The following is a 132944-nucleotide window of genomic DNA, read 5'->3' on the forward strand; positions in this document are numbered from 1 at the left end:
CTGCTCTGCGTGTGTGCAGCTGAGCACATGCCTGGCCTGGGGCTGGGCCATTCCCTGCAGGCACAGCATAAAACAGTCTGCCCTGTGGCCTAATGGATCCCAGTCCTGCCTCGAGGGCATCCCTGAAACTCAGCCTGCTGGTCGTGGCCGCAGGTTCTCTGTGTCCCTGCCAATGCTGTAGCAGACATAAGAGGGTCTAGGGGCCCCTCATCTCACAATCCACCTTTTTTTTAGAATTTGCACTCAGGGCCAGACACGTGGGATGTGACATTTCTTCATTCTTCTATAATCATGGAAAGGCAGAGCCGAGTTGTTGATTGAGGCACAAAGATGCTTCGGCACTCTCGAGAATTAGTCAATTGCGTGTTTCTTCACCAATTTTGAAATGGCTTATTGCAATTATTGATGAAAGCAACTTTCAAGGTTGTGACACTATGTTTCCAAACCATAGGAGACCCTGGATCTGTCACCCCCAAACCCAGGTGTTGCTTCTAGGGCTGAACCCCAGTCCCCACTCTCATGTCCGGGCAGCAGGGTGCCCGATCAGACCTTACTCTGTGCCTGGCCAGGCTCCACACCTGGGGCAGAGGGGGCCCGCGGATTCCTTGAGGGTCTCACGGATTCGGGCCAGGTCTGCTTCTTCGTGGCCGAGAGCCTGCTGTACCCCCACCCTACACAGGGCTGCCTCCCTAGCTACTGCCCAGCGGCTCCAGGAAATCCTTGGTGCACCACGTAAGCAAACAGCCCAAAGCAACTTGCCCGGATGAGCAGATTCCAGACTAATGTATTGGCAAGACGGACCTGGCAAGAGCCAATGTCCAGGTGCCTCTGATCTCCCTCCCTCCTGCTGCCTTACTTCTTCACTTCATATCTCTGGGCGCCGAGTTCACATGGATACGTACAGGATGGCCCGAACTTTCTGAGGCTGCAGGCGTGTCCCACGGCATGCATGGCGCCACACTCGGTGACCCCCCCCCCCCCCAGGCACGGACATTTAATTTGCTTCCATTTGGTTAATGACACACAGTGCTGCCCCAGAGACCCTTGTATGTGAGCCGCTGTGCATCATGGGGGTGTATTTTTACAAGATACATTCTCAGCAGAATCCTAGCTTTAGACTTTAAAAACATCTTCCTGAAATACGGTCCGCTGATGTATGAGGACAAAAAGGGGGATTTATCAAAATGAGGTTCCCACAATAGCCAGCTGTGGAAAGGGCCCAAATGTCCATCGACGGATGAATGGATAAAGATGCGGTATCCATATATGACGGAATACTACTCAGCGATCCAAAAGAATGAAATCCTGCCATTTGCAACAACGTGGATGGAACTAGAGTGTATTATGCTAAGAGAAATAAGTCAGTCAGAGAAAGACAAATACATGATTTCACTCATCCGTCGAATTTAAGCAACAAAGCAGGTGAACATAGGAGAAGGGAAGGAAAAATAAGATGAAAACAGAGAGGGAGGCAAACCATAAGAGACTCTTAAATGCAGAGAACAAACTCAGGGTTGCTGGAGAAGGGGTGGGTGGGGAATGGGTGAAATGGGTGATGGGTATTAAGGAGGGTACTTGTGATGGGCACTGGGTGTTGTATGTAAGTGATGAATCACTAAATTCTACTCCTGAAACCATTACTGCCCTATATGTTAACTAACTTGGATTTAAGCGAAAAAAATAAAAATAAAAATAAAATAAAAAATGAGGTGCCCATCTCCTAGCTCATGCTGCCACAAAACAAAACAAAAATAAAACAAGAGGACAGCCTTCTCACTGGCAAATGAGGGGCCAAGGGGACAGCCGGTGGGCAGTGGGTGGCGGTCACTTCCTCTGAGACCGTTGGCTCTGGTTTCTGGGAGCTGTACTGTGTTCTCCGTGGGGCCAGGAGAGACCCGGTGGGCAGCTGGGGTCGGACTCTGGGCAGCGTCTGTCACCTCCGCTAGCTGTCCCAGGCCGCTGACCCCAGGCAGCTGGGTCCTCTGCAGAGTTGTGGGCTGGCTGCTGGCCGGGGTGCCGGGGAGGGGCGGTCCCCCTGCCTTGACCGGCTCCCCCGCGCTTTAGACCCATCTGCTAAAGGCTAGGCAAGTCCCACAGTTCTGATCACAGATGACCACAGATATTCCCCTTAGGATGCCGGCTCTGTGTCCAACCGTCTAGGAGGCGCTGAGACCAGACTCAGGGGCCGCGACTCCCCAGGGGCTTGCAGATTGACAGAGGGAAAGACCACCCCAGTAGGCGGAAGGGACCAGCGGTGGCGCAGGGGCTGTAGGCTGGGTTTTCTGAGCGGCTTGGCACTCGCTGGTCCTTCTCCCCACCCGCCACTGTTCCCCCTCACCGCCCCCCCCCCCCAACTTGGCCTTGAGGAACTAGTTGGGGGTTGAGCGGGGGAGGGCAGGGGGTGCCGATTGGGCCACAGGGCGGGCCACACCCCGTGAGGTCACCCAGCCCTGGATAAAGGGGTGCAGAGACTGCTCAGGTGGCAGAGCCTTCGTTCGCTGGTCGCCTCCCGAACCCAGAATGAAGCTAGTCTTTCCTGCGCTGCTGTTCCTTGGGGCCCTTGGTGAGTGCAGGGACTTGGGGGTGCGCCCGCCGGGTGGGCGCCGCGGTCGCCATAACCCGCGAGATGGGCGCGCGTGTCCCCGCACCCTGCGGGGTGGGCGCCCGTGTGTCCGCGGCGTCGCACGAGATGGGCTCCTGTGTCCCTGCGCCCCGCGGGATCGGTGCCCTTCGGTCCCTGCGCCCTGCCGGGTGGGCGCCCAGAGCCTGCAGCGTGGGAGGCTGCGGGGGTGCGGGGGTGCTGGGGGGTCTTGGGGCCGGGGTCTTGGGCCCGCCCACCTGCCTGGGGAGGAGCCAGAGCCGAGCTCCTCCAGGCGGATCCGGGAGTTCCCAGAGCTGCGCAAAGCGTCCCAAAGAGCCTTCTGGGACCCTGTCCCATTGCGTCCCAGCAGGACCTCTGGTAGCCATAGGACTGTTGCAGGCTTTTTGCATGGGAGGAAAATGAGACCCAGAGAGCATGAGCGACTTGCCCAAGACACACAGGAGACGGGAGTCAGAAGCCAGCGCCGGCAGGGCTGTGCGACATGGGCAAGACAGAGCCCCAGTTTCTTCAGTTAAAAAACGAGTCCGGCCACCTGCCCACACAGTTGTGAGGTGGAGGCCGGCTGCCCGCTGCTCAACGGTGGGCCAAGGTGCACAGGCTTCCCACCCCGGAAGGGTAGCGCTGGTGGCACAGACAGCCCCCCCCCCCCACCCCGTCACCAGACCCCACTGTCAGAGGGTCTAAGGGAAAGATGATTGATTTCTGTTCTCTTTTTAAAGCTTATTTATTTATTTTCAAAGAGAAAGAGTGCGCGCACGAGTGGGGGAGGGGCAGAGAAGAGAGAGAGGCAGAGAGAGAGAGGGAGAGGGAATCCCAAGGAGGCTCCGCACTGCCAGCAGGGGTCCCGATGGAGGCTCGAACTCACAAAACGTGAGATCACCACCCGTTCTGGCAATCAGGAGTCTGATGCTTAACTGACTGAGCCACCCAGGGGCACCCCCCTCGCCCTGATTTCTGGTTTTCAATGTGCCCAGACTAGAATTATTCGAAACAATTTCTGGGGGTGTACAGAGGGCACTCACCAGTCATAGACATTAGTGATGTAAATGTGTGAGGGCGGGGCTTCCGGCAGTGGAGGGGCGGGGCTGTGAGGGGCATGAGTGCCTGGGCAGTAAGTGGGGGGTCGGGGGCGAAGGACAGGTGTCTCCCAATTCCCAGGCCCCTGCCAGCCCAGGTCAGCCTCCTTTGAGCTGGGTGCTCCCTGGGTGGAAAAGACTAATAGAGCGCACAGTGACCTTATGCCCCCAAACTTAGGGACTGTGAAGCCATCTCTGTCCCCACCTCTGGTCCCCTTCTCCAAGTTCCTTCCTATGGTATTGTCATCCCTGTCTTCTCTGAGGCAGGATCGGGTCTGCCAAGGCCAACTTCCCTTCTGCTCCCTGACCTGGGGCTTGCTGGGTAGCACAGCACAGGGTTGGGGCTGCTTGGGAGAGATGGAGAAGCAGGAAACCTTGCTTTCCTGGATGTGGTCACAGGTCGCAGCCACAGATCCTGGCTCAGAGTTGCACCCTTGGGCTCCACTTTCACTTGAATCTTTGGTTGCCTCGCCCCCTCCCTTCACCCCCTCCCCCCTGCTGAATCTGCAGTTTAAGTCCTATAGTCAATAGAATGGTGGCTAGCATCCTAAAGCGTCACTGAAACCCTGTCGTCCCCTGCGGAAGGAGTGGCACCTGCCTTGGGGGATTCCTGCCCTGCCCCCATGGCTGTGCTGGCTGGCAGAGGCTGGCTGGGCGGAGAAGGGTAGCTCCATCCCAGCCCCTGCCCTTTGAGGTCAGAACACCGCATGTCTGCATGGAAACAATCACAGGATGCCTACTTTCAAGAAGTTTCCATCCAGGCTCATGGGGGCAGCGTCTGAGGGGCAGATAGTTCAGATGCGAGGTTGGGGATACAGGAGGGGCCAGCCCTACACCTGCTTTGGGGAACATATCATCTTGGGGGGGGGATGTGTGGCTTCAGAGCCGGCTGGTGAGAGCTCTTGGGGGGCGGGGGATGAGCTTGTGGTGCACTTGGTGCCCCTGGTGTTTGGGGGGCTGGGACTGTGGATCTTGGAAAACCCCTCGGTGGTCCTTTAGTCTCCTAGTTCAGCCAAGGGAGAAATGAGCTCTACCCGTGGGTTCCCCATTCCTGCTGCTGTTCGTGCCCTCCCCCCACCTTGAAGCATGCCCTTCTGTTTGGCTCTCCCTCTTCACCCCCAGATCCCATCCGTCACCGAGCTAATTTCCGACGCCAGCTCCCTATTCCTGCCCCTTCTCCATTCCCAGTGCTTTTCTGCTTGGTTCCCGGCTTTCAGTCCACTCCCTCCCCCATTCTAGGCAGAGCCCTTATCTCTACTCTCTTCATGAGCGAGTTCTACTCCCTCTGGAACCAGACCTCCTCTGACCAGCTTGGAGGGCTTTCCACGCTCTGGCCCCAAATCCTTTACTAGCCCCATCTCCACTGCAGCCCGTTTCTAACCTAGCCAGCCTAAATAGACTGGCTAGCCTTGTGGTAAGAACAGGGTGGGGGTCTGTCTGACTGTGTAGATTCAAATCCTAGACCCAATGCTTATTAGCTGTGGGACCTCGGGCAAGCCACGTAACTAGCTAAAGACACGATTTTCTCACCTGGAAATGGTATTAGCAGAACTCAGAGAGTTGGGAGATTCGATGTCCAGAGAAGATGTGAAATGCTTGCAGCATTAGCTGTGTGCACATGGGTCCATGGTTCTTGCCTCCAGGAACGCCACCACCATCATTCCTGGTCCCCAGGAGCTCACTTCTGGTCTGGCATTTGTCTCTTCTAGAGCATTCATCATCCTTAGCTTCCTCTTTTTTGACTTTTTTTTCTCTCCAGATGGGAGGGGAGATCTTGTCCCGTCTGCTTACATGAGACACAGTGCTGTGTATACAGACTTCTAGTAAATGCTACAGGGTCACGAGTGGCCGGATAGGACCAGGTTAATATTTGTATGGCAGGACAGTTCCCTGAGGGCCTCGGGATCGATTACATCCTTTGGGATTTCCTGGGAAGACGGTCAGTGGGGAAGGAGTGTGGCAGCATATGCCCCTGAGCCTCCGCTGACTCAGCCTGGGAGCCGCTGCCCTCCTCCCCTCACCCTCCCAGGGAGCCTCAAATACCTTGGCGGGTCCGACTGCGCAGGGGATGGTTCATGAACAGGAGGTAGCAGAGGGCTGAATGTTCCACTCTAAAGCGTATCCAAGTGGGAAAGGGGCTTTTGCAATCACGTGTGTGCATGTGTGTGTGTGTGAGAGAGAGAGAGGGAGAGAGAGAGAGATAGCTTTATCGAGCTATATTTTACATATCATAAGATTCACCTACTTCGAGTGTACAATTCAATGATTTTTAGGAATTTTACCAAGAGGCACAACCATCACTGTAAAATCTTTTTAGTACATTTCCGCCCCGCTGATAAGATTCTTCATGTCCATTTAGAGTTACTCTCCGTTCCCGCCCCAGCATCCGGCCAGTCGCTAGTTACGTTCTGTTTCATCAGTCTGCCTTTTAGGACCTTTCACATACAAGCGGAGTCATACAGCAGGTGGTGTCGTGTGTCTGGTTTCTTCCATTTAGCGTGAATGAGGCTCATTCATGTTGTAGTGCATACTGCTGGTTCTTTCCTTTTTACTGCCAAATCATACTCTGTTGTGTGCATGCACCGCATTTTGTCTAGCCATTCACCCGTGGCTGGACTTTCAGGCTGTTTCCCCTTTTTGGTTTTTCTGAATAATGCTGCTGTGAATATTCATACACGAGTCTTTATGCAGACATATGCTTTTATTTCTTTTGGGTACATATCTAGAAGTGGAATTCCTGGGTCAAAATGTTTAACATTTTGAGAAGCTGCCAATTTGTTTCCCAAAGTGGCTTCAACTGACAGAGCCCCCCCCCCCCCCAGGCACCTCTGTGTTTGTATTTTCTTAACTGACTTTTGAAACACAGAAGTTTTGGATTTTGAGAGGTCACTTTATCAAGTTTTTTCATTTATGGACTGTGCTGTTGGTGTCATGGCTGATTAAACTTTGCCTATCCCAAGCTTGCAAAGTTTTTCCCTGTGTTTCCTTCTAAAAGTTTAATTGTTTTATCTCTTATACTAAATTCTATGATTCACTTTGAGTTAATTTCTGTGTATGGTGTGAGGTATATTAAATTCTATGATCCACTTTCTGTGTATGGTGTGAGGTAGGGCTCTAAGTTAATCGTTTTTGTATGTGGATATATGTTATGCTAGGACCCTTTGTTAACAGACTGCCCTCCTGCCAATGAATTGCCTTAGTGCCTTTGTCTAAAATCAATTGAATGTACATATAAGCATTCTATTTCATTGATCTATATGCCTGTCTTTATGCTAATATCACGCCCTTTTGATAACTTTGGCTTTATAGTATGTTTTGAAATTAGGAAGTAAAATTTCTCGAGGTTTGTTCTTTTTCAAAATTGTTTGACTATTATGTATAAATTATACAAAAATAAATTGTAAATGTAAGTTATACAGAATTATTTTGGCTATTTTGCATCAATTTATTTATCTTATATAAATTATAGAATCTGCTTGTCAACTTTTGCAAACCTCCCCCTCCTCCCAGCCTGCTGGAATTGTGATAGGGTTTGTGTTGATTCTCTATCTCAGTTTAAGGAGAATTACCATCCTAACAATATTGAATTCATAAAGCGTGCGCATAAATGTTTCTCCATTTATTTAGATCTTTAATTTCTCTCAGCAAAGTTTTAATTTTCAGCGTAAGTTTTGTATTTTTTGGTTCAATATTTCCCTAAGTATTGAACTCTTTTTGATGTTATTACGAATAGAATTATTTTCTTAATTTTATTTTTGGAGCATCCAAGGCTTATCTGCAAAAATATAATGGTTCTTTGTATATTGACCTTGAATCCCGTGACCTTGTTATATTTGTGTATTCGTTCTAATAGCATTCTGTGCACTCCTTAGGATTTTCTAGAGGATCGCGTCGTCTGCAAATAAAGACAGTTTTACTCCTTCCTTTCTGGTCTGGATGACTTCTATTGCATTTTCTTATTATTGTGGCTAGAATCTCCAGTATTTTGTTGAACAGGAAACCTGACAGTGGAGACTTGATCTTCCGGGGGCAAGCCTTCAGTCTTTCACCGTTTTAATTTAATGGTGAAAAACTGTAAGTTTTTCATAGATGCCATTTATCAGGCAACCATGTGTTGGTTAAGAGCTGTGAGCAAATCTGGTCCAGGCTCCTTCCTAATTGCATCGATCCTATCAGCAAGGTAGGAGAGCCAGTCTTTCTGATACAGAGGTGAATGGTGGTAACTCGGGCACATTGACCCATTTGGTACACCACTCGGTATAGCTACTGACAAGGAGTCCGGTGCAGTTAAGTTGCCTCGGCATCAGCGGGGGGCGGTTCTTGCAGTTACAACCGTCTAGGGACACCTGGATTCTTGGCTAGATTTTGCCACTGTTGAGCCGTCAGTCCCTCAGCCTCCTCAAAAGCCAGATTCCACATTAACAAAACAGGAGCAAGAATCTCTTTCCTGCCTACCTCCCAGCTTCAAGCGGGACAAAGCTCCACCAACTGAGGCAAAGGAGCATCACCAGTTCTTAGAGGTAGGAAATGTGTCAGTTACAGGAAGGAAGATAACCCAGAGTCTCTGACTGTCTCCTTGAATTTGCAGAGAATCAGAGCCCTCTGGCCGCAGAGAACGCTTGTTAGACAGTCAAGACACTTCCACTTGAGGAGACCGGCCTGACTTAGTGGCCGAATGGGGCAGAAGGAGGAGGAGCAGAGAGATGAAGGAGTCTGGATAAGTCTGGCAGGGGGTGAGGTGGCCTCTCCCATGGGCAGTGGTTGAGCCCTTACTCTTTCTCCCAGGACTGTGTCTGGGGACCCCTGGGAGAAGTGTTCGGTGGTGCACCATATCACAAGCAGAGGAAGCAAAATGCACCAAATTCCAACAGAATATGAGAGAAGTGGGTGGCCCCAATGTCTTCTGCACAAGGAAAAACTCTCGCCAAGAATGTATCCAGGCCATCAAGGTAAGTCAGTACCATGTGTTGGTTGGAACCAAACTGAATGGAAGGGAAGGGAAGGGAATAAAGTAAAAAATGTATTTCCCCCTTCTTCTGCTTTTCTTCCCGGGCACCGATGTGTTGGGAGTGCTCCTTCCTCATAGGACACAAGACTATTTGGAAAGCAGATACTAACATTCTAAAGCGGAGACACCACGTGTGGGGAAACTGTGGTTGCAACACAATTTTTTTTCTTTTTTTTATTGTTTATTTATTTATTTTGAGAGACAGAGGCAGGGAGGAGCACGAGCAGGGAAGGGGCAGAGGGGGAGGGAGAGAGAGAGAGAGAGAGAGAGGGAGAGAGAGAATCCCAAGCAGGCTCCACGCTGCCAGCTGCAGAGCCCAACATGGGACTCAAACACCTGAACTGTGAAATCATGACCTGAGCCGAAACTGAGTTGAACGCTTAACGGACTCAGCCACCCAGGCGCCCCGGAACTTGCATTTTCTAAAGTAATGGCAATAAAACGAATCCTCCCTTGCTGGTGATTTTATAAATAAAACGAAAGCCTACCTTGTTGGTGATTTTATAGTGAAACTGATTTTCTTGGTTGGTGGCCTTCCAAATTGGCATTACAAATCTGGAAAGTGGAATAACAAGAACAGCCAGAGCCACGAAGATAAACAAGGTCACTGTCTGAGCGAGTCCACGCTTAGTTGCCTATCCCAAGGTGACAGGCCATCGGAAGGAAAAAATTCTACGAGGACAAAGCTACCCATGAGAGCATAGATTTCATAGCAGAAAGAAAGTGCTAAACATCTGAGGGGTTATTTGACAAACTATGGAACAACCACATTATGATAAAATATTATGAAGTCAACAAAGGCCCTGCAGAAGTATGAAAATGCATGCCATTTCAGAAGAAGAAAGCAGTCCACAACATATTATCTATACCAGATTGCAAATATAAGACATATGGAAACATATGAGAAGTAATACGCTAAAAAGGATGAACATGATTTATTATGATAATTTTAAGATAGCGGAATAGTTTTATTTTCTATTCAATAAAAAAGAACTTAAATCAATATAGGGCTTTCTAGAGAAAGCATCTAGAATAAACAACTTCATTTATTATTACTTGTATTTATTTATGTGAGAGAGAGAGAGAGAGAGCATGAGCAAGGGAGAGGGGCGGAGAGGAGAGAGAGAGAGAATCCCAAGCAGTCTCCACGTTCAGCTTGGAGCCTGATATGGGGCTCGATCCCATGACTCTGATCATGACCTGAGCCAAAATCAAGAGTTGGACACTCAACCGGCTGGGCCACCCTGGTGCCCCTAGAATAAACAACTGTAAGTATAAATGACTGTGAAGGGCAGGAACCATGAGACGATACAGGCGGGGACGCTTATAAGAAAGAGACAATATGCCACCGTCTGTAGTTAAAGCTATTGCCCTCAAAAGAGGGAACTTTGACTCGTGCCACCAAGCGAACATGAGTGAGTATGCCCCAAAGGAGACCCTTTTGAAGATCCTTCTAGATCTTTCTGACCTCCTGAAATCCAGTTGCCTGGGTTGGGGTGGGCTCTCTCCTGAAGCTGGCCTGGCCTCTTTGCTTTCAGGCGAACGAGGCAGATGCTGTGACCCTTGATGGTGGTCTGGTGTACGAGGCAGGCCTGGACCCCAATAAACTGCGACCTGTAGCGGCTGAGGTCTATGGGACCCAAGCGGGTGAGTTCTCCCTGGAGACCCGGAAGCTGGGGTGGCCCTGGCCTTGGCCCTAGGCTCTGTGCAGAGTGGATGACATCTAGAGGTGGGCTCACGGACGGCATCCCACTTGCAGGGAACTGAGTCCCTGGGCTCTTTGGGCCCGATGCTGACCCGCTGGGGGAGGACATGTGTGTGCTCCCTGGGGAAACAGAGCAGGTCCCAGGAAAAGCTAGCATATGGCTTCCTTTTCCACCAGGGCAAGGTCACGTTGGGCTGTTTTTCTCCCTCTGGTCTGGGCTAAGAGCTTTCAATTCTCTCTGTCCCTTTGCAGAGACACAAATCCACTGTTATGCTGTGGCCATAGCAAAGAAGGGAACCAACTTCCAGCTGAACCAGCTACAAGGCAGGAAGTCCTGCCACACAGGCCTTGGCAGGTTCGCCGGATGGAACATCCCTATGGGGTTGCTTCGTCCATTCTTAAACTGGGCAGGGCCGCCCGAGCCCCTTGAGAAGGGTAAGATGACTGGAGGACTGTGGGCAGTCTCTGGGCGGGGGGAGGGGGGTCTCCATGCTGGTTGAACACGCAGGCCACTTTGTAAACGTGGGATGAACCCCAGTGGGCTCACCGCACCAGCGGCCCTTTGGGAGGAGGCAGCTGAGTCTGCTGTCGGCCAAGGTGGGGCTCTGAGCGCCCAGCCTCACCTAAGAGGCTGTCCCGCAGGGGTGGAGGAAGGGGCTCCAGCCCTTCCCCAGTTCGTGCCCGTCCCTGGGAGGTGGGATGAGCTTCGGCCGGACTGGCTCACACCCTGTGGCCTATTTCTCTGTGTTCAACAGCTGCGGCCAACTTCTTCTCTGCCAGCTGTGTGCCCTGCGCGGATGGGAAAGAGTACCCCAACCTGTGTAGCCTGTGTGCGGGGACAGGGGAGAACAAATGTGCCTGCTCCTCCCAGGAACCATACTTTGGCTACGCCGGTGCCTTCAAGTGAGTGAGAAGGCCCTCTTCTCCCCAGTGGCCTGAGCACCCTGTGTCCTCAGGCCGGGAGGCCTTTTCTCTGGCCCCAGTCACAGCTCAGCCTGCCGGCAGGGACCGCAGAGCAGGTGTCGTTCTCCTGAGTCTAAAGAGGGCACTGGCTTTGCCCAGTGCACGTGCCCCTCCAGCCCCCTCCCCTCCAGATCCCCCTCTACGGGCCCTTTACCTCTACCCTAGCCTCGTGAGCTGTCACCCCGACAGGGGTCATTCCTTGTCCCCATAGACGAGGCTGTGGCTTTGTTTGCACTGGGATGTCCTGTGTTTCCCTGCTGACTTCCGCCCTCTCCCTAGCCACAGAGGGACTGAAGGGGTCTTGTCTTGAGACAACCAGTCCCTTGCTCCCGGAAGGACAGCTGGAGCGTCCAGGCTGATGTGGTCTGCCCCGCGCGGGCTTCTCCTCCAGCCGGGAGAGAGCGAGCTCTGCCCGACTGCCCCCTGCACCCCCCTGCCCCCGCCCCCATGCCCCGTGCTGAGGCGGATGCTACTTCTCTCCCCACATCTGCCTCCTGAGCTCAGGCATTTTTGCAGACGGAGGCCTCCCTGCTTGGCTGCAGCACATTTGCCCACTCGGTCCTGGGAGAAAGGACCACATACTCAGGCATATAGAGGCTTCAGATCCTTTTATATAGAAAGACCCGTTTTGCCCTTTCAGGCCCTAACGCAGGAGGTGGGGGGCTCTGGCCAGCCCCTAAGCCGTCCTTCTTCACAATCTATCTGGAGGTGGCCGCCCTCCCAGACAGGTGCGCTCCAAAGCCTCAGAGGAGGGGAGCCCGGGGCCCTGCTCCCCTGGGAGGCCTGAGGAAGAAGCTGGGGACAGCCGGCTCTGTGCTGACCCTTCTGCGACTTTCTCATTTCACAGGTGTCTGCATGAAGGAGGTGGAGATGTGGCTTTTGTCAGGCACACTACAGTGTTTGGTAAGAAGTGGGAGGAGACCTAGGGTACGGCCTCCTTTGGTTCTATTTTCCCATAATTCTGAGCATTGAGCAAATTGGACTCTTCACTTCTTGGCACGCTATTATCAAGGTTCTCTACGGGGCAGGCCTCATTTCCTGTTTTGCTTTTATTTAAAAAAATGTTTTACTGTCTATTTGTTTTTGAGAGAGAGAGAGACAGAGCACGAGTGGGGGAGGGGCAGAGAGAGAGAGGGAGACACAGAATCCCAAGCAGGTTCCAGGGTCTGAGCGGTTAGCACAGAGCCTGATGAAGGGCTCGAACCCACAAACCATGAGATCATGACCTGAGCTAAAGTTGGACGCTAAACCAACTGAGCCACCCACGTGGCCTATTTTATCATTTTTAAAAAAGTTTATTTATTTATTTTGAGAGATGGAGACAGCATGGGGGGGGGGCAGAGAGAGGGAGAGAGAGAGAATTCCAAGCAGGCTCCACGATGCCAGAGCAGAGCCCGAAGTGGGGCTCGAACCTACGAAACCTAGATCATGACCTGAACCGAAACCAAGAGTCCAATGCTTAATTGACTGAGCCCCCCAGGCGCCCCTTATTTCCCATTTTAAGCCATCAGTTTTCTCTAAATCCCCCAATACCCACTGCCTTTCTTTTCCTCAGAGACACCCCCGCCTCTGTCCCCGACACAGGTTTTTGGGTTCTGCGACCACAAAAGTTTCGGCATTAGAAACCATGCTGCTGCCAGGATTTTCCATCCAGCGTCTTGTTTTGGAGATTTATCTGTGTTGTATGTCTAGTTCAGTGTTTCTGACAGCTGAGGAATGCTCATCGGGTTCTACTTATCTGTCACCCTAGGTCACCTTGCCTTTCCCTCTACCACAAACAGCTCCATGACTCACGTTCTCCTGTGTGTCCTCTTACTGTTGTGCAGGAGAAGATTCCTGAAATACCACATGCTGATGCACCCTGCTGGGTGTGCACGGGCTGAACACATGCTTACCAGGACCACCAGAGACAGACCCACCCCACTGACCCGAGACCTCCGGAGATAGGCTTACATTGATCATCTCAATATATTTGCTAGTCATTTTCTAATCTTGACTATTTTCCTATTGAGTTTAATGCCTGTTTCTTCATGATGTTGATTCAAGGAGAGGCCTTCTTTCTTTAGTTTATTTATTTTGAAAGAGACAGAGAGAGAGCGAGCAGGGGAGGGGCAGAGAGAGAGGGAGAGAATCCCAAGCAGGCTCTGCGATGGGAGTGCAGAGCCCGACGTGGGTTGGTGGAGAGAGATCTCACCCTACACTTTTCGTTCAACGAAAAGTGTAGAATTCTTTTGCTGGCTTTCTAAAAACGTCATCCTTTAATTTTAATTAGAATTGTTTTGAGTTTAAATTGGTCCGTGGGGAACTATATTTAATGTCAAGTTGTCCAATCCCTGATCACGATGAATCTTCCTCCTTTGATCACACCTCTTCTATGTCCTTTAACGGAACTTACAAAGTTTCTCTTTGTTGGTCTTACTGTGCGAGGTTAGTTACTAGCTCTTTCATGGTTCGGGTTGCCATTACAGTCTGATATTCTATATTAGCTTCTGCTTGGTTGTTGCTAATGAGGATAATACTTGGTTTTGGAAGTTCTACCCTGCTGGATACCGTTATTGGTTTTATTCCTTCTTCCTTGGTTTTGTTGGCTTTTCTATGTAGATGACCACATCATCTTTATTTTTTTATTTTCAGTTTTTGAGGCGGGGGGGGGAAGGGCACAGGGGGAGCGAGAGAGAGAATCCCAAGCAGCCTCCACACCCAGCAGGGAGCTCAGTCTCACAACCATTGAGATCATGACCTGAGCGGAGATCATGACCTGAGAGTCAAACGCTCAACAGACGGAGCCACCCAGGCACCCCCGTGGATTGCATCATCTTTAAATAGAGTTTGCCTTCTTCCTTCCGGTGGTTCCATCTCGTTTCTTTTGTCAGTTGCGTCCGGCACTGTTTTGGCAATATGACAGCTGATATTTTTGCTCTGTTCCTGATTTTGAAGCGAATGCTTGCATTTTCTCCTGCTAGTATGATTTTGCTGCAGCCATTTTGATGAAAGGCATTTCTCAGGTTCAAGAACTTTACCAAATTCTCCATATTACTAGTTTCCTGAAACAAACAAACAAAAAACCCAACCACAACTAGATGTTGAACACACACCTGCTTTTTCTGCATCTGTTAAGATTATCTCATGGTGCTTATTAATGACATGGAGTACTCTGGCTTTTTAGATGATTGACCGTTCTTTGTTAATGAAATAAGCTGATAAACCTTAACCCTGATCTATTTTTAAAATACTCTGTTAGGTTGAGTTAGCTAATGTATATTTGAGATTTTTGCACGTATGCTCACAAGGAAAATAGGCCTGTAATTCTTCTCTCCTGTACTGCTCTCTCTGATTTTGAGCTCAAGGTTGCACTAATCTCCCAAAATGACTTGGGCAGGTTCCTGTCACTTTACATATTGTCACTATACATGCTCATGCTCATATATGAGATACATTGGCAGTTCCAAATTGGGCTGAACTCACTCACAAAAACAGACTTTCCCCTTCTTTTGATAACACCTCATGTTGGGAAGTGATTCAACTGTACATCCTGCCTTAAAAATGTTTGTGACTTTTATTCTTTCTAGAGAGGTGGGTAAGGCAGCGCCCCCTGGCTGGTGCGCTGGGATTGCCTCTACCCTGGGACCCTTTTCTAGGAGGGGTTGCCATGGAAACAGATGGGGTCTGGTTCAGCCTCCTTGGCTGGCCAGGCAGAAGGTGCATCAATCCCAGAGCGGCCTGTATGATTCAGAGGAACACTGGGCTAGCTCCCAAGGCTTTCTGGTTACTATCTTTACTTTTTTTGAGTGTTCCGGAGCAATCCACTGCCTTTCTGACCCCCCCTCCCTACCTCGCCCAGTTTTGTAGAGTACCTATGATGTCTCCTCTAGCTCACGATGTGGGAGAAGGGGAGCTCCAGCTCACGGTTAATGCCTACAGTGGGCTCATCCGGGCTCCCCTCCACCTCCACCTTTCCTCCAGAGAGCCTGCCAGACAAGGCCGACCAGGACAAGTACGAGCTGCTCTGCTTAAACAACACTCGGAAGCCAGTGGACGCGTTCAAGGAGTGTCACCTGGCCCGGATCCCTTCTCATGCTGTTGTGGCCCGAAGTGTGGACGGCAAGGAGGACTTGATCTGGGAGCTTCTCAACAAGGCGCAGGTGTCCACCTCCTCCACCCCTCTCCTACCCCCCACCCCCCCTCCGCTCCCGAGGCCCTCCCCACCTGCCTGGATTTGCCGTGGGGAGCTTCCTTCCCGAATGTCCTGCTGCTCTACAAGTCTTTCTGCGGCCTCTCTGCACAAAGGCTAACAGATTCAATGCTCTGGACAGCAGAAACAATAGAGGTCTCTCCAGCATTACTGATGAACGGTGTCTCAGGGGCTGGAGCAGCAACAGGGGGACGATGAGGCAGTATTCTCAGGACTCTAAGGTGCCTGGGCCCTAGCGACTTTTGAAGCCACAGCTGAATGAGCCACGGGGCCAGTCCCTCCACACGAGGAAGTGAACCAAGGTCCCCAACGCTCAGAATCATCCCCAAGCTCCGGGCGCTGTGGTTCAACATTGTGCTTTTCTTTCCTGTCTATTTCCCACTGACGCTGTAATTCCATTTTTCCTTAATTAGGAAAAGTTTGGAAAAGACAAGTCACCTGCGTTCCAGCTCTTTGGCTCCCCTAAGGATGAGAAGGATCTGCTGTTCAAAGACTCTGCCCTTGGGTTTTTGAGGGTCCCCTCGAAGGTCGATTCTGGGTTGTACCTTGGCTTCAACTACCTCACTGCCATCCAGGGCCTGAGGGAAAGTGAGTGAGGCCCGGGCAGGCCCTGCGGGCAGGCTGGTGGGGGTGCTAAGCCAAGGGGCAGGCCTTCCAGAAAGTACTCTCCCTTCTCCGGCAGCAGAGCTCTGCTCTGGAGCGGCCCTTGTCCATTCGAGGCAGATGCCAGTGTGCTGTGAAGCAAGCCAGGGCATTTTAACAGGCGGGAGAGTCTCCGGACTAATGTGACAGACACCCAGTTAATGTGGTTGTATGTCCCCGGCTCCCCGGCCCGGACAAAACAATCAACTTGCCTCCCTATGAAGTAAGAACCACGCACATGAACCGAGAGAGCCAGGGCCCCTCCTGGGATGAATCTGGAGGCCTGGTGAACGCAGCTCTGGACTGGGGCCCTGGACTTGGCCAGGATACCACAGGGGGCCAGCTCAGCCATGGCTCCTCCTCTCCTGGGGGGCTGAGCTGGAGTCAGCCTGAGCGAGGACACTGCCATGCAGTTAATGGTGGTGCCTGACTGAGGGGAGGTCAGTCCCCTAGGCCATCTCTTGGGGCTGCCGCTGTCTGTGTCCTGGAGCTTTAATCCCGTGGGACCCCGATACTAGGCAAGTCACCGCACTAAGGCTTGAAGGGTGGGTTAGAAGCCAGGGAAGCCTCCAAAGGAACCGAAATAGGAGGCCCGGGGTTACCCGCGCCTGGCGAAGGGGTTGGGCCCCTGAGAGTGGAGGGGGAGAGCGGCAGGGGGCAGCGAGCGCAGGGCTTCCGGGCGTTGGGCGGCGCCTGGGTGTCCCCGCCAGGCTCTGGGCCCCACGACCGACCGCTGTGTCCCTGTGTGTCCCTGTGCGCAGCGGCTGCGGAAGTGGCGGAGAGGCGCGCGCGCGTCGCTTGGTGCGCGGTGGGCCGAGAGGAGGAGCGTAAGTGTCAGCAGTGGAGTCGCGCGAGCCGCGGGAACGTGACCTGTGTCTCGGCGCCCACCGGCGAGGACTGCATCGCCCTGGTCCTGGTAGGGGCGCGGGCTCCACCGGGGGGTGGGGGGCGATCGGGACCGGGAGACACCGCGCAGGCCCAGAATGCTTGTGGCCTTTCCACTCCCCTGCTTCGAGGAACAGTCGTGATTGTTGCAGGGCGCTGGGAGGACATAGAAAGGTAGCTCGTAGAAAAACAAACAGCAGAGATACACCACGGCTAAAGTCTTGATAATTTCCTAGCACCGGATTTCTCCGGACACGTGTGCGCGTGCCCGCAACCGTCCTGGATGTGCCAGTTCGGTTGGTTTTGAGTCCTTGCCACTTATTGGTGCATCGTGGCCATTCTCCCACGTGAATATCTATTCCCTGAAAACACTGAAAAATGATTTGAGGATGTCTTTCCCGTGGCTGTGGCTGTTCAGCTACGAACCTATTCTGCTTTGGCCCGTTATTTTGTTATTACCATTAGACCCCCCACCCTGCCCCCCGTGCTGCATCCCTGAATAGAAATTTTCATCCATATCTTCATATCTCCAGTTTTTAAAAATTTTTGTAAGGTTTATTTATTTTGAGAGAGAGAGAGAGAGAGAGAGAGAGCGCGCGCGCGCGCGCGCGCAAGTGGGGGAGGGGCAGAGAAAGAGGGAGAGAGAATCCCAAGCAGGCTCCACACTGTCAGCACAGAGCCTGATGTGGGGCTCGAACGCTCAAACTGGTGAAATCATCATGACTTGAGCCGAGATCAAGAGTCAGAGGCTTCACCGGCTGAGCCACCCAGGTGCCCCTCCAGTTTCTTTTTAAAAATTTTTAACGTTTATTTATTTTTGAAAGAGAGAGAGTGGGGAAGGCTCAGAGAAAGAGGGAGACATAGAATCCAAAGCAGGCTCTGAGTTGGCAGCACAGAGCCTGATGTGGGGCTTGAACTCACAAACTCATGTGGGATCGTGACCTGAGGTGAAGTCGGACGCTTAACTGACTGAACCACCCAGGTGCCCCTCCAGCTTTTTTTTTTTTTTTAAATAGAGTTGTAATAAAATTATTACTGAGCCGAAGAGCGAGTTTGCAGTCTTGATGAATCCATACTTGAGTGTGGGGGTGCGGGTGCGTTCATTCCCCTGGCGAGGCAGCTCAGTCGTTTCTGCTCATTGGTTGAACAACTTCTGTGTTGAACTTGAGCGTAACGCCAAGGGGCTGAGACCAGACAAGGCGGCTTGTTCGATCCGTCTCCTCACTGAGTGAGGCTGGTCCAGGAGGGCGTCCCAAGAGCGTCTGGGGGACAGAGGGTCAATGCAACCTGTGCCTGGTCTGTCCATTGGGAGCGACCGCATGAAGGGTGCGCGGGGCTGATAATCGAGAGTGTGCCAAGTGTTTCCTTGGGTGCTCAGTTCAAACAGGCCCTGTCTCTTTCTGCTACCTCGTCGGAGCACCTGATGTTCTCTGACCTAAAGCCATTCTCTCAGACAGCCTAGAAATAGACGAGACGGGAAAGCGCCTCTCTGTATGGTGCCAACGATTTGCTTTGGTTTTACAGAAAGGAGAAGCCGACGCCCTGAGCCTGGATGGAGGACTGATCTATGTCGCGGGCAAGTGTGGTTTGGTGCCTGTCCTGGCAGAGAACCAAAGTAAGTCGGTGTTGGGGGGGGCGGGGGTGTCCTCTCTGGTTTCTTCCGTCTGGCCCATGGGAGCAGTAACCCCACTTGGTGGGTCCAGGGGCAGATGCTGAGATGGACGGATGCATTCAAACAGGAGAATCGGGGAGAGGGAGCAAGAACGGATGAAAAGGGCCTTTACCCACACGGCCTGTGTGTTGAGAAGTGACAAAGCACAGATTGGTTTCCTCTTCTTCATGTAAAACGGGATTTTGGTCAAGTACAATATACATACAGAAAAGTGCCCGTAAGTGCAACTCAGTGACGTGTCACAAACTGGTGGGTCCCCATGCCCTAGTGCCCCGATCACGGCAAGTTCCGGATGGCCCCCGGCGCCCTCCCGCCACCAGCCGCTTTACTCAAGCGAGGGCAGTAACCCCTGACTTCAAATGGCACAGATCAATTCTGCCTGTTCAAAAAAATTTTTTTTAAATTTTTATTCATTTTTTGAGAGAGAGATGGAGACAGAGCGTGAGCAGGGGAGGGGCAGAGAGAGAGGGAGACACAGAATCTGAAGCAGGCTCCAGGCTCTGAGCTGTCAGCACAGAGCCCGACACGGGGCTCAAACTCACGGACCGCGAGATCATGACCTGAGCTGAAGTCGGCCGCTTAGCCGACTGAGCCACCCAGGCGCCCCAATATCTGCCTGTTTTTAAACCTTCCGTGCGAGACACGTGCTTTGTACGTCTGTTGCTTAGTGTTATGTCCGTGAGATTCATCCAAAGAGTATTGAATCTCGCTGCTGTATGGTGTTCTGTAGTTATTCGTCCATCTATGGGGGAGAGGCGTTCGGGTCATTTCCAGTTGGTGGCTGTTGTTTGGGTCATTTCCAATTGGCATCTGCGTCTGTGTCTTGTGCAGAACACACGCATCTGTGCCTTTCTGCTGCATGGGATTGCTGGACGGTCTCTTCGGATTTGATCCCGCATCGCTGAGATTTAAGAGTTTGTGGCTTCTCAGTAAAGCTCAGTGTTTAATGACATTTTGCTTGTTTTTGCTCCTTTCAGAATCACAGATCCCTAATAATGAACGTTGTGAGGATAGACGAGTGGAAGGTGAGTTGGAATCTGCTAATTTCAGGGTCATGGGTAAGTTCTCATTGCTGGAGGAGGAGGAGAAGGTGGCCGGGAACTTAAAAGAAAAAAAAACAAAACCTCACAGAAAGAGATACAGCCACAGAAGCCGTAAGCTCTTTTGAAGAGGCAAATAATTCATAGACGAGTAATTGTAATTAATGTTATATTGACCTTCACACTTGGCAGAGAACTGTCAGAGTTCTTCACTGTTCTCACAGCCATGGACGGTACTGCGGCAGATCCTGGCCTTGAACCGGGTCTCCCGGGCTAGATCCCGTGCTCTGAGCGTTACCCCCACCCTCCCGCTGGAGCCTGGGCTTGCTCAGCGCCAGAGGAGCTCCGCACTTGTCCACGGCTGGAATCCGTCAGTGACGCACCGTCAGGAGAGGGATTGCCACCATGTGGACCCTCTCACGGTGCAGGGCTGGTTTGGACTCGGCACGGGGGGGTCCTTGCAGACACACTCCCTGCACCTACACAGCACTTAGTCTGGTGGCCATCGTGGCTGTGGCCCAGTGTCTGTTGCAGCTGGTGATTTATGCACTATTGGGGTCACGCTTGTTCAGTGGTTTTTTTTTTTTTTTTTGCCTTAGTGGCTCACGTCTAATTTAGTAGCTCACAGTGTGTGCCTGGCCAAGGACAGTCCCTAGCAATCACTTAAAGGATCCGCTTTTCCTGGGGCGCCTGGGTGGGTCAGTCGGTTAAGTGTCCGACTTTGGCTGAGGTCACGATCTCCCAAGTTTGTGGGTTCGAGCCCTGCGTCGGGCTCTGTGCTGACGGCTCAGAGCCTAGAGCCCGCTTCGGATTCTGTGTCTCCCTCTCTACCCCTCCCCTGTTCATGCTTTGTCTCTTTCTCTCTCAAAAATAAATAAACATGAAGGATCAGCTTTTCTTACTATTTCGTTTCATACCCTAGATCGTTCTCACCTTCCCATAGAACAGCAGCCGAAGCTTCAGGCAGTGGCCGGATATCTGGGGGCATCATCGCCTGGCGATGCTTCTGGACTTACTTTGGCTTGGCTTGCAGACGGATGCGCTAGAGTCCCATGCCAGGCACCCTGGCACCCTGGAGGTTAAGTCCTGCTCTTCTGTTGCTCAAGGGTACCTTGCCGTGGCAGTTGTCAGGAAATCAGATGCGGGTATCACCTGGAATTCTCTGAGAGGCAGGAAGTCTTGCCACACCGCCGTGGACAGGACTGCCGGCTGGAACATCCCCATGGGCCTGCTGTTCAGCCAGACAGGCTCCTGCAAATTTGGTGAGGCCTGAGGGCGTCGTGGGTGGGCCACCCTGGGCGGTAGGCACATCGAGCTGTGGAACCTCAGGGAAGGGCAGGGGCGGGGATGTGCAGGCTGACTGCGGCCCGCGGGCCGCTTTTGGGGTAAGCGTGTTCTCTGTGTGGCTGCCTCCTACAGTCATAGGAGCACTGAGTGGGTCTCTACCCAACACGTCCCATGCCCCAGCTCCCCCAGCCCCCCCAACCCAAGATAAAAATTCTGGAGTATCTGTCTGTTTCTCTGCACCCTAAGAACGGAGGCAGGTTCTGAGAAGTACGGATGTTATTATTATTATTATTATTATTATTTTTAATCTCTTGGAGCTCTGGATCCGAATTTCTCTTAGGCGCTGGCTTCCTAACTTGGGGAAAGGCACCTGCCTGCCTCATGAAGCTGACTTCTTGCTCCACATGGCAAGGAAACCAAATTAGACCTCCAGGGTTCTGGCTCACTTGCTTCCGGGGCCTTCTGTCCCGGCCATACCCCAGGCTCACACCCCATGCCCTACCTGCTGTGGGCCTGGTGCCGTGGAAGTATGTGGCATGTTCCCGCCGGAGCTCACCTCTCGTGCAGGGGTCTCCTCGAGTGGGGCCCTCCTGCATTTTGGATGGGTTAGGGACCCTGGTTCGGGCAGGTTTCCACGTGGCTCTGCTCCTCACCGCGAGCGCTCGCTGTGGTTGCTTTGCACAACCCCGCGGCCTCCTCCGAGCTGGGGGGAAGCCGCCAGGACCTTAGCGGGGTGCTCCCCAGCCTCCTCCGGAGGTTGGCACGCGAGGTGGCTCTTCCGGGGGCGGGGGCTGCACACGTCTCAAAACGGGCTCTCGCTGCTCATCGAGGCGGGACTTTCTTGTCCGCATCGTGTTCTCTCTCCTCAACCCACATTAATCCATGTTGGCTCCCTAACGCGGGTTAAATCACACGATGGGCTAGCGCAGATTACGTTTAAGCTGCTGGGAGAGAAAACCCTGACTGGCAGAGGCTTATTTCCCTCTCGTGCAAGTGCAATCCAGAGGTGGATTGTCCACAGCTACTGGGACAGCAGCACAGTGTCAGCAACCGGGGCTCTGACAATGTGGCTTCCACGCTCAAGGTCACCTCATGGCCCGTGGAGGTCTAGTTCCCGCTTCTGCTTTCCATGTGCAGAATGAAGGAGGGGAAGGAGAAGAAGAGGCAAAAGGCAGGTGCCAACTGTCTTTTAAGGGTGTTTCCAGGACGCTGGCACGCAGCGCTCCTGCTTGATGCTCCCTGGCGCGTCCCTAGCCACATGGCTCTACTGGACACGGGGTGGCGGGGGAGGCCAGCCTTTATTCTAAGGGACCAGGAGCCCGGGTCAAAAGCTGGCTTTCTATTTCGGAGGCAAAGGAAAATCAGGTCCTGCAGGGTGCCACCAAGTTCATCAGCTGAGTCCCCAGCTCGAGGCTGTCATCATGGGACCCTCTGTCCAGTGACAGACTCTTTTCTCCGGCCGCAATCAGGATTCCCGTCGGTGCCTACAGGGAGAAGCTTCTCCGATTTCTGGCGGGCCTTTGGTGGGTGGGTCCGTGTTGCCGTTCGCGACGGTGAGCGTGTTCTGTCTGTCCTGGGCCATGTAATGAACCCAGACCCAGTGGCATCGCCTGCTGGGCAAAGGCCTTTTACGTCGACTCGGGCAGGAAGAGCTGACTCCCGGTGTTCCTTCCCCGCAGGTGAATTCTTTAGTGAGAGCTGTGCCCCCGGGGCTGACCCAAACTCTAATCTCTGTGCGCTGTGCATTGGCGACAAAAGGGGTGAGAACAAGTGTGTGCCCAACAGCAGTGAGAGATACTTTGGCTACACTGGGGCTTTCAGGTGAGTGCCGCGGCCGAGCCTCCCCAGGACAGGGACTTGTCCTTCGTCCGTCATCCTCTGGCATCTTGGCAGTGCATTTCTAAAGGGTCAGATATGGCCTGTCACGGCAGAGGCAGGGAGCAGCCTGGAGGTCCACTGATGGACTGTTCCACCCCCACACAAGCCACTGCAGACAGTGGAGGCTGACAGGGTGCTGTCTGACCTCAGCTCAGCCAGGCGCCTCCCTGTGGCCTGGGGCCAAGGTCAGCGTCAGTGGGCCTCAGGGTCCTCATCCTCAGAATCAAATGGGGAGAGTACGTGGCCCCTTAAGTCCCGTCTATAATTCAATTTTAGGGGGAAGACTTCTCTCTCCTGTAGCCGCCACCCTCTAGGCCAACACCAAGAGTCGGCCACTTAACCGACTGAGCCAGCCAGGTGTCCCTGAGCTTTTCAGTATGTAAAATTCAGTAGCCAGGGGCGCCTGGGTGGCTCAGTCGGTTAAGCGTCCGACTTCAGCTCAGGTCACGATCTCACGGTTCGTGAGTTCGAGCCCCGCTCCAGGCTCTGGGCTGATGGCCCAGAGTCTGGAGCCTGCTTCCAATTCTGTGTCTCCCTCTCTCTCTGCCCCTCCCCCGTTCATGCTCTGTCTCTCTCGGTCTCAAAAATAAATAAAACGTTAAAAAAAAATAAATAAATAAAATAAAATTCAGTAGCCTTTTCTCCAGTGATGGGAGGATACAGAAGTAGCTTTTACTCTCATCTCAGTGGCCCATGAAAGTATTTTGCAGACGGACAAGAATATCTTTAAGGGTTTGCAAAGGGAAGAGTTGTGATGTGATTCCGCTCCGAAACATTGAGTAGACACGTTTCCGATAAAAACCCAAAGGAATCATGTGGTTTTCTCTCTTAAACCTGTGGGAAGGTATTATTTCACTGGAAACCCTTACACCTTGGTATTCCTGTTTATACTGGAAGAAAATGGTTTGTCTTTTGTTCCCACTGAGAGCTGGGACCAGAAGTCCTGTTACCACTGTATTTCTAACCAACGTCCTTATATTGCTGGTTCTTAATTTTCAACCATCAGCTATTTTCCGCGGACTTTCTATTCTGGAAGAAGAGGTCCTAGCCTCTCCTGTGCCTGTTCTGCTCACATCCACAAACTTCACTTGCTTTTAGCCTCCCACAAATTTATGTCATGTTCAGTACATGACCATGGATATGTAAATATTATTCTCCTATTAAATATGTGGTATAATAAGGTTGTACTTCCCTTATTGTACAAAGTTTCTGTTTACTCTAGAGTTAACCGGTGTCTCATTTTTTGTTTGCTTAATTTTCTGTGCTTAAAAAGAAAAATCACTAGTTCATCTCAAAACCCCTAGCCAGGAGCGTAAACCTCCTAACAATACATACCCAGAGTGAGTGCTGGCCGGGGTTCATCAGGTGATGGGGAATATTGCTCCTGCCCCGCCTGGACTGGTTTTCTCTAGGCCCCCTGGATTTCTGTGGTCCTGGGATTCCCCTTGATGGTCCTTCTGGGATTTCCTTTTGTTGTACTTCGTGTTAAATTGCCCACTTCCCGGATCCCGTATCTTTCGCTTTCTTGGTTTTGTTGGCACGGAACACATCTTTTTGAGAAGGGGTGGCTTGGATTTGCTGTGTTTTGAGTATTACATGTCTGGAAACGTCTTTCTTCTATCTTTGAAATGATTTCTAGTTTGGCTGGATAACTAAGTGGAGGTTGAAAAACATTCTCCCTAAGGATTTTGACAGGATTTCCATGTCTGGGAAATGGCAGTGTTAGCTATTTTGACTGATTCTCTCACTAAAAACAAGCAAAAATGCTGGATTAGTACACACGTGCACACACACACACACACACATGTTCTTTTTTAAAAAACATTTTTAAGAAATATTTTTATTTATTTTTGAGAGAGAGAGAGACAGAGCACCAGCAGGGGAGGGGCAGAGAGAGAGAGAGAGACACACACACACACACACACACACACACACACACACACACAGAATCCGAAGCAGGCTCCAGGCTCTGAGCTGTCAGCATAGAGCCTGACACGGGGTTTGAACCCACAAACGGTGAGATCATGACCTGAGCTGAAGTTGGACACTTAACTGACTGAGCCACCCAGCTGTACCCTCACACACGTGTTCTTAAGAGTATTGAATAACTGGGGCTCCTGGGTGGCGCAGTCAGTTAAGCGTCCGACTTCAGCCAGGTCACGATCTCGTGGTCCGTGAGTTCGAGCCCCGCGTCAGGCTCTGGGCTGATGGCTCAGAGCCTGGAGCCTGTTTCCGATTCTGTGTCTCCCTCTCTCTCTGCCCCTCCCCCATTCATGCTCTGTCTGTCTCTGTCCCAAAAATAAATAAACGTTGAAAAAAAAAAAGAGTATTGAATAACTGACAAAGTAGTAAAGGATTATTAGACTAAAATCTAAGGGAGACTAGGAATTCAGAGAGAGCTAAATGCCCACTTTTTCCTCAGGACATTTACCTTCATGACAGACATGAACCTGGAGGTTACCTACACCTTTAAGGTAGGAATGAACCAGAAGTAACTTCCACTCCTACAGGGCATCAAGTTGCTGGATGCCGAGGAGAACAGGGAGGGAGAATGCATACCACCCCCCTGAGAACCTGAAACCATGAGCCAGCTTCTGCATGGATTTGTAACTCAAACTTGTATCCCCTAGGATGGTCCAGAAATTCTCGACTCACAAATATCTTTAAAAATGATCCCAGGGCACCTGGTGGCTCAGTCGGTTAAGTGTCCAACTTTTGGCTCAGGTCACGATCTTGCGGTTTGCAAGTTTGAGCCCCGCGTCGGGCTTTGTGCCAACAGCTCAGAGCCAGGAGCCTGCTTCGGATTCTGTGTCCCCCTCTCTTTCTGCCCCTCCACCGCTCGTGCTCTGTCTCTCTCTCTCTGTCTCTCTCTCTTTCAAAAAATAAAAATAAATAAATACACATTAAAAAAGAAAAGATCCCAGCCTCGTGGTCCCTCTAGAAACATGCCTGGAAGACAGCACTTTCATGGTAGGCCTCCAAAGACTGCTCAGAAATCCTGTCTCAATAATGATGAGCAGTACACAATAAAAAATAATTATAATAATATTAACCAACACACAGCAGGAAAGCTACCAGAAGCAAAATCCAGCAGAAAAAACAAGGTAGTATTTCTTTTAACAGAAGAATAAACAGAACTTCTGGAAAGGGAAAAAACACAGCAGTTGAAACTAGCCATGCAATTGACCAGATTAACAGCATAGACACAGTAAAAGGAGAATGAAGGAAGATTTGTGAAAAACCTATCCAGAATTTAGCAGAAAGACAGAATATACAGCAAGCTCAAAAAATTAAATGCGTTGATCCATTGTCTTCTAAGTCTAGAGTTTCTGTTGAGAAATCGGATACCACTGTGGATTTCTGATTCTTTGTATATGACACTTTCATCTTGAAAAAACTCTATTTTTGAATTTGGAATACTTTATGTATAATTTCCTGAGAGAATAAGCTTTAGAAGGCTTAGAAAGCATCCTGGACACACAAGTCTATGCAAAGGATATTTTGTGACGAGTGAAGAAATCAGACACCTAACACATCTCTCTTATATGTGTATTTCTCTCTAAATTTACAGAGATTTAGCAGTAATGAAAAATACGTTTAGGAAAAATTCATCTGGGGTTTTATCCAATGTAACATGTTTCGAAAACGAGTTTCTTACAAAGTTTCTGAGTTTTTAAAAACATGATTTCTTTTAATCTCCAGTATTCTGAAACTTGATGCTAATATTTCTGTACGTGGGTCTCCTTTTCATCCTTTGGGATTGGGCCATTGGTGGGCCCATTTCATCTGGAAGCTCAAGGTGTTCTGTTCTGGGGAATTTTACTTCATTATTTTTTGACGATTCCTACGCTGTTTTCTCTGGTTTCTCTTTAACTTTTTATTTATTTTTGAGACAAGAGAGAGACAGAGCATGAACGGGGGAGGGGCAGAGAGAGAGGGAGACACAGAATCGGAAGCAGGCATCCAGGCTCTGAGCCATCAGCCCAGAGCCCGACGCGGGGCTCAAACCCACAGACCGTGAGATCGTGACCTGAGCTGAAGTCGGCCACTTAACCGACTGAGCCACCCAGGCGCCCCTGGTTTCTCTTTAAACTGTGATTCGTAAATTACAGACTCCTGGGTTAGCATCTCATTTTCTTCTTATTTATTTTTTCATAATTGCTATTCTTTATCTTCCAGTTTCTGGGATATTTGTTCAGCTTACCCTTCTAATTGTTCTATCGTTTTTAAGAATTTTTATGATGGTGATTTTTTCTTTTTTTACTTTCTAAGAACTCTTTGTTCTGACTGCTCCTTTTTTAGACTTTGCATTCTTGTTTCATGAATGCTGCCCCTTCTCTCATCCCTTTAAAGACATTCATTGTCGTTTTTAAAAAAAAAGTGTTATTCTCTCTCCCATATTGTCTCTGTATTTTCTGAGTATTGCTTTGGTCTCCATTTATTTTTTTCTGGTATTTCTTCAACTATCCAGCGGTTTCTGGCCCTTTGTCCCTATTTAAGAAGGAAATAATGGCACTGTCACAGTTCTGCATCAGTTACCACATCTTGGCAAGTAGGGGCCTCACCTGTGGTGCAGTTGGTTTGTGTCATTTCACTGCATCAAATATCAGAATTGATAGGCATTTTCCTTGGGTTGATCAGCTTCTCCGGAGAACGAATCACCCTGTATGCTTCTCGGGAGGCTGAGTAGGGGAAAGGGGCTATGATTTAATCTTCCAGAATAGAGATTTTCAATCCCCTTTCTTTTCTTTTTTTTTTAAATGTTTTATTTATTTTTTGAGAGCGAGAGACAGAGCGTGAGCAGGGGAGGGGCAGAGAGAGAGGGAGACACAGAATTCGAAGCAGGCTCCAGGCTCCGAGCTGTCAGCACAGAGCCCGACAGGGGCTCGAACCCACGAACTGTGAGATCATGACCTGAGCTGAAGTCGGATGCTTAACCGACGAGCCACCCAGGCGCCCCTTTCAATCCCCTTTCTGATTTTAGTGTTGGGCCTCTGCCCTCTGCGGTGCTTGGCTGTCTGTCCGTAGTGTTGTTCAGGTTCAAGTTCCTGTGAACAAACCTTCGGTCTTCTGCTGGGTGGGGGGAGGGGGAGTGCTCTCCCGGGTGCATGGGATAGGAGGGTACCTGCCCAGTCCTCCTGTGTCAGCCACTCTCAGGGGTGCCTGGTCCTTCTAACTGATGAGTCTTTCTGGAGTTCTGCAGTGCACATCCGTTTTCTTCTGGGCTTCCTACACTTCTGGCTTATGGTACCGCTGTTCTGTGCTCTGCTGGGGAAATCACTGCTCACTGATTTGCTCTCCACCTTCCAAACATGGTCATATTATCTTCTCTCCCTGCTGCCCTCCTCTTGCTCATGGTTTATGGCTTACAAAAAAAAAAATCTCACTACTGTAAAAAAAAAAAATCTCACTAACGGTATTTTATTGGGATCTTAGAAGCAGGGAAGGTTCACATGTGTGTTCAAGCTACCATTTAAAATCCTAAGTTCCAGGAATATTTGTTTTCGTCTGTGCCACGCATATGACAAATATTTATGAAAACCCTAATAGTTTTTCTTCTCGGGCAATGTGTTTATTTTAGGTGCCTGGCTGAGAAGGCTGGAGACGTCGCCTTTGTGAAAGACTCCACTGTCCTGCAGAACACGAATGGTGGGTGAATACATCCCAGTATTCAGATGTGCAGTCGGGAAGCTATTAGAACCTTTTCCAGGCTTTGGATCAAGTTCATTCCAAAATCCTTTACCTCATATGCAACATGGTGCATCTGTGAGTGTCACGTTGACTTTGAAACCAAGTTCCCTCTGTCTCACTCTCTCTCGGACACACACACATGCACACAAACACGCACCAGCCGTGCTCAGTAACAAATGTCTCCCTGGCGTTGTCTAGTCACCCACGAAGCACACCGTCTGCCTGTTCCCACATGGACAACTGAATGTGGATGCTACCAAAAAAAAAAAAAAAAAAAAAAAAAAAAGAAAGAAAGAAAAATTGATATGCGCAAATACAATGAATACAATTTCCTTTCTTTAAATGTTTATTTATTTTTGAGAGACGGAGACAGAGTGTGAGTGGGGGAGGGGCAGAGAGGGAGACACAGAATCCGAAGCAGGCTCCGGGCTCTGAGCTGTCAGCGCAGAGCCCGACGCGGGGCTCGAACTCTCCAGCTGCGAGATCTTGACCTGAGCCGAAGTCGGACGCTTCACCGACTGAACCGCCAGGTGCCCCAAACTTCCCTTTTTTTTTTTTTTTAATTTTTTTTTCAATGTTTATTTATTTTTGGGACAGAGAGAGAGACAGAGCATGAACGGGGGAGGGGCAGAGAGAGAGGGAGACACAGAATCGGAAACAGGCTCCAGGCTCTGAGCCATCAGCCCAGAGCCCGACGCGGGGCTTGAACTCACGGACCGCGAGGTCGTGACCTGGCTGAAGTCGGACGCTTAACCGACTGCGCCACCCAGGCGCCCCCAAACTTCCCTTTTTAAAAAAGGAAGTAAGGGCCTTCATTGGGACCTCATGGGAGCCCTCAGTCTGGAAACTCCTTGGGAGTCACTGGAGACAAAGTCACAGGCAGATACAGATGATGGAAGATGAATGGTGATAATTGCCAACTTCCGCACCCATACATCCGGCTGCCTTCCGGACTGCAGCCCCACTCGGCCCCCACGGCCCCCAGCAGATAACTTGCCACTTCATCCCCTGAGGAAGAGCCACCTGGACTTCCTGCCTCTGTCCTTCAAACATCGGCACTCACAGCCCCTCTTCCCTCCTCCTGTCCCTCTCCATGGAGATGGACTGAAGGTAGCCATACAAATTTGGAATGATCTCAGTATCAAATAGACAAAGCCAAGAGAATGGATGAAGTGTTTTTAAAAAATTTTTTTTAAATTAGAGAGAGAGAGAGCATGCACGCTGGGGAGAGGGGCAGAGAGAGAAAGAGAGAGGGCCTCATAAGCAGGCTACATACTCAGCACAGAGACTGACGCAGGGCTCGATCCCATGACCCTGGGATCATGACCCGAGCCAAAATCAAGAGTCCGATGCTCAACTGACTGAGTCACCCGGGCGCCCCTTTTTTTTGAGGGGAGAGAGCGGAAAGAGAGACGCAGGGGTCTGAGCAATGAACCTGTATTTGCACACACTCAGACACGCATACAATTACATTTTGAATTTGTGAACCGTCACTCTAAGTGATGTCCAAGGATCAGACTGATGTCAGCTTTTTTTTTTTTTTATACTGAAGGGTAATTAACATCCAGTGTGATAACAGTTTCAGATACACAGTATAGGGATTCAACACTTCTGTATACTTCTCAGTGCTCATCCCAATCAGGGGACTCTTGATCCCCTAGAGTGATGTCAGATTTAATTGTCTGTCAATTTCTTTGGGATTTCACAACTGCGTTTTATTGGAATTGACTGAATATATTTGAGAAATGTATAGAGGTTCCTCACCTTTTCCTAGTGACAGTAAGACCATTCGAACACGAAAGGAAGGAGAAAGCAATTTCTTCTTGGACATAAACCAGATGGTTCTTTTTCTGGAGCTCACTAGAAAATATGGCATAGATGGTAGGTTTTCTTTTTAAAAAATCAACAGCTCTATTAAGAGATAATTCATGCCACGAAATCCGTCCGTTCAAATTGTGCGATTCAGTGGTCTCCAGCACATTCATGGAGCTGTGTGACCCACCCACACAGTCCGATTCTAGAATACTCACACAAGCCCATAAAGTGACCCTGTGCCCTTCCCCTCTCCTCCAGAGCTGGCAACCTTCAGCTCGCTTTCTGTCTCTGTAGATTGGCCTGCTCTGGACATTTCACACAAATGGAACCATGTGGCCTTCTGAGACTGGCTTCTTTCACTTGGCATCGTGTTTTCAAGGCCCATCCACGTTGTAGAACGTGTCAATGATTCCCTCTCTTTGGTTGTTGACTCCTAATTCCCTTGAACGGAAGCAGCCCTAACGTTTGATATGTTGGAAGTTCGTATCGTCGGTGCCGACAAAGCTTCCTTCCCTCTCTCTCGCGTCACTGAGACCCGCCTGTGTGCGTTTCAAGAGGCCGGTGGACTCGTCCAGCCCACCCAGGGCAGACCTTTGACTAAGCTGGACAGCCGGGGCTGATGCCGCTTCTTTTTCTCTCCCCAGGAGGGAGCTCTGAGGCATGGGCTAAGGATTTGAGGCTGGAGGACTTTGAGCTGCTGTGCCTGGATGGCACCCGGAAGCTTGTGAAGGAGGCGGAGAGGTGCCACCTGGCCAGGGCTCCGAACCACGGCGTGGTGTCTCGGGAAGATAAGGCGAAACACCTGGAGCAGGTGCTGCTCCAACAGCAGGTGCGGGTCCCCAGGGCCTCCGGCCCTTTCTTAACTGGCCGGGCTCTTGGGGGGCGGGGCGGTTGTAGGTAAAGCCGCCTACCTACGGCCCTTCTGTCTTGTCCCTCTGCCTGGCGCCGGTGGCTTCATGTGTTGGCTTCATGCTGAGGAGCTGCCCGGAGTCTCCGTGAGAACAGCAGAGGCATCCGCCTTTGTAATCTCGAAGGACAACAACAGACCCAGAACTCCCATAGATTGAAGGCTGTCTGTGGAAAGTGGTTTGAAGCAAACTGTGCAATTTCCTTAAAGTCTGGGATTCTCTTTTGTTTTTTAAAAATATTTTGTAATGTTTATTTATTTTGGAGAGAGAGAGACAGAGACAGAGCATGAGTGGGGGAGGGGCAGAGAGAGAGGGAGACCCAGAATCCGAAGCAGGCTCCGGGCTCCGAGCTGACAGCACAGAGCCCGACGCGGGGCTCGAACCCACGAACTGTGAGATCACGCTCTGGGCTGAAGTTGGATGCTTAACCGACTGAGCCACCCAGGCGCCCCCTGGGATTCTCTTTTAGAGCTTCTAGTTTTGTATTAAAACCCATGCGTCTTAAGTGTGCTTTAAAGACGGTACCCCGGCCTCGTAATAAAAGGCGCGGTAATCTCACTGTTGGCACACTCACTGGGGCTGATAAGAGGTCTTTAATCATTGAGGTGTTTTGCTCTGACTCCTGGGCATAGAGGAGGATCTATGGCCATGGGAGGCTGAGCGGCCCGCCCAAGGCAATGAGCTGCTCAGTGGCAGAGAAGATTTCCGATGCAGACGGTTTCTCCAGGAAAGCTGGCCTGTGGGAATGCCGTAGGTGATCTCGGAAATCCTCAGCTGTCACCTGGCCACCCAGAGGTTCTAAGGGAAGAGACCACAGATTAACAAGGAGGGGACGATGGTGGGAGGTGGGTCAGAGGTAGTGGGGGGGCCCAGGCCCTGCCCGGTGGGTCGGCCACCCGGGGCACGGGCTGCGGGATGACACGGGGGTGGCAGGAGGCTCAGGTGAGGCAGTGGAAGGACTCCAGAACTCAGGGCTGAGCCTGGCTGGAAGGAATGTCCTTGGCCTCTCCTGGTCCACACGTTCTCCTGTTTCCCTCGGCGACTCGCTTACTTGTCTGCCCTTTTGGTACAGACTCAGTTTGGAACAAACGGAGACAAATGCCCGAGTGAGTTTTGCCTGTTCCAGTCCAAAACCAAAAACCTCCTGTTCAATGACAACACCGAGTGCCTGGCCAAACTCCAAGGCAAAACGACGTATGAAGAATATTTGGGATCGGCATATGTCACGGCCGTTGGTAATCTGAGACAGTGCTCAACCTCCCGTAAGTAGGACGTCCCGGAGAAACCATCGCGCGTGAAGGGCAAGGTTGGAGGGCCAAACAGCATTCCAGGAGGGAAGATGGGAAAAAAAATGTGAAGGCAATGCGATATCCCCTGACCTCGGGAAGTTACAGCCTCACTGATGGGGTGGAGACACTCAGGAAAAGTAAAGCAGTGGATAATATGCTAAGTTTTTATAATCCTGATTGTAAGTGCCTGTCAGGGAGGTTTTAGACACTGAGAATTCATTGTATTCAGTAGAATGAAGCGTGTGTATATCTATATGTAAGTATACGCACCTGCACACATATATATATGTATGTGTATACGTGTATGTATTCAGAAAGGACAAACCGCGGTCTCTAGACAATTACCATAAATGCCAACTGTCGAGACTACAAATTCTCAGAAAGTATCTTAGCCAGGAAAACATATTGACAAATAACTTGGCCCTCCAAAAACATTTCTAAGACATCGCAGAGCATTGTAAGGCTCCAGGCGGTGATTCTAAAATTTCAACGGGCATTGCCTCCCCTGTGCCAGGGGAGGCCGGGCGGGGAATCACCCAAAGTCTTATTTCTGGCACCTCATCCAGACAGCTGGAGGCATCGGGTGGGGTGGTCCAGGGGTGGGGCGGGGCCAAGAATCTCTGTATCAGCTGTTCCCAACCAGGCACAGTTCCCCTGCCCCGCACCGAGGGGACATCTGGCAATGCTTGGAGGTGTTTTTGATTCTTACAACTTAGGGGGGTGCTGCTGGTGTCTGGGGGGCAGAAGCCAGGGATACTACCAAACAAAGCACGGGACGGCCTTCTCGATGAAGAATTGCCTGGGCCCAAACGTCAATAGCGTCACTGTCCTTAACCACCCGGCGTCTCGGGATCGTGGTCGGGTGGTCCTAGCACTGACGACATTTTGAGAAAGAGGCTGTAGGGCTATTCTTGGGAGCAGCCAGCTCAGGATTGCACAGACTGCCTGCCCCTTGAGGGCAGGGCCTGTGTGTCCCTGCCGAGCCCCCAGCCCTTAGTGCAGTGACTCACGCAAAGCAGGCCCCCGCGAGTATTTGTGAAGGGCTGGGTGAACACGAGTGGAGACAGATTTGCATAAAGACGAGGGCGTGGGTTGCCCACATTTCAGAAGTGAGAGGACCATCGTGTCACGTGAACTTGAGGGTGACAGTTGGTTCCGTTAGAGACAAATGGGGTGGGGGCGGCATCCGTCGGGCCAGGGCGGGACATCACCCAGGTTAGCGAGGGCCCGAGCGGCTGGGCTGGCGTGAGGAGGAAGGCACAGGGAGACAAGTGAGCCGGCACCGCCGAAGGCAGGGGAGGGTCTGTTTCTTAGTGACCTCCTTGATTGATCTATTGATTAAAAGAAATCAGTTACTGACTCTTCTGCTTTGGTGTGTCCCACAGCGCTTCTGGAAGCCTGCGCCTTCCTGAGGAGGTAAACCCACCCGCAGACTCCGTGGCCTCCCCTCCTGCGGCACCCCAGGCCTGCCCCGCTCTCAGCCCCGCCTGGGGCGCTGGGCTGTCCCCCTTCCCAGCCAGTCACCTGCTTTCGCGGCCCTCAGCGGTCATCCCTGCAATAAAGGAAATGAGAAAGGCTGTCGGTTGTCATTCCTTAGAAGGCGTCCTTTCATCTTCTCTAGAATTTTATACTGAAATCCTGTGTCTGATCGAATATGAGCACAGCTGGGCCTGTCCTTGCTTGTGTTTTCCAGGTTCAGCGCCTGGAGTTTTGGGTTCGGGGCCTGCTGGTCTGGAGCCAAAGGACAGGCCCGGCAGCTGGCTTTCTCAGGGGCATCTGGCTGGTCGTTCACATGATCGGTGCCATGTGTGTGCGTGTGCTCGTGTGTGCATGTGTGCGTGTGTCTGTGGGTGCACTTGTACCTGTGTGTGGGTGTGCGTTTGAGTGTGCATGTGTTTCTAGGGCAGAGTGAGGGAATAGGGAGTAGGACTGGTGAGAAAAACTGGGTGTCACAAAGATTTTTGAGTACTTGGTATTTTAAATAAATTGCATCAGGTACAGTGAACGGACAACTACAAGGGTCATAGGGAAAGGTGAAAACCTTTAAGACATTTAAAAAAAATATTTATTTTTGAGAGAGGGAGAGCGCAAGCACGGGAGAGAGAGGGGGACAGAGGATCCAAAGCAGACCGCAGGCTCTGAGCTGACGGCAGTGAGCCCGATGCAGGGCTCGAACTTGCAAACCTCGAGATCATGACCTGAGCCGAAAGCAAGAGTTGGGCACTCAACCAACTGAGCCACCCAGGTGCCCCTGTTTTGATTTTTAGATTCTACCTATGAGTGAGGTCCTATAACATTTGTCTTGAGTCTGACTTATTTCACTTAGCATAACACTTTCTAGGTCCTCCTCTATCTTTGACTTAACTTTGATAGCACATGGGAAGTATATAAAGTGTCTTGACGTTTCTTGTGATTCAAACATTAGTTGTCAAGTGACTTTACTACAGTGTATGCTTCATATGTAAGTGCTATTTTGCCTCGTAACGTCAGGTTGAGTTTATTAAGAAACATAGTGAATTCGGCAGAGAAATTTAGTTTTCAAAGCCATTCCGTGTTCTATAAAGTAGATACGGACCATCCTTCTTGTTCAGAAAAATTTCCGTCGTGGCCCTGAACGCAATCTGCCACTGCTAAGCCACAAAACTGCTGTGTGGTAGGGTGAGTCACGATATGAAATTTTTATTTCTGAAAAAAAAAAATCCACAGAATTAAGGATAGGTAAGCCCATGGCAGCCAATGAACCTCACTGTTGAGACTGCTGGTTTAATTCACATCTTAAATTCCAATTATTTCCCACAGAGTACCGGTAGCGAATGACCATTGACTTTACCATTTTTACAGATTTTGTAAATTTGGCCAACTGAGCCTTTTCCTGCTCAACACAGACTTGAACTCGCATTGCTTATAACACGTATTGGCAGATCGCACTTCAGATTGTACTGAATTAGTGTTCTCTCAACTTCCTTGAAAATATTCTTGCCTGTAGTTACTTTGTGCAGGCTATTCATGTAGCACGAAAACCTAGTGAATTCCACAGACCAGGTCGCTTTTACCTCTTTACCCATAGCTTCAGCTGGCCAGTTCTTTTAATTACCTGCAAGAAAATGTGCCTGAACAATTGCTTTTATGTGAACAGGTTGCTTCTAATTTGGAATGTGGTCTGGTTGTAAGAGCACATATTTATTTCACGTGTTTTCTTGCCCAGTGTTCGGAAGTTTGGGGTGCTGGACAAAGCATAGATTCTTGCAATGAGTGGCAGTCATATTTGGGTCCCAGCCTTGCCACTTTCTAGCTGTGTGAGCCGAGACCAATTTCTGAGCCTTAGTTTCCTCCTTGGCGAAATGAGACAAATGCCGTCTACACCCACGGACAAGCACTGAGCCGCGGAGGAGCTCACGTTTGCCAAGGGCCTGCCTCGCACGACACCTAAGACAAATTCAGTGCTCCCCACTTGTCTTCTCATATCCTATTTTTAAAAATATTTTTAAGTTTATTTTCATTTATTTTGAGAGCGAGAGAGAGAGAGCACACGGGAGGGGCAGAGAGAGAAGGAGAGAGAGAGGATCCCAGGCAGGTCTGGCACTGGCAGGGCAGAGCCCGATGAGGGGCTCGAACCCACGAACCATGAGCTCATGCCCTGAGCTCAAGAATCTGACGCTTAACCGACTGAGCCACCCAGGCGCCCCTCTTCTCGTATCCTGTTTTGGACACAGATGTGTAAAAATAAATACACACACGATGCAGCAATACAAAACCCGATGTTTATTTATCCCGCCGTTGACGGAAGCCTGTTTACACTCTGGTGGAATCGTCATGTTCCTCCACTGACGCGTCTTGTGCGGAGCCCTCAGCGCCCCGAAGCGGACTGTCACCCCGCAGACAGCACAGGCGGCAGAGGTGTCTTCGGAACGTGGTGTCGAGGACCGCGTGGAGCACGGGGTTGACGCAGCAGTGGGTGGCGGCGACGATCCTCACGATCTGAACGCTTCTGTCCAGGTGGTAGCTGCTCTGACAGTCGTGCAGGGAGAAACGTTCTCTGAACGCGGACAGGAAAAGTGCGATATTGTAGGGGCCCCACATCAGGAGGAAAACAACCACTACGGCAAACACGAGCTTGTGAGGGTCATACCTCCTCCCCCTAAAGCTCAGCGTTTTTCGCAAACGCGTGTAGCAAAACGTGAGAACGCACAGTGGGAAAAGAAGGCCCAGGATGTTCATCTTCAGGGTCAGAAAATGCTTCCAGAAAGTCTCCTCAGCTGGCAGGAAGGGAGGGCTGCTTACAAAGCACTCGTATTTCTGGCTCTCCGTCTGAGGTGTGTAAAACACGGATTCAGGCAAAATGACCAGCGTGGCCAGGCCCCACGCCAGAACGGTCGAGGCGATGTTCCAGCGCACCGTCCTGGTCGGGGGAAACCTTCTCATGTTGCAAGACACCAGGTACCTTTGCGCGGTCAGAAGGACGTTGAAAAAAGCCTCGCTGTACAGGCCTATGGAGGAAAACACGACGAGAGTTTTACACGCGGGGCTGCCCAGAACGCCCCCATGGGACGCGGTGTAGGCCCAGAGAGGCAAGGAGAGCAAGAAACCTAAATTCGAAACTGCCAGGTTTAGGAAATAGACATTTTCTGTGCGCCTGAGTCCTTTGTGCTTCGCCAGGATGAGCACAGTCAAGACATTGCCCAGCAGTCCAGCCAGGAGCACAGGGATGAAGAGCCTGGGGACCACCCGGCTCAAGAGAACCTTGGCGTCGTATGGGTGGCACGTTTCTATTTCGTCGTCATTCAGGTCCCCCTCTATGAGGACGTCATAGTTATCCTCCGGGGCCAACGTGTAATTAGCCATCGTCAGCCTGCCCTGTGGAGAAGTGAAGGATTATCTTCCCTTCATACAGCTGGGTGGTCCTGCAGGGGGAAAAAAAAAAATTGGATTAGCATCCACGCAGCCATGCTTACCCTCTCCTGGTGCTTCCTTGTACCCACGGTAGGTCTACATCTCAGGAGACTGAAACCGGTGCTGACACCCCGGGGGAAGAAAAGGAAGCCTTCCACGTCTTCAGAGAACTTCAGCTCTCCTGGTGGAAACAAGACTTGCCTGTCTGAAGACACCATCTGAGAAAACAGAGCTCTGAAGAGAGCCGAGAACTGTGGTCTAGTTGCCTCGAAGTCGGTCCCGGTCCTGGTCCTAATTTCTACGTGGGCAAAAAGCCTGCTCACCCTGTGAAGGAGCTTCCTGTGACCGGCTGGGCTGATGACTGAGTCCTTCTCTCCAAGGAGAGAAACAAAGGTTTGCAAAAGTGAAACCATCCCCAAGCACCAACAGGAACGTCACTGGATGACTTACCACTTGACCGAGTTCCAGGGGGGCAGGGCACAGCCTCTTGACCCACCATCCGAGCTGCTGTGGGAATGGCCTGGGGGCAGCTGGGAGACCGGCTTTCTTCTGAGCAGATGGTCCTGACCTTGAGGGGCAAGAGAAGCCACTTTTAGCCCTTGGTAGGTCTACGTCTACACCACAAGTGCCCGGTCTCGGGGAGTAACCCAAATAAAGCAGCTCGAAAGCTCCTCCAGACCCCTAGAGTGTTTCTCAAGCCTTTGAGCCAAACCAGGAAGTTGTTTTCTCCTCCCGGTTCCCCCCCTCCCCCCGCCCCCGACCCCGCCTTTGATTTCCCTGTGGCCTTTAGACAGGCGTCCGGCTGGCTGCCCTAGATAAGGGAACTGAGTTGTCACTGCTCCCCAGTGATACTAGGTGGGGTGGCAGGAGGGCTCTTCTGAGCAGGTAACAGCCAGCAGCGGAGGAGAAAGGGTCCTGTGGTAGCTCTCTATGTCCAGACCCCAGGGCCCGGTGCTCCCCTGCAGCGGCTCATCCACAGCAGCAGAAACCACCGGGCATCTAGAACGCTCGGGGAGAACCACAGTGAGTGGCATGTGCTTGGATTCTCCTTGTCATTGTTGAGAGACACTGAGCTGTGGCTGAGGGAGGAGGGGGTCCCGAGAGAGAACTTGGGGGACAAAGGAAGCCACGGAGGGGTGTCACTTGGGACAGGCAAGGGGGTTTCTGCCGAGATGCTCAGTACCAGTGGGTGTGGGGCCGCTGTGGGATTTGAGGAAAACTGACAATGGGGAAAACCCGGAGTTAGGCAAGCCGTGAGGTGCTGACCCTGCTCTGAGAAGATGCCAGGAAATTCCACGGAAGCAATGCCAAGTCTGGGCTACGGAGGCGGCGAGGGAACGTGCTACCCCCTGACTGAGGCAGGGGTGGGGTGAGAGGTCTGAGGCCAGAGAGGAAGGAGGCCGGGAAGATTCCAGATTTGGGAGAGTGGGAGGAATTAGTGGGCGGGGGGCTGCATGGGGGTGGCTTGGAAGAAAGGTGGATGGAGAGGAGGAACGTGAATCAGCTGGAAAGTCTGTATGAACTTCCTCCGGATCAAGTCCCTGTACCTGTGACTGACCTAATTTGGGGACCAGACCTACACCGTGGTTTAGCATTCACAGAGTTGGTTAAATGACATCCTGTCAACGAATGCCAGAAACGTGTCCGAGGTGAGCATTCACTGCAGAGCGTGGACCTGCGGAGATGGAAATAGAAATGAGCACACTATTAAAAGAAAAGGAAAACAAAGATAAAAGAGCTCAGACTAACATGTGGTCGAGCATTAAATTTGCCTCAAAGATGATGTTCCTCTGCATGGAGGGGTTTGGTGTCATTGGGAACCCTGGCTGTGAGCACTTCCCAAGAAAGGCTTGCCCCACTCACTCCCCCCCATCCCCCAGGCTTCTGTGAGTGAGTGGGAGTTGCCCATCCCCTGAAGCCTTGCCTCCTGGGCACAGCTCTGGCACCAACAGACATGCCTGGGCTATTTGGAGCCACACCAGCCCTACGACCCCAGGACCTTGGTGCCTTACTGTCTGATGCTCGCTGATCCATCCGGGGTGAGGCAGCGAGTAGTCAAGTCAACTCTGAAACCTAAAAAAGCCCCGTGGATGCACACGCACACACACACACACACACACACACACACACACACACACACTACATGATCATTTAATGATTATTTCCTCTATTTAAAGGAAAACAGCAGCCAGCAGGACCTCACGTATGTCACAGAATTACTTGAAATTTGAATTTCCCCAGGAAAAACACTAGAAATTCAGGCTCACCCTAACTTCCTGATATTAGTACGGGCTTCACTTTCAGTATTATTTTATTTTGGCTTGACTCCCAACATTCTGCTTATTCACACTCAGGCCAGGGAGCTCTTCCTTTTATTTTATTTTTTGTTTTGTTTTGTTTAATTGAGATATAATCGACATATACCATTGTGTAAGTTGAGAGTGTACAGCGTATTGATTTGATACGTTTGTATTGCAAAAGGATTGCCGTTGCAAGGTTAGCCAACACCTCTGTTCCCATCACGCGACCATCATTTCTTCTACTAGGAGTGGGAACAATTCAGATCTACTCTGCCAGCAAGTTTGAGGTTTATTATACAATTTTGTCGCCTCTAATCACTGTACTGTGTGTTAGATCTCCAAGGCCATGGGATTCCAGAAACTTCCATATTGGTAGGAAGGAATGGTTTGGAGGTCTGAAGCGGAGGCAAGAGGAGAGTTTCGTTACCATTCCACTGGCTGGAACCATAATAGGGTCTCTTCGCTATTTGTGAAACTTCACCACATTCTGTGGCTTTGGCATGTGGCTCACAAACCTTACTTGAGTTCTTTATCACTGTCACTTAACCCCGATTTCAGTCTAAGAGAGTAAGAAACTAGAACTCTTGTTTTCCTATACACACAGATCATTCATCTATTCAATTCGTCTTTTCCGCAAATATGTATATGGAGTGCCTGGCGTGTGCCCAGCGCCATCCTGGGTGAACAAGGTGAACATCAATGAACGAGGCAGGCAAACATCCTGAACTTCACGGAGCTTACGTGCTACAGACAAAAGCAGAATACGGTAAATTGTAGGGTAGTGGCAGAGACGTGCTATAGGGAAAAAGCAGGAAAGAGGGTAGGAAGGGCCAGGGGGGTGCAAGAGTTCACATTTCACATAGGATGGTTCAGAGAAAGCTTGGCAACAGGTGTGCACAGGAGCGGCACCTGAAGGGGCCCGATAACTAATGCTCGCGATCTCATTTTTCCCTCGTTACTAAGGGACGTCGGAAAGCACACGATTCAGTGGGTTGCAGTCATACCATCTCGAATCTCAGCTCCGAATCTCAGCCTTGGGAGGGAAGGCACCTTCCAAGGGTGTTCCTTCTGGGAACTAAACTGAACTAAAAAATGTAAGCAAGTTTCTTTACTACAGGACTTCTCAGAACTCTTAATACGCTAATAAGTATAGCGATCCCCCTGAGGAAGAGAGGGTCTGCAGTGTTTCCCAAAGTGGTTTGATCGCGGAACCCCCTTTGATGTTCGCAAACAGGTCCTTACGGGCCAACGGTTCTGTAGAACACAATTTGAGAAGTGTTGCCTTTGACATACACACACTACTGTGTCGTGGGGCGGCCATGGGGACGGGCCTCCGCCACTCTGAAGGGAGTGTAACGGAGGGTCCCTGCTGTCTCACCCTGAAACACATCCTCGCACGCCCTCCAAAGGCCATGCTTACCGGGGGCTGCTCCGGCCAGTGACCCTTTTAGGGACACCGGAGCAGGCCCAGTCCTGGGAGGTCGGCTCCTCTGACGGTGACTTTGGCTGGTGCTTCCCCTCACCCCCAAGCCTTGACCCTCCTTCTCTCCTTTACTTGGGGCTCAGATCTGCTTTGTGATCTGGGGCTTTCCCAGCTTCTTCCGGCTCCCTACGATCTCTCAGAGACATTTCCTCTATTGCATTTCTTCTATGCCACATCTCGAAGGAGCCAAGCTAACACAACCTCAGAAGGGAGGCATCTGTCTCTACAGGCTTGAGCCCTTGGCTTGCTGGAGAAGAATAACGCTTTGCAACACTTCATCCCTCTCTGACCATCTTGCCCACCACCATCTACCTGTGGCCTGCCAAGCTCGAGCTCTCTGGAACACATGAGACCAGGGATTGCCATCATGGCCCATCCTGCTCAACTCCTCAGGTCATGTGCCTTCTCTGGTTCTCATCACCATCTCCCTTGTGCCCTCTTTGCCTTCAGCTCACTTCTCCGTGCTCCCTTTCCCCCCCACGCTCTTCCTCTGTGCCCTCTGGAATCTGAATTCCGTGAGAGACACTCCTGCTGACCTCCTTAACGTATCCCAGAATATTCCTAACGTTTCTCATCCCTTGGCGGTACCCCTTCCCTCTCACACCTATCTTGGGGGTCAGGAGGTGACATCCCTGGCCCCGGTGCAACTTGCCGACCCTTGTTCCCAGGTATGCTTCCGGTCCCCAGTCCTGTAACTGTATCACCCTCTGCCCCACTGCATCCCTGCCACCGCCTGCCTGCCTGCTCCCTCCCACCCCCCACTTTTTAAAAATTAAAGCCATGGATAATGAACTTCGGTCCATCCCAATTTCCTCCATGTCCCTGGCGACTTAACCACCTGTGTTGACCCTCGTCCTGTACCAGCTCGTAACTTCCATTAACTCACGAATTTGACTTCCCTGAGGTCCGTTGATGCTGATTCACCACTGAAGCCTTGCAGTACACTTGCTCACTTTCCTGATTACAGCTTCCACTGCTTTGACCACCACCACCCCCACCCGCCGTTTACTTTCTGCTCCTGCCCGTGCTCCTTCCTCGAGCCCCCCAGCCTCTGCCCGCGAGCCCCTCGGGTGGTCACATCCCTCCTGTCTCGCTGGGATCCAAGTCTATCACTTAGCCACTCTCTCTGGTCAATACCTGGCCCTCCCTTGAAGCCCCGGCCTTAGATCGACCCTCCCCACCTGCTTCTCCTTTTCACTCCTTCTCTGAGTATGTGAGTCTGAGGATAGCTGGTTGAAACCACCTAAGCCACAAAGAGAAGACCTATCACTAATTTGTGGTCTCCCATCTCAGCTAGCTTCTAGAAATTCCTCTAGTCTCCCTAGTCACTCTTCTGAGTGTCCCAAATTGTCCCCTTCTCCTATCTTCCATCAGCTGTTCCAAGCACCCGAAACCTCTTCCAGTGCCTTCGAACTCCCACCGCCACTGTCCACACTTACGCTCAGGAGGCGACCCCATCTCTGCTTTTGTCCACCCCCTGGGCTCTGGCTTCAAATGCATGGTGGCATCTCCATTCTTCCCTCCTCCATAGATAGAGCTGTTCCTCTGATAGTAAAGGTTCATTTCTCCTCCTGCACTCTGATCGCCAGCAGCCAGAATCTATTAGATTCTTCACGATATTGAAATGCTCTGGTGTCTCCCTTAAAGGTTTTTTTTTAATGTTTATTTATTTTTGAGACACAGAGAGAGACAGAGCGTGAGCGGGGGAGGGGCAGGGAGAGAGAGAAAGACACAGAACCCGAAGAGGCTCCGGGCTCTGAGCTGTCAGCACAGAGCCCGACGCGGGGCTCGAACTCACGGACCGTGAGATCACGACCTGAGCCGAAGTCAGACACTTAACCGACTGAGCCACCCAGGCGCCCCTGGTGTCTCCCTTAAATAAAGACTGTAAACCCATCTTTCCCAATGTTTACAACAGCGCTGTCAACAATAGCCAAATTATGGAAAGAGCCTAAATATCCATAGGCTGATGAGTGGATAAAGAAGATGTGGTTTATATCTACAATGGAATACTACTTGGCAATGAGAAAAATGGAAATCCTGCCATTTGCAGCAATGTGGATGTTACTGGAGGGCGTTATGCTGAGTGAACTAAGTCAGTCAGAGAAAGACAGGTATCATGTTTTCACTCATATGTGGATCTTGAGAAACTTAACAGAAGACCATGGGGGGAGGGAAGGGAAAAAAATAGTTACAATCAGAGAAGGAGGGAGGCAAACCATAAGAGACTTTTGAATACAGAGAACAAACTGAGGGTTGACGGGGAGGGAGGGGTAACTGGGTGATGGGCATCGAGGAGGACACCTGTTGGGATGAGCACTGGGTATTGTATGGAAGCGATGAATCATGGGAATCTGCCCCCAAAACCAAAAGCGCACTGTATATACTGTAGGTTAGCCAACTTGATAATAAATTATATTAAAAAACAAAAATTTAAAATAAAAAAAACAGAAAAAAAATAAACCCATCCTTAACCCCACAGTCTGCTCTAACGACATACCCTCCCTCTTCTTGGGGAGCCTTCATTCGTCTTCCAAACCCACTCTTCCTACATTATCATCGTTCACTCCCCACTCAGTCCCCTCCAGCCTGGCGTCTGTCTCCACCATTCCCCTGAGATCGGCCTCCCCAGGGTCACCAACAGCTTCCCGTGGAGAAATGCCATCCACTGCTCTGTGAAGCTGGGGCAGCTGATGCATCGCGTGCCGGTGAGTGGGAGGTGTCCACTCTCCCCCTACTCGCGATACGGTGGACAACACGTAGGCACCATTACCTCCTGGGCTGCCCCAGCTGAAGCCACGCTTGGAGTTTCTGAAACCCTCATGCAATCTAAAAAGACATCTGCACAGGCCTTTCCAGTAAAGGTGGCGGAGGGAAGCAGGGTCACGGCCTCTCCCCCCATCGGTACCTTATAAAATGACCACACGACAGCTTCACCAGCAAAAATTCTCAAAATCTGCCTGTAGCAACCGAACACGAAATAGGGTACAACCTTGTTTCAAAACTTTGAACGGTGGGCATTACAGTTATGCCTAAACCTAATCCTAATACAGGCACAGCATTGAAGAAAGAGGGAAAATCAGTGAATCCTGAGAGTTATCCTAATCCTAACACTCTCCCGTTGGGAGACAAGTGGGTAGAAGGGGAGTGTGTATCCCTAGGAAAAGACAGGAAAAACACCTACTGAGTAAAAGCCTGCCTGTTCCAGAAGGGTTTCTTGGGCTTCTCACATTCTGGGGCAGTGTGTTGAGCGAGGGCCAGAGGACACATTGCACAAGAGTCACATACACCCTTGTACACACTGAGTGGCTCCTAGTAATGATATTCTGGTTTGTTTTTGTTTTTAGGATCTGGATTCCTTATAAAAACGTTTTTGGTGGGGGGCTCCTGGGAAGCTCGGTCGGTTGAGCATTTGACTCTTGGTTTTGGCTTGGGCCACGATCTCATGGTTTCTGGGGTTTGAACCCCACGTCGAGCTCTGCGTTGGCAGCATGGATCCTGCTTGGGATTCCTTCTCCCTCTGTCTTGGCCCCCTCCCCACTCACGCTGTCTCTGTCTCTCACTTAGGGGAAAAAAGGTTTAAAAATACTTAAAAACATTTTTTAATGTTTATTTTCGAGAGACAGAGAGAGACAGAGCATGAGTAGGGAAGGGGCAGAGAGAGAAAGAGAGAAGGAGATACAGAATCTGAGGCAGGCTCCAGGCTCCGAGCTGTCAGCACAGAGCCCGACGCGGGGCTCGAACTCATGAACCGTGGGATTGTGACCTGAGCCAAAGCTGGACGTTCAACCAACGGAGCCACCCAGGCGCCCCTATAAAAATACCTTTAATCTACGAATGACTTATTGAAGACTTTCAAGGTTCTAATGCGAGGGGCCGTTAGGCCTGCCCACTGGTGGTGACTCATCTTCTCGCGTGTTTTGTAGTGCCCGTGTGAGTTCCTATTTACTGGGGGTTTCCTGGCCCCGCAGCAACGGTCTGTGGCCCTGCAGTGGGAACAGTCCCCTCTGGAGCACTGTTGCCTTTGTTTCTTCTGGGAGCACGAGGGTGGCCTGAGCTGAATCTTAGTTTGGGGGTCTCCCATTTTGAGGGTATTACAAAATTGAACTTCATGTTTGCATGAGACACAGGTTTTGGGGTCTCGGAGATGGTCCCTCTACCATTTCGAGTGCAGGCAAAACCAGACGAGCCTCCTTATTGTCCCCGCCTGTGGGTGCATTTCCTCCAGCCCCCTCCTCCCCGGCTGCTAGCTTTCTGTGGGGACCTCTCGGCACAGCACCGGGTCCCCGTTACTCGTGGCCTGAGGCCTTGCTGTCTGCTCCCCTGTCAGAGTGAACGCTCCGTGGCCTTTTTTCAATGCGTGTGCCTTTTGTTTACATCAGCAGTGATCAAAATACTAAATACCCATGGAGTGAAGGCGCAGTGAGTTATTTGTTGAGAAGTATTATTTGTTCATTTCACAGACATTTCACATCTGCTGTCTGGGAAATCGCTCCCCTTTGCCCTTCTGTATGGACTCTCCATCGCCTCCCGACCCGCTTTGGGTCCTGGAGGCTCAGCTCCTTAACAGCAGGCTCCTGCTGGTGTGTCCCTTGAACTTGACCTAATGCAGCTCTTGTTACAGAGAGCCCCTCCCCGATCCTTGACTCCTTAATCTTAGCGGTGGGGATGGCGGCCTCTGCGTAGTCCCTGGGCAGGACTCTTTGTCCTCTGCCTTCCCGACATCGATGTCCTAACGGGAGCCGGTCAGGTGCATAAGTGATAATAATCCGGAGAGTCTCGTGCTGTCCCGGGAGAAGCACACGGGAGCTGGGGAGCCGTCAGCAAGGGTGCCTGGCCCGGTCCAGAGGGACCGGGGAAGGTGTCCGGCTGGAGGGGCCATCTAAGCAGAAAGCCTGGGTGGGAGTTAGCCAGGTGGGGTGGCCATGGCCTCTCCTTGCCTCCCTTCTCCTCCTAACGTCTTCTTTAGTCCCAACCTCAGAGATGGGGCAAGGGGGACACATTTTCTTTACTTATCGGCATCTGGGGCTGAGCTTCTGTGGAAGAGGAAGTTGAAACCAGGAACCAGACCATTTTAGATGCATTTTTTAAGAAGTTTATTTATTTATTTTGAGAGAGAGCGAGCGAAAGTGAGTGAGCACACAGGTAGGGGAGGAACAGAGAGAGAGGGAAAGAGAGAATCCCAGGCAGGCTCTACACTGTCAGCACAGAGCCCCGATGTGGGGCTCGAACTCACGAACCGTGAGATCATGACCTGAGCTGAAATCGGGAGTCAGGCTCTTCATTGACTGAGCCACCCAGACGCCACCTCCCTTTTTAAAAAAATGCATTAAAAATGTTTTGCTTATTGGGGCGCCTGGGTGGCGCAGTCGGTTAAGCGTCCGACTTCAGCCAGGTCATGATCTCGCGGTCCGTGGGTTCGAGCCCTGCGTCGGGCTCTGGGCTGATGGCTCAGAGCCTGGAGCCTGTTTCCGATTCTGTGTCTCCTTCTCTCTCTGCCCCTCCCCCTTCACGCTCTGTCTCTCTCTGTCCCAAAAATAAATAAAAAACGTTGAAAAAAAAATAAAAAATAAAAAAAAATTTTTTTTTGCTTATTTATTTTGAGAGAGAGAGACAGAGAGTGCAAGTGGGGGAGGAACAGAGACAGACTATTTTAGATCTAATTCCCGGGAGTCCAGAGCTCAGCGGGACAGCTGCAGGGAGAGAGGCCTTGTTGGGGAGGGCTTCCAGGAGGCATCCCTGTCAGGGAGTAGGCGAGGCAGGACCGGACACAGGGTGAAGCGGACCCCGAAGTCCCAGCTGACCCTGCGAGGGGCTCTGGGCCTGGGATGTCCCTGCAGTGCTGTCCCACGAGGAAGGAAGGAGGCCGGGCCTTCCCAATCACACACCAGACAGCTGCTGGCCTCAGTTGTCTCCGGGAGGGGAAGGTCCCAGTGGCTGAAGGTGGTCCCTGTCCCCAGCAGCTGGGAGGGTGAGTGCACTGACCCTGAAAAGGGACATCCGGGCGGAGCCCCACGGCACCCACTGCAGGGGCGGGGTGGGCAGGCCCTGGGTTTCCCACAGATTTCATTTACCCTGCATAACAAGAACCAGAAACTAAGATTTCTGAAACCTCCGTGTCATAAGACCACAAGCCCCCTGTGTGCACAGGAGGGGGAGTCACGTGCCCCGCGAGGGCACAGGGCCCACTCACTCTGCGTGACCATCCTGGTGCAACTCACCCGTTGTTGTCTGAGAGTGAAGAGTCGAAGAGGAACTTGACCTCGCCATCCCCTGCCCCTGGCCCCATCCTCCACCTTTTTCTTTCCTCTTTCTTCTTCCCCACCTACGTGGCCACACTCCTGTTTCCATAGGGTCAGGCGGGTTGGACAGTCGCTCGTCTGAGAGCAGCCATATTTAAAATAGATTTTTAAAAATCTCTTTTTGTGAATAGAAGCAAAAGGTAAGAAACCAAGTGGCATTCTCCTTTTATTTTATTTTTTAATATTTTATTTATTTTTGGGTGGGAGTGCAAGCGAGGGAAGGGCAGAGAGAGAGAGAGAGAGAGAGAGAGAGGGGCGGGGGGAGACAGAGGATCTGAAGCGTGCTCCACGCTGATGGCAGAGACCCTGATGCGAGGCTCGGACTCGAGAACCGTGAGATCATGACCTGAGCTGAAGCTGGATGCTTAACCGACTGAGCCCCCCGGCGCCCCCCCACCCCCCCTTTAACAAAATTAAATCGTGACAGATTTTTCAGAGCCCCCATCATCTTCCTGTCCCAAAGGATTCAGCCACACTCTCTGGAGAGGGTGGTTGAAAGGGACCCCTAACCAGCTGACCGGGACCTTCAAACCACATAGGCTGGTGCTGTCCCTTCCGGAGGGTCTAGAACTTGGGCACAAAGCGCGCGATTTTCCACGGGCAGAGAAGAAATACGATTCGGCATCATTGGCCGTGAGTCGGCGCGGGAAGAGACGAGGCAAGGGCCATCAAGTGATTCTGCCTTTCTGATTGCGTCACAGCGTCAGTGGATGTTTTTTCCGCCCTCACCTTGCTTCATATCTCTGCAGCCCTTGCCGCTGCAGACACTTCCTGTCCCTCCCAAGGTGGCCTCCTCTCTGCACGGCCCTGCCTTTCCTGGCATTCCTTCCCCTCTTTGCTGCCCTTCTTCCTCTGGGTTCTGTCTGGAGCCATTTGTCCTCAGCACGTCCGCTGCCTGTGACTGTGGGTCTCCTCCGCGCATGTGCTCTGCTGGGCCCAAGGCAGCTTCTCCTGACACTGCCCCGGGGTGTCCCCCGGGATTTCTAACTCAACCTGCCCTCAAAATTGCACCTGAAGCCGGTACTTCCCGTCTGGCCTCCCCCCTCCCTTCCACCCTCAATCCAAGTCCTGATGAGTCCTTGTCCCCGGAGCTTTTGGATCCATTCACTTGTCTATACCCAGAGCTTTGTACCTTGGCGGGGGCCTCTGCTCTGTCCCAGAAGGAGCACAGCCAAACCTCTGCCTGGGGTCTCTGACCCCATCCCTGCCTTCCTCTAGTACATTCTCGGCAAGGCGAGGCCAATCAGATGTCTTGAGTACCCTGGCTTCAAACCGCTCCCCCCACCCCCCACCCGGCCACGAGCCGCACCCCTCGGCACCCTGTGTGAGCCTCGGCCCCATTTGCCCTCTGTAGCCCTGTCTCTTCCCGCGTTCTTCTCTCCTTCTGCTCTCACAAAACCATCGACGGTTCCCTGAATTTCCTCTGTGTTTCTCACACACTGTTTCCACTGAAATTCCTCCCACATATACACACTTGTCCTTGTACTTCCTCCTTGTGTGACCACCCCCCACCCACACACACAAGCTGGATCACTGAGAAAAATGCCTGGCATGGCTATGTTCCAAGGGCACCTTGCCGGGGAGACAGGGGGCACACGCTCACAAATGTGGGGTCAGAGGGCATGGTATGCTGCCCCCAGTGGGACTCAATGTGGGTGTGTGGGCTCAGAACAAGGAAAAGTTCACGGGCGCCTGGGGGGCTCAGTTGGTTAAAGCACCTGACTTTGGCTCAGGTCATGGTCTCATGGTTCGTGGGTTGGAGCCACACATTGGGCTCTGGGCTGACGGCCCGGAGCCCGGACCCTGCTTCGGATTCTGTGTCTCCCTCTCTCTCTCTGCCCCTCCCCTGCTCACATGCGTGCTCTTTCTCTCTCTCAAAAATAAATAAACACTAAAAAAAAATTAAAAAAAAAAAAGAACAAGGGAAAGTCGGTTGGGCTCTCGACTAGTTTCGTTTGTGCCTCTGTGTACGGGCCTGATGTAAATAACCCTGAGACATTGGGTGGCTCCTTTTTGTTCACAGGCTGCAGCCAGGAAGCCAGTTCTGATAGGGCAGCACTGGGCGGGGTGTGTGTCGGGGGCGGGGGGGGGGAGTAGAATGATGGGGGGGTGGAGGCAGGGTCGGGACAAAGACACCTCCTCGGCGGGGTAGGGGGGGTGCGGAGGGCGCGCCTCCCCTCCCTCCCTCCCTCCCTCTCCCTGGGACTGTCCGGCTGACTCGCTGGCTCTTGGATCTAGATTCCCTCATTCCTTGATCACAGGACTCAGCCCACGTTGTGCCCTAGCAGCATGGGCAGCTTCTCACTAAACATTAGGTAAAGAACTGAATGATTTAAAAGGCAAGTCCCGAATTCGTGACCCTTTCCACTGTCATCTGTGAGTTAACTCTGTGCCGGGTGAAGGGGGGAGAGGAGCAAAGACGAGGGGTACCGTGGGGGGTGGGGGCAGTACTTTGAGAGGGGTGAAAGGGCTCGTCTTCCAAAAGCCATAGTCTAGTGTAGTTAACATAAGGTCCCTTAAGAAATCGATTTCCTAAAGGACGCACACCTCGTAGAAGAGAGGGTCGTAGCTCTGGCTGCCATATCAAATCCCACAGACCGGGGGGTCTGAAAGAACAGAAGCGCTCCTCACGCTTCTGGAGGCAGGAAGTCCAAGATCAAGTTGCCAGGCCATGCGGTGTCTGGTGGGAGCCCACTTCCTGGGTTGCAGATGGCCGTGTTCTCACTTTATCCTCACAGGGGAAGGGCAGAGAGAGGGAGCAGGCTGTCGCGTCCCTTTGTACAAGGGCACCGATCCCGTTTGTGAGGTTCCACCCTCACGACCGAATCACCTCCCAAAGCTCCCCCCGCAGCACCGTCACATCGGGGGGCGGGATTTCCACATATGAATTTTGGGGTGTCACAAACACTCAGTCTATGACCGCTGGCAAACAATCTGTGCATGAAAACCCATCAGGTCATCTGGAGAAAGAAAAGGGCAGCTAAAAAATATGGAGTGGAAAACCTTGTTGAGTGTGGGAGAAGTGGGGACTTGATGCCTGCACTAGGGAGGGCTCAGGCTCCCCTCGCAGTGATGGGGACAGCCGGGACACCCCCGGGGTTGATCACAGGAGAGAAGGAACTGCGAGGTGTCTTCTCTTGGGAAAGACGGGGCCCCAGGTGATGGGGTTTCGGGGTGATGGTGGGGTTCGGAGCCGAAGGCCAAGCAGGAATTCTTGAAGACATCTTTGGTGCACGCAGGTGATTTTATTAAAGCACGGGGACAGGACCGTGGGCAGAAAGAGCTGCACTGGGGTTGTGACAGGTAACTGATTATATACCTTCAGGCTGGGAGGGGGTTAGAGACAGCGTAAGGGTCTAAGGAATTTTCAAAGCAAGGTTTCCAGGACCCTGAGGGCCTCAGTGTTAGGAAAACGTCATTTATTACCGTTCAGTAAAACCTCAGTCATGAGACCATTCAGATGTATATCAGGGGCCATATGCTTGGAGTATGATTGCCAGCATATATCTTGGGGGAGTTGAGATAAAGGAAGTTTCCAAAGGACTTTTTATATGTTAAAGTAGACTTATAGGATGGGGGGGGGGTCAGGATAATGTGAAGCCAAGATTCCTTTTTGCCCCCAGCAAAGTGTCATCACTGAGGCAGCTGAGCTCCTGGAGGGAGGTCACGCTGCCTGTTGCAAGGACTCGCCAACGGGCTGCAGGCAGTAAGGGAATTTCAGTTTTCATTTGCCTTAGTTTCCCACATCACCATGGCAAGCACTGAAACCCCTTTCCTTGGCTCTTGGGTAGCTGGGAGTGTCCGAGGAAAGTCACACAGATTCCCCTCCCCGCTGGGGGCGGGGGCTGTGCTGTTAGCCGGGGGCTGTGCTGTTAGCCGGGACTTTGCCCGCAGCTTGCCCCAAGGTCCCTCATCACCAGGAAGCTCTGCATTGGGGCATCTCCCCTGGCGGTCTCCAGTCCCCCCTCCGGGGCACTGCCGGCCACTCTGGGGTGCATTCGTGGTCATCGCTTTTAGGAGCAAGAATGTGATTGGCTCACCTCGGGCAGCACACGGCACACACCTGGACTTTGTGGGACCAGGCATTCGCTCTAATTTGTGACCACTGCAATGACAAGATCACCAGTCCGGGGGGGGGGGGGGGGGACTCTGACTTCTTGGCTCCACTGGTCAATGTTCACATCACGGAAACAGTGGCCGTGTGCCCTGTATGGGGCACCAGAAGGACTCGCCCCACGCATTGAGGGGCCTCCCCGAGGAGCAAAGCACCTGAAATGATGCTTGGGCATGTAGTCATTTAACTGGAAATACAGAAATAGGGCCAGCCCTGGGGTCAGGAGAGAAAATATTATAAAAACGGCATTTAGGGGGCGCCTGGCGGCTCAGTCGGTTAAGCATCTGACTGCGGCTCAGGTCATGATCCCACAGTTGGTGGGTTCGAGCCCCGCATCGGGCTCAGTGCTGACAGCTCGGAGCCTGGAGCCTGCTTCGGATTCTGTGTCTCCCTCTCTCTCTCTCTGCCCCTCTCCCCACTCTCTCTCAAAAATAAATAAATAAAATGGTAGCTTAGAGAACACATGTGAGTCTCAGAACGGGAAACGGGGAAAGCATCATTTCCACTCTAAAAAAAAAAATGGCATTTTAAGTTAGTAGGAAAATAATTTAATAAACCATCTTGGGAGGATGGGGTGCCATCCGGGGCAAAAACCTTGGATCCCCACTTTACTCCGCGCTGCAAGATGAATTCTAGGATACAAATTGTAAAAGATGAAGCCATAACAGCTTTAGAAATAAAACCGGGAGAGTTTTGCAATCTCAGCATGGGGAAGGCTTTCCTAACCATGTCATAAAACCCAGAAATCAAAGAAAAAGTTGATAAGTTCATTTGTGGGGCGCCTCGGGGCCTCCGTCGGGTAAGGTCCGACTCCTATTTCGGCTCAGGTCATGATCGCACGGTTCGTGGGTTCCAGCCCAACATTGGGCTGTGGTGATGGTGCAGAGCCTGCCTGGGGCTCTCCCTCCCCCTCTCTCTATTCCTCTCAGCTTGCGTGTGTGCGCACGCATGCTCCCTCTCGCGCAAAATAAATAAATAGACATTACAAAAAATAAGTTCACTTGCGTGAAAATAGAATCTGCCTGGCAAACCGTAAGAAATACTAATAGCCAAAATTCACGGGGTGGTTGTCATATGCCAATTAGCCTATTAACTCATCTCCTCCTTGGAACAATCAGTGAGGTTGGGCTCATTATCCCCATTCCACAGACGGGCAAAATGAGGCACGGAGAGCTTAAGAAATCTGCCCAAGATCGTAAAGGGGAAAAAACCAAGGTGCGGTAAAGAATACTCCGAGCGTTTGTGATTTGTGGAAACACAGGAGATAAGGGGAGAGATGTGATTTTGGTTAGATGCGCAGGAAGTACCTCCCAAATGATAAGAGACTGGTAACTTTATTGCCTCCAGGGCGGACGACCTAGCAGGCAGAAGCAGGGGTGGGAAGGAGACGTTCCACTTATTTCCTGTGGTACAAACAAACTGAAAGCAAACGCGGAGACAGGGAAACTACAAAACCAGCCCCAGGAACCCAAGGAGGCTGGTGTCTCGGTGTGTAGACAGGTCCTCTCCCCACCCCTCGATGACCCCCCTCCCCCAAAGGGCAGCGGGTGCTGGGACAATCAGAGACAAGAACATTTTGTTCAGCGTAAGCTATTTAAGGAGGCACGGAACCGAGAGACAATTGTAGCCAGGCTTTCTTTACGGAATGGTCAGAGAACGCACTGACTGTCCGTCTGTCTGTCTCACTCACAAGGCTGTGCTGTTTTAGGCACCTGGATGGTGCCTTGCCCCGTTTTACCTATTTTCGCTGGCATAGTTGTGCCTTCTCGTAGCCTCTACGTACGGTGCTTCTATGCAGCTCTCACTCAACCACACAGTGCCTCCACTTACCCCATGGGCAAGCTCCCTTACCCCATGCCCCGTGTCTTGCACAGGCCCTCCACGAATGTTCACTGAATGAATGAATGAATGAATGAATGGGCTGCCCACAGTTAATGCACATGAGAACCGTGTTCCCACCTTGCTGCTTCTGTCGGAATCCCAGAGGGAGGGGGTGGGGAGTTGGCCTGCCTCCCTCATTTCCCAGTTTGCTTAGAGCTGCAGGGCCGACATCCGGCCAGAATTACGTTCTCAGGTTAATCCCCCCACCCCCACCCCCACCCAAAGCCTTTCCAAGCGCACTACACAAGTTCGGACGTATTGAACACGACGCCACCAAGTTGGGAGACCCTTTCCGTCCATTGCTGTAAATCCACGGTGTTTGAGTTCACGCCCGAGAGCCCCCTTGGGTCCGCGGGGGGTTCCATTCCGCTGCAGAAAGTGAGCTGGGTTGCCCACCACGCTGAGGAGCCTTCTTTAGGGGAGGGCAATTCCAATTTAAAGAAGAAATAGCCACTATTAGGAAAGTAGCTAACAGTTCCAAGAACTTCCGCGTGCCAGGCACTGCCTTAAACCAATGTGCGATTTCTCATTAAATCCTCCGCACAAACGTATGAGGTGGTAGGTGTTGCTATCGGCCCCATATCACAGATGAGGAAACGGAGGCTAGAAGCATTACAACTTGCCTAGGAATCCCTGATCCCAGAGTCCAAGTTATACTGATGCTTCTTGGATACTTACTGTATGCCAGACTTAGCCTTGTCCGTTCATAGATGCACTGAATGTTTTAAAATGAAATGAAATGACAAATCCAGTCCCGTAGTCACATTAGGCACGTTTTGCACCAGTCTGGAGTCATCTCCGTCATTACAGAGCGTCCTTCTGGTCAGGGCTGGTCTAGATACTATATACCGACATAACTTTCAGATGTTAATAGACGTGAATAGTATCCAGAATGACAGGAAAGGACCCTGAGGTCCACAGAGGGACTCTGAGTCACCTCCCCAAGCTCCTACAGCCTCAAGGCTGGACCTCAAATCAGTCTGACTTTGAACTCCCCACTCTTTTGTCCACCAGGCTCCACTTTCCACCCTTTGGAAGGAGTGAGATAATCAATCAACAGAGAGTCCGGATTTGATGATCTGTTGGAAAAAAAATCATAATTGTCTGGGGCAGCTGGGTGGCTCAGTCGGTTGAGTGCCTGAGTTCGGCTCAAGTCATGATCTCGTGGTGTGTGAGTTCGAGCCCCCACGCAAGTCTCACTGCTGTCAGACTGTCAGCGCGGAGCCCGTTTTGGATCCTCTGGCCCCCTCTCTCTGCCCCTCCCCTGCTGATGCTCTTCCAAATAGAAATAAATATTTTCAAAAAATCATAATTTTCTTAAAAGGGATTTTTGAAGAATATTAGTTAGTGGAAATAAACCAAAGCACAGGAATTCTAGGGTGAATACGGGCCGTTGCTGTTTTGAGGCTGACTTGTTGCTTTCTCTGCAGGATTATCATCGCCTTACCCAGGGCTCACACAGACTTCCAGAGTTTTCCAGGTCTTCAGGGATAATGCTTTACTGGACGCAGTTGAAGGGATGGCTTGCGGAGGGACAAGGAAATGGGGTGGGGAGGGGTGGGGGGAGAACTCTTTTGCCAACATAAGCAATACCAATATTCATTTGTAACACATCACAAACAGACTTTTTCTACCCGAGAGACTTCTTCTGTCTTGAATTTGAAGCCACCAAGCTCTGCGTGGGCAACAGACACCCCATCTTTATTTACTGTTCACTTGGAATGGATGGGTTAAAACATAATCCTAAAGCAGAAATGAAAGCATGATGCTTGGTGCCTCAAAGAGAGATATTTTACGTTGCCAACTAAAGCTAGATGCATATGCTTTAAAGACCAGCTTGTGGGAAGACGGAGTTAATGTTCTGCTGGGACGATCGAGGAGTCGAATCCGGACCCTTCCTGGCCTGTGTGCCACCCACTTCCAGGACGGCAGGATTCTTCCTCAGACAGCGGCCCGCATCCAGCAGGCTTGGTTTGATGGGCTGTAAGCAGTGGTTTCCAAAGTTGGCTGTGCTTAGAGCTTCCTAGGACTCCGAGCTTCTGCAGACCCATCAAATCGGAGTGCTGCGGGTAGGGCTGGGTATCACTATTTGTGCAACTCCCCCAGGTAACTCCAAGGAGCAGCTAAGATTAAGCCAGCGGCCGTAAGCATGGTCCCCACGGATTCCGGATCCCGCTCTCCCTCATCGACGTGGGTGCCGGCTGTCAGGGGAGTTAGAACGGCTCCCACCTGCTCTCCTCAATGGCGCATCGCTGGCTGGCAGGTGCAACGGGGGGAGCCTGTGAAAACTGAGGCCAGGCCTGTTATGTCACACACCTATTGTGTCAGTGCGTCTGGCTCTGGGGGCGGGCTCCGCTCTTCTTCCATAAAGTGAGGGGTCAGGCTGACTGGTCCTCAGCAACCTTCCTGTTTTCAGATGATGCAATGCCATTAAGAGGAATCGAAGTGAGGGGAACACAGTAATAGAGAAAGGGAAGTGTGAATAAAGAAGAAATCCACCCACATGGCAACCGTATTGGATCGCTTCGAATACTAGGTACCCACAGCCATTGCTGGATACACATGGGAGTCACGCGAGACGGGCTCGTGGCATTGGATGGCGAAAAATGCTTTGTCACAAAACAGTTTGTGACTTTGTTGCAAGGCTGTGGGTTCAGGGATCTGCAGAGTTTGGCCTGAGAGAGCTGGGACCTTCAGTTCACCGCAGGCATCGACTTGTGTCCTCCACTGGCGCTCCTTTTCCTCGTCAGTGAGTTGAGCATTATCTACCCTGAGCTGCTGTGGAACCACCTCTTGTCCACAACAGGAATGGTAGCAGCAGAGACCAACATGAAACAGCCGAATGTATAACCACCCGAGTCAAGGCTGGCTGCGGGACGCCCTTGTTGGATACCAAGGTGACCACAGGGAGGCAGTATAGCCCAAGATTCTCAATGGCCCGGAAGGCCTTTCCGTTGGCTCCTTTGAAAAGACTTTCAAGCGTTTAAAACACGAGTTACCATCGTAAGAAAAAGAAACTCAACCAAGTTCCTGAAACATGACGGAACCACAATGACACAGAACTTATGATCAAATTAAAGTAGTGACAATATGAAGCCAAAAATAAGTAAGCCTTGGAAAAAACGCTTGTAGAAAAAAACCTAAGGCACGGCGCGCCTGGCTGGCTCAAGTTAGTTGAGCGTCCGACTCATGATTTCGGCTCAAGTCATGATCCCAGGGTCGTGGGATCAAGCCCCAGCGTTGAGCTCTGCACTGGGCATAGAGCCTGCTTAAGATCCTCTCTCCCTCTGCCCCTCCCCATATGTGCTCACTCTCACTGTCTGTCTATCTAAAAAGAAAAAGAAAAGAAAAGAAAATATGGCACCATCGCAACATCTATCTACAGAAATATTCAAGTTTGGCTGTGTTTCAGGAAAATACCAAGCAAGACTTTCATAGTGAGTTTTACTTAAAAGCAAAAGAACTCTGTTTCCTCCCAGGAGTGGCAGCATCTCAGGGTGTGGGAGTTCTCCACGCTCTCAGGTTAAGCAGGGGGTGCGAACAAGCTATGAAGCAGAGCAGTCCGGTCGTTCACGGCCACGCCCCTTGCTCACATCTCCACATCTCCTGTGCCTTCATCGGAAAGTCAACAATGAAACTCCGATGTTCCTGTTGAGGAGTCTGTCCTTCCCTTGGATAGGAAAGCAGTGACCTGATTTAATCACAACAGTGGCAAGACTGGTAGCCTTTTAGCTGGAGGTATTTGGAACCTTGGGATACACGTGTGAATGGAATCCTAACGTCTGAATTTGCACATTTTCCCTCCCCGCTCAGGGCGTTCACTTTACTTGGACTTTATCCATGGCCCATATGTAACTCCCTCCATGACAGACGTCCCTGGGCCAGGGAGCAGGTGTCTTCACCCAGGATGTGATGAGTGGAGTCAGAACCTGAAAGTCACGATGAGTTCAAGATTGTTTGTCAATCTAAGGACTGGGGCAGAGGAGGGGTGAGCCCAGGAGGGCCCACAAAGTAAGGGGCGTGGGGTGGATGGAACTGTGCCCTGGACCCTTCCTCTACTCCGACTCAGTCCCCTCCCTCCCTTCTTTGGGTCACGCCTCCTGTTGAGGGAGGTGGAAGGCGGTCTTTCTGGTTGTTAGGGAAAAGCTGTCCTAAAATCGGCTCCAGCTGCCCTTGCCTTCTGCTCATTCCCCGGATGTCCAAGTAGGACCGTGACCTACCTGGTCTCAAGACCAGCCTGCCCCAGGCTGTAAATGCCACCTGGACCAGTCGCCTCTTCCCGGAGCACCTGTTCTCTCTGGGGATAAGAGACACGTGCACAGAAAGCCAAACTTCAAGGACAAATCCATGGTCATCACTGCAATTACAGGCAAGTTTTTAGAAGGGATTTGAAATGAAAGAAAAGCAACCTTTATAGCAGCCAGGTCCTCGCGTGTCATGTGTCTGCAGTTTGGGATTACAGACCAAGGACCAGACTGTGACATCGTATGTCTTCTTCATTTTCTTGTTGTAATTTTTTTTTTTTGAGTTTAGTTATTTTAAGAGAGAGAGAGAGAGAGCATGCACATGTGCACATGTGAGCAGGGGAGGGGCAGAGACAGAGGAGAGAGAGAGAGAGAATCCCCAGCAGGCTCCGCACCATCAGCACAGGACCCGACTCAGGGCTTGAAGCCACAAACCATGAGATCATGACCTGAGCCAAAATCAAGGGTCAGATGCTTAACCGACTGAGCCACCCAGGAGCCACTAGGCCTTCCTCATTTTCTTTTTCTTTTTTTTTTTAATTTTTTTTTAACATTTATTTATTTTTGAGACAGAGAGAGACAGAGCATGAACGGGGGAGGGTCAGAGAAAGAGGGAGACACAGAATCTGAAACAGGCTCCAGGCTCTGAGCCATCAGCCCAGAGCCTGACTCGGGGCTCGAACTCACGGACCACGAGATCGTGACTTGAGCCGAAGTCGGACGCTCAACCGACTGAGCCACCCAGGCGCCCCTCTTCCTCATTTTCAAACATAGACAACTGGCGTGGGCTTACACATACATCGATTTTCTTTTTTTCTTTTTTAAATGTGTCAATTCTTTTGCTCCAGTAGTAGAATTAGATTAGAAACTGGAAAGTTTTCAGTGTCTGTTGCTCAGAAATGCCACCCTTAGAGGCAGCATCTTCAGACAAAGTATTCTGGCAATTTGACCCAGGAAGGGGGGCAACTTTTAAAAAATATTTCAAAGGAAGTATAGCTCTCTGTGCGTGTACGTACGGAGTTTTCCGAAACAGTGACCTAACAAAATCCTTTCACGGTTTTGTTTTGCTTTGTTTGTTTGTTTTTTAAATTTTTAAAAATGTTTACTGAATTTTGAGAGAGAGAGACTGAGCAGGAGTGGGGGAGGGGCAGAGAGAGAGAGAAGGAGACACAGAATCCGGAAGCAGGCTCCAGGCTTTGAGCTGCCAGCACAGAGCCCGGTGTGGGGCTCAAACCCACGAACGGCAAGATCATGACCTGAGCCGAAGTTGGACACTTAACCCACGGAGCCACCCAGGCGCCCGGCTTTCGCAGTTTTGAACGCTATTCTCTACATGTGCGCTTGATGGAAAGAATAGGAATACAGTCAGTTATTTTACAGGGTGATTTTTTACTAGGCAAGGGTTTTCTTCCAAGCGATTTGTAACTTTCTATATACATGAGCCGGATCACATCATACATGATATGTATTCGACACACAAAGATATCAGAGTGCCTTTGAGTTGACCCAGAGGCTAGGTCATAGGATACTTGTGCCCTTGAAACGACCTCAAGAGCACTTCCGGTTGCTCCCCGTTGACACCCGCGCTCTCAAGGTCATATTTCAGAGCTGAGAAACATCAGTAGCATCTCTTATTATTCTGATACCTTCATCTTGTGAGGGAGTCTCACTGCTTTGATGTTGCCTCACCTAATCTCTCCCAAATGGTCTTAGCTCCTCCCGGATTCCAAACCATCTCGGGCAGGTACAAAAAAGTACAAGGAGCAACTGCCAAACACGAAATCATGACCCTGTCTTTGAAAGGAATAGATCCCTTAGTGTTCGGGGGTGTGTCGGGAGAAGGCGTCTGGAAGGAGAGTCTAAAGCCACCACACTCAGCCTGAAACACCGAGTTCCGTAAAATGGTGCTTCTCGGAGCTGAGTCAGCTGGAGGCGGCCTGTTTCCAAATGAATCTGTCCCTTCTTCCCTCTGCCCACTGCGAGTTAACTCCGGAAGACAACGCTTAGGGAGGCAGTGGTGTGTCCTGGGCGGGCAGAAACTTAGTCATCTCGGCTTCCCTCCCCGCTCTGGGGCATCTTTGCTTAGCGCTTATAAAAGCCCTGGATGTTCATTAACTACACAGTCGGCCCCTGGATGTCATAGCTGACGTAAACGTGTTCCCAGGCCTCAGACTCCCCGCATTTCCTAAACCTAGTGCTTCCAAGCCCCCTGGAGATGCCCCCTGGTTGGAGCTGGGTTGGGAAGGACAACTCCAAAGGCAGGAGCGGCCACCGCTAGAGAGCCCAGGTTCTGTCTACGGAAGGCTGTGTTCAAGCTGGCAAAACCAGAGGCTTCCTCTTCCACCAGCCCCTCCTGGTTTCGATGCAAGCCTTGGCCCCTTTCCATGCCTGAGGTTTCCTTAAGGGCATCTCCAGTCCTCGTACGTGAAGCCTAGAGGTTCTCTCTGCCTCCCCACGGCCCCTCACCTCCAACCCCAATCCACCCCAAGTTCTGTGGACTCTCACCCTGCATGCTGCGAGGGTGTCCCCATCCCTGGTGCCCGGACCTACATGGAAAGCCTCCTCGCCTCACCCGACCTAAAGGTTCACCTTTCTAGGCCATCGTTCAGCCGCGCAACGAGCTTCCGGCGACAGTGGCCGGGGATCCCCCCCCCCCCCCCGCTCTGCTCTGGCTTTGACAAGCGGTGCTGTGCACGCTCCCTATGGTCCAGGCTCGCCTTGCCTCTCCCCAGCCAGTGCCGACCCCCCACCGCAGAGCCGCCCCGCGCATGTGCAGGGCCTGCAGGCCTGGAGCTAACCTTCCTCCCCTCTCCCCTTCTCCCTGAAGAAGCCTTCGCAGCTCTCACCCGGTCCTGATCGCCTGTGGAACTTACCAACCACACCCCGGAGGGGAGATCGCTCTTGGAAGAGCTCGTTTCTTAACAGATCACCCACAAGCACGTGCTTTCAGCGCACTTACAACCTGCACCTGTTGCCTCGAGCAGATCAGAAACCGTACAATATGCATCTTGATTGGTTTTGTTATTCCTGTTCGGGTCACCGAACTCAAGAATTAGCAGTTCTCTGGGGATTTTTTTTTTTTTATACAATGAAATTTTTGCAGCAAAGGAAGAGTTTGCCAATAAGTTGTTGTGTGCGGAGGGGAGGTGAGGAGGTTTGCTATGTCATCAACATATACTGATTCGGCTTTCCAGACGTGACGGGCTTAAATGGTGGGATAGATGTCAGGTGCATGGATGACTCTTAGGCCCTCTATGACAGTAACTTCCTTTTTAAAAGGGTCACTCCCGCCCCTCGGCTGTGTACAAACACCTGGTCCAGGTCACAAGCCGACAGAGATTTCCTGCTCTCCGGTGGATCGGGTGTAAACCGAGCTCGCTCTGTCGGGGACCTTTCCCTGGAAGACAGGACAACGTTTGCAGAAGCGCCTGGCGATGTGCTTTTGGAAGAACACCAAGAGGTAGCTTCTGAACTTCTCCCCGACGAAGGCGTAGATGATGGGGTTGATGCAACAGTGCGTCATTCCCAGGGTCTCCGTCACCTGCATGGCTTGGTCCAGTCTGTTGGAGCTACTGCAGTTATTGAGGCCAAAGGATTCTGGGAAGGTGCTCAGCAGGAGGACGATGTTGTTGGGGGCCCAGAAGAGAAAGTAACCGATCATGATCACGAAAATGAGCTTCACGGCCCTGTGCTTCTTCTTCTCGTTCCGACACCGGAACAGGGTCCTGAGGATGGCCGAGTAGCAGACGATCATGACGAGCAGGGGCAGGACCAGGCCCAAGATGGTCATCTTCAGTGTCTGGAAGTTCTTCCAGAAATGATACTGATTGGATGGAAAATGAGGGCTGCACGTAAAACGAGAACCCTCTTTTTGGGATCTGCTGAAGATACACCCCGGCAGAGAGGCGACCACGGCCACCGCCCAGGTGACCGCGCTTGTCACCGCCCCAAAGGTGACCGTCCTGGCCTTTAAAGCGAACACAGCGTGGACGATAGCCAGGTACCTATCGACGGTCAGGAGGATGATGAAGAAGTTTCCGCCAAAGTACCCGACGTGATAGAGCCCGGTGACCGTCTTACACATCACATCCCCGAAGACCCACCCGTTGGCGGCATAGTGGGCCCAGAAGGGGAGGGTGAAAAGGAAGAGCAGGTCGGAGATGGCCAGGTTGAGCAGGTAGACGTCAGTCATGCCCCTCAGCTTTTTGCAGTTGATGAGGATGAGGACGACCAGCAGGTTGCCCACGAAGCCGGAAAGGAACACGAGTGAGTAGAGCGGAGGCAGGAGCCTGGCTGCGATTTGCCTCACGTCGGTTTTCTGGCAGGGCTCCGACAGCTCGTATTCAATGTCATAGTAGGGACTCGTGGCTTGATAATCCATTTTGCTCGACGCTGTGAATAAAGAAAAAGTGATCGTCTATGATACCCCAGAATGTACTTGGCGGTGGTCTGCCATGGGTGCAAACCGTCTTATCCACGAACAGGCTTTTCAACATTGGTACGTAGGTTTCTACATTTAACGGAGCTCCCTTGTTTGGCCAAAAGAAAGAAGGAAGGAAGGAAGGAAGGAAGGAAGGAAGGAAGGAAGGAAGGAAAGAAAGAGAAAGAAAGAAAGAAAGAAAGAAAGAAAGAAAGAAAGAAAGAAAGAAAGAAAAAGAAAGAAAGGAAAGGAAAAAGAAAGAACTTTTTCAGGAAAAGGAAGGATCGCTATCACCTCTGCTCACTGGATGGAGACCGTGACTCTTGGGGGGGGGGTCACAAAAGCATCGTCTGACCCAATAAAACCTGACGCTCTGTAGCCACGTGGGACGAATGAAGCTTTAACAACGTCAAGAAACTGACTCAGGCGCTGTCTAACACTGTCTTACCATCTCTGCTGCAGCTGCCTTCCCTGGGGTGAGCTTATACAGAGCGTCCCCCGGAGTGTGTGTTGCTAACCATGGATGGTTCCCAAAGGCACCCTGTGGGCCAACAACTTCACACCCATTCATTCAATTAATCCTCACGGTCACCCTATGAGTCAGGTCATGTTATCGTCCCCATTTTGCAGATTAGAACTCAAGGCACAGAGAGGATGAGTAACTTGCCCAACCACACACAGCTAGAAAGCAGCTGATTTTGAAGGCAGGCAGCCTGCACTCTCATCCAGCAGATGCCTAGTCTCTCGCTTCTTGGTGAGGGAAGTGGAGTGTGGTATCGTCAGCCTGGCACCTCGACGCGGTCCGGATGAAACGGGCCGCTGCCCAAGTCCCCCGAGAGGGTTGTAGCAGCCAGTAGCCAGCTATAAAGTCCGGGCTGCCATTCTCACGTGCAGTCTAAGTTCGTGTTTACAGTTCCCGAATTGCTATGATTAAGAGCTCCCGCACATACCCAAGCATTCCAGGTAGGAAACATCTCAGGTGCCACCATGCATATTCTGGGTTTGCTCAGCCCCTCCATGACCCGCTGGCTAGCCTGGTCTATTTCGGTTCCACTTCCTGGTAGAAGTTTCTTTAATAAATCCTCGTGGGTTTCATGCTTCCTGTCCCTCGGATTAGGTAGCAAGGAGACACATACAGAAAATTTCACCTTAAATTCTGAGCCAGAGCAAGAACCATACATTAAAGGACACGAAATGCGCTGTAGAGCTGATATAGTAAAGGGAAAGTTTATTTGCTATTTGTAGTCCAATATGAATTCGGACAATTTTTACCCTTCCCTCTTTTCTGAGAAAAACAAACAAACGAGAAAACTGGACTTAGATACAACTCGTCTTGGACATACATTCACAGGGCATCCTGCCTGGTCAGTTTCAGTTCTTACCAGAAGATCATTCTGCCAAGATTTTGGCCAAGAATCATCTCTCTGAAAAGATTTCTTTTGAAAGGTGAAGTTCCTTCCTTCCTTCCTTCTTTTCTTTCTTTTTCCTTTCTTTCTTTCTTTCTTTCTTTCTTTCTTTCTTTCTTTCTTTCTTTTAAATATTGCTCCCTTTACAACAATCTTTCATTCACAATCATGTTTTGTATCTTCGATGTTATCACAGTCTGAAATTGATTCTAAATTCTAACTCTTTTCTCCTCTCGAAGATTATGTTTTAAGATAGCTCTACGAGCCTCTGGTGTGTGTCCAGTCTTCTAGGGTTTCCTGTAAAGCTTTTTACTCATCACAGAAGCCGAGCTAACTAACAGACAGAGTGGCTGAGGGATGACTTACCAGGAGGGTTCTTGTAGGGGAACGGATGTCTCAGCTGCTCTGGCTAGCTGAGTTGTGCAAATCAAACATATAGGCAGCATAAAAGTAGGAAATGCATGGTTTCTACTGAAAGGGGGAGGCGGAGTTTTAATGAATAAGTACATTTCAGGGCCAAAAAAAAAAATCAAACAGTTCTTCTTCTTCTTTCCTTTTCTTTTTAATTGAACTTAAAATAGGTCAGAGACTAGATTTCTGGCCTGAAAGTTTATTTGTGGGCTTCCCTGACGACACTATTTTCTTCTGTTTTCTGCTCATGCAACTACACAGAGTCTGTTAGAAAATAGAAGGACTGAAGGATATTAGCGCTAGAAAAACATTCACATTTATCGGGTCAAACCTCCTCATTCTGCCCAAAGAAATTGCTGCTTCAGAGGCCAATGATTTATTTGTATAAGACCACAGGGCTTATCAATGGTGAGGCTGAACAGTTGAGATTCTGATTCTCTTAAGACTTGCCTGCAATGAAAGCCACGGAAACCAACTTGAAATTGATAGGGGATGCCTCACGTGAAGCCCGTGGTCCCCTTTAGCCACTGTCTCCCCCATCCCCTGTGCCCAGCCCAGCCCAGCCCACACCCATACCTCAGGCCCCAGTACTATTTTTCTCTGCAGACAAAAACAATTGGTCATCTAAAGGGCTTTTTTTTTCAAATGTTTTTATTTATTTTTGAGAGAGAGACAGAGCACAAGGGGGGAGGGGCAGAGAGTGAAGGAGACACAGAATCCGAAGCAGGTTCCAGGCTCTGAGCTATCAGCTCAGAGCCTGACACGGGGCTTGAACTCATGAACTGCGAGATCATGACCTGAGCTGAAGTCGGACGCTTAACCAACTGAGCCACCCAGGTGCCCCTAAAGGGCTTTAACTGTAGCTCTCATGTGAGCAAAACACATTGCCCATCTTCCTTGGGGTCGGATATATCGTGGGGCACGTCATTACGAATTTCCTCTACCCGGTCGCTATTTTGCAGCCCTCCAAACCGGCTGGTGTTCGTGAGCGCCTGCACCATGCCAGATACACAGGCGGCAGAGATCCTCTCTCCAAAGAAAGTCTATCTGTAGTGATGAGAAATTTCCCACATAAAGTGAGCAGGAACGGACCAAAGAAAAGGGTCAGGTTCAGGATTCTAGGACAATACCACCTGCAGGCACATGGAGCTTTCTTGGTGGTTGGTTACTTACCCAAAAACCTCAACTGTTGATGGCAGAGCTGAAAACACTGCGGGAGAGCCAGCCTGAGCCTCAAGAGCGCCCTCTGGGGTCTTCCGTTTTGTCCACGACAGAATCAGAAGCGTTGGCTTGTGTGGTCTGAGAAAAGGCGGAGGAGACTCCAAACCTGGGGGGCGCAGCATAATGCAGGGCTAAGCAGGTGGCCTCCGCAGCCAGCCTGCCTGAGCTTGAAGCCCGGCCCAACCCTCAGCTTTCTCTTCTGTGGGATGGGCTGAATAATGGGTTGCCTCATGGGTTTGTGGGGAGGGGCTCATGAGGCACCCACATCCAGAATTTGGCACATAATATACACTCGATAAACATCAACCCCCCTAGCTACTCATTCCGTGATCCTTTCCTAGGGAGAGTTTATTTTATAAAAGGTTAACAAAATTGGTTCCCTGGGGTCCTTGTCTAGAGGAGGGTAGTATCAGCAAACTGGAAGCTGAAAGAGAGAAGTTAATGACTGGCGCTTGGAGAACAGGAGGAAATGATGGCTGGGGGAAGGCAGAAAAGCTACAGAAATAGCCCAGCAGCAACCACCACCCATCCAGGGCATACGCTTGTGTTACAACAGAGCCCAGCCCTGGTCATCATAACCGGGAGAGTGAATCGGGAACAAAATCTCCGAGTTCATCCCGTGCGTGTAACTCAAGAGGGAACGCTTAGGAACCGGACTCTGCAGACCTGCCTCCAGGGTTACGTCCCGGCATCAGCCTTTATTTTTTTTATTTTTTTTTTTCATCGTTTATTTATTTTTGGGACAGAGAGAGACAGAGCATGAACGGGGGAGGGGCAGAGAGAGAGGGAGACACAGAATCGGAAACAGGCTCCAGGCTCCGAACCATCAGCCCAGAGCCTGACGTGGGGCTCGAACTCACGGACCGTGAGATCGTGACCTGGCTGAAGTCGGACACTTAACCGACTGCGCCACCCAGGCGCCCCCCGGCATCAGCCTTTAACTACTTGCCTCTGAACAAGTTTCTGAAACTCCTCCATGCCTTCGTTTTCGTATCCTTAAACATGGGGCAACACACACACACACACACACACACACACACACACCAACCAACCCAACACACAAACCTATTCGATGGGTCTGTGGTCAAGATCAAAGGATATAACAAGGGCAGAGTGTTTCCCAGATATCAGCCCTCTGTGGGCTACTTAAGTGTGCTGTATATTTTGCAAAAATGTGTGTTCACAAAATGGGTAGCAAATGAATGGATATACAATTTCGCAGAAAACAGGGAGTTTTGGGTCTTCTGAGACCAGCTTTGTCTTCGCTGGTGCTGTGTGGACATGTGGAGCTCTCAGATGCTGCCGAACGATGTTACATTTCTTCATGTGCCCGTGGCTGGCTTTCGTTTTCACCACCAGGGCTGGGGCTTTGCCCTGTGTTCCGCCTGTCCAGCGTCAGGGCGGCTGAGGATGTGACGGCCGGCTTGCCCCCAGGGGGCAGTGTGGAGCAGGCTTGGAGTCCCAGACTGCGCTGCCTTTAGCAAGAGATTCCCCTCTGCCCTTCCACTTCCTCATCTGTCAAGTGATGCCCTCGATCCCCGGGGGTTCCGAAGGCAGCTCCCCGCTTCGGTACTCTAGATGACTGTGTGGCCATGCTGGTTTGGACAACACGCACTGGAGGGGAAACGGGGTGATGATGCATATACGGGCTGAGACAGGGAGGCACAGCTTAGCAGGTGTCTTGTTTATGCCTCTCGGGTTTCTGGGTCCAGGGGTGGATTCTGGCCATCTCTCAGGATGGAGTTCATCCCAGGGAGTCACAAGCAAGTGAGGACCCCTGGGCACTTCTGCAGTGTAGAATCAAGGGAACATTTCAGTCTGTCTAATGTATGAAGTTAGGGAAAACAAAACAATGGAAAGTAAGGGAAAAAATCAGACATAGGCTTACAATCTCAAAACAGTCCTTTTTTTTTTTTTAATGTTCATTTTTGACACAGACAGAGGTCACGTGGAGAGGTGGCAGAGAGAGAGGGGGCCACAGAATCCAAAGCAGGCTCCAGGCTCTGAGATGTCAGCACAGAGCCCCACGCGGGGCTTGAACTCATGAACCCTGAGATCCTGACCTGACTCAAAGCCAGATGCTTAGCTAACTGAGCCACCCAGGTGCCCCTCAACACAATCCTTTTAAACACGGGATGTGTCTCAATCCGGACTTTTTCCCACGTATACCTTTTGGTTCATTTTCCCACACATACACCAGTTCTACACGCTTCTCTCTCTGTTTTCTTTCTTTCTCTTCTCTTCTTTTCTTTTTTTTCTTGTTTTGCTAAAGATCACAGTATAGGCCTTTCATCGGGTTATTAAAAAAAACGCTCCCTCTATGTGACTCTTCCATTGTTATTTTTATGGTGGATTTATTTATTTATTAATTACTCGTTTGTTTTTATGGCAGTGTAATTTAGATGCAGCAAAGTGTACCCATCCTAGGTGCACAGCTTGGGGAAGTTTCGGTATGCACACGCCCACATAACCACCTTCCCCCTCGCCGATCGAGGTGATAGGGAATTGTCCTATCGCCCCAGAAGGTCGCATTGCGCCGTGCCCAGAGGTAAGGGCCACTCTGACTTCTGTCACCGGGGATCCTCATGTGCCTCTCCTTTAAGTCCATATAAGTGGAATCATAGACGCTACCCTCTGTCACGTCTGGCTTTTCTTGTTCGACGGAATGCCATAACCAGTCGCGCCAGAGCCTTGCTATCAGACGTTCCGGCTCCTTCTGTCGGTCCGCACTACAACAGCCCGTTTCCAGTATCTGCTGTCAGTGCTCTGTGACTCCCACCAAGGAGGACACTCCCAGTGTCCCCAAAGCCACCTTCCCCAAGAAATCCAGAGAATCCCCGTGGTCCTCAAAGAAACAGGAAGAATCCCTCCTTACTGACATTTTGTCACCTGCGTGCCTTAGCAGTGATGCCTTAGCAATGGCCCGTGACTCCCAGCACCGCTTCACCTTCTGCCTCAGACACATGACGTGGTGAGTGGGGCTGGGGGTCATCATGCTGTCCTCTCTAGCCTACGTCTCTGTGGTCCAGGCTCTTCCCGGGATGACGGGGGGGGGGGGGGGGGAGTGTGGGGGGGGAGGGCGAATGCAGTGCAATGCACCGATTAAGGGCTGTGAGAGGCCCAGGGTGACTTTGGCGGATCGGATGACACCTGAACCTCTGTGTTGAGGTCTGCGCAAAACAGGATATCATGTAGGACTTTTCCTGTTGCCCCAGAACAGGCGGTTGCAGCCTGAGGCTGAGGGCAGGGAGGTGTTACGTACCCTCCAGTTCTAAGGAAACCACTGACACCCGGGTTACCCGTCTCCCTCGGGGGCTCACAACTGTGCCCCCAGTTGTCGTGTCAACTCCTCCCACCCCAGTCCTATAAGGAGACACATCTGGGCAGGAAAGGCTTGTAGAAAAGGGTGGGATTGGTGGGGAGGTGAGAGGGGGCTCCTGTCCTCAAAGCCAAGGGTGTATGGGGGTCTGAGAGAATCGTGCGAGGAATGGGGGGCCAGCACCTCCTTTCTGGGTGGGGCATCCCCCGGGCAGCTGGCCAGCCGGGCAGGTGAGGAGGGGGCTGGAGAGCCTAGGTGGTGGACAAAAGACAGTGAGGCAGCAAGGAGGGCTCGAGGATGTGAGATGCCCCTGGGTCAAGTTCCAAACGTAGTGCCAAAGTGACCACGTCCAAAGAGTTCGCCAACTGCAATCACTCACCGTACCCAGGGCCAGCCCTCCCCCCAATTCACGGGAGGTCCGCTCACCAGCCCGGATGCCTCTTCCCTCATGACAAGCTGCTTCTTGGTGACTGCTGGTGGCCTTTGGGCTGCTGGCTAATCTTCCCTGAAGCTTCCCTGAAGCCCTGGCAAATCTTCCATTTGTTAGGGAAACCCGGATAAGGAGAAAAAGGCAAAGTGGAAGGAGGGGGTCCGGGTGGCTCACCCCCAGGAGGCGGCAGGGCCAGCTGCTTTGAGCGTCGTCGCGCATCGCGGATGACAGCAGGGGGAGGAGGGGCTCTGCCAAGCCCCCAACTCCACCAGAAGTCTTAAGACACCCGTCCCTGGGAATGATGATCTTCCCTGACATCTGCTTGACTCAAACCGCCCACTCAAGTGTTCTCCTCGGGATAAAGACAGGGTTTCCGCTTCTAGAATGGAGAGGGTTGGCAACTTTTACGTGGCGCTTTCCCTGGTGGCACTAAAATCCCACTGTAGCTATTACCACTGTGATGTAGGGCTTTCATGGAGTTAGCTACCCTCTCCTCTGGGCTCTCGGATGATTTCACATCGACCTCTATCTCCGTACTCTGCACTGTGCCTGCTGATTTGCAAACACTCCATCCTCCACCCCTCCACGCCCCCACCCCCCACCCCCCACCCCCCGTCCCTGCACTTGGAGGTCTGAGTACGGGGGAATTGACACATCATCCTTATGGACCTGCCCCAGACTGGTGCGTGACGGATCCCCAGGCATGCTTGTCACCCTGAATTCCAGGACGGAACCACAAACAGATACTTTTCCAAATTTTATTTAGAAAGCCACCCTGTACCATATGTACTAATTCGCTTTTGTGCTTCTTGGCAAACAGCCCCCGCGGCCCGGTGGCTTCAAACAGCGAGCACGGACCGCTTGCCCCTGTGACACGTGGCTGCCGTGTGCCTGGGCTCTGGCCGTGTTCTCTGCGTCTTCCTGCTGGCTCGCCACAGTGCATGGTGTGGCCTGGGACGCACCTTCCGGTGGCTGAGCAGGGGGAGTCAGGGGCTCGGCCCAACCACTCTACCCCTCTGTGTGGCTGAAGCAGATGTCCTTCCGCTCACTCTTCGGTGGCCGAGCCTCCTGGGGAGGGGGTTGGGGGGGGGGACACCTGCAGGGCACACTGTCAGTCACACGGCGAGGACGAGAATGTGTAATCGCACAGGGGACGGAGGGAAAAGCGAAAAATAAGACAATCTAAGGTTTATCATTATTATTATTGTGGTTAGAACACTTCACACGCCTTCTACCCCCCCCCCCCCACCAGATTTTTAAGTGTATCATACATCATTCTATCTACAGGTAGAATGTTGGAAAGCAGATGTTTGGAACTTGATGCCTTGTATAACTGGAATTTGGGGCACTTTGGTAGATGTATAGAGAAAATGCGGCATATACATGCAGTGGAATATTACTCAGCCTTACAGAGAAGGATGTCCTGCCTTGTGCGGCAACATGGGTGAACCTTGGGGACGTTATGCTGGGTGAAAGAAGCCAGTCGTAGGAGGATGAATAATCCACGATTCTCCTTCCACGGGGTGTCTAAAATAGTCGGAATTGTGGATGTGGTGATTGCTAGAGGCTGGGGAGAGGAGAAAATGGGGAGTCGCTAATCAGATTTTTAAAAAAATTTTTTAAATGTTTATTTATTTTTGAGAGAGAGAGAGAGAGAGAGAAAGAGAGTGAGCAGGGGAGGGGCAGAGAGAGAGGGGGAGACACAGAATCAGAAGCAGGGTCCAGGCTCTGTGCTGTCAGCCCAGAGACCTATGGGGGGGGGGCAAACTCACGAATCTTGAAATCATGACCTGAGTCAAATTCAGACACTTAGCCAACTGAGCCAACCAGCCGCCCCCCCCCCCAGATATATATATATTTTTAAAAAACAATATAGTGCGAGCATTGATTCATTTTCCAAATCATAGCTTTAAAAAACCCCAATATTTCCATCTCATCACCAAAACAAAATTTCATGCATTCATTCAGATGATACAAATACCTGAAGGTGAAGCATGCACTCCCCTCTCCAAACACACACGCTTCTTTCCGGAGCCTTCTCTGGCTGTGAAGCAGGAAAGTAGAAGCAGAGCAACTTCCAGCTCCCGAGTTGCCAGGTTCCAGAAGCCCCGTGTTTCCTGCTTGCACCAGATCCGAAATGCGCTGGGTCCCTGCATGGCTGTTTTTCACTTGGCTCCACCGAGATAAAAGTCTTTGCTTCCTTAAGTGACCCAACGCCCCTCCTTTACAAATTGGGTTTCAACGTTTGGTTAGGGCTCCGTGCGATACAGGAGCTCCCAATCCAAACCGGACAGTCTGAGCCTCAATGAGGATATCCACAAAGCACCGAAGCGTCCAAACAGCATCAAACCCCTGACGTCCCGGGCTGCGTGAGGACACAAAAGAGATGTCTGGCAGTGAGTCCGGGAAAATAAAGACACAGTTGGGATGGCAGTTGTGGAGTATGTGCTGTGATCCCCATGATACTAGTTAGACACCAATCACTAGGCAGCCCGTGGATCACAGACCTGACTCCCCGATCGACACTATTTATGCTGCACTGGTAGTGTTCCCAGCATCCCACGCTCCGACATTTTAAGCTCAAAGCCAGATTTCGGTGACTAATACGGTATTTTCAGACTTGACCTAAGAGCAACTCTTCAAATGACGCTTTGCCCCATTTACAAGTTGTAGTTTTAGGTTTACTTCTATTTTTACTCGAGGGTGATGATGATGACGATGAGTTTTATTTTTTTTTTTTTTACGTATCTGAACTCTACGCCTGTATCCAAAAATGAGGCGCTGGAAGGTAGTTTGCAAAAATGCTTTTCCCCAGCCCTTCTAGAGTCTTCCACCCTGCCTGGTGGGTTAGACCCTGACGTTCACAGGCCGCCTGTGACGTCCAAGGCAGGGCCTCTGTCACGTCTGCCGGGCCCCTTCTCTGTCCCGGCGACACACCCCGGGGCCCACACCTGTCGCTCCCTATCTCGCGGGCCCACTGAGGAGTTCTGAGTGCACTGTTTTCTATTCCTCACGGCTAACTCTGCTGGGGGCCGGGCAATCCTCTGGGCACCAGTGATGCGATGAGGCCTGGGGGAGGGCGGCAGAAGGGGCTAGGGTAGCAGGAAGCAGGGACAGGTAGCAAGATCCAAAGACATGAGGCCTCTATGGGTTCTGATGCCTCCTTCCTGGCCTTCCTGGCCTCCGATTCTGGCAAACACTGCTGGGGCAGTGGCCTCACACACCCTCCTGAGCTCCTGATGCAGGAACTAAGCCTTCACTCCTTCCTATCATCACTACCTGCACCCCCCTCCCCCACCGCCCGCCTTTCCCTGGTTACGACCCGACGAGGGCTCTTATTTTTTCATCGCATTATAGATTACGCGTATTTTATTAACCAAGAATGTTCTTACATTTTTACATCGGGGGAGGTGGCATGTGAGACGCGTGTGAACAACGGGGCATGGGGTTTGCTAGATTTCAGGTGTAGGGTGCATGGTTATCGCAGATAAATCACAAGGAAGCAAAAATGTGTCCCGTGCTTGCACCGGAGAGGATGATTGGACCCAAAGTAAGCTCTCCGAGAGTTGTTATGGTTCCCAGGCTCTGGGACCCGGGGGTGGCTGGGGCGGGGCGGGGGGAGGCCTTCCAGGCGGGGCTGGGGACAATGCTGCTGAAACCTTCCTCCTCACCAGGCTCAGCCATGTCCGCAGCTCCCTCCTCCTGGCACGGCAGGGACCCCACACGCCATCCCCCTGCACCTGCTCAGTCCCCTCCCTGCCTCCAGCTGGGCCCCTGACCAGAGAGAGAGCACTGCGGGGCAAGTGAGGCGCAGGTGAAGGCTGGGAGAGGGGCATAGGCATTCTCCAGATGTGGTGTTTCCCAGGAACTGGGGAGGAGCTCTTTGGAGAGTCATGGTCTGCACCTGCAGTTCTGGAACATTCCCTGAGCGCCCATTGGCTGCACAGGGAGGAACGAAGTCTGTCTTGGTGAGTCCGACCCTGAGCTTCCCGTGCGCGCTCGCCTGAGAGGCTCACGGGCCTCCCTTCTCCAATGGACCCCCGAAGCCTTTTATCACATGCAGTTTTCCGTCCCCCCCCCCCCCCCCCCGCTTGACGGTCGGAGGCAAACTGTTACTCGTTTACAAGCCCGCGGACACCTCCTGCTCGCCTGTGGAAGGCGTGTATGTGGAACTCACTCGATCCGCGGTCTCCCCATAGAAGACCGGGCACTGTTTGCAGAGATGCTTGGCGATGTGCTTTCGGAAGAACACGGAGAGATGCCTTCTGAACTTCTCCCCGACGAAGGCGTAGATGATGGGGTTGATGCAACAGTGCGTCATTCCCAGGGTCTCCGTCACCTGCATGGCTTGGTCCAGCTGACTGGTGCTCTGGCAGTCACTCACGTTAAAGGACTCCGGGAAGGTGCTCAGCAGGAGGACGATGTTGTTGGGGGCCCAGAAGAGAAAGTAAACGATCATGATCACGAAAATGAGCTTCACGGCCCTGTGCTTCTTCTTCTCGTTCCGACACCGGAACAGGGTCCTGAGGATGGCCGAGTAGCAGACGATCATGACGAGCAGGGGCAGGACCAGGCCCAAGACGCTCCTCGTGACTGCGTGGAAAGTCTTCCATCCTGGTGGGAAAGAAGGGCGGCAGGAGTAAAAAGAGTCTTCCCACTGCAACTTGTTAAAGACGCACCCCGGCAGAGAGGCGACCACGGCCGCCGCCCAGGTGACCGCGCTTGTCACCGCCCCAAAGGTGACCGTCCTGGCCTTTAAAGCGAACACAGCGTGGACGATAGCCAGGTACCTATCGACGGTCAGGAGGATGATGAAGAAGTTTCCGCCAAAGTACCCGACGTGATAGAGCCCGGTGACCGTCTTACACATCACATCCCCGAAGACCCACCCGTTGGCGGCATAGTGGGCCCAGAAGGGGAGGGTGAAAAGGAAGAGCAGGTCGGAGATGGCCAGGTTGAGCAGGTAGACGTCAGTCATGCCCCTCAGCTTTTTGCAGTTGATGAGGATGAGGACGACCAGCAGGTTGCCCACGAAGCCGGAAAGGAACACGAGTGAGTAGAGCGGAGGCAGGAGCCGGACCGCGTTCTGCCTCACGTCGGTTTTCTGGCACGGTGCGCTGTAATCGTAGTCGTAATTAGTGGTGGGTTCCTCGTTGCCCCCCTGGTTACCGGTTGTGAACAGAGACTGGGGTGTGGACAGCAGGGGGTAGCTGAACAGGGCAAGCGTGTCGTTGTCGCCCATCTTCCTCCGCCCTGTAATCAGAGGACGAAATGATCACACACCGCGTATCGGCCGCCGTCCCCGATATTAAAAATGTCCCCGCTCCCCTTCAGCCCCGGCCCAGCGTTCGTCTTCCTTTCGCGGCCATCACCTTGAAAGCTCGCACGTGCCCGTCGATCACTTCCCTTTACTCCTTCCAGCAGATACCGCTTGTCGACCCTCCGGCCGTTTCTCAACACCCCGGGCCTTCCCAGAAAGCCCGACTCTTATTACAAAGTTCCCCTCGCTGCATACTTGCTTTTTTTCCTACCTCCTCTGCCGGGCTGCACAGGCCCGTGACCCACTCCTGGATGGCATTGTGGAAGGGGACCCTGCCAGGGGGTCCCTGGTAATGCTCTTCTCTGACGGGAGAGAAGCAGGAGAAGCCCTGGCCCCCCGGCCCCTTCTGCCTCTGCGGCTTGTCTTGTGAGGGCCTGGTGCTTGGGACCCTGAACAAAAGACTCAGAGGATGGAGCAAAACGAGGCAGAGTCCCAGCATCACCAAGTCGTAAGCCCTGGCCTTGAACAGCCCATCCTCTGAAAAAAAAATAAATAAATAAAGCCTTGTTTGTAAGCTACGGTGCATTCCATGGTATGTATCTGGAAAGCCGAGAGTGTGTTCGCTGACACCCCTGTCCACCCTCTGCCTCCGTCACCCTGCCAAAGCTTCTCCTGCAAGATTGCAGTGACAATCCCACTGCTCAATGCCTGGCTCTCCTTCAGCCTTATCCTCGTTGAGCATCGGACCCATCTGTTAGGTTCTTCCATTTAAAACTCATTTTGGGGGCTCCTGGGGGGCTCAGCCGGTTGAGCATCTTACTGTTGATTTCAGCTCAGGTCGTGATCTCGGTTTGTGAGGTCGAGCCCCGCCTCAGGCTCTGTGCTGATGGCACAGAGCCTGCTTGGGATTCTCTCTCTCTCTCTCTCTCTCTCTCTCTCTCTCCCTCTCCCTGCCTCTCCCTCCCTCTCTCAAAATTGCTAAACCTTTGGGAAAAAACACAAACTCGCCTGGCTTCCGGGAGGTTAGTGCCTGTCTCGCACCTTCTTACTCATTTTCTTTGTTGGTGTCTCCTTCCCCCGTCTACACTGCGAGAATCCCCGGGCACGATCCTTGGCTGCCGCCTCGTTACCCGCTGTCTCTTTATTCTCACCCCAAAGTTCTTGCTGAGTCGTGTGGTGTAATCACAGGGCTTTAGGCCCCCCGAATGCCAATGCTGCCCGAAGCGCTGGCTTCTGGTCTCAACTTTCAACCCCTGCCTCTCAGAGTTGAGTTTCCTACTGCCTCCTGCATATAAGAACTCACTCATTTGACCAGCATTTATTGAGCACCTACTGTGAGCCATGCTGCATTCTAGGTAGTGGAGATACAGCAGTGAGCAAAGTGGGCATCATACAGGTACCTCACATTCAACCCACCCCGAACCCAACACCCCCGGAAGCGTCCTTCAGCTGGTGGACTCCTTATCTTGGGTACTGTCCTTGACTGTCCAGGAAGCGGGAGTGGGCATTGTCCCGGGTCCCTCGTCTTCAGAAGGCTGGGAGCAGGCCTCAGGAACCAACAGACCCAGGTTCAAATCCTGCCTCCAACGACTTATGAGTTGTGGTATTTGGGGCTAACTACTTCCTCAATTCACAGTTTCTTAATGTATAAAACGCTAACTCTGCTGAGTGGCCGCAGAGATGAGCGAAGAGGAGGACCCAGCGCAGCGCCCAGAGCAGGGACGGGCTCTGTGCGACCTCTGTCGCGTCTAGTGAACTTCACCTCGTAAACACCTCTGGGTCTGGCCCCCCTGCCAGCCCCTACCGCCTGGCCTCGGACGCTGCTCGCCTCATCGTTGCCGTCGTCTCGCCTTGCACGCGGCTTGCTCCTGACCACGCTCCGTTTCCACCTGTCTTGCCCGGCACCGCGCTGGGAGATCGGGCGCTCCTCTGCTGAAAACTGCCAGCAGCCCCACGATTTGTATGTGGCAGGACCTCAAAGGCAATGTCCTAGCCTAGACTCGTGAGCTCCCAGCCATCCGCCAGCTGCTCCGATTCCCCTTCTCTGTGAAGCCAAACCCGCCTCCCCTCTCAATCACTCGAGAGCGTCTCATAAAACCGTGCTTGCCTCTCGACAGGCCCTTATCACACGATCTTCCATCGTGTGCTCCCTGAGGTCCAGCTCATGTTCCTGTCCCCGGCTCTTAGGATAGCCTCTGGCTACAGGAGGCACCAAGAAATGTTCATTGAGAGACTGCGTGAAAGTCTTTATACCGAGTCTGACATCTAACATCAATAGTCTCAAGAAAGTCGATTCTTTTTCCTGGTAGTGGCTGGGAACTGGTTTTTCTCTTTGTGCACGCCCTTATTCTTCAGTTTCTCTTGTGATGGATACTTCTCCTAGGTTTTGCATTTCACCAAGCCAGATTCTTGGAAATCTGCAGCAACTAAATAAAACCTTTAATCCAGCTTGGGAAGAAAAGCAACGTATCCACCACAAGGATGACACCTGGGATCGTTAAACTGAGGGCTCCTCGAACTCCAGGTGCTGTGCTACGTGCTTTGCCCGTGTTAATTAATTTACTCTTTGCAATAATTTTGTGAGCACGTGTTCACACATCTTTACGGTGCAGAAATTCGAAATTCGGGCACGGATGAGTTAAACGACTTCCCCAGATTCACAGGACAAGTGATAGCTGAGCTGGATTTTGAACGTGGGGCTCTTCAGTTACAAAAAGACCCCAGGAGCTTCTCTTCCCAGGCTGGGAGCGCAGAGACGGATGCAGAACCGGTAACGATTTTCTAGGTATCCTTGCATGCCTTGAACAGAACTTCTATGGCATTTGGATTTAAAGCCCACACACTCACCCACACGAGCATGCCCCACTCATGCGCGCATGCACACACACACACACTTTACTAGAAAATAAATGCCATGAGGGCTTAGGGATTTGCCTTGCAAAGAGAGATCTTGGTGCCCCAGAGCCTGAGCTGGCACCCAGAGGCTGCTGAAGAAATACCATCTCGGTAAATGAATGACAGAAAACTAGCAGGCTGCAAGCTACCGAGAAACGCGATGCCCCACTGTGGACTAGCCTCCCAGGTAATGCAGCGGGAGACCTGATACGGGGGGTCCTTGCACACAGCCCCTTAACTGCAGCACACCTTCTGGGCTATTCTGTAACCAACCACAGGGTAAGCCTCCTCATCTGGGTAGGAAAGTGTGCACTAGACCCATGGTTCTCAAAGGCTGGGCTTCAGCAGCACACAGGAAGTCTGTAGTCAGAAATGCACAACCCAGACCCTCTGGTGGTTCAGAACGGGGGTTGGTGGGGGGAGAGGATGGAGCGCGAGGAAGTCGGTTGCTCTGACCGCTTCCACCTTGCCTCCTCTCCGCTTTGTTTACCTGCACTGGCTTCTCAACTACCAGCCGCCTCTTCCACACTGCTTCTCCCCAGTCACTCCAGCACACCTAGCTCCTAGCACAGCAGACACTTAGCAAGGTGCCGCTTTCAAGTGGCAGGACACATCCTGAATCAGTAAAAAGCCGCCTCTCAGAAAAAGAGGTTCCTCACTTCAGCCTCCGTGGCTGTCCTGAATTGAGGCAAGGGGCCCATTGTGGTTCAGGGCCTGGACCATCACATATATGGAATATGGGGGCGGGTAGTATTTGGGATAGAAAGTTCCAGTTCTTTCAAGCCCTTGGAGGCTGGGGAGGGCAGAGTGAGGGGCAGTAGCCTGAGCATCCTTACTCTCCTGTCTTCTTCAGCGTGCTGTCCTCTCACCTGAGCCCCGTGGCGGGGGGGGGGGGGGGGGTGTCTCAGCCTGCTCTGAACTTGTTCACTGCTATCAGAGCCTCTCCAATGATCCTGGTGCACACACCACCCTCCACCCTTTCCTCCATAAAGACGATCCCCCAGGAGCCTGGGCTATGCAGCCCTCAGGGTGCTCCCATCCCTACATCTCCAGCGTCGGGATGCTTTCAGCCTGTGACTCATAAAATAATGAAAAAAAAAAAAAAGCACCCACAACTCACCAGTGGATGGCTTCTCCCAAGTGGCCCTGGAGCGTCAGGCTTCCCAGCAACTGAACCGAAGAGATCTGGAGGTAGAGACTTGGTGTGCAGAAGAAGGAAATAATGTTTCCTGCAAAAAAGAAGGCGGAGATACACGGGCAAGTAATGTTAAAAATTTTAAGAAAAAAAAAAACCCACACACAATAGTGATACAGTTCTTCTTTTCCAACTAGGAACCCTATACCCTAGGTTGAGGACTTCAGAGTAATATTAATTTTGAAATCTTACTTATGCAACCTTGCGTATGAGTCAAGCACGCCCTGTACATCTGCTCCTGTGTCTAACGACTCTGGGGTTATCTTGTGGGTCTCTCTATCTGGAAATCTTCCTCCTCTCTTCTGCCGGTGATAATTTGCATGAAATGAGCACAACAGAACTTCATTCTTCAGAGGATAAATGCCAAGAGGGGGGCTGTGGGTGATGGTGGAGACAATATAAAGAGTTTCGTGTGACCATCCACAATGGATTTGGGATCAGATTGGAAATTTTATCCAGGTACAGATTTTTAATGAAAAGGGAATGCAAAATTGTCTCTTGTATTAGAGATGTCCTTAGCAAGAAGGGCCTCAAGTATTGTAGGTTCCACTCTCCAGAAAGAAGTTTTTATAAAAGAAAACACCACTGAGAGTCTGGGAAGAGAGTAGCATGGAAAGCACCAGAAATCTCTCTCCCTATCCAGGCAACAATTGTACCGACAGAATCTGTCTGACCTAACCATTCCAGAACTCTGGAGTCTGCTGAAGGCCCTGCAACGGTCAGGGGAAGGCTTGGATGATCAATTGCAGTTAACTTTGGTCATTTTTAGCTCTTGGCACAGTAGCAGCTATCCGTGCCCCACCCACTCCCCTTGGCACACATGCATAAAGATGTAATTCTGTGACACTAGCCACCAAACGGGGTGAGGACAGAGCCGTAAAAGAGCGGGGTTTTGTGTGTTGTTGATGTCGACCTGGTATAAATTTAAACTAGAATGGGGGCGCTTGGGTGGCTCAGTCAGTTAAGCATCCGACTTCGGCTCAGGTCATGATCTCGCGGTTCCTGAGTTCAAGCCCTGCGTTGGGCTCTGTGCTGACAGCTCAGAGCCTGGAGCCTGCTTCGGATTCTGTGTCTCCCTCTCCCTCTGCCCTTCCCCTGCTCATGCTCTGTCTCTCTTTGTCTCTCAATAATAAATAAATGTTAAAAAAATTTTTAAACTAGAATGTTATAACCTTGGGATATTATATGTGAGTGATCTCTGTGGTAACCACAAAGAAAATAGCTTTAGAACATACACGAAAGGAAATAAAAGGGAATTTAAATATTTCGTTACAAAGAAATCAACCAAATACAAAATAAGACAGTAGGGTAGGAAAAAAGGGACAAAAAAAAAAAAACTGTAAGTGTGCACATAGGAAAAAATGCCAAATGACAGAACTAAGTCCTTCCTTATCAGTAATTACTTTAAATGTAAATGGATTAAATTCTCCAATCAAAAGATAGAGAGATGGTAGAATGAATAACAAAACAAAACAAAACCTGATCTAACTATATGTTGTCAACACGAGACTCGTTTTTGGTCTAAACACACAAATATATTGAAAGTGAAAGGATGGAGAAAAATATTAACTAAAAGATATTAAACAAAAGAGAGCAGGGATGACTATACCAATGTCAGACAAAATAGCCTTTATTTATTATAATAATAATTATTATTATCATTATTATTATTATTTTAAGCAGGCTTCACACTCAGCACAGAGCCCAACGTGGGACTCAAACTCACGACCCTGAGATCAAGACCTGAGCTGAGATCAAGAGTCAGACCCTTAACCGAGCCAACCAGGAGGCCCTGACAAAATAGACTTTACATCAAAAAAAGCTTACAGAAGATCAAGACAGATGTTGTATATTACAGGGTTCAATACAGTCAGAAGACATAACAATTATGCGTATCTATACCTAATGACAGGTCATCAAAATATATGAGGCAAAAACTGACAGCACTGAAGGGAGAAAAAGACAGTTGCACAATAATAGTTGGAGATTTCAATACCCTGTCCTTGATAATGAATAGAACAGCCAGATGGAAGATAAGTACGAAAGCACAGGACTTGAACACACAATAAGCCAACTGGATCTAACAGACTTACATGGAGTACTCTATCCAAGAATAATAGCATTATGTGTTCTTCTCAAAGGCACTTGGGACATTTTTTTCAGGAGAAGCTGTATTGAAACTAGGCAGAGAACTTCTAAAACTCAACAACTAAACAGCAACTCAATTCAAAACTGGGCAAAGGACTCAAATAGACATTTCTTCAAAGAAGAAACACCAATGGCCAAGAAGCACGTGCTATGCTCAATACCACTGATCATCAGGGAAACGGAAATCAAAGCTACAATGAGACAACACTTCACAGCCATCAGGATGGCCACTATCCAAACAACAGAAAATAACAAGTGTTGGGGAGGGTGTGGACAGATAGAAACCTTTGCTTACTCTTATGGGGATGTAAAAACGGTACCGCTGCTGTAGGAAACGGTGTGGTGGTTCCCCCAAAATGTAAAAGTAGAATTATTATGGGATCTGACAATTCCACTTCTGGTTATGTACTCAAAAGAACTGAAAGCAGGGTCTTGAAGAGATATTTATATGCCCATGTTGATAGCCATATTATTCACGAGAGCTCCAACGTGGATGAATGGACGAGCAAAATGCGGCACACACATACTATGGCATATTATTCGGTCTTCAAAAAGAAGAAAATCCTGACATAGCCTACACCACGGAAGAACCTTGAAGACATTATGCCAAGTGAAATAAGCCAGTCACAAAAAAGACCAGATGAGTCCTCTTACATGAGACATGAGATACTTAGTCAAAACCGTCGAGACAGAGAGTAGGACGGTGGGTGCCAGGGGCTTGGGTGAGGGATGAATGGGGAGCTCATGTTTCATGGGTACAGAGCTTTGGTTTTACGAAATGAGACGAGTTCTGGGGATGGATGATGGTGACGGCTGCACAACGTCACAAGCGTGTTTAACGCCACTGAACTATACCCTCAAAAGTGGTTAAAATCGTAAGAGTTTATGTGATGCAAACATAAGGTGTTACGTTTGTTTTGCCACAATAAAAAAAGAAAAGACAAAGAGACATCGTAAGAGTTTATGGGACGCAAACGTAATGTGTTATGTTTGTTTTGTCACAATAAAAAAAGAAAAGACAAAGACAGGGCGAATTCTGCAATTTAGGCAATTGTACTTAGGAATATTCCTCAGGTCCCAGAGGGAACATTGGGTCACCTGAGTTGGCTCCACACTTTCTGGGATTCAGGAGATCTGAGTGCCTATGCTGGTGCCTTGGCGTATCTCTAAGCTTTGACTTCTCCAACTATAAACTGGGAATAACGAGGCCTCCGGGGTCGGTGGGGCTTCAATGGATACAAAGCAACTAGTATAGTGTCTGGTATGAAGTAGGCACTCGACAGAATAGTGGCTAATGACAACAATAAAACACTCTGTGAAATCTGGGGGGCCCTTCTGGATTTCCATTTGTTGTAACCATGTATCCTGCATACGACCTGGTTTTTGTGCGAAGAAAGAAGGGCCTCAGGTCTCTCCTTGGAAGACAGCTCCTGGCGTGGTCAGGAACATGAAAAGTTCTCCACTTGGTCCCTAATGTGGTCTCTGAGGGGGGGTCAGAAGGGTCTTTCTGAGATTTCAATGGTAAAACAGATCATACTCACCCAGTGATCCTGGGTCTGTGCCCACTTTATGGAATGCCCTCACCGGGGCCTCTTGCTGCTGGTTCCTTTGGGTCAGTCTGCGATGGGGAAGGTCAAGGCCCCAGAATTTTGCCCTTGTTGATTTCTGTCTTCGCACTAGACATCACCGACTCCAGCCTTGCTTTATAAACAGAGAGAGGCAGAGAGGTAGGGGGGTGGCAGAGCCAGAATCTGAATCTTTGTCTTATGTGTAGCACAGAGAACGGAAGGCACATTCAGACGACAATTTGAAGACACAGCGTAAGGCTGAGCGAACGTATGGAAGGGTGGGCAGTGTGAAGAGAACCAATAGGTGGTGAGAAGTCCAAAGACTAGTGGGAACTCTTACCCTATACTTGAAGGGCCAAACGAATAAATATCGCCCAATCCCCGTTGCGAGCTGAAGATAGAAGGACCCAGCTGCTGCTAGAACTTCCACAGGGCAGGAGGAGAGCAAGAACAGAAGTCCTCTGACCTCCTGCCAGTGCCTGAACCCAACAAGAAGAGGGAGAAGCTGGAGTCCAGCTGACGTAGCCAACAGGTGTCAGCTTCCTGGTAAATCAGAGTGGATCTGGGGGAGCATCGTTAATAATCACTCAGCTATTAAGTCAATTAAGTCAAACTTCTTTTTTTTTTTGTCACTAGGTTCTCACTTGATCAAGAAGACGGGAAAGTTTATCAACCAGCCTCAGGTTACTTTGACGACTCCCCTTCTAACTAACTCCCTTACTTATTTGTGATGGGATTTGTTCGGTTGACACCCTTAGGAGATAAATTCTTGCCCTTTTTTTCAACACAGATGTTTTGGTTGATTGTGGTTTCTACGGTTTGCATGCTTCCTGTGACCTACTAAAATAGATCAGCGAGTTCTAGGATTTTACATGTTCAGTATGGGTTAAAAACAGTGATCTCGACGAATGTGATACCCATGGAAAAAGCACCGTTATACATTCCTACATGCTCTGCTCATATTTCTAGGGTAAAAATAACACAAATTATTTCCACTGTTTTCGACTCAAGTCACAAAGTAACATGACAGCAAGAAAGCCTGGAAACTGCAAATGGCTTTTGGAAAGCCAAAGTGTCAGGTAAGAGAAGCCAGACATGAATGCTTCCCTCCTCCTCTTCCAAGTTCACCACCATTTCCAAGTGAACCAAGAATAGACAAGGGTATGTGATGAAAAGAAAGAAAGAGAGAAAGAATGAAAGAAAGAGGGAAAGAAAGAGAAAGAAAGAAAAAAGAAAGAGAGAAAGAAAGAGAGAAAGAAAAGAAAGAAATAAAGGAAAGAAGAAAGAAAAAGAAAAAGAAAAAGAAAGAAAGAAATCATAAAGAAGTGTAAAGGTAGCAGATTGGATGTTTTCCATACCTTAAGGCCAAATAAACTTTGGAAAATAGAAGTGAAGTCAAAATCTTTAGTACATCCAGCTGCTGAAAAGCCCTCTCAAGTGACTTAAGAGGATGTCATTTGAACCTGAGGTAGGGAGGAAGGGAGATAATCTTGTATTCTACAGCCCAGTGTTTTAAACTACTCTGCGACTAGACTCAGAGATTGGTCTCGGAGGTGGCCTGCTCTGGGGAGAAAGCTATGGCTGGGGATGGGTCAGGACACAGTACGTGGAAGGCATTTTTAGAGACCCCCAGGTCATTGCAACAGTGTGGGATGGGGACTGGTTCTGGGGAATCAGAAGCTAGAATTCACTGTCGCCGCCATCACCTGCCCTCCCCGCAAGGCGTGGTGAGTAAGAGGAGGATGGGTGAATACCTACAGGATGAGGTTTCATACATGGCAGTAGAAGCCACAACTACTCCTCTCCCACCTCTGACAGCTACCATTTGAGTGTGGTTTCTGAGGTGTCCCAGGGAGGGGCATAATGTTGTAGCCATCTGAAAACAACTCAAATAGTGTTCTTTGCCTGTGCTGGTGGCATGAGAAGAAACCCGCAAATCTGGATGTGGCAGAGATTCTGATTGGAGGACGTGACTGAGGCCTCCCTCTGGATGGGCGGTGGGTGATGGAAGATAGAAAGACCCTTCCCAAGTATGGCTAGTTGAAGATGTGCCCAACCGCTGCTGGCTTTATGAGAACCATAAATAATACTTGGTGGTGAGGAAAGAACAAGTGTGGAGAGGACAACTCATTTGTAATGCAGTGCAGGCATACATCCATATAAAGATATAGTATGTGTTATATATATAATATATTATATATCTATTTAAAGTAATGCATGCTAAAAGCAAATGTTAGTTCTCTGAAAAGATAACAAAGTTGACAAAACCCTAGCTGTACTAAGAAAAAAAGAAAACACATAAATAACTAAAATCAGATGAAAGTGGGGATATTACTCGTGAATTTATAGAAATAAAAAAGATTGTAAGAGAATATCATATACGATGTTCCACCAACAAATTAAGTAACACGGACAAATGAAATGAAACGGAAAAATCCCTAGAAAAACACAAACTGCCAAAAACTGCCTCAAGAAGAAATAGAAAATCTGAAAAGATCTGTATAAAATAAAGAGATTAAACCAGAAATCAAAAATCTCCCAACAGATAAATGCCCAGGACTGAGTGGCTTCATTGGTGAGTTCTACCAAACCTTTAAAGAAAAACTAACATCAGTCTTTCTCCAACTGTTCCTAAAAATAGAAAAAGGGGGATATTTCCTAACTCATTCTATGAAATCGGAATTGACGTGCTAGCAAAACCAGACAAAGACACCACAAGAAAACTGCAGACCAATATCCTTTTTGGATGTAGACGTGAATATATTTTTTCTTCACTCTGTTAATATCAGGTATGATATTGGTTGATTTTCCTATGTTGAATCACCCTTGCTTTCTTTGGATAAATTCTATATGGTCATGGAGTATAATTCTTTTAATGTGCCATTAGATGCAGCTTGCCAGTATTTTGCTGAGGGTTTTGCCTCTTTGCAAAAAACAACCTTGGAGGATTCCAGCTTCCCGATTTCAAAATGTACTACAAAGCTACATTAACTGGCATAAGGATAGACCTATAGATCAGTGGAATGTAATTGAGAGCCCAGAAATAAACTCCTACGTCTATTGATTTTCAGCAAGGTTGCCAAGACCACCAACTGGAGAAAGAACATTCTCTTCAACAAATGGTGCTGAGACAACTGAATATCCACATGCGAGAGAATGGAGTTGGATCCCTTCCTCACATCATATACAAAAATGAACTCAAAGTGGATCAATGATGTAAATATAAGAGCCAAAACAATATAATATAATTCTTAGAAGAAAATATAGAGGTGAATCTTTATGACCTCTGATTTTGAACGAATTCTTAGATACGACACCAAGAACATGAGTGGCGACAACCAAATAGGTAAATTGGACTTCAACAATGATGAAGCACGCAGCCTTCTTGAGATTCTCTCTCTCTCTCTCTCTCTCTCTCTCTCTTTCTCTCTCTTTCTCTCCCTCTGTCCCTCTCCCCTGCTTGCTGATGACACACTCTCTCTCCAAAAAAAAAAAAGTAGTATTTTAACTGACCTCAAAAATATGGAGGGTGAATAAGAGTTGACCAAAGAGATTTCATCATAATGGTGATATTGATGATGATGATGGCAATGGAAGACATTATTAAATGCTTATAGGCACTGTTCTAGTGCTGTCTAGTGGCCGCATTTAATCCTTATGACAACCCTGTGAGCTCAATGCTATTATTATACTCAAAGTTCAGGAGAAAAACTGAGGCAGTGAATTTAAGAATCTCTCCTTAAGTCAATTCAGCACTGGGATTCAAGTCCAAGCAGTGTGCCTCAACACCCCTGCTCTTTTTTTTAAGTTTATTTATTTATTAATAAATAATAATATTTAATAAATAAATAAATAAATAAAATTATTTATTATTTTGAGTTTATTTATTTTTTTTTAAGTTTATTTATTTATTGGGGCATCTGGGTGGCTCAGTCAATTAAGCACCCGACTTCAGCTCAGGTCATGATCTCACGATTCATGGGTTCGAGCCCTGAATCGGGGTCTGTGCTGACAGCTTCTTCAGATTCTGTCTCCCTCTCTCTCTGCTCCTCCCCCACTCTCTCTCTGTCTCTCTCTCTCAAAAATAAACAAAAGTTTATTTATTTACTTTTTGAGAGAGAGCGAGAGAGCAGGGGAGGGACAGAGAGAGAGGGAGACAGAGAATCCCAAGCAGGCTCTGCACTGTCATTGTAGAGCCTGATGGGGGGCTTGAACTCACGAATGGTGAGATCATGAACTGAGCCGAAATCAAGAGTTGGATGCTTAACTGACTGAGCCACCCAGGTGCCCCTTAATACCCCTGCTGTTAACCACTGTGTGAAGAATCCAGGTAGAGGGACCTATACAAGTGAAGGCCAGGAAGCAGAAAAGAGCCAGTTAAAAAAATTACATGATGCATTTTTGTTTTCAGAATGGAAAATTTAAATATACAGAAAAATTTGTTAGCTTATTTATTTTTGAGAGAGACAGAGAGGGCAAGTAGGGGAAAGACACAGAGAGAGAGAGAGAATCCCAAGAGGCTCCGCACTGTCATCGCAGTGCCTGATATAGGGTTTGAACTCTCGAACCGTGAGATCATGACCTGAGCCGAAATCAAGAGTCAGATACTGAACCGACTGAGCCACCCAGGTGCCCCAAAATATACAGAAGTATTTTTTAAGATGACAGAGTGGCTGTGAACCTACTGCCCCACATTTAACAAATCTTATTTTGCTCTATTCTATTTTGAAAAGGTAAAAATTTAGAGCTACAATTGAAATTACCTTGTATGCCTGCCCCTAGTCCTCACTTGTCTTTCTCTCCCTTTCTCCTCTCGGTTAACAACACTGTTCTGAGTTGTGTGCATATCGGTCTCATGCATGATTTACTTCTTTTTACTATGGATACAAGTGTTGTTTTAAAGCTTAAGAAATATTGCTTGCATCATCTGCACCCTTATGATTTTTAAGATTTCTCTTACTAGTATAATTGCCTTTTGGGGGAAAATTAGTAAAAGTAGGAGCATTAGATCAAAGAATATGTCCCCGTAAATGTTTATGCATGAAAGAGAAGCCTAGTAATCAGACCGTGTTTGGAATGGTCCCAGCGCGGGGAAAGGTTATACAGGTGCACAACATAGTTACTGGACAACTTGTATGTCCTGCTGGGCTCACCACACGTGCAGCTGCCATCTGTCACCGTACAACGCTGTGACAACATCATTGCCTACATTCCCTATGCTGTGCCTTTTCTTCCCTCGACTTACTCATGCCATGACGGGAAGCCTGCATCTCCCACTGCCCTGCCCCCATCTTGCCCATCCCCCACCCCTCCCCGCTGGCAATTATCAGTTTGTTCTCTGTATTTATAGGCCTCTTTCTGCTTTTTGTTTGCTTATTCATTTGTGGTTTTTTTTCTTTAGCTTCCACATATAGGCGAAACCATATGGTATTTATCTTTCTCATCAGACTTGAATATATTTGCCTGTCTGATGGTTAGCAGCATTTGACTGTGGTTTTAATTTTTTTTTTTAAGTTTTATTTTTCAAATTTGTGAGGGAGACAGAGACAGAGCCCGAGCAGGGGAGGGGCAGAGAGATGGAGACAGAATCAGAAGCGGGCTCCAGGCTCCGAGCTGTCAGTACAGAGCCCGACGGGGGCTCGAACTCAGGAGCAGTGAGATCATGACCTGAGCTGAAGTCGGATGCCCAACCGACTGAGCCACCCAGGGGGCCCCTTGACTGTGGTTTTAATTTGCATTGCCTGATTACTAATGAAGTTTGTTGGAGCTGTTTATAAATTCTGGACACTGATCTTTGTTTAAGAAATACTGTTGGCAGATATATTCTCACTGTGATTTATTTTAACTTTATTCCTGGATTTCTTTTGATGGACACAATTTTTTTTTTTTGAGAGAGAGAGAGCGAATGCAAATGGGGGAGACAGTCAGAGGGAGAGAGAGAGAGAGAGAGAGAGAGAGAGAGAAAGAGAAAATCTTAATCTTAAGTACAACCCTGGGATCATGACCTGAGCCGAAATCAAGAGTCAAGATGCTTAACCAACGAGCCACCCAGGCGCCCCAGAAATTTTTCTTTTAATTCAACTTAGTAAAATATTTCTTGACGACTAGTGTTTTCTATATCTTATTTAAAGAATCCCTCTCTATCTTACAGTCATGAAGATTGTGTTCTAAACGCATTAAATGTTTGCTTGTTGTACTTAGGCACCTGATTCATCTAGAATTCATTTTTGTGCATAGAGTGAGGTAAGGGTCTATTTTTTTCTAAATGCTAACTAATTGTGTCATTATTGAGTAGTTTATCCTTTCCCTGATTTTTAACAGTTTTATTGAGATATTACGCACAAACCACAAAACTCACCAATCGAAAATGTAAAATTCACTTTTTTTTTTTTTAGTATACTCACAGAGTTGTCCAGCTATCACCACAAGCTAATTTTAATTTTTTTTTTAACGTTTATTTATTTTTGAGACAGAGAGAGACAGAGCGTGAACAGGGGAGGGGCAGAGAGAGAGGGAGACACAGAATCTGAAGCAGGTCCAGGCTCTGAGCCGTCAGCCCAGAGCCCGACGCGGGGCTCGAACCCACGGACCGTGAGATCATGACCTGAGCCGAAGTCGGACGCTTAACCGACCGAGCCACCCAGGCGCCCCACGCTAATTTTAAAATATTTTCATCATCCCAAAAAGAAACGCTGGGGTCATTATCAATCACTCTCCATTATCTCTCCCACTCCCTGTCTCTCCACCCCACCAGCACCAGGAAAACCTCATCTACCTTCTGTCTGTGTTGATTTGTCTATTCTGGACACTTCACAGAAATGCAGTCATACAATATATGGTCTTCCATGAGTGGCCTTCTTTCACTTGGCACAATTTTTCCACACTTCATCCATGTTGTAGCGTGTATGAGTACTTTACTCCTTTTATGGACAAATCATATTTTATAGACATACCACATTTTATTTATCCACTCATTAGTTGATGGATATTTGGTTTGTTTCCCTTTTGAGGCTATTATATTTATTCATTGCTACTATAATATCGCTAATGTTATAATTAATATAATGTCATATATCATATTATTTGAACTACATTATATTTTACAATATCAGAGTATAATTAATATAACATTGTAGATTGTATTGTTTATATTATACTCGCATAATGTTCTATTTGATGTGCTAATATATTATTAATATAGAATTATAATAATATGCAATATATCTTAATATATGAATTTATATTATATATATAATATTGTCCAATATAATATATTACATTGATATAATATGCTATTGCTAATATACACTTTTGTATACTAGTTTTTTTTTTTTTAATGTAGAATATTGCCAAGGTGATCTGGCAGAAAAGCTTTTTTTTTAATTTTTACTTTTAATTTTATTTTTTAAATTTACATCCAAATTAGTTAGCATCTAGTGCAACAAAGATTTCAGTAGACTCCTTAATGCCCCTTCCCCATTTAGCCCATCCCCCCTCCCACAGCCCCTCCCGTCACCCTCAGTTGGTTCTCCATATTTATGAGTCTCTCCTGTTTTGTCCCCCTCCCTGTTTTTATATTATTTTTGTGTCCCTTCCCTTATGTTCATCTGTTCTGTGTCTTAAAGTCCTCATGTGAGTGAAGTCATATGATTTTTGTCTTTCTCTGAATGACTAATTTCACTTAGCATAATACCCTCCAGTTCCATCCACGTAGTTGGCAGATGGCAAGATTTCATTCTTTTTGATTGCCGAGTAATACTCCGTTGTATATATATACCACATCTTCTTTATCCATTCATCCATCGATGGACATTTGGGTTCTTTCCATACTTTGGCTATTGGTGAAAGTGCTGCTATAAACATTGGGGTGCATGTGTCCCTTCGAAACAGCACACCTGTATCCCTTGGATAAATACCTAGTAGGGCAATTGCTGGGTCATAGGGTAGTTCTATTTTTAGTTTTTTGAGGAACCGCCATACTGTTTTCCAGAGTGGCTGCGCCAGCTTTTATCCCCATGTATACTAGTTTTTATGCGGATATAGGACTTCATTTCTCTTGGATGTATACCTAGAAGTGAGTCGCTAGCTCCAACAGTGCCCAAGGCTTCACTTATTGAGTAACTACCACACTGTTTGTCAAAGCACCTGCTATACAATTTATATTCCTATCAGCAATGTATGAGGGTTGTAATTTCTCCACATCCTTGCCAACAGTAGTTGTTATCTGTGTTTTTAATTATAAACATCTGGGTAAATGTGAGTTGGGATCTCATTGTGGTTTCGACTTGCATTTCCCTAAGAGATAATGGTGTTGAACATCTTTTCATGTGTTTATCGGCCATTTTTGCATACTCTTTGGAGCCTGTTCCATGCATGCCTGTTCACATCCTTTTTTAAGTTGGGCTACTTATCTTCTTGGTATTTGGTTGTAGGCATTCTTTAGGTATTCTGGGTACATGTCTCTTACTAGGTATATTATATCCAAATATTTTCTCCCATTCTGTGGGTTTCTTGAAAGCAAGTCTTTTTGCTTTCTTGACGGTGTCCTTGGTAGCACAGAAATCTTTTTAATTTTGATAAGGTTCACTTCATCCATCCTCTTTTTATCCTTGGTGCTTTTGGTGTCATATCTAAGCAAACATTGCCTAACCCAAAGTTTACAGTAAGTATTGAAATCAGTAAGCGTGAGTCTTCAACTTTGGTTATTCTTCTTTTCGAGATTGTTCTGACGGTCCTGGGTCCTTGCGTTTCCATATCAACTTTGTGATCAGTGTGTCAATTTCTGCAAGAATGTCAGCAGGAATTTAATGGAGGTTGAGCTGAATCTGTAGTTCAGTTTGGGAAATCCTGCCATCTTAACAATACTGAGGGTTATAATCACTTTTTCTCCTTTCTCTACCCCACCATTCTGACACGAAGTTTCGGTCCCCGGGATCACTGGATGGTCTCAAACGTGCCCAGCCACAGTGTCCACATTCAAACAACAGGAAAGAGCAAGTGAGGAAGAAAAAAAAAAAAATAAGGCAGCCTCTGCCTTCATTTTAAGGAGAATCTGCAGAAGTTCTACATAACTCTTCTGTTCACGTCTCATTGTCCAGACTTGGTAATACCTAGTAGCAAGGGAAGCCGGGAAAAAGTCCTCTTTTGCCTGGATATCGTTGCCTGGCCCAGGATTTTGTTACTAAACAAGATGGGGCTCCTAAGGAAGGAGAATCTCTAGAAGGTGCACAGTAGTCTCTGTTAGAGTCAGACATTTGTGAATTTCTATCCCTCCATCCCAACCTTCTATCAGGAGTCCTAGAACCTCACTCGCCTCTGACTGTAAGCTATAAACCTTAGCTCGGGTATTCACTTGCAACCTCATTTTGAATAAAAGAATATTTGGTCTTCTCCTTTTATGCTTGTCTTTCCTTGTCCAGCTGCTTTGTGGTGTTCTCCATCTAGTCCCTCAGGCCAGAACCAGGCTTTGTGTGGGGATGCTGAGCACTGGCCCTGAGAAGATATTGGGGGTATAGCAGCAGGTGGCCTGCTTCAGTGCCTGGATTCCAGGCGACATCTGGTCCTCCTGTGTCCTTAGGCTTATTGCTTGGTACAAGCTGTAGCCCGGGGAAAGTGTGGACAACAACTGGCAGCCTTCTTTCAGGAGTTACCCACCTTGGATTCTCAGGCTCCCCATCTCAAGCACACACTTTTAGTGCCCATTACCTCTCAGAAACCACACCCTGGCTGCCATCAGCTACTTCTGGATCTGGGCCCGGCAAGCTTATGGTTTAGCGCCACTCACCACACTGGTTTTGTGCTCCACTTCTGGCTCCCAGGGATGCTTGTTTTAGAACCTAGATTTGTCTTTTTGGAGGTATATTATGGGTGTGTATACATATGTACATATCTCTCTCTCTCTCCAAATACATGTATGCATATGTGTGCGTGCATTTAAACCACTGCCATATCATCATAGGAGAAAGGATACAGCCAAAGAGTGAAGTTTCTAAGCCATCTGGTCAGAAATCACCATTTTTCAAGGAACCCAAAGAAGGCCAGTGTGCCCAGAGCACAAAGTGTAATCTGAAGGTCTGTGGGGCTCGAAGGGGCTGCATTGTGTAATACCTTGTTAAGGAGTTTAAGAACAACACATCATTGTACAGGCTTTTGATCAGGAGCATGTAGAAGGCGAGGAAGAGACTACATTTCCCAGAATTCCCCTCCTTGTGTGGTTTTTATACGGCTTCCCTTTTCTTTGTGGTTAGAGGTGGCCAATTTGTGATTTGGCAGGCGGCAAGGAGGAAAGGCCATTGTTTTCAAAAGTGGCGGCAGCCAGAGATAAGGGTTCTTCAGACTTCTCTCTCAGCTCTTTCTTCACTGTCAAGAGAATCAGGAATTTTACTTTTCATAAAGTATTGCTGTAGGATCTTATTTATTACCTGGGGCCCAAGGGGATTTGGGACTAGCTGGGCGCTTTTCATTATATTTTACTATCTTTTCCTCTTTGACTCATGAAGTTGGCCAATATTTATTTGGCTTTAAAGTCGGGTGGATGGGTATTGTGATAGGTACTAATTAGCCTGTAGAGTTTTTTGATGAATCGCCCTCTATGCTTGTTAATGACTTTGCAGTGACCTTCATGATTCTTTAGGGGAATTCATATCAGGGGAAATAAATGGCTCACTTGTAATATATGCAAATATGACTGGAAACAGAATGTATGCACTCATTCATCAAATGCTAGCTGAACACGTAAAGTATTTTGGTGCCGTGCTAATGAAATACAAAGACGCGTAAGACGTGATAAGGTTCTGTCTTTTAGGGAAGGAAAATGTGGCAAGCTGGGGGGGTTTTACTCCAAGGCATCGTAAGATAATGGCCACAAATGAAGAACCCTGCATTTTGTAAAGCTCAGAGGAAGGAGAACCTCCTGATGGGGGTTTTCATGAAAGACTTCATGAAAAAAAGGCATTTGAAATGAGCTCCAGAGAATTTAAATCTGGGACGATGGGGAGGGAGGACATTTCGGGTAGAGTAAATGGCATGAACAAAGTTGCAGGTAGAGAACGAGTCATAGCATACAGCATGTGGTGTAGACACTGGGGATAAGGCTAAGATGTTAAATTGACCTGTGGATGTCACAGAAGACCTTGAATGAAAAGCTCAGGAGTTTTCGGCAATGAGGAGGAACAGATTTGTTATCCCAGGACTGCCTTCAATAAATTGGTGTTTTGATGAGGTGAACCTGATGGAGGTGGGCAGAATGGATTGAGGCCAAACAAACCTATGGGCTGGAGGAGCTAGGAGGCCACTGTAAGAGTTACCTGGGGTGAGGTAACTGGAGAGAAGGCAATGGAAGGGGAAGGAGGGTGGGACGTGGATGAGAAGCTAAAGGGGAAATGGTTGGGCTTGTGTGTATGTTATTGGTTAAGAGAGGCAATGGAGATGCTGGACGAAGAGCTTTAGTTCTTACTCATTTGTCACATCAGCCTCATTCATCTTCAAGTTAGAGTCTAAGGCGTCACTACTCAAAGTGTGGTCCGTGACCGGCAGCATCAGCATCACCAGGGAGCATGTGGGTCTAGTGCTGTCCCCTCGTGACCTGGATGACCCAGGATGCTCTAGGCAGCCTCCCCGGAGAAGCAGCCTCGGGAGGCAGACAGCCTACAATTCGGATCCCAGCTTTTCCAAGCCCACCTGGTGAGCCTGAGAAGGCAACTTGATTTCTCGAGACGCAGCTTCCTACCTGACAGGGTCATACATAAGTCCTCAGAAAACGGGAGCTCTTTGTATTATTATTTCCTCTTCTGTACAAGGACACAATTGACCCTGCATCATAGGCTTCTAAGAATGCTTTGAGAGGTAACCCTCGCTGATACTCTTTGATCTAGAAGCGGTAAGTCTTTTCCGGGAGTGCCTTAGGGTAACTATGTAAGCCAGTTGTGGTTTTGACCTTGCCCTCTCTAGGGCTGCCATCCCAGCAATCAGTTCCCCTCCCTGGACTCCATCTTTGAGGTCATAAAGCCGGTATATCTGTACTTGACTTTCTACTCTCACAGATGTTTTAAGAGCGCCACCACCCTCCACCGTCAAATAACAAAGAAGGCGGGTTAAAAGCTCATTTGTAAATTGTGAAATACATGCTAATTATTGCTTTTGCTTTTCTATTGAGTAGAAGGAATTGTTAATTCTTGCACCGGGGGTTCTCAAACCTTAGTGCATCAGAATTCACCAATGGGTTTGTTAACACCAGAACCCCAGAGTTTCAGGTTCCATGGGCCTGGGGTGGGGCTGAGAATGTGGATTTCTGACAAGTTCCAGGTGCTGCTGAGGGGGGGACCTCACTCCGAGAACCATGGTCTTCGAGGTAAACCTGGCACTGGGGAAAGCTCAGGGGACAGATGCCAACTCAATGGAATGAGCACATCATGTTGATACGGCGGCCCGATGAAAAAAAAAAAAACATAGGACAGGTGTCCGAAAGTGACTTTCCAGCCCGTCTCTGACCCTTATTACCTCTACGGCCCTTCTCTGAGGTGGGAGGGATGGACATTTTCAAGACAAGCCCTTTTAGCTCTAACAGCCCAGCTCTTCAGGTCAGGTTGCTTGAATTCTCAACTGGACTGGCGCAGAGCTGTTTTCTCAGAGCTGTTTCCCATTGACTATTTTTTCCCCTTTTTTTGGCGGAGTAGTCAGGGAAAAGGGGGAAGCTTCTGGAAATCTCCATTCCTCTTTTCATTTACCTTCCTCTTTTTGTTTCTGGCTCTTAAACCCTGCCTTCTCTGAAATGTTTCAGTTCCTTCTCTTATTTTTAGACCAACTTTCCTTCTTTCAACAGATGTAGCAAGGGTACATTTTGCATAGCTCTTGAGGGGCCAGGACCCTAGTGGGAGACTCATTCTGGAATAGACATGGGCTGGGTTCCCCAAGGCCTTCTTCTTTCTTCTAAGATTTCTGGTTTTAGACGCTGGGTTTTTGTTGGTGGTGTTATTGCTGTAGCTTAAAATCAAGTCTGGAGTCTCCTTAGGAAGTCATTCATTGGGGTGAAGGCAAAGCCACTTCATTCAGTGACACTCAGTCAACTTCGATTAAGACTTTTGGCCTCTCTTTAGTACCTTTTGCTCTATATTTCATTCTTTTGTGATGTATTTCACACCTAAAGGAAACTATATGCACCACACTCAATGCATTATACCCGCCAGATGCTTTACTTCCCTCTCTTTCTTTTCTGATCTCTCTGTACCCCTGTTAATTAGGTTGATAAAATGGCCTCTTCCTTAGCAAAGTTCTGATGTTCTTTAACCCCGAGAATAGATTAAAAAGTCTTCCAGGCCATAAAAAACTGAGAGCTTTTTCTCTAAGTTTACAAAAAGACAGGATGCCTGATTTCACCATTTTTCTTCAACATAATACTGAGGGTCTTGGCCAGATCAGTTAGGCGAGAAAAAAGTAAAAGGCATCAAAACCAACAAGAAAGAAGTAAAATTATCTGTTTCCAGATGATAGGATTGTATATATAGAAAACCCTAAAGAGTCCACAAAAATACCTGTTAGAACTAATAAACGAATCCAGCACAGTTGGAGGATATAAAGTCAATACCCAAAAAACCCAATGCATTTTTATATAACAAAAATGAACAAACCGAGAAGGAAATTAAGAAAACAATTTAGCTTATAAAAGCATCAAAAAGAATAAAATAGTTGTACACTGAAACTACAAAACCCTGCTGAAAGAAACTCAAGAAGACAAAAATAAACATCCCATGATCCTAGATTAGAAGATTTAATATCGCTAAGATGTGAATACTAACTGAGACGATCTACAGATTTAGCACAACCCCCATCAAAATCCCAACAGTATTTTTTTTTCAGAAATAGAAAAATCCACTCTAAATGTTATTTTCTTTTAATGTTTATTCATTTTTGAAAGATAGAGACAGAAAGCACAAGCAAGGGTGGGGCAGAGAGAGAGGGGGACACAGAATCCAAAGCAGGCTCCAGGCTCTGAGCTGTCAGCACAGAGCCTGATGTGGGGCTCGAACCCATGAACCGTGAGATCACGACTGAGTCGAAGTCGGATGCTCAACTGACTGAACCACCCAGGCGCCCCAGAAAAATCCACTCTAAAATTCGCATGGAATTTTAGAGGACCCTAAATAGCCAAAACAACAAAATTGGAGTTCTTACATTTCCTGATTTCAAACTTGTGCAAAGTTACAATAATCAAAACAGTGGTAGTGGCATAAAGGCAGATATAAAGGTCAATGGAATAGAATATAATATGCAGGTATGGTCAAATAACTTTTGACAAGGGTACCAAGTCCATTCAGTATAGACAGGTCAGTATTTTCAACATGTGTTGGGAAAACTGGATCTCCACATGCAAAAGAATAAATTGGGACCTTTATCTTACACCATATACAAAAATTCACTCAAAATGGATCAAAGACTTAAGTGTAAGAGCTAAAATCATAAAACTGTTAGAAGAAAACATGGGGAAAAAACTTCATGACATTGGACTTGGCAGTGACTTCTTGGATCTGACACAAAGCAAAAATAGACGAATTTGACTTCATCAAAATGAAAATCTTTGTTCCTCAAAGGGCACCATGAACAGAATGAAAAGGCAACCCCCTAAATGGGAGAAAATTTGTAAGTTGTATACCTGATAAGAGATTAATATCCAAAATATATGAAGAACTCCTATAATTCAACAACAAAAACCAAACAACCCAATTCAAAACGAGGCAGAGGACTTGAAAAGACATTTCTCCAGAAAAGAAAATGTCCAGTAAGTACCTGAAAAGATGTTCCACGTCACTAATAACTAGGGAAATGCAAATCAAAACCACAATGAGATACCACTCTATACCCATTAGGATGGTTTCATCAAAAAAAAACCAACCAAACAAACAAAAAAAACCAGAAAGGAGCACCTGGGTGGCTCCGTAGGTTAAGCATCTGACTCTTGACTTCCACTCAGGTCATGATCTCACAGTTCATGGGTTCAAGCCCTGCATTGAGCTCTGTGCTAACAGTGGAGAGCCTACTTAGGATTCTCTCTCTCCCTTTCTCTCTCTGCCCCTCCCTTGCTTGTGCTCTCTCTCTCTCACTCAAAATAAATAAAACATTAAAAAAAACCCCAGAAAATAGCTTGCGTTGATAAAGATGTAGAGAAATTGGAATCCTCGTGCATTGCTGCTGGGAATGTAAAATGCTCCAACCACTGCAGAAAACAATATGGTGGCTCCTTAAAAAGTTGAATATAGAATTACCATATGATCCAGCAATTCCACGTCTAGGTGTATACTCAAAAGAATTGAGAGTAGAACTCGCCCAAACAGATGTTTTACACCCATGTTCATAGCAGCGTCATTCACAGTAGCCAAGGGAGGAAGCAACCAAAGTGTTCATCAGTAGATGAATGGATAAGCAAAATGTGGTATATACGTACAGTGGAATATCATTCGGTCTTAATAAGGAAGGAAATTCTGGGGCGCCTGCGTGGCTCAGTCGGGGAAGCATCTGACTCTTGGTTTTGGCTCAGGTCATGATCTCGAGGTTTTGTGAGTTCAAGCCTTGTGTCGGGCTCTGTGCTGGCAGTGTGGAGCCTGCTTGGGATTCTCTCTCTCCCTCTCTCTCTGCCCCTGCCCTGCTCACACTGTCTCTGTATCTCTCAAAGTAAATAAACGAACTTTTTTTTTTAAAAAAAAGGAAGGAAATTCTATAACATGGATGCTATGAGGTGGATGAACCTTGAAGTCTTTATATTATGCAATAAGCCCGTTACAAAAGGACAAGCACTATATGATTCTACTTCATATGAGTTACCCAGAGTAGTCAAATTCCTAGAGACAGGAAGTAGAAAGGTGGGTGCCAGGGGGGGCAGGAGAAGCAGGGAATGGGGACTTGGTGCTTCGTGGGGACAGATTGGCAGTTTGGGAAGATGAGAAAGTTCTGGAGATGGATGGTGGGGATGGCTATACAGCAGCGTGAATGTACTTGTGCCCCTGAACTGTGCACTTAGAAATGGCTAACATGGTAAATTTTACAGTATGTCTATTTTACCACACACATACACACACACACACACACACACACACACACACACGTGTCTCTCAGACTGAATTTCACCACATTGTGGCCCAGGAGAGCTGGGAGTGACCTCTCCGGTTCCATGATGTAACCCGCCGGGTTACAGCGAAAGAGACCGAGGCCCTGAGAAATGGCACCGCTAGATCCAGGCTATGGAGCCACTGGTGACAGAGCCAGGTCGTGATGGCTTTCCTTCTGTTACACTGCACTGAACTCCCATGTGACTTCTCCAACTAGCCTCCTTGCACTTGACTCCCCTCTTACCTCACGTCCTCTGCAAAACCTCCAGGCGGCTCCTTTGATACCAGAGTTCAGATCCATATTCCCCAGATTAAAATCTTCTCATCCTCCCATGCCCTCCCATGCCCTCCCAGGCCCTCCCAGGCCCTCCCATCCCCTCCCATGCCCTCCCGTGCCCTCCCATGCCCTATCATGTGTTTAAAATCAAATTCTCCGGTGTGGCGTAGCAGACCTTCTGAGATCAGCCCCTCTGCCTCCCCACCCTCTCTTCTTGCCGCTACACGACATGCGTCCCGGCCACACCAAGTCCATTCTAGGTCCCTGAAGCGATTATGCAGCCTCGCACTGTGTCTCCTGCCTGAGTGTTTTCCGCCCCTCATCTGCCCACAAAACACCATTGCAGGTGTCCTCTCCTCCAGGAGGTTGCCCTGGTTCAGCCCCACCCAGGCTGATGTCAACACTGTGCTGAGTGACACGTCCCCCACCTTCCTGTATCTCTGCTGGGCCGCGAGGATCCAAAAGACAGGGGTCAAGTCTCTGATCTTGTGAACAAGGGACACAGATGGTTGGTGTGGAGTGGTATGTGCTATGAACTTGGAGGATAAGAAGCTGTGGGCAGAGGGTTGAGTGAGGATCCGGAACGTTGTTTCACGTTTGTGTTTCTGGAGCCTAGTGTACGTTTTTGCCTGGTACAGAATAGGCACTCAATGAATGAGTGAGTGAATGAACGAACCAAAGTCATGGTAGCAGGAAGGGAGCAGGGAGTTTTGTCCCGGGTGTCATCTCAACGGCAGACAGTGTGCTTTAGGGTCAGTGTGACATTTTCTTCAGCATCTTTTAGAAGTTTGACTTTTTTAAAACATCCAAGACCGTTCTCCTTACACTCTGGCTCAACGGTGCCCTGACGGAAAAGGAACATGCACATATGCGTGCGCGCACACACACACACACACACGCGCGCGCGCACACACACACAAAACGGTGATTGGAGCTGACCTCAGCAGATTTCTACCCCACCACCCCTGCTTCTCTGAGTCAACTACAGGGAGAGAGAGTCATGCCTTTTCCTGGACACACATACGTTTCGTGTAGGGCAGAGAGGATTGGAGTTTCGAGGTTAAGGGTGTTAAAACAAGTGCTTCTCCATCTTGGATGTGCACATGAACCATCAGGAGATGTTGTCGGAATGCGGGTTCCGCTTCAGCGAGTCTGGGGGAGAGCCCGAGGTTCACATTTGTAACAAGCTCTTGGCTGAAGCTGCTGGTCCCCAACCACTGCTTGAGTATCAAGGTCTATGATGGTACTTCATGGAAAAGGTCGAGAAGCATTGCACAAAAGCATTGGTTCTCCACTGCGGGTAGGTACTAGAATCACCTGCGGAACTTGGTAAGACTACAATGGCCCAGGCCCTATCCTGCTTCAAAGAACCTGGGCCTCTAGAGGATTCTGATAGACACCAATGTTTGAGAGCCACTGCGCTAATAGATGACTTTAGATGCTCCAGGGGTTGAGCTCTGGCCCGTAAGAAAATAGCAAAACAACTATCTACTGGTTAGAAATAAGGTGGCTCATTACCCCCACCCCAGCTTTATTGAGGTATAATTGACAAAATTTAGGGAAGCTCATTATTGTTCATTGGTTCACTCAGGCTTCCAGTCATTCAACAAACACGTACTGAGTACTTACCATGTATCAGGCATGATCTTGAATACAAGGAGCATGGGGGTACATAGATTCTGCTCTCAAGAAGCTCATAGTTTAGTGGGAGAGACAGATGCCAAACAGGTCCTTGGAATATTGTTAACAGTACCTGGAGCTCATACTGTGGAAGAAATGAGGTAAGACATGCATGTTTATAATTCACCAAACCTTCAGGGAACAGCTATTCTGAATCACGTGTTAAGTTGACAAAGCTGAGTAGGACAGACTCCTGCCCTCTAGAAACTCCCAGGCTATTGGCAAAAAAAAGGAATATGAAAACGTTAGCCTGTGGGGTCCCCTGGAGTCCCCGCGGATAACTCAGAGAAGACAAGAACTCGTCTGGCCCATGGATTGTTGGAATCAATGCCTAGGGGGTCACCGTGGAAATAGGATAGGTTTTCATTCAAAGAAGCTAGCTCTCACAGATATTTCGAAATGCCTACTTAATAACAGTTTCTCCAGCTCCGTCCCAGTTATGGCCATCTATGACCATAATCCACATCCCACAGGGAACTGGAGGAGGGGAGGGTTTTGATGTTTAATCTTAGCAGGGTTTCACTTTCTTGTGACATTCCGTGGCCAACGATGCCACCAGCATTGTCCCCAAGTACTCCAGCTCCAATGCTTGATTATGGATTTCAAATCCTTACAGATCCTAAGTTAAACTGACTCTACACACCAGAGGAGGGAGATGTGCATTTTGCTTTTCCTCTTTAGAAGGTTGCAACTCACTTCAAGCAGAAATGAATCACTTCCTGTGGCTCCCCTCTGCTTTGGGGTTAAGGACCTGAACTACATGGTCAAAGTCAAGGTTGTGAGCAAAATTCTGGTGGTAGGACTCTGGTGCCTTCAGCTGCAGTCTCTCATGTGACGGGCCCAGTTGTAAGCTCACACACCTGAAATAGCACGTGTTTCAGTCTCAGTCTTTGATTGTTTCACCAAACATAACCGAATGGAAAGAGGAAGTCATCATCTCCAACCTCAGGGATGAGGAACCAGTGTATGTTACACATTCAATACAGATTGAATACCAAGCCCTGGAATAGTTGTCATTTTTAAAAGAGAATGAAATCATTTTTATATGTGAGGTACCAAAGACACCATTTTACACATTCTTTCTTTTCATACTATAATTTTCCCTTGGCCCTATCTGTACAAAGCCCGCAAGAATGCCCTCCCTCTTCTCCCGTAAATTTTTTTTTCCTCTTCTTACTTTTTCTCTAACATAATTAATGAAATTATTCTATGTTGTATCTATGTAGCGATGGGTCAGCAAGTGCTGAGGACTGAGGGAGAAGCAGTGGGGAGAGACATATTGAAGTCCTGTGTCCTCAAGAAGGATGTCTTCCAATGAAAGAGGCAGGACTTAACATACCGGGAAGGGTATCCAACGATGTTGGCTTGCTTGCATTTCATAAAAGAGTAAAGTCCCAAACTATGCATGGTGCTAGATTGTTTTTTTATTTACACTCATGAAAAAATATTAATGGGCCATTTTCTTTTGCTATCTCTGTATGAGTTTGGTCTCAGAGTAATGTTAGTCTCATAGAATGAATTGGGAAGTACTGCTTCCTCTTCAGTTTTATGGAGGAGTTTATTAAGAATTGTTATTATTTTTTTCTTTAATTGTCTAGTAGATTTGAAGCTGTCTGGGTCCAGAGTTTTCTTTTCTTTTCTTTTTTAATGTTTATTTATTTTTGAGAGATAGAGAGAGAGAGAGAGAGAGAGAGAGAGAGAGAGAAAGAGAGAGAAAGCAGGAGCAGGGAAGGGGCAGAGAGAGAGGGAGGCACAGAATCCGAAGCAGGCTCCAGGCTCTGAGCTCTCAGCACAGAGCCCGATGAGGGGCTTGAACCCATGAGCCGTGAGATCGTGACCTGATCCGAAGCTGGGTGCTTAACCGACTGAGTCCCAGGTGCCCCTGGGTCTAGAGTTTTCTTTATTGGGTGGGGATTAACTACAGTTTCAATTCCTTTCATAGTTATGGGGTTATTCAGTCTATCTGTTTCTTTTGGATGATCTCCAATTGTCTGTGTCTTTCAAGCAATTTTTTTCATTTAATTTGTTTAATTTACTGCCATAAAATTGTTCATAATATTCCCTTATTATCTGTGGGATCTGTAGTGATATTGCCTCTCTCATTCTAGATATTGGTAATTTGTGTCTTCTTTTTTTCTTAATCAGTCTGGCTAGTTTTATTATCTTGTTGATCTTCTCAAAGAACTAGATTTTCATTGATTTTTTGGTTTTCTAGTACAATGATTTATGTTCTTATCTTTATTTTCTTTCTTATGTTTACTTTGGGTTTAGCTTGTTCAACTTTTTCTAGTTTCTTAAGGTGTAGGCTGAGGTCATTGATTGTAGTCCTTTCTTCTTTTCTTTTCTATTCTTTTTTTAAAGTTTATTTTGACAGAGAGAGAGAGAGAGAGAAAGAGAGAGAGAGAGAGAGAGAGGGAATAGACCTGCATGAGTGGGGGAGGGGCAGAGAGAGAGGGAAAGAGAGAATCCCAAGCAGGCTCTGTGCTGTCAGTGCAGAGCCCAATGTGGGGCTTGATCTCAAGGAACCATGAGATCGTGACCTGAGCTGAAATCAAGAGTTGGACACTGAACTGACTGAGCCATCCAGGTGCCCCTTTTTTCTTTTCTTTTTTTAAAAAAAATTTTTTTTCAACGTTTATTTATTTTTGGGACAGAGAGAGACAGAGCATGAACGGGGGAGGGGCAGAGAGAGAGGGAGACACAGAATCGGAAACAGGCTCCAGGCTCTGAGCCATCAGCCCAGAGCCTGACGCGGGGCTCGAACTCACAGACCGCGAGATCGTGACCTGGCCGAAGTTGGACGCTTAACCGACTGCACCACCCAGGCGCCCCCCTTTTTTCTTTTCTAATGTGAGAGTTTCATGCTATCAATTTCCCTCTCAGCACTACTTTAGCTGCATCCCACAGATAGAGTGCAATGTAGAATAAGACCAAAACTAAACAAAAGTGAAGAAATGTTATCTTTGAAAATCCTCGGGAAGACTAAAAGAAAAATTGTTTTTCCTGTACCCCGCTCACAACACTTCATATAAAGGAAAACCTTCTTTCCTCTTCCCACAGAATACTTTTCACACCAAATGTGTGGGAGTTTTCCCCACACCAGCCAATTCTCCAGTACTCTCCAGACACCAGTCCGGTGTCCTACAATCCAATTCTGACACTATCTACCTGGAGTGAGCACAGACCCCACAGGTGAAGTGCTCAGTCTATTGGATTGCTCCCACTTCAAGCACCAACTGCAAATTGGGTTCAATAATTTGCTAGAACAGCTCACAAAACTTTGGAAAATGAATTAGTTACTAGATTACTGGTTCATTATAAAAGGATACAACTCAGGAGCAGCCAGATGGAAGAGACGCATGGGGCAAGGTAGGGGGAAAGGGTGTGGAGATGCCACGCCCTCTTGGGGTGTGCCATCCTCCGGGCAACTCAATGTATTCACCAATGGAAGCTCTCTGAACCCCTTTGGTTAGGGTTTTTATGGAGTCTGTCTTACACAGGCATGATTCATTAGATTGTTGGCTCTTGGTGATTGAACTCAATCCCAGCCCATCTCTTTCCAAAAGTTGAAATGTGAAGAACAGAGAGGTACGGTACGTGGAAGGTTGGGCAAAAAGTTCCAACCTTCTGATCCGGGGAATCATGGTTGGTTCCCTGGCAACCATCACCCCACCCTCAGAGGCTTTCCAAAAGTCACCTCATTACCATAAACTCAGGTGTGGGCAAAAGGGGTTTGTCATGAATAACGAAAGACGCTCCTTTCAGCTTTATCCTGCCTGTGCTATTTCAGAACCTGCGAACAAAAACCCAGTGTTATAGCAAAAGGTACTTTCTTCAGTCTTATCACTTAGGAAATTACAAGGGTTTTAGGAGCTGTGGCCAGAAGTCGGGAGGAAGACCAAATATCTATATTCTTATTATGTCACAGTATCGCAGAAGACAAACAGAACAATTTGTTGGTAAATACAACGTCGTCATTCAGGACCTTCGAGGATGGTTGTGTGGCCGTGGTGCTACTGGATGGAGGCTGAGATACAGCCCGAACTCTGCTCATCAAACGCAATGCCAACCATGGCTCCTTAGAAGAAATACGTTTTCTAACTGGCCAGAAGTTGCCCTAAGGATGCTCCATCAATGTTTTCCTTTTCCTTCGCTATTGGAACAGATTTTTTTTTTTTAATTTTGCTTAAAACTTGCTTTCATTTTGCAAAATTTGCTTTCATTTTGCGAAGTAATCGACTTGCTCTGAGTAGCCGTGTGGGACAAAATTAAAGAGGCATCTTTATGCTGACGTGTTCTTATCCTATGAGGCTGGATAAGAGTCTTCGGTCTGTTAAATATAAATATTTCCTTCTGCTCTGTTGCCTTTTAAATCGGTTTATTGTATCTGACGGTCTTCCTTTATTGCTACGATTTTATGTTTTACTTACGAGGGCTCTCCCTCCTCCAAAGGAATAAAAACATTCTTTTATGTTTTTCCTAGTGTTTGTAGAGTTTTATTTTATACATTTCGATATTTAAGCCATCTGGAATTTGTTTCTTCTATATGGTACGGATAGTTGAACTTTATTTCTTTCCGAGGTGTAACCAACTTTCCCAGCACCATTTGTTGAATAACCTGTCCTTTCTCAACTGATTCGAAATACTGCTTTTATTATGTACTAGATCCCTATACGCACATGAGTTGGTTTAGACTATTTCATTTCATTCATTTGCCTACTTCTGCACCTGCATCCCATCTTAAATAAAATCATTTCCATCTCGTTTGCCGCGAGCGCACCATAAAGGCACGTACCCGAGTTGTGTCTTTCCGCATCGTCGGCTTTATTCAGTCATGAAGCAAGGTTAACATAATTGTCAAGCAGGTTCACGATTCCAAACGCAATGACATTTCACTGCGCGTTTACCTTGCCTTCCTACACGTCACGCAAAACAAAACACAAGACAAAGTCACACAACAAACAAGATACAACGAGGGGTAAAAAGGTAACCAACAAACGCAAAGTCAGTCGGTGAGCGCGCCCTTATGATGAGGCCTCGTTCGTGCCTGCAGCTTATCACGTTCAAGCAGTGCAGGACCTCTGTTATGTTTAGAGATTAGTCAGGCAGAGGCCTCATGGCAGTTGCCTTCTTCTTCTTCTTCTTCTTCTTCTCCTTCTTCTTTTTTTTAAGTAGGCTCTGCGCCCAGCGCAGGATCCCGAGATCAAGACCTAAGCTGAGATCAAGAGTTGGTCGCTTAACTGACTGAGCCACCCAGGTGCCCCATGCGAGTGACCTTTTTAGGTGGTCAGGCCTGGGAGTGTCAGTGGCTGACGAGTCTAACAGTTGGCTCCAAAATCCTTCCTTTTTATTTACTTTTTTAATTATTTTTTAAATGCTTGTTTATTTTTGAAAGAGAGAGAGAGAGCAAGTGGGGGAGGGGCAGAGAGAGAGGGAGGCACAGAATCGGAAACAGATTCCGGGCTCTGAGCTGTCAGCACAGATCCTGGTGCGGGGCTCGAACTCGTGAACTGCAAGATCATGACCTGAGCCGAAGTTGGACGCTTAACTGACTGAGCCAGCCAGGCGCCCCCAAATCCTTCCTTTTTAAAGTGGTTTAATCAGTCTTCGGACTTAACAGGACCCCTTTGGTTCTAGTGATTATCAGCTCCTGGTTTTCCCAGGTTCACATGGCCTTGCTGATGATCAGTTCTTAGCATTGCCAGTCTGTGCTGGTTTGGGTGATATCTGGTCTTGGCTGCAATGCCCTTGGCTGTTGGCGTCACTGCTTCACGTGAGTGACTCTGTCTTGCTCTGTACCCTGTTGCTTCCGTGTATGTTTTGATCTCCGGAAGGGTGAGACTTGATTCTTCTATTTCAAATATAGTTTGGTGTGTCATATTTTATTTTCTATGGGAACTTGGGATCATTTTCTCCAGTTAAAATAAAACTATTACGGGGCGCCTGGGTGGCTCAGTCCGTTGAGCATCTGACTTCAACTCTGGTCACCATCTCACGGTTTGTGAGTTCGAACCCCGCGTCGGGCTCTGTGCTGACAACTCAGAGCCGGAAGCCTGCTTTGGATTCCGTGTCTCCCTCTCTCTCTGCCCCACCCCTGCTTGTGCTCTGTCTCTCAAAGAATGAATAAATGTTAAAAAAAATTCAAATGCCACTATTACGACTACTGTATTGATTTATAGTTCAACTTGAGGAGAATGGGCATCTTAACAACAGTAGTCTCTTTATCCAGAAACATGGTAGGGCTGTACATTTATTCAGGTCCTATATTCTGTCCTTCATACAATAAGCATTTCAGATAAATTGTGACATTTTGACGTTTTGCAACAACCCCCTGAGGTGAGTGATGCTATTCTCATTTTAAATACGAGGAACCAAAGGCTCAGATAGTTTTTGTGATTTTTCTGAGGCCACATACTACCAGAAGCAAGCTCTATCAGAAACCAGTACCTTTTCCACTGTACCTTGTTATCAGCCATGCGTCCTTCACATTACAAATATTAATCACTTTCTTGAATATTGATTTTGACCTGGGGAGAAAGAAGAGAACGTGACCTCGTTCGAGACTCGGGGAGAAAAGAAGATATATAATTGATGGGGTCAAAAGAACATTTATTATTATGGCTTCCTCTTTCCCTTTTCAGAAACAACTCAGATCCCACTCGGGAAGCCAAAGCGGGGAGAAATGTCGTCCTCTTACTTTCCGACACCTTGTGGATGAGCATGTCATCTAGGCTGAACCATAGGCTGTCATCCGGACGCTTCCATCTGCAGGGAGTGGGGGTTGGGTGGCGCTCACTGAGGAGCCGGTGCTGGGCAGCAGTAGAAATAGAGTATTCATGTCACCAGGATAAAGGGTGAGCCCTGGGTACTGCCCAAGTCTGGATCCCCAGTCTCCTCATAACAGTAGCCGCTGTTAGCCTTTCAGTGACATTCCTCGTCCCTATGTCAATTACCGTTCCTGTTGCTTGCAACTAAGAGCCTTGACTAGTATAGGCATTGGTGTCTGGAAAGGCACGGGCCACAGACCCTCAGGGCAATGGGGAGACTGGGATTGGTTGGTTTCCTGGCCAGGCTGGGGCCAAAGCTGGTGAGAAGCCAGCTGGCGGTAAGGGATGGGTGTCTGAAACAGCTAATGAAAGTATCCCCTGTGGTCACTGGTAATAAAATGCTGTGATGTCATCTGGAATTCACTTCATAACACTTTGGCTTTAAGACATATAATACAGAGGCGTGTGATTTCGTTTTAAGCCCCGGTATCCTGGGGGCATCAGCTAACTTTTGAAATACCCCAATCAGAAATGCACCCTCCTGGGGTTAGTTAACTTCGGAAGAATTTAGTGAAGAGCCTTACTCCAAAAAATTATGCGCTTTCCCTCCACTGATTTCCAAGGCCACACTTACCAGGTAGTAAATGACTTTATTTTTGTGCATCTATTACAATCCTCTGTATTTTATTTTATTGGTGTATTCATTTACTTTTGTACCAATACTACAGTTCTGTTTTTGTTTTTTTTTTTTAAATGACTAGTGTTTTGATATATAGTAGGAGAATACCCTTGTATTGTTTTAATTTGGGGTGGACTGAACTGGTTCTGGAAGTCAGATTCTGGTTCCAGAGTGGGCAGAAGGGAGAAACCACATGTCTTACAGAGTGTCATCAAGGGTCAGCCCTGCAGAGATGTGCTGCATTGATGATGGCCCCTAGAGTCGCATACAGTGTTCTACACATGACCAAGGCAAAGTAGGAGACTTTTTACCTTATTTGCTTCGGGCTCTCTTTGCACAGATGTCTATCAGAGTAATTCCTATCTTTAGGGATCGACTCTTCTTCCAACTAAACATGCACTTTGCAGCCAAGGAAGGGTATTGGGTATTTCACAAGCATAAACGGATGCAAGGTTAGATCTCCCCCATCTTGCCTTGTGCAGTTAAAAATCGTTAATTCAGGGGTGCCTGGGTGGCTCAGTCGGTTGAGCATCCGACTTCGGCTCAGGTCATGATCTCGCGGTCTGTGAGTTCAAGATCCACGTCGGGCTCTGTGCTGACAGCTCGGAGCCTGTTTTGCATTCTGTGTCTCCCTCTCTCTTTGACCCTTCCCCATTCATGCTCTGTCTCTCTCTGTCTCAAAAATAAACACACGTTAAAAAAAAATTTTTTTTTAAATCGTTAATTTATACTTTACTGTAATAATAGGTATTAGGCAAGAAAAATCACACAATATTCTAACAGGGAGATTTCTGTCATTTTTCTGTTTATGTGCAATTCTCGTTTGTAATTCCTGTTCAAAATATACATAAGCACGTCTAACTTTACGATTGTACTCAGACTAGGAAACAATTAATTTTATGTTTTTATCACATACTGTGAGATCTTTTTCTCTTGCCATGTTGTCTTTAGAATAACACCAAATTTCCTCCCTTTTTAAAAGCTGCATAATGTAGTTGATATATATATCAAATTACTAAATATTATCACTATTGTTATTGCTTTGTCTCCAGATTTTTGCTATTATAAACAGTGCTCTCGTGAGCCTCTTTTTGCATTTGGCATTTTTCTCTTTTTAGGTTTTCTTCCCCCAGAATAAAGCCATAGGAATGGAATTACTATGTCAAAGAGGAAAAATAGTTTGTGACTGTTGAAACATTTGTCCATTAACTTTCTAGCAGTGTTATGCCAATTAATGAAATACCAATGGGTCATGTTCACTACAAACTTATAAACATTAGCTATTATCATCACGTAACATTTTTGAGAGATTCGTTCTTTTTTAAAATATTTATTTATTTTGAAAGAGAGAGAGTGCACACGCGAGTGTGTGTGAGCGAGGGAGGGGGAGAGAGACTTCCAAGCGGGCTCGGCACTCTCACTGCAGAGCTTGATCTCACGAACTGTGAGATCATGACCTGAGCCAAAATCGAGAGTTGGACCCTTAACCAACTGAGCCACTCAGGTGCCCTGAGAGGTTAGTTCTTATGCCTCTAAAACAAGATTTTATACTTATTTCTAGTAAATTTTATCCTCTTATCCTGAAATAACTAGGTTAGTTATTTCAGTCTGTCAAGATGTTTTTGAAATCTGGTTCTGTTCTTTATTTATTTTTTTAAAAAATGTTTTAAAATGTTTATTTTTGAGAGAGAGAGAGAGAGAGTTGGGGAGGAGCAGTGAGTGAGAGAGAGACACAGAATCCGAAGCAGGCTCCAGGCCCCGAGCTGTCCGCACAGAGCCCGACGAGGGGCTCGAACTCACAAACCACGAGATCGTGACCTGAGCCGAAGTCAGACGCTTAACCGACTGAGCTCCCCAGGTGCCCCAGAAATCTGATTCTGTTATTTAACTCATTAGCTGTCATTCCCAACTTTGTGCCAATTACTTCTCCAAATAAGGCATAGCTTCAGTGTTCTCATTCAAGGAACTAACAAATCATTGACTAGAAAATAGTTCAATATGATGCATTTTAACTTACCCCTAAACACCTTCTTCGACGGTAAGGTTAGCCTATTAATCACCTATTGTTAGATACCGGTGTTGACCCAGTCAGTCTTCTTTTCTCCTGTAAGCTATTCCATAGCCTCTACTCAACCCAATCCAATTAAATTTATTTCTCGGGGCGCCTGGGTGGCTCAGTCGGTTGAGCGTCCGACTTCGGCTCGGGTCACGATCTCGCGGTCAGTGGCTTCGAGCCCCGCGTCGGGCTCTGGGCTGACGGCTCAGAGCCCGGAGCCTGCTTCGGATTCTGTGTCTCCCTCTCTCTCTGCCCCTCCCCGCTCACGCTCTGTCTCTCTCTGTCTCAAAAATAAAATGAAACATTAAAAAAAATTAAAAAAAAATGATTTCTCGTGAGCCTCCAGATGCCAAGATACATAGTCGACAGCAGAAAGTTTACCAGATACCTTGTTGTCATGGAGGTTCGTCAGGCATTCCTGGATTTAACAATTGAGTAACTTCACTAAAAAAGGGAAATGGGGCTGGTGTGGCGTGAATTGTTGTTAGTGGATTTACATCGTCTTGTAGTGGAACAGCTGGCTGCTCTGCCAGAGGAGGGGGGTGGCGATGGGCCAAGGGATTAAGCAACGACAAAACCAGGGGTGGGCAAGTGGGGTGGAACTGAGAAGTTATTGCCTAAGCATGCACAAGAGGGGCTAAACCAGAAGTTCATAAGCATGGTGAACTCATTGCAGGGAAATTAGGTCAGAGGGTAGGGGCAGAAATGAAAAAGTCTACAAAAACTTACAGTCTAGCCTTACAGTCTAGCTGTGGGAAAGAGGCGTAAAAGTAAACAAGCAGAAAGTTCCAAGGAGATGAAGAAAAAGTATTTTTCCCTGTTCCTCCCACTAAGTACGAGTAAAACCCCAATCGTCATATACTAAACAAGCATAGGGAAACTCTGAAAGGTGGAGAGAAGACAGCGGGCCAGCCTGAGACCTCCGAACTTGCAAGGAATAATACAGTGGAGAGTTCTCTGGCTTTTCTTTGTGTCTCCTATGTCCCCAGGTGCTGAGGAAGCTAGAAACCTGCAAATGACAACAGATGCAGACAAAAAATAGCTCCAACAAAAGCTGGCTCTCTCGAGCCAAAGGACTAGAAAGACAAAAAACGTTTAGACATTTAAATGCTCTACTCCAGCCAAACACCACAGAAAAGGCTGTGGTCTCAACCCCAGCCGTACCCTCCAAGGCCAGTGGGGACCATACACTTTCACCCTCCACAGGTTGTAACAAGACTGGCCAAACCTCTCACCTCTTCCCATAGCGGTATGGTGACAGAGAAGGTCAGGTAGAAAGCAGGGACTTCCACCACCACCACGTGGTAATGAAGTCCACCCCCTCCTCCCTGCAGTGTCAATGGAGACTATGTGAAAAGCCTGGACTTCAGCTCCCACCCAGCAGTGAAAAAGCACACCTCCCACTCCCCGCTGGGGTGGTGTCAGAGGAAAGCTAGTGGGAAGGCAGTACGTTTACCACCATCCGTCACTAACAAGGTCCAGCGACAATGTGGTGTCAGTGGGAGAACAGTAACGAGGCACACCCATCCCTCCCATCTAGAACGGTATAGCAGAAACCTAGTAGGAACTCCCAGTTCCACCTAGCAGTACAAGAGTGTCCCTTCCCCCTGGCGTGTCAATGGAGACCAACCAAGTGGAAAATTTAGATTTCTACCTTGTCAGTAGATCCTACCTTTAGATCTTACCTTGTCAGTAACAAGGCAGCCCTCTTTCCTACCAGAGCAGTGTCAAAGGAAGACAGCGAACACACATGGTTGAAATAAGATTCAGCGGCTGATATTATGTGACTTAAAATGTCCAGCTTTCAATAGGCAGTCCCTTGTACCACAAAGCAGTAAAATCTCGGCTTGAATGAAAAGATAGTCAATAGCTCCCAACACCAAAATGGCAGTGATGTTAGAAATACAAATATTTACAAGCAGCCATCATATAAAGGCTTCAATAAGCAACGATGAACACACTCGAAGCGTATGAATAAGTCAAATAACTCAGGAAGGAAACGGAAGATACAGAGAAGAACCACAAGGAAATTTTAGAACTGAGAAATACAACAACAACGAAATCTTGCTGGGAGGGCTCAACAGCATAATGGAAGGAACAAGGCAGGTCGGGGGTGGGGGGGATCAGTGCATCTGAAGAATTAGCAATAGAAATAACCTATACTGAACAACAAAAAGAAAGAAATATTTAGAAAAAAAGAAAAAAAGAACCAAGCTTCGGGAACCTGTGGGGCAAAAAAAAAAAAAAAAAAAAAAAAAAAAAAGAAAAAGAAAAGAAAAGAAATCTAACATTCATGTCATCAGAGTCCCAAAAGGAGAGGACAAAGAGGATGAGGCTGAAAAAGTACTCAAAGACATAATGGGTGAAAGCTTTATAAACTTGGCAAGAGGCCTAGTTTGAAACCCACAGATTCAGGAAGCCGAGAAAATTGCAAACAAGATAAACTCCCCCAAGTCCACACTAAACCACATTATTGTCAAACTTCTGAAAATTAAAGACAACGAAAATATCTTGAAAACAGCTGTGAGACTTATTAACCTATAAGAGGCAAACAATTAGAATGATAGTGAAGTTTTCATCAGAGATCAGAAAAGCCCAAGTTAGTGGCACGACATTTTCAAGTGCTAAACACATATGCCCACACACACACCACCACCACCACCACCACCACCACCAACAACAACAACTATTACTCCAGGATTCTATACCCAGTGGAAATAGCCTTGAGGCATGAAGGAAAAATCAAGACATTATCAGATGAGAGTAAAGAGAGATTCTGTTACCAGCAAACCACCTAAACAGAAAGGAAATAATAAAATAAATCTTAGAATGTCAAAAAGGGCAAGAACAATGAAGAGTAAAAATATGGGTAAAAGAAATACATTTTCCTTTCAATCTTGAGTTTCCTAAATGTTTGATGCTTGCAACAGAAATTGAACCACTGTTTGATGTGGCTTGAAATAATATGGAGAGGAAATATTTAAGACAATTTAAATATAAATGGGGAAGGATAAAGGGAAGTAGAAGGAAGTTTCTACATGTCATTTAAATTGCTGAAATGTCAGTACCAGTAAACTCTGCTGTTATGCATATAACGGGTAATAACTAGAATGACTACCAAAAAAAAAAAAAAAAGAAACTATACAAAAAGAGATCTCTTCGGGGCACCTGGGTGGCTCAGTCAGTTGGGCGTCCGACTTCAGCTCAGGTCATGATTTTACGGTTTGTGGGTTTGAGTCCCACGTCGGGCTCTGTGATGACAGCTCAGAGCCTGGAGCCTGCTTCAGATTCTGTGTCTGCCTCTCTCTGCCCCACCCCCACTTGCACTCTGTCTCTCAAAAATGAATAAACGTCAAAAAAAAAAAAAGAGATCTCATCAGAAAAGCTATGGCTAAATCAAAATGGAATTCTAGAAAAAAAAACATGTACAAATGTCTCACAGAAAGGCAGATTAAAAAACAGAGAAATGACAAAGAGGAAAATCCAGAAAATAAAAATAAATGGTAGATGTAACACGTTAATAATTACATTAAATGTAAATGGTGTAAACACACCTATTAAAACACAACGATAGGGGCGCCTGGGTGGCGCAGTCGGTTAAGCGACCGACTTCAGCCAGGTCACGATCTCGCGGTCGGTGAGTTCGAGCCCCGCGTCAGGCTCTGGGCTGATGGCTCGGAGCCTGGAGCCTGTTTCCGATTCTGTGTCTCCCTCTCTCTCTGCCCCTCCCCCATTCATGCTCTGTCTCTCTCTGTCCCAAAAATAAATAAAAAACGTTGGGGAAAAAAAAATTAAAACACAACGATAGGCATGATTTAAAAAATACGACCCAACTATCTGCTCTCATAAGAATCTCACTTTAAATACAACAATACATGTATACTGAAAGTAAAAGGATGGAAATGTATATATCGTGCAAACATTAGCCAAAAGAAACAATAATGGCTATCTTAATATCAGTCAAAGCAGAGTTCAGAGAAAGAAAATTAACCAGGACAGAGGAGGACGTTAACAGACCAAGAGGGACAGAGAGGACAGAATGGTAAAAGGGACACTACACCAAGGAGACACAGAAGTCCTAAGTGTGTATGTGCTAAATCAGAGCCACAAAATAAGTGAAGCAAAGACTGATAGAACTGAAAGGAAAAATAGGTCAATTCACAGTTATAGGTGGAGATTTCAACATCCTTCTTTCAACACTTGATAGAGCAACCAGACAGAAAATCAGCAAGTTTATGGAAGAACTTAATAACACTACTCGCTACTAGGAGATAATTGACATTTAGAGAACGGATGAGATACAATTTTTTGAAAGCATCGACATGACATTTATGAAGGTAAACTGTGTCCTGGGCCGTAAAACAAACCTCAACAAATTTAAAAGAGTTGAAATAACGTCGAATGTGTTTTCCAGACCTCAGTGGAATCAAAATAGGAAGATAACAGGAAAATCAACAAATATTTGGAAACTAAGCAATGTACTTCTACAAAATCCATGCATCAAAAAGGAAGTCTCAAGGAAAATAAAAAATATACTAAGCTCAATGAAAAAGAAACACAACATATCAAAATCTGTGGGACACTGCTAAAGGAGGGTCAAGAGAGAAATCTACAGCACTAAATGCTTATCTTAGAAAAGAGGAGAAATCTCGTATCCCTTGTCTAAGCTTCCACTGCAGGAAGCTAGAAAAAGAAGAGCTAAGTAAACCCAAAGCAAGAAGAAACAAGAAAATAGTCAAAATAACACTAGAAATCAGAGAAATTGAAAAGAGAAACACAATAAAGAAAATCATTGAGACAAAAGCTAGTTCTTCTAAAAGATCAATAACATTGACAGCCTCCAGTAAGACTAACAAAAAGCAAAAATAGCACAGAAGATTCTACAAACATCAATTTCATAGCTTAAATAAAATGGACCGGTTCTTTCAAAAGCACAAACTATGACAACTCACCCAGGGTGAACGTGGTAATTTGAATTTCCCTATAACTATTAAGGAAATCGAATGAATAATTTTAAAACTTCCCCAGAAAAGAAACTTCTGGGTCCATATGACTTCAGTGGAGAATTAAAACCAATTCTATGTAGGGCGCCTGGGTGGCGCAGTCGGTTAAGCGTCCGACTTCAGCCAGGTCACGATCTCGCGGTCTGCGAGTTCGAGCCCCGCGTCAGGCTCTGGGCTGATGGCTCAGAGCCTGGAGCCTGTTTCCGATTCTGTGTCTCCCTCTCTCTCTGCCCCTTCCCCGTTCATGCTCTGTCTCTCTCTGTCCCCAAAAAAATAAATGTTGAAAAAAAAAATTTAAAAAAAAGCCAATTCTATGCATTCTCTGTCAAAAAATAGAAAGGGAGGGAACACCTATAATCTTATATTGCTACAATTACCTTTATACCCAAACCGGGAAAAAGTCAATACAATAAAACATAACTATGGACCAATATCTCTAATGATAATAGACGTAAAAAATCCTTAACAAAATATTAACAAATAGAATTCAGCAATATTTAAAAACAATTCTACATTTTCTAACCTGTTAACATAGTGGATTGCATTGATTGATTTAAGAATGAGCTAAAAGGGAAAAGCTGGCGAATGGGAACAAAATAGGATGCCTAGAGTCAGTCTGATTATATCAATACTCATTAAAAAATGGCAAAAAGTAAATGGGTTGGCATCACTATCAAAAGACATAAATTAGGATACCTGGGTGGCTCAGTTGGTTGAGCGTCTGATTCTTGACCTCAGTTCGGGTCTTGGTCTCAGGGTCGTGAGTTCAAGCCCCAAGCGGAGCTCCGTGCTGGGTGGGAAGCCTACTTAAAAAAAAAAAAAAAAAAGAGTCATAAATTATCAGGCACTACTTACCCTGGAAAAAAAGTAACCAAAAGAAAAAAAAAAACGCTGAGGTAGAAGATCAAAATAGAATTTAAGGCAAAATCATTAAGAAAAGAAGAACGCTAAATAATATTACAGGAATGTCCCATTAAGAAAGCAATTTTCATTTTGTTGATATTATAGTTACAATGAGCAATGTAAAATTCACAGTTATATAATTAATTAGGAGGTATTCTTCTAATTTTATTTTATCATTTTTATTACTTGATTTCTACACTGTAAAAATGATCTTATTATAATCATTGGGTGTAAGTATTATGAAGTAGTAAATATTAACTTTTTATAAGTTTTATAAACAAAGTATCTTCCCATTTTTAAATGAGAAATGAGGTTGTTCCCATAGACATAAGCTTTTCTCATCATTTCTGCTTGAGACTGCTGGACGCATTGCAGAGCAGGATTTTTGATGACAATAATTACAAATTCTTATCATCACCATCAGTGAGAAACTTTCTTCACTCGAGCAGGTAAGAAGAATGAAAGCAGGGGCGCCTGGGTGGCTCAATCGGTTGGGTGTTCGACTTCGGCTCAGGTCACGATCTCACAGTCTGTGAGTTCGAGCCCCGCGTCGGGCTCCGTGCTGACAGCTAGGAGCCTGGAGCCTGCTTCGGATTCTGTGTCTCCCTCTCTCTCTATGCCCCTCCCCTGCCCACCCTCTGTCTCTCTGTCTCTCTCAAAACAATATTAAAAAAAAAAATGAAAGTAAAATGTTCACAACGATGCAAACTTTTGCAACAGCTGAAATTATACCTGAGGAACCTAGTCGTTCTTTGGCTTTCGTTAACAAATGTCATGTTGACATTTCTTGTCATACTGAGATGCACACAACTGTCAAAGGCAGCCAGATGCTTTATACTACGAGTTTAAAACCTGGTGCAACTCCGCTTTACGAATCATGCATTCGTTGTCAGAACAGTCACCCCTGCAGCCGGTTCGGATGCCACAAATAAGCAAATGGAGCCTGCCTGGCCCCCGACCTCTACCAACCAGAGGCCTTGGCTGTTCCCCATATCCTGGGCACCTGGACCATGAACAAGCTGTCCTGTAATTCCATAGACCCCCATGCCCTTGATGCGGAGCCAGGAACTCTGCAGCTGGCTGGAGTCGTGGATGGCCCCCAGAGATGTCTCCTGGCGGGGGCCCAGCCCACGACCACAGAATGCAAAGGCTGCGCGGAGGTCGTGTTCTTGCTGCCCATGGGGGTTACCAGGCGAGCTTCCTGGATGAGGGGCTGTCTGCCAGGAACCCCAGGGGAGATTGCTCATGATAAGGCCCCACCCATCTGTGTCGAGCACTGAAGAAATCCACGTGTTGAGACACATACACAGCCCATTCATGGTTCACCGGCTGGGGAGCTCTGAAGCTGAGACTATAACAGGGAACTTTGATAAAAGTTGACCACGTACAAGTTCATAATAGACTTATTAGCAAATATGAACAAAATGGTATCGCACAGACCGCATTCCCCGACTGCAGTTTATTAAATTAAAAACCATCTTGGGGCACCTGGGTGGCTCAGTCGGTTAAGCATCCGACTTCGGCTCAGATCTCATGGTTCGTGAGTTCAAGTCCTGCCTCGGGCTCTGTGCTGGCAACTCAGAGCCTGGAGTCTGCTTTAGATTCTGGCTCCCTCTCTCTCTGCCCCTCTCCCCCGCCTCTCTCTCTCAAAAATAAACAAACATTTAAAAAAAAAATTTAAAGGGGGCACCTGGGTGGTTCAGCAGGTTAAGCGTCTGACTCTCGATTTTGGCTCAGGTCATGATCTCACGGTTCATGAGTTCAAGCCCCACATCGGGCTCTGTGCTGACAGTGCAGAGCCTGCTTGGGATCCTCTCTCTCTCTCAAATAAATACACTTAAAACATTTTCTTAATCTTTATATAAATTCAAAAAAACACACAAAAGCATGTTTTTGGAACCCCCAAAAAAGGCTTCTAAATGTACCATGATTTAAAAATAAAAGCAGAACAAAAGTCACCAAGTAATAAGAGTTGCATGAAAATGAAAGCAACCATGAGGTCTCCAATTCTGAAATCCAAAAGATTTTGAAAACCGAAACTTGAGTTCATAACTCATTTGGTGGCAAATCTGACCTGAGGCTATTTGGTTTTAATTTTCCGACCTCTAGCAAGACAATGAAGTGGGGTGGGGGGTGGGGGAGAAAAAAGGCACAAATTAGCAATATTAGCAACCACCACAAAATATATAACTACATAGAACAGAGAAAAACCATCATAAGACAATAACCTGGAGTGCCTTCATGCCAATACATTTGGAAATATGGACGAAACAGATGGTTTCCTAGAAAATCATACCATTGCCAGAATTAACTCCTGAAAAATATAAAAACAGAATAAACTTTTTAAGAAACGGAATTATTAAAATATCCCCTCTACCCAGTGGATTTCCAGACTGATATATAAATGGTCAAAAAACATGCAACTATGCTAAGTTTCCATCATAGTCAAGAAAATATAAACTGAAACAGTATTGGGCTGACATTTCCCACCCATCTGATTAGTAAAGATTAAAAATCCTCTTAAAAAGTTTTTTTTGGTTTATTTGTTTTTTGAGAGAGAGAGAGAGAAAGAGGGAGAGAGAGGGAGAGAGAGAACCCCAAGCGGATTCCGTGCTGCCAGTGCAGAGCCCGGTGTGGGGATCAAACCCACAAACTGTGAAATCATGACCTGAGCCAAAGTCACACGTCTAACTGACTGAGCCACCCAGGCGCCCCAGGACTGATGTTTTAATGGGGTCACTCTGGCAGCCGCATTGGGCATAGCCTGTTAAGGCACACAGAAGTGGAGAAACAAGTTAGGGGAAAGTAACAACAGAGGTGGGGTGAAGGGGTCAAATCCCGGATATAGCCGCAGGCCACATGACTGATATTAACCAAGCAGGTGCATAGCCCTGGCCTCACCCCCGCGCACTGCCAATGGGGTAGGTGAGAGATTTTCCAACAGCAAACAGGTCGCCTCCCTTCAGTGTGTACTTGTGGGAAACCAACTTCTCCCGGGGCCAGCAGCCTTCCTTTCCTGTCCCTTGTGGAAGTGAGGAGGCCACTTTTTCTGTTCGCTTAATTTTTTTTTTAATGTTTGTATTTATTTTTGAGAGAGAGAGAGACACACACAGAGCACAAGCGAGGGAGGAGCACAGAGAGAGGGAGACACAGAATCCTAAACAGGCTCCAGGTTCTGAGCTGTCAGCACAGAGCCTGACGTGGGGCTCGAACTCACGAACCGTGAGATCATGACCTGAGCTGAAGTTGGGCACTTAACCGGCTGAGCCACCCAGGGGCCCCTGAGAAGGATTTCTAAGAGTGAAGTGGTCTGACCATTCCGCATCATGTAGAGCTTGGAGGTATCTTGGAATGAGGTTAAAAAAAAAAAAAAAGCAAATCCAGAGATCTTGAGAATATTAGTTGCAGAAATAAACAAGATGAAATTTAAAAATATCTTTTTTATTAATGCCTATTTACTTTTGAGAGACAGAGAGAGACACAGAGAGAGAGAGAGAGAGAGAGACAGAGTGCAAGCAGGGGTGGGGCACAGAGGGAGACACAGAATCTGAAGCAGGCTCCAGGCTCAGAGCTGTCAACACAAAGCCTGATGTGGGACTCAAACTCATGAACTGTGAGATCATGACCCGAGCCGAAGTCGGACGCTTCACCAACGGAGCCACCCAGGCACCCCAACAAAATGAAATTTTTAAAAATCATAATAATAGTAAGGAGAGTTTTGACTCCAGCTCCAGAAGTAGAAAAATGCTGCCGTATAGTTGGTACCTCTTCCTGAGAGCAGATCTGGTCACTCACAATGTTCTATCATGTCCTGGCAGCAAGATAGTGAGTCTAAATGGTTGGTTGTATCTCCTAAGTTAAGGACTTTATAAAGAAAATACAGGAATTATTTGGAAAGAACCCAAGTCATTTTTTTTAAGTAAATGAGGTGCCAGGTAGTTACAATAAACATATACATCAAGTTCCAGCATTGCTCAGGGCACAACCTGTGCAACTGTCCTTGCCCACCCCTTTTCCTCTGCTAAAACCCAGAGCTGAGAGCAGCCAAAGATGTCTGCTTCCTCTTTTATCCTTGTTAAACTTTTTTGTTTGTTTTTTGTTTGTTCACCTCTTTCTGCACCCCACACAGGCCACACTGAGCCACCCTAATTCAAGCTTGACTTGCTATTTCCTTTTACTGAGGCTGACACATTAACTGCTGAGAATATTTTTCTTTCTGCAGTTTCACAAAGGTCAGCCTGTAAAGCAGATCATTTTCACATCTCTCTCTGCAGTGTTTTAGCTATTTTCCTCTGTTGGATATTTTACAGATCCATTTAAATCGAAAAACTTCAGGGCTGCCGTTTTCTTTGGCTGTGGCTCTGCAAAATGCCCCCTTCTCTCCTTCACTTTCTCATCAAAGCCTTATGAATATTCTAATCTTGAGGTCGCCATGGGTTTAGACTCGCCTGTTGGTCTTGTGCATGAAAAGCCCTTAATAATTATAATGGTGGGATCTAAGGCTTGAGAGTGGATGTCGGTTGACAATTCTGGTCGGGGATTCCACGTAATGACACGGTAGACACAACCCTCATGCTAACGCCACTGGCTGCTTCTGTATCGCTCTCTATTCTTCGCACAGGCCTCGCGGGGGCTGGCTTCTTCTGATCTACCTTCTCAGTGACTTCTCTCGTTGACCGAGAAAAGTTCCATTTTTCACCATGAGAAGTTGAAGCCCGGAGGCCTGAGCTTCGGCCCTGCCTCTGTCAATGAATGCGAGACATCGGCCGTGGCATGTGACCCCTGGGGGGCCTCGGTTTCCCCGAAAGTGCAGAGGAAAGATCAGGCTCTATCCCAGCCCTGCCGGTCGGAGGGTGGAATTGGGAAGTCGGCTCGTGCTTTGCACACGGCGTTAAGGCGAGAAAAGTGAAGGGGGAGTCACCACCCGGGATGTTTTTTCTTCTGGTTTCTCTTCTGCCAATTTCGTTATGACTCTAAGGAAGTGGGGTGAAAGATGGACAAGGTTATAGAAATGATTCGTCTCTCTCATCCACGGGGGTTTTTGCACCTCTTCTGAGCCCGCTCTGACAGAGGTTCTCTGACTTGTCTTTGCTGTAAAGCACAACCCAGCAGGCCCACTGGAGAGTTTCTGGTTCCGTGGGTCTGGGGTGGGGCAGGGGGGAGGCCCAGACTGGTTTTCTAACAGCATGTGGCTGATACCCCTGCTGGGTAGCACTGGGCGCAAAGCCTGTAACTCCTAGATTTCCCTCCCTCGCCTTGACCTCTTCCCCATGCACCTGCCTGGCATTCCCAGCACCGGAGACCCTGTGGACTCACACTTACTCCCATCCACTTGGGTGGGGGGTGGGGAGTGGGGAAGGGGCACTGTGCTCGGATCCAGTGCCTCAGTCGGCCTCTGGCGGGGCCGGTGAGGTGTTTCCAGAGTGACCTGGAACCCCAGGCTAAGCGGTGAGCCTCTTTCAGCCTGGCTGCTCTGTGTGGCAGAAACCCTCAGCCGGTGGAAGGAGACACACAGGATCCTCCTTTGCAGCTACAGGAGGAGTGGAGTGGAGGGTAAGAGGAGAGCGAAGGCGCCTGTTGCCCTGGGCTCCCGTCTTGGCTACCCGTTTTATTTTAAGTTTATTTTGAGAGAGACAGAGAGAGCGTGAGTGGGGGAGGAGCAGAGAGAGAGGGAGAGAGAGAATCCAAAGCTCGATGTGGGGCTCGAACCCACAAACCGAGAGATCATGACCTGAGCGGAAATCAAGAGTCGGACGCCTAACCGGCTGGGCCACCCAGGCACCCCTTCGAGGTCCTGTTTTACCTCTGCCCTCGGATCCCCCGAAGGGCCCCCCTATATCCTTAAAATCTATTCCTCTGTTGGCTCAAACCAGCAGGTTTCAAGTTCTGAGTGCACCTCAGTTTCCCCGGAGGGCTGATTATAAAATACACTACCGGGTGCCGCCTCTAAAATTTCTGACTCAGTAGGTCTGGGGTGGGAGCCCGAGAATCTGCGTCTCTGAACAAGCCCCCTGTTATCAGGGGGCTGCTGCTGTGGGAACCTAACTTTGAGAACCACTGGCTTAAATGGCCACGTCGTCAGTATTTCTGCTTGTATGATCATCAGTGAGGCCAATGCTGTTCCAGGCATCTATGCACTGCTCTACAGATTATAACTACTTGATCCCCACAAGAACCCCTTGGGGACAAGGGGACGCGCCAGAGACCGGCGCCAGCAACCAGGGGTTCCCGAAGGAATAACGGCGTCGGTGAAAATAAAACAAAAGTAAAATAAAAAAACTAAAAGTCAAAAACTAAAATCAAAAACCAAAACTAAAACAGAAATGAACACAGACCACAGCAGTGTGTTGAACTGGCCAATTTCTTGTAGCGAACGGGGCATTATATTTGCCAGTGATTTCCTCGTCGCATACGTCATCTATGTTTTTCTAACATTACCTGATTTTAAAAATGTTCCTGTGGGTCATCAACCTTTAAGAGGTAACATGGTGATTTACTCCTAATGTTCCCGCATGCCCTTTGATTATTGATTAATTTCTCTCATTATTCCATTATGCATCTGCGTGTATCTGTAATTATCTATAGTCTATAAAGCACTTGCTTTGCGGTTCGCAGGAAAGGCCCTCCATTTCTCAGGTCAGTTACAGGGACATGACCTCCTAACCACATGAGGCCAGAAGAGCAATGTGTTTGCCTCGGTCCGAGGTGCCAGGAAGGGGCCGAAAAAGCCTTAGAAACCCATGCCTCATACATTCTCAGAGAGACAGTGCACCTAGGAATTAATGAACCATTCTGTAGCTTAACCGACTAGGCTCAGTCATCATCTGGAATGCCTCCGGGGGGGGGCCAGGTGGGTCTAGGGGTTGAAGTCACCTGTGCCCAGAGATACACTCCTTAGTTGCCGGAGTGAGGCTTTCAAATCCATATTGTCTCCTTTACAGGCCCTCTTTGCTGGCAAATGCATGAGGCTATCCTTCCTGTAAGTAGAGGAGTGTCCATAGGGGATGGCAAGGGCTAAATGTAAGGCCGCACAATTTCTTGCGGAACCTTCTTTCTTTTCTTTCCTAATGGTTCTTCTCCCAGGGGGCCTGTCGAGGGCGATTCCCCAACAGACAATACCCCAGGTAGTTTTAAGGCCAAATTACCTAAAAGCGGGAGTACAAGAAGCTTCACTGTCGGCGGACCGCCCTGCAGTCACCAATCTGTCCACAGCCCGGGCCTTGCCGTCAGGCTGGGATGGCTCGGCTTCCAGCAGGGACGTGTCCTTGCTATTTTACAGATGACAGAGTCGTGGTCGTCAGAAGTAAGTAACCCTCCCCATGTCCCTCTCTCAGAGGCCGCAGAGCTGGGAGGCGAGCCCCCCGGCCGTCTGACTCAGAAGCTCGTGTTCTTAACTGGTGCTCAATTTCACTTCCCACTCTGGCCCGACTGGATCTGTCGCCACCCTCCGGGCACGGCCCTGTCTGGAGTGCTGTTCTGCCCTCTCTTCCTCCGATGCCGTTTCCAAGGCTCCCTCCCCCGTGAAGCACCTCCCGATTTCCTAATCCCTGTCCCCGCACAGTCCACACTGGCCATAACACCTTCCCCAGAGTGTCCGCTGGACCTTATGTTTGTCCTACGGTGTTTTGTGTGGTATCTTTCCCGCATGTTTTCGTTGCATGAGCCTGAGCCTGTGGGCTCCTTGAGTGGGAAGAGGGGGTGGTGACACTTGGTGTTTGTATCCGCCCACCCCCTGCACTCCCAGCACCAGCTCGGGGCCTCAGAAATGTGCCCTGACTTCCGCAGAGAGGCCTGTTAGGTTGAACGAAAAGGAAAGACGTGGCTTGTTCCTGGTGCAGGCTGTGCCTCCCCTCCCGCTCCCCAGGGCTAACCTGGGGGGAAGGAAGGGCAGGAAGCAGGACTGGGAGGAGGGAGAGCCTGGGCTGCCCGAGGGGTCTCAGAAACACCCCTGAAGAGCAAAGGCAGTGGATGAGCTCTGTCCTGGGAAGGGGGCGTGACTCTTTACGGCCAAGGAGATGTGCCAAGAAGTCTGACAGCTGAGGCTGTGTCGGCAGGACTCCCAGCACCAGGGGGCTCTGCCTAACCCTTGGGCTCTGCCACCCTCTGGGCCCTGCTGCTCCCCTTCCTGTCCGTCCACCTGCTTTCTGCATCTTGGACTCATCTCGGGCATTAGAGGCGGTCCCTGATACGGCAGACCTCCCACCCCAGCTGACTGCCCAAACCCACCGTCCTTCCTGGCTAACCGTGATTCTGGTCAGGACGCGGCCATAACCAGTCAAGCCACCCCTTGTGGCTGGGATTCTGTCGTGTACAGGTGGGAGGGACTCAGGTGGAGCAGGGCGGGGTATTTCGTCCTGTTGTGGCCGGTGTCTGGCCCCCAACGTTCAGGGCATTGTTCTGGTACATCTTGGTTATCTAGAAACAAAGGCCTGGAGCTGTGAGTCACAGATTATGGGTCCCGGGCTTGCGGTGCTGTTGTTTTCTGGTGCGTGTTGTGTTTGCAAAAAGATTTGAGGTGATCTGCGGATCACAGAGGGTATTTGCGGGCCACAGAGGGTGTGTGCTCCGAGGTTCCACACCCTTGCTAGCGGTGCTCTGACAGTTTGGCTCCCGGTCCTGCAGCCAAGAAAAACGAGCGAAATGCATCTAGTTTCAGATTCTCAGGACTCACCAATATCAGGCAAGGTTGTACCGGATTCAAGGCGAGGAATGTCTCCACGGGTTTTCTTTGAGAAGATGTGGGCTTGGGGAAGTAGGTTTCGAAGTACTTTACAGAAGAACGTCTTTACAAAAAATGAGGCTAAGTAAGCTTGGGAAGCCCCGTCGACCAGCCCTCCTCCTTGGAGAGTCCCCCATCAATGTACTGAAGGCTCCGTAAATCTCATGGCAAACCACTGGCTTCCAGAGCTTCTAGGGTACCGGAGAGTCCCTTTGTCTTCCTCCTGTTCTGCTTTTCTTGCAGCACCTGTTAACTAGTGCCTCATGGCGCCCACCACAGCAGCTACTGGGGCAATGTCAACGTCATCAACCTCCTCAAACAAAATCTACGGAGGACCTAACGGCCATGAGCCGGAAGGAGCCATTCTAGAATGAAACACTCCTCCGCGTAGGTCGGCCATGCCCCGTGGACGCACAATTCAGGACTGGGTGTTCCGAGTGGGGGAGGTGGGGAAGGAGGGCAGCACCCACCTCACCTGCCTCGTTCAATGTGTGCAGATTAATCTCCCCTTTCTGGACCCAGAGGACCGTCCCCTGCTAAGGGAGTAGGGCCTTTCTTAGTGTATGTGCGGAAGGGAACTTCTTTCAGAATTACATGAGCTGAAATTTGTCTTTTAGGAGTTTTCTAAAAGCAAAAGTAACAGTCTGGGACACCTTTGCAGAGAGGAAGTATATTACTTACAACCACACTCACCAATTTCCCCGACAGGAAGGTCACGTGTGTAGGAGAAATAGAGGCCTGGTGCAGCGAGGTCATTCCTATGGCCTCTTGGAGAAACCCTGGGCATGCGTCTGGAATGTGGACGGCCAGCACAGGATGGCAGTCTGAAGCCTTGACCTTGGCAGCCCAGGCCAGTTTCTGTGTATGTGTGTGTGTGTGGGGGGGGGGGGGGGGGGGGGGGGGAGGGTCAGTTCTGTAGTTTCTATAGAAACAAGAGGCTGCCTCTCAAAGTCACCCCACTTTCCAGCTCATTGTCTTTCTGAGCTTGAGCCATGGCTCTCCTTCCATCCCCGGAGGGTGAGGCTGGGGTGGAAGTCATGTGACCCTCAGGTGGGAGAGGAGCCGGGCAGGTGTCTCCTGGGGGCTCAATGACATGTCCCGTCCAAGGAATGAATGGAAGATTTAAAAGACAGTAGTGCCTGCAAGTATGAAATTCCTGGGGCTCCTGATAAAAACTCAGATGGAAGGCCACACACCAAACCTCTCTGAATCTGGATTTTCAGGGGAAGATTTCGGGAATCTGTATTTTAGTAAGTCTTGGGTGATTGATTTCTTGTGACTGGGCAGGGCTGGGGGGCTTGATACCCTGCTCCTTATCTGTGCTGTGAAGATGGCTCCCCAGTATTGCTTCACGTCTGATAACCGGAGCCGTTTCCTGCCTTCAAACATCTCAGAGAAGTTTGCAGGGTGTGTGTGTGGCTGGGGGGGGGGGGGGGGGGTTGGGGTGCGGGGGGAGGGCAGGCCGGACGGAGCTGTCCCCCTGGGTCCAAACGTGTGAAGCGTGCAAACGGGCCTTGAGGGCTGCCTCCACTCTCTCAATCCAGCACTATTCAGTTTATTCGACCTCCAGATCCGAGGTTCGCCCACCCAGTTTGTCCACGGAGCTTTCGGTGGGACCTCAACCCCAGGCACTCTGCCTTAGCGCCTGTCCGTGTTTCTCGAACCTTAACGTGCCTGCCTGCCGTCTGGGGATCTTGTTAAAGTGCTGATTCCGATTCAGTAGGTCTGGGGCGGCCCTTGATATGCAGCCTTTCCGAGAAGCTCCCAGGGCACGTGGATGGTGCTGGGCCGCCGACCTCACGCTGAAGAGTGAGGCCCTGGCCAGTTAGCACTGTTGTTTATTGCTTTCTGATGGTTTCACGTGGGGGAGTAGCTCTTTTCCCCAGTGCGTCTCATAATGCGTAGCTCAGCGGACATCGCTTGCTAATGTCTGGTGGGCACCAGGAGAGCTATCAGAAAACCATAAAACCAGCCCAGTGGATCTTCAGGGTCTCACGGCCTGAAGGGCACTTCGAAGAAAGCATCTTTGCCCCAGGCGGCCTCAGTTTCAATTCCTGTGTCTAAATCCCCTCACCCCCGCTTGGTCTTCGCCTTTCTGTCTTATCTTCTATAGAACGATTGAAACTAACAACCTTTGATTTTAAGCGCTTGAAGTCGTTTCCTTCTTGCAGGTTTTGAATGATCTCTGTGACTCATCTCCCTCCCTGCTGTCTGAAAGCCTACTTCTCCCTGTCCCCTGTCAGTCTCCATGCCCACTCACTCCCAGGATATGTCACCTGGCTTTGTCAGTTTTCCTGAGAGACTCCCCACCTTCCTTTGTCATGGCACCCCCCCCCCTCCAGGGCACAGAGGCTGTTCATGCCTTCCCCATCCCCCCCTTGTTAACCCCCTTCCGTTGTTACCACTCCTGGCCTCTGCCGTCCCTCTTGTCACTTTCTGGGCTTTCTGCGGAAGACCCACCCAGCCTCCAGGAGGAAGGGGACTGGTCATGGAGGTTCTCCACATGGGCTGGGACCGGGACGCAGCTTAAAAACTCACGGATTCTTACCCTTTTGCTTCACCCCATGTCAACAGGCAGTGTCCAGGTTGCCCCAGTTGGCATCTGTGGATCAACCCATAATGGCAGGAAGTGGGGACTGGCCTGGAGCAGGGGCCCCTGAGCTGCACCTGAAGCAATGTCACGTGGGGCATCTCACGCAGTGTCCACGAGGATGTCCTGACCCAGGTTCCGATTCCACCCAAATGGCTGGTGGCCAAGGTTACTGACACCATCTAAATGTGTATCCCAAATCCAGATGATCTGTCCTTTGGGGCCACACCAAAGGATTGTGAGTATCAAGAAAGCTGGGGACACCCAGGGCAAGCGGGGGGGAGCGTCCTCCACGGCTCAGCAGGATCGCAGGGCCCCATGTGGATGAACTGGAATTCACAGGGGGTGTTATCAAGCCAGAGCCAGAAAACACTGCTCCAGAGACCTAACGGGTGGTCCCCAGAGTTTCTCATTTTCCTTCACAGTGAAGACAGACTGGTACAAGATAGGAGACCGGCATTGGAGGGCATCTCATTTCAGGTGGTGCGGGCGGGGTTTAAAGGAGGTACGTACACTTTCCCCTTTGTATTGTTATTTTTGATATTATTTATTTACTATTTATTATGATATCACATTAGTGTTTTTTAAAACGCGTTGAGGGGCGCCTGGGTGGCGCAGTCGGTTAAGCGTCTGACTTCAGCCAGGTCACAATCTCGCGGTCCGTGAGTTCGAGCCCCACGTCGGGCTCTGGGCTGATGGCTCAGAGCCTGGAGCGTGTTTCCGATTCTGTGTCTCCCTCTCTCTCTGCCCCTCCCCCGTTCATGCTCTGTCTCTCTCTGTCCCAAAGATAAATAAAGGTTGAAAAAAAAAATTCTTAAAACGTGTTGAAAGCAGAGTTGTAATCTAAGAGACGATCTAGCACAGTTGCTTTGCTAGAAGCCACCATTTGGCGGGGGTGGGGGGCACCTGCTAACCGTGGTATAAAGACTAATTCCTTATCTCATCAAGGTGTGACTTTCAACACATGTTTCTGTGGGTTGTTTATCTTTCTTTTACAAATTTTTTAGAACGCTCTACAGTGTCGATTTTAATGCTTTATTGGCCATGTCAGTGCAAATATAATGTTTTTCCAAACAATTATTGTGACATTGACTTTGCTGTGGCCTACTTTGTTCTACAAAAATTTGAAAGACTTCTATAATCAAATAGGCTTATCTTTCTCTTAAAGCTTCTGAATTCCTGGGCCACTATGGCTAGAATAAAGAAAAGCTATTGGTTTTTGTGTGTTCTAGAAGTTTTTTTTTTTTTTTCTCTTGGGTTTTCTGGGTATATGAACATGCAAAGGGTTACCCATGTTTTTTCTTGTTGTACTTACTGTATTTGTTAGACCCCCTAAGATAATACTAAATTATTTTATTTATTTATTAAAATTTTTTTCATTTTATTTATTTTAGAGAAAGAGCGGAGGAGAGGGGCAGAAGGAAAGACAGAGAGAATCTCAAGCAGGCTCCACACTCAGCATGGAGCCTGATGCAGGGCTTGATCCCATGATGCTGGGATCATGACCTGAGCTGAAATTAAGAGTCAGACACTCAACTGACCGAGCCACCCAGGCCCCCAAGATAATGTTAAATTATAATGATAGTAGCAGACATCTATATGTGGTTTTTGAACCTTATTGGCTTAGTTTTAATATTTTACCATTTGGGATGTGGGATGATACACACACACACACACACACACACACACACACACACACACACACATATAATTTGTCATCAAATTGGCCAACATACAGAGTGTAAAGTGTGCTCTTGGTTTTTGGGGTAGATTTCCCTGGTTCATGGCTTACATACAATACCCAATGCTCAGCCCAATAAGTGCCCTCCTCAATGCCCATCACCCGTTTTCCCCTCTCCCCCACTCCCCCATCAACCCTCAGTTTGTTCTCTGTATTCACGAGTCTCTTATGGTTTGCCTCCCTCCCTCTCTGTTTGTAACCATTTTTTCTCCCTTCCCTCCCCCCATGGTCTTCTATTAAGTGTCTCAAGACCCACATATGAGTGAAAACATAGCTATCTGTCTTTCTCTGACTGACTTATTTCACCTAGCATAATACCCTCCAGTTCCATCCATGTGGTCGCAAATGGAAAGATTTCATTCTTTCTCATTGCCAAGTAGTATCCCATTGTATATATAAACCACATCTTCTTTATCCATTCCTCAGTTGATGGACAGAAATGGGCAGAAGACATGAATAGACACTTTTCCAAAGAAGACATCCAGATGGCCAACAGATGCATGAAAAGATGCTCCACATCACTCATCATCAGGGAAATACAAATCAAAACCACAATGAGATACCACCTCACACTGGTCAGAGTGACTAACATTAACAACTCAGGCAACAACAGATGTTGGCGAGGATGCGGACAGAGAGGATCTCTTTTGCACTGCTGGTGGGAATGCAAACTGGTGCAGCCACTCTGGAAAACAGGAGGGAGGTTCCTCAAAAAATTAAAAATAGAATTACCCTATGACCCAGCAATAACACTACTAGGAATTTATCCAGAGGACACAGGAGTGCTGATTCATAGGGGCACACGTGCCCCAGAGTTTATAGCAGCACTTTCAGCAATAGCCAAATTTGGTAAGTTTTTATTTATATACTCATTTAAGTAATCTGCATACCCAGTGTGGGGGCTTGAACTCATGCCCCTGAGGTCAAGAGCTACACACTCCGCCACCTGAGCCAGCCAGGGGCCCCTGGTTTTTGTTCTTTAGTTTGCCAATCGAATGCATTAAGAGAAGAGGGGTCCTAATTTGGGCCACCTTTTCATGTTTACATAACATCACTGTTATTATTATTCTTTTTCTGCACTGCTGAATTTTCTTTAGTCACGTTTTGGACCATTACGAACTTGAAACTGACACTCATACATAGTTGACTCTATCTTTATAACAGGCGGACTTCACAAAATTAATTAGGAAGTTTCCCATCTATTTCTATGAGCTGCAAAAATGGCAATATCATAAAAAATCTATTCTTTAAAGGTTAGGCAAAAACCTAGCTGTGAAAACATTGGGTTCCTTTTTTTTTCTTTAAGTAGATATTACTTTCCCTTTTTAATTTTCTATTCATTGATCTACTTGTATCTCCCTCTTCTTGGCTGAGTTTTCATAATTTAAAACTTTCCGGGTTTCTAATTTAAAACTTTTCTCCTACTTCCTCAAAGTTTTCAAATGCTCTGCCTTGGTGCTGCGTGCAGAATTCACCTGTAACTGTGCAATCCCTTCCACATTTGGGAGTATGTCTCCTTTCTTATCCCTAACGAATGGGCAGTTCACAGAGGGGCAAATCCAAATGGCTAAAAAATACACAAACATGCACAAACACACAAATGACATCAAAAGGGAAATACCACTTTATGCCCATCCGACTAACCACTTTGGCGAGGGTGGGGATGCGTGGGTAAGGAGCTGGTGAGGGGGAAGCAGGTGTGAGGGATTTCCTCAGACACAGTCTGTGGAAAAGTAAATTGCTGTCATTGTTTCAGAGAACAATGGGGCAGGGTCTGTCCAACTGGGAGCGTATTTCCTGGGTTGTCCCCCACCCCAACCCCACTCCTGGGGATGGATGTCGTAGAAATAAAAGTTCCAGTGACTGGTGTGTAAGGATGTTTAAGTAGGGGGGGAAAAGCCTGGAGGGGCGCCTGGGTGGCTCAGTCGGTTAAAGCGTCTGACTCCTGATTCCGGCTCAGGTCATGATGTCCCTGTTCGTGAGTTCGAGCCCCACATTGGGCTCTGCGCGGACAGTGTGGAGCCTGCTTGGGATTCTCTCTCCCTCTCTCTCTGTTCCTCCCCTACTCGTGCTCTGTCTCTCTCTCTTTCTCTCTCAAAATGAATTAAACACACACACACACACACACCTCGAAAGTGATTAATTCTAAATACTAGAAAGGTTTAATAAATTATGGCCTGCCCACACCCTAGAATTACTAGCATGCCATTAAAAGGAGGGAACTGGAACCAAACCAGCTGAACTGGGAAAATTTAGGTATTGTTGGACGAGGAAGCCAGTTGCAAAGAGCTAGGTGTTATGTGTTGCACACAATGACAAAACCAGACCAAGACAAAGCACCCAACCTTGTGCACGGATGCGGCGTACCGGGACGGAGAACGTGGTCATCCGTGAGACCTGGGGACTCTAGGCAGGAAGACCAGGCATGGACTGGTCCTTCCTACCAGTAGGAAAAAAGAGAGAAACAAAAACTATATGAAAAAGAAAAACCTACCTTCACCCATGCAAGTATACTATGACCATAAATGGAAAATTGCACGTGCAAATGTGTACTTTTGCATAAAGAAACTAGAAGAAAGATGGAGGGAGCGAAGTATCTGTTCAATGGCGGGATGCCGGTAATTTACAATAAAGTGCAAAATTAGCAGGTTGAAGAGAAATGAGCATCTATCATCCGATGATCTATCCGTGCGAGCAGGCAAAGGAAACTCTGCATGTGCGGATGTGCTCGTGTTTCTTTTTGTGTGAGGAAGGGGAAGGCGGAAGGAGAGATGATCACCTGGCTTTTACACGTCTGTATATCTAAAGATGTCCCTCGTTACAACATGTATGTATTGTTTTTGTAATCTGAAAACCGTCAAAAATGGAAAAGAAAAGCACACACACAAAAGAGAAAGAGACACCAACATGTAACGATTATTAACATTTAAAAATATATGCTTCTGGTCTTTCCTCCGTAAAAGGCTTTCAGATACTAATTTTTTTATGTTTATTTACTTTGAGAGAGAGAGACAGGGGCAGAGAGAGAGAGAGTCGGGGGCCGGGGGAGAGAGAGACAGAGAGAGAGAGAGGGAGGGAGCCCAAGACAGGGTTCAGATCATGACCTGAGTGGATATCAAGAGTTGGATGCTTAACCACTTAACCGACTGAACCACCCAGGCTTCCCTCAGGTACTCATTGATAGGAGCAGATAGTCCCTCCTCTTGTGACGTTAGCAGCCACGGATGATCGTTGCCTGCATGTACGGATTCATTGCGGGTTACAGAGTGGAGATGTTATCATTCTACTGTTTCTTCTCTATTTATTAGCCGGACTACTTCTATAAAGAGACGTATCCTCTCGTCTACTATTTGATTGCAGTCGAGATTTTAAGGAGTCTACTGGTTAGCTAATCTTGCTGCAGCAGAGGTCAGTATTCACGCACTCGCGCGCGCGCACACACACACACACACACACACACACACACCCACAACCGCGGCAGATACGGTGACTGCAGATGTTTTGGCATTTCTCCCATTGAGACACGAACTCTACGTCCCCTCCCGTGAATCCGAGTGGGCTCTGTCACTGCTTTGAGCAATAGCTTGTGGCAGAAGGGATACCGTTCCGGCTCCTGGCCTAGGCCTTAGGAACTGGAGGCTTACGTCTTGGAACGTTTGCTCTCGGAGCCATGGGCAGTTATATAAGCAGTCTGGCTGTCCTGCTGGGGATGCCAGGTATAGAAGACCCCTGGGGGCCGGGGAGGACGGCCAGCCGTGCCTGGCCTCTCAGCAGGCCCTTAGCAGGATCCAGACTGGGAGTGAAGCCGTCCTGGGTCCTCCAGACCAGCCTCCCCACCAGCTGACCGTCACCGGCTCATCCCAGCCGGTACCCCACAGGGAAGAATTGCTCAGCCAAGCCTTTACCAAACTCCTGACCCACAAAGTTGTGAAGCACAATACAGACTTTGTGGTCCTCATCCGGTAAGTTCTGGGGTTTCGACGTGCAACCTGGAGCACATCACAGACACACACACACACACACGCATGCACCCCACTCAACACTCCTTCCTCAGAACATATACATCCGGAAATCACTCCTGTCTGAGTACCGTGTTTTTTTCTTCTCCCACGATAATTCTTCATACTTTTCTCTGAATCCACCGTCTCCAGTCCAACTCGGTGTCCTCTGGTACCAGATCGATCTTCCTAAAATAACCCATGTTTCATGTCCACGTCAGTTAAGTTTCTTGGGAAAACTACCGACACTGACCCTTCCATTCCCGATGGATTTGCTGGAAGGAGGCATGGGAA

At 48.6% G+C, this 132944-nt stretch overlaps 4 protein-coding genes and 1 long non-coding RNA gene across 8 annotated transcripts; 2 read left to right on the forward strand and 3 right to left on the reverse strand.

The window, feature by feature from the left end:
• The first annotated feature begins 2458 nt into the window (after positions 1-2458).
• LTF (lactotransferrin) lies at positions 2459-34230 on the forward strand. Its single transcript, XM_027038537.2, has 17 exons — positions 2459-2563; positions 8464-8627; positions 10225-10333; positions 10644-10826; positions 11147-11294; positions 12202-12257; positions 15318-15496; positions 15960-16134; positions 16950-17104; positions 18598-18688; positions 19723-19770; positions 20892-21047; positions 22752-22893; positions 28532-28599; positions 31101-31285; positions 32437-32626; positions 34039-34230. The coding sequence occupies exons 1-17, from the start codon at positions 2521-2523 to the stop codon at positions 34071-34073; spliced, it is 2127 nt and encodes a 708-aa protein (XP_026894338.1). The 5' UTR covers positions 2459-2520; the 3' UTR covers positions 34074-34230.
• A 2162-nt stretch (positions 34231-36392) lies between these two features.
• Positions 36393-38268, reverse strand: CCRL2 (C-C motif chemokine receptor like 2). 2 transcript variants are annotated; one of them, XM_015065678.3, is made up of 2 exons: positions 37994-38268; positions 36393-37554 (listed from the first exon to the last, which is right to left on the reverse strand). In XM_015065678.3, the coding sequence occupies exon 2, from the start codon at positions 37493-37495 to the stop codon at positions 36446-36448; it is 1050 nt and encodes a 349-aa protein (XP_014921164.1). In that variant the 5' UTR covers positions 37496-37554; positions 37994-38268; the 3' UTR covers positions 36393-36445. The 2 variants fall into 2 exon arrangements, with proteins under 2 accessions (XP_014921164.1, XP_014921165.1); XM_015065679.3 differs by lacking the exon at positions 37994-38268 and adding an exon at positions 37867-37961.
• LOC128314908 (uncharacterized) lies at positions 38243-43504 on the forward strand. Of its 2 annotated transcripts, none has more exons than XR_008297162.1 (3): positions 38243-39192; positions 40448-40937; positions 43245-43504. It is a non-coding gene; the product is annotated as an uncharacterized LOC128314908 (long non-coding RNA). The 2 variants fall into 2 exon arrangements; XR_008297163.1 differs by lacking the exon at positions 43245-43504 and adding an exon at positions 42701-43227.
• Positions 43505-58607: 15103 nt separating this feature from the next.
• Positions 58608-64126, reverse strand: CCR5 (C-C motif chemokine receptor 5). Of its 2 annotated transcripts, none has more exons than XM_015065528.3 (2): positions 64060-64126; positions 58608-62259 (listed from the first exon to the last, which is right to left on the reverse strand). In XM_015065528.3, exon 2 carries the CDS (start codon positions 62246-62248, stop codon positions 61190-61192), a length of 1059 nt encoding a protein of 352 aa, XP_014921014.2. In that variant the 5' UTR covers positions 62249-62259; positions 64060-64126; the 3' UTR covers positions 58608-61189. The 2 variants fall into 2 exon arrangements, with proteins under 2 accessions (XP_014921014.2, XP_026894336.1); XM_027038535.2 differs by lacking the exon at positions 64060-64126 and adding an exon at positions 63238-63786.
• A 6591-nt stretch (positions 64127-70717) lies between these two features.
• Positions 70718-78790, reverse strand: LOC106969042 (C-C chemokine receptor type 2). Its single transcript, XM_027038534.2, has 3 exons — positions 78617-78790; positions 78350-78458; positions 70718-74327 (listed from the first exon to the last, which is right to left on the reverse strand). Exon 3 carries the CDS (start codon positions 74314-74316, stop codon positions 73195-73197), a length of 1122 nt encoding a protein of 373 aa, XP_026894335.1. The 5' UTR covers positions 74317-74327; positions 78350-78458; positions 78617-78790; the 3' UTR covers positions 70718-73194.
• Between the last annotated feature and the right edge of the window lie 54154 nt (positions 78791-132944).

Source organism: Acinonyx jubatus, chromosome A2 (assembly GCF_027475565.1).
Source record: "Acinonyx jubatus isolate Ajub_Pintada_27869175 chromosome A2, VMU_Ajub_asm_v1.0, whole genome shotgun sequence".
NCBI lineage: Eukaryota > Metazoa > Chordata > Mammalia > Carnivora > Felidae > Acinonyx > Acinonyx jubatus.

Coding starts and splice junctions, on each gene's coding strand:
- LTF (XM_027038537.2), top strand. CDS start 2,521: ATGAAGCTAGTCTTTCCTGCGCTGCTGTTCCTTGGGGCCCTTG. Junction 2,564..8,463: donor GCTGTTCCTTGGGGCCCTTG/GTGAGTGCAGGG, acceptor TCTTTCTCCCAG/GACTGTGTCTGGGGACCCCT. Junction 12,258..15,317: donor CAGGCACACTACAGTGTTTG/GTAAGAAGTGGG, acceptor CCTTTCCTCCAG/AGAGCCTGCCAGACAAGGCC.
- CCRL2 (XM_015065678.3), bottom strand. CDS start 37,495: ATGGCTAATTACACGTTGGCCCCGGAGGATAACTATGACGTCCTCATA.
- CCR5 (XM_015065528.3), bottom strand. CDS start 62,248: ATGGATTATCAAGCCACGAGTCCCTACTATGACATTGAATACGAGCTG.
- LOC106969042 (XM_027038534.2), bottom strand. CDS start 74,316: ATGGGCGACAACGACACGCTTGCCCTGTTCAGCTACCCCCTGCTGTCC.